This window comes from Rhinatrema bivittatum, chromosome 3 (assembly GCF_901001135.1).
Source record: "Rhinatrema bivittatum chromosome 3, aRhiBiv1.1, whole genome shotgun sequence".
Lineage (NCBI taxonomy): Eukaryota > Metazoa > Chordata > Amphibia > Gymnophiona > Rhinatrematidae > Rhinatrema > Rhinatrema bivittatum.
In genome coordinates, this window is record NC_042617.1 from 455,436,734 (window position 1) to 455,580,912 (window position 144,179).

A 144,179-nucleotide genomic window follows, 5' to 3' on the forward strand; every position below is an offset into this window, starting at 1 on the left:
GTTTTCGGAAATCTCACAGTACTGAGACTCTTTTACTCTCTCTGTCAGACCATATACTCAAAGGTTTCGAGAAAGGACAATCTTATATTCTTGCCTTTCTTGATATCTCCTCTGCATTTGATACCATCAGCCACTCCATTCTCCTACAGCGGTTAACTGAAATTGGCATCTCAGGGGTTGCCCTCAATTGGTTCAACTCCTACCTCAGTAACAGAAATTTCAAAATCCAGCTAGGAAACCATGTTTCCAAGGCCATACCCCTCAAGCAAGGTGTCCCACAAGGTTCATCCCTCTCCTCAACCCTTTTCAATATCTACATCTTCCCCTCTGTTACCTCCTTTCCAGCTTCAACCTCCCTCACTATATATACGCTGACGATGTTCAGTTGCTCATCCCCATTACTGACTCTCTTTCGAAAACCATGAATATCTGGAAAAATACTCTCCAATCCATAAACAATCTCCTATCTTCCATCCACTTAGCTCTTAATACCACTAAAACTGAAATCATGCTTATCTCACCCCAAAACCAACTGTACCCCTCCCCTCTTTCAAACATCCCATTTGCTCAACAAGTCCGTGATCTGGGAATCATTCTTGATGGTCACTTCACACTGAAGAAATTCATCAGTAATATACTAAAGGATGGATTCTTTAAACTTCACACCCTTAAGAAACTTAAACCTCTACTTCATCCCCCTGACTTCCGTACAGTCCTACAAACTATTATCTTTGCCAAAACCAACTATTGTAATTCCCTCCTCCTCGGACTACCGAATAACGCCATCCACCCCCTTCAAATACTACAAAACACTACAGCCCGGATTTTGACCAACACACACAGACACGATCACATCACACCGGTCCTAAAAGATCTACATTGGCTCCCCATAGCCTCCCGTATACAATATAAGGCTCTGTCTCTTGTTCATAAGGCCTTGTACAATCCCGAAATGAATTGGTTTAATGACACCATCCGATTTCACCAATCTAATAAACCCACTAGACACATTCACCTCGCCACCATGCCCACCACCTCGCCTAAACTCTACAAATTAACCTCCACGAGAGCCCGTGCGTTATCGATCGCCGGGCCAATCCTCTGGAACACAATGCCAGTCGAACTTCGACAAGAAGAATGCTCTAAAACTTTCAAGCGAAAGCTTAAGACCTGGCTCTTCACCAAAGCATACACATAAATTCTCCTTGCTCTCATCTATGTTCCCCTTATTTCTGTTCCCCCCTTGACCTGGCTTACCACTAAAGCATACACCCACCTCCCCTCTCTCCCTTTTGTGTTACCCTACCCCCTTTCCTATCCCTCTTCTCCCCTCCCTTCTCCTCACCTTCACCCCTTACCCTGCACATATGTTAAATTATGTTAATCCCTATAATTGTACATATTGTATATACTTGCAATCTTTGCCTACAATAATTTTCATCTACCTTTATTCTTCTGTCACTTTTCCCTACTATAATTCCTCTGTCACTTTTCCCTACAATAATTTATTAATCTAACTTTATTCCGCTGTCACTTTTCCCCCCTTTTTTTTTTTCTTCTTTTACCCTTTTTTAAACATGTTATTTTAATTTTAGTTTAAATCTTTATTTCCCCCTCCTTTCCTTTACTCTCTAGTTATTATGTTTCAATATGTTTTAATTGTATTATGTTAAATTTGTTCGATGTAAAGCGCCGCTACAGGCACTAGTTTTATGTTACGCTGTGAACCGATGTGATATCATTGATGAATGTCGGTATATAAAACCTTTTAAATAAATAAATAAATTTTAAATAAATAAATAAATAAAATCAAGAAATATAAAACATTAATCATAATAGTAAAGTCACATTCATAAAAAGCATATTTCAAACCAGTTAATGAATAGAATATTGAAAATTTCCCAAACACCCAAAAAAAGTAAAAAATCTGATGAATAAAAAATCCAATTAAAAAAATGTTCTATTCCCCCCAAAAAACAAATATTTCAAGAGTAGAATAATCAAATTACACCCAATAATTAAAACTAATAAGGATTTAAAAATCTGTTCTCCTTACCTGGGATCTGATTTCCAGTCACCCTGAGATTGTCATGGATTGGGGGAGATAGGGCCTCACAAATGCTATCTTCTTTCTCACACACATGCACAATAACACATTCATTCTCTCACACAGTCCCTCTCTCTAACATACACAGGCTGCCTCTCCCTCACCCTCACCGATACATTGTGTGTGTGTGTGTGTGTGTGCATGCCTGTGAGAGCTTGTATGTAACACATAGGCTCTCACAGGTACACAAACATACACAAATACACAAGCTCTCAAACACATTCACAGGCACACAGGTTCTCACACAAACACACACAGTTCTCACCAGATATACACACATATAGGCTCTTACACAGGCACACACACTCACATACACATACAAGCAGGCTCTTAGACACACATAGACTCTCACTCATTCACACATACATACAAACTCACATACACACATGGTCTCCTCTTATCATCGGACCATGGTGGGATGAGCTTCATCACGGCACCGTGGGCCTTCTGTTATCTTCAGGCCATACTGCCCACTGATCTTCCTGCTTGGGGAGGAGGGAGTGGAAGCTGTGCACATGCCCATATCCAGAATTTGGACCTTTCATCGCCGGCACTCTCCTTCTTTGGCTGCTGGTTGATTAGGCTCCACCAGTGTCCCGCAGCTCCTCCTGTTGCCACCAGTCTGCCATCTCCCTGGATGTGCCGCTTCAGGCCTGTAGGAGGGTGTGCAGAGGGGGGAGAAATTGACTAAGAAGAGCACATGGTAAGTGAAGAGAGCATGTGGTGCTGCTCCATTGCTTCCTTCCCCAAGGAGGCAAAGAGCTGGATGATCTTTTGAATTACAAACTGAGGAGGCTGAGGAAAATGAGTGCTGCATACCAGAATACTCTCTATCCTTCCTCCCAGGGCAAAAGATAGCCAGCTGATTATGGCTCAAAGAGGAGGCCTATGCCTTTCTAGCCCAGGAGGAGAGTTGTTGGAAAGGATAATTTTCCAGAGAGGGGACATTAGTGACCATCAGAGTGGGGGAACTCAAGGACTGCCAGTGATTGTGGATAACACTTAGGTGCTTTAGGACATTAGGGGAAGATGAGGACCACAGGAGGAATCATTAGGGGGGGGGGGGGGTGAGATTTGAAGGTGGCTTGGGATAGAAAATTTGGATCACCAAAGCAGAGAGAAGGAGGTAGAAAGAAAGAAAGGGCCTCATTCTTTCCATCATCCTCTTTACCTCAGTCACGGTCAGTACCCAGCAGTATTCAATCCCCAGTTGTCCTTTGATCACCAGTACTAACTGCATTTTTTTTTTTTTAGCATTAAAGGAGTTACTTTCTTTTTTCTTGTTCTAGAGGGACATGTCATTTGGCTAAGGTTCCTAAATGGGATTTGAACCCTCTGTTCCTTGAGTGAGGGCCCACTGCTCTAACCACGATGATACTCCTCCACTCACTCCAATAAACCACCTCAATTTTTCTCTCATCTTTTTTCCTCATGTGGTGATCTTGTATAACATCTAGACCAAATCTCAGCAAGGAAACCACTACTGCTGAAACATGAAAAGAAAAAAAAAAAAAAAATTAATACTAGCTTCACGTCACCCAGGACAAAAGGAGCCCACCCTTAGGTTCAGCATTAGGGCTAATGACGGTGCTAGCAATAGTAAAGAGTCATGAGGTGAAAACAAGATCCCTGGTGCAAGTAAGAAGAAGAGAGACAATTTTAGACCACTGAAGATAAAAAAGAAATAACATACTGCTATTTTTATGCCACACATCCTATATTTAAATCAAGTGAGTTCACAAAGATAACACACAAAAAAACTGGAAGAAAAGAAGTTGACCAAATTTAAAATCTTTAGTAATGAAAATTAAAGATGTTTGTAAGTGATAACATTTTAAAACAATTAAGGGCTAATGTAGAAAGGCAAATAGAGACCAAAAGAGGTGCCAGAACAAAAGAGAGGTGTGGAAAAGCCAAGGAACACCAGAAGAATGGCATTGGAGCAGCCAGATCAAGTGGAGGAGGTAAGGGATGAGAAAGAGATACCAATGAATGAGAATGGTGCAACACATGAAGATGAAAGCTAAGCCAAGAAGCAGACTGAAGAAAAAGAGCAAGAAAAATACCAGGAGATGGAGTAGTTAGTAGTTAATGGCCTATGAGGAAATGGATATGTATGCTGGGGTTCAGAGAAGGAAAGACTACCTAAGATAAATCTGACTCCCAAAATCAAAAACATAACAACTATGATCAACAAAGCCATAATTTCCTAAAGAGACAATTTATTGACATTACAGAAATCAATCAAATACAATATTGTGCATCGAAACTCAACCAGAACACAAAGGCAGAAGAAAAGGGGAAAGAAAACTCCTCCTTGGGAAAAAAAATGTATAGATGAAAAAGTAAAATCATCATGTGCAGAGGTAGGTGTCACTGGTAGGTGAGTACCTGAAAGGATTAAAGAAACCAAAAATAAAGAGGAAAAATTCAAAACCTCAAGCTGAAATGTGTTGCATTAGCAGCAGAAGATCTTAAATTCTTATACTCCAATGACAAATTAAAAATAACTGCAAAAACACAAAAGCTGTGGAGAGATGTCACAAATAGAAAAGAGAAACATCAAAATAAACCTTCAGATAGAACTCAAAGCAATTCTACCAAGAATTGAGAGAAAACATTAGTATAGTTAGAACACTATCAACAAAAGCTGAAACAAGAGTGTTACGGTTGGGCGATAGCCCGGTGTGGAAAACACCACCTGCAGGGGTGACTCAGGATAGGGAGACAGGAATCTCAGTAAAGTCTAGGATAATTGCTGGAGAGGAATCTCTAGTGCTGGCTGTGTGGAGTCTGTAGAACTGGGTACTGGCTGGAAAGTAGTCTCTAGTGCTGGGAGCAGGTTTGAAGGAGTCAGTGTTGGGCTTCGGAGTGTGAACCCTTGGTCCAGCGAAGAACGGATGTTCAAACGCTGTAAGGCGAGGCCCCGTCAAGGCCTTATGTTGAAACAGAAGAAGATCTGGATGCAGGCGCCTCCTGCAGGTCGTGTAGTCCAGATAGCTGGCGCCTCCAGCAGGTCGTGTAGTTCAGATTGCTGGCGCCTCCAGCAGGTCGTGAAGTTCAGATAGCTGGCGCCTCCAGCAGGTCGTGAGAAGTAGAAGAATATGAGCAGTCCAAAACAAGAGGATTTTCGGGAACACCGCAGCCGGTCCAGGGGTCGGAGCCAGAGAACACCTCAGCCGGTCCAGGGGTCGAGAGCCAGAACACACCTCAGCTGGTCCAGGGGTCGGAGCCAGAGAACACCTCAGCCGGTCCAGGAGTCGAGAGCCAGAATACGCCAATGCCAGTCCAGGAGTCAAGAGCCAGATATCACACCAAAACCAGTCCAAGAGTCGATCACAGGAGAGCAGGAAACAAGTACAGGAACCACTGGGAGCCAAGAAGCCAAGGCAAGGTCTGAGGTGCAGACCTTGCCTTAAATACCCTTAGCCAGCAGGAGCTAACAGGAAGGAGCCACTCAATTTCCTGTAGTGGCTCCTTTAAGAATTCTTCAGCCGCGCGTGCGCGGCTCTAGAGGAACCAGCAGGGGGCGGAGTCAGGCGCGCGTTGGGGGACTGCAGACGCCGCGGCCATGTTGGAGCAGGAGCAGGAACACCGCGGGACCACGAGGCAAGTGACTGAGTTTACCGCGAGCGGCGCGGTCCACCGCCCCGGTGAGTGGCCAGCCCCGGCGGCGGCTTGCCGCCATCAGGAAGCATAACAGTCAGGTGCTGGCTGAAGTGGAGTCTCTGGTACCGGGTGCTGTCTGGAATGAGTTTCTGGAACAAGGTACATGGGGGTAAGGGTGAGCCTTGGGAAACACTGGAGCAGCATGGGGGTATGCGTGGATGTGAGTGCCGGTAAGCGTGGTCTGAACACTGGAACTGGGTTCAGGTATGGGTGGAATCCATACAGCGTGCAGGTAATTGTGAGACTGACTATAGGTATGTGAACTGGACTGAGGGAACCAAGACAGCAGGACAGACAATGACTGGACTAGACAAAACCAAGACAAGACTTACACTGAACAGAAAACACAAACGCCCAAAGGCAACAAGGCAAGGAGCCAGGACACAGAGCCCGAAGGCAGAACAGAAGGCCCGAAGGCACACAGAGGGAAATGGGAGGCTAGAGCAGGGAACCCAAAGGAACTTGATGCCAAAGCACTGAGGCATTGGCTAGGCAGGGTTATATAGGAAGTCCAGGCCATGGAGCAGATAGGTAGGCCAAACTGGGCTAGCCAAGAGAGCGTGCTCATGAGGGACCTCTGGTGGTGAGGAGGCTGCATAGCAGCCATAGTCATAAAGAGTTCTGGTTAAACTTATAAGAGGATCTTACAGAACACATCAGAGAAGCAGAATGACTACCCAACATAGCAAAGAACATATAAAAGGCAAACACCAAAACTATGAAATGGCCTGAGGTTACAACAAATGAGCTGGAAACTAGATTAAAAAGAGCCTGAAATTGGAAGAGCTCTGGCCCTCATAGTGTGTTAAACTTTTGGCTCAAATATTTAACATCTCTCTACCAAGGACCTAAAAAAATTAATTTGATCAGAGAGCCAGAATAAATACTGCAATGGCTAATAAGAAGAAGAGCACTTCTCTTTCTAAAGGGATACATACCCAAGTAACATCTCCAAAAATTATCAGCATGCCTATCTACAACCTATAAATTGTTCACTGCAATAGAAGCAGACAAAAAATATGATCACATAGATATTAATAACAACAAGTTGATAGAACACAAGAGCAATAAAAGTATATGGAACCAAAGATCAGCTGATGTTGAATACAGTCATCATGGCAAATTGACTTATAGAAACATAGAAATGACGGCAGAAGAAGACCAAATGGCCCATCTAGTCTGCCCAGCAAGCTTCACACATATTTTCTCTCATACTTATCTGTTTCTCTTAGCTCTTGGTTCTATTTCCCTTCCACCCCCACCTTTAATGTAGAGAGCAGTGATGGAGCTGCATCCAAGTGAAATATCCAGCTTGATTCGTTAGGGGTAGTAGCCGCCGCAATAAGCAAGCTGCACCCATGCTTATTTGTTTTACCCAGACTATGTTATTAGCCCTTATTGGTTGTTTTTCTTCTCCCCTGCCGTTGAAGCAGGACTTGAGTGTTATTATACAAAGGTTGAAATCTCAATACAGTATGGATTGACTATAAAAGAGCTTTTGATAGCATCCCACACTCATGGTAAGTAAATTGCCTTGAAATGTAGAGCATGAACTCTGGATTGTTTGAGCACAACGTTTACAATGAAAATGTGGCAGACTACACTTCATCTGAATTATGAAGATGGGCAATATGCCATTCCTAACATAAAGATCCAGTGAGGGATATTTTTTGTCACCATTTCTATTTTGACTGGTGCTGAATCCATTGAGTACTCTTATTATCTCCTTGGGCTATGGATTTAGCCTTAAACCTAGAGACACTAATGACCCACAGATAACATTGCACCTACAGATGATTTGAAGCTTTTAAGCTCCTATGATCATCATTTAATGGAACAATTTTGAGTAGTGAATAAGTCTCAAATGACATCAGGATGACATCTGACCTGGACATACATGGTAAGGCAATATTCCTTAAAGGAAAATTAGGGAAAACTGAAAACATCTCTTTGACTGAATATTGTAACATAAGTAACTAGAGCAGGGGGTATATATAAATATCTAGGAGTACAAGAAAGTTCAACATTCCAGCACAAGTTGCTAAGAGACAAAGATCAGCAAAGAATACAATAGAAGACTGACACTGATATTGAAAATCACTTTAACTGCATGAAAGCTATCATTCTATCAAGCAATACAAGCTATCAATCAACTTTCAATCCCTGCACTGTCCTACATTTTGAAATTGTAGACTGGCTTGATAAAGATTTCAATAGTTAATGTAAGAAAAAGAAAAGTCCTCCATGCTCACCAAGTAAATCTACAAGAATCAGTGTATGTCAAGATTGTACATCCCAAGAGCTGAAGGAGGTATGGGTTTTATAGATTTAGATTTCACTGCATATATTGAACTGTTGTTATAGGCCTTCAAGCATACCGAACAGTATCAACAGATCCACACCTTCAAAAAGTACTGAAATATGAAAATGAATGTTGTAGATGTGGACCCTTAGACCAAGGAGAAGTTGGCACAACCTGCAGGGAGGAGCTCAGCAGATCTCCCATTGTTGGCAGGCGGAGCTGGCTAAAGCAGAGGCCCAGCTGGAGCTTCGCCAATACCAGCCCAAGTTCACCTTATGTTGAGCCCTTGGGTACCTGGGCCAGCTGGTCTTAGGTGCAGGCATTAGTTGAGATGAAGATTTGTCACAATGAATTTGTGGCAGGCAGAGAAGAAGGTAAAGATAAGACAAGCCACTGTCAATGCAGGCAGCGAACAACAGGGTTGGCTCAGGCTGAGGTCAGATGCATGTAGCGGTCTGGCAGTGTGCAGGCATTAGTGGAGATGAAGATTTGTCACAATGAATTTGTGGCAGGCAGAGAAGAAGGTAAAGATAAGACAAGCCACTGTCAAGGCAGGCAGCGAACAACAGGGTTGGCTCAGGCTGAAGTCAGATGCATGTAGCGGTCTGGCAGTGTTGTGGTATGGGCCAGTGTCTGGGTAGGCAGAGATTGAGCAGGCTGCAACATCAATGTCCAGTCCGAGGTCAAGCCAGAAGTCCAATCCAAGAAATGGGAAATGATGAGGAAGGAGGAAGACACAGGTTCACAGGATCAAAATGAGATGCTGGCAATAGACGAAGGGAAGACTGGACCAAGAAGGAAAACTCAAGTTGAAGCAGCCAAACAAAATAGAACCAGGAACAAGGCTCAGGAACACACAATGGGACCAAGAACCAGGAACAAGAATCAGGAACAGGAACACAGTGGCAAAGCAGATCTCATACTAGACAACCTCTTGCCGAGGCCAGGAAGGACTGCAGAGGTAGCATCTTATAGGCCCCAGTGGTGATGTCATTTTCCTGCACTTCCAAGGTTTTCCTGCCCAGGCCCAGGATCCTGCCACAATCTAGCGCCACGGCCGGCAGCAGAGGTGGAAGAAGAGTGGCTGTCCATCGGGTGCGCACTAGGTGATGTCGGCGGCTGACATCTGGGGCTGCAGGTAAGAACGGTGATCTATGGCACAGGCCCACAGATGCTGAACGCAACAGTGAATAGCAAAATTGGTTTCCATCCTTAAGTTTGGACAATCATTTTGATGTGTAGAAGGTGTTAGTAAGAATTTACCAGTACATTTGAGTTAAAAGACAACAGAATTTGCAAAACAAGAAAAAAAAATTTCTTTAAAGAGTTGGCTCACAAACAAGTAATAATAATTGTTATTAATTGTTTTAAAAGTACAAATACAGTGGAACTACAAGTAGGTCAAGACCTGATACAGGAATGGTAAAGAAAAGGTGAACTTAAACCTAAAAATGAGAGATTGATAATTGCAGTACAGGACAATGGACTATGGACAAGATGGTTCACAGTTAGCGTATAAAAAACAGTAAAACAAATAAATGCAGATTCTTTATAACAGAACTGAAAACCATTACATGGCTTGTCACTGGATATAATGTGTTAATGTCAGAAAGCTTTTATAACGAAAAGCATAATAAGGTAGCAAGGAGACTGTGTAAACATTGTAACATCACTATACCAGAAAAGCACTGAGATCATGACCTTGACAGAACAGTAGAGAATGAAGAACTTGTGAACACCTGAGACATTCTTATTGAAACCGATAAAAAGCTTGTTTCAATAAAACCAGCCATTGTGGTAAAGAAGAAAAACACAAAAATAGCATTACTAATAGAAGTATCAGAATCAAGTGACTATTCTGTACAACATATGAAAAAAGATTCTCAAGTATCAAATGATGCAATCAGAGACCAAGAAAATGTGACAGAAATTGTATTGAGCACCATTAGCCTGCATATAGGGAAAAATAATCCATGCCTTAGTTACACGATGTTAGGTTCCATATTAGAAGTCATCACCCAGGTGTCATCATGGAAAATATGTCAAAATCCTTAGCTCAGTATGCAGCAACAGTTCAAAAAAGCAAACAAAATGTTAGAAATTATTAGAGATGGTAGCATAAAGTAATTTTGTTTAGTTTTTATTTTTGTTCTGGGGATGGGCCATTTTGGGTCTACCCCCAGATTATTTTGGTTTTTCTTTGTTTCCCCATTTCATTTAAAAAAAAAAACAAAAGAAAACATAACCCACCCCAAACTTCCCATTTATCTCAATATTGAGCTCTCCCTACCACTTGATCTCTCCCGCGCACCCTAGCCCACCCTCATGACACTCCAAGGACTCACCAAAAATGCCTGGTGGTCTAGCAGGGGGCCCGGGAGCAACCTCCCACTCCCAGGGCATGGCTACCATTAGTCAAAATGGCACCAGCCACCCTTTGCCCCTATCTTGTGACAGGGGCTACTGGTGCCATTGGGCAGCCCCTGTCACATGGTAGGGGCAATGGGTGACTGGGGGTGTCAGCTGATCAAGGGGGGGCTCAATATTGTATTAAATGGGTAGAGTTCCGGTGGGTTCTGTGTTTTTTTGTTTTCTAAACTTGAATTTTTGGGCTCTAACAAAAAGCAATAGGAAAAACAATGAAAAATGTGTTTTCTCCTCTCGTTTTTTGTTATTCCTGAAATTCAATGAAATAGAAAATATCATCAGTATTTTCTATTTCATTGCAAATGAATGCCCATCCCTAGAAATGTTTAGGAAAGGAATGGAGAATAAAACAAAGAATATCATAATACCTCTGTATCGCTCCATAGTGCGACAGCACTTAAAGTGCTGTGTGCAAATCTAACCTCCACATTTCAAAAAAGAAATAGTGGAACTAGAAAAGGTGCTAAGAACTGCAACCAAAATGATAAAGTGGCTGGAATGGCTCCCTATGAGGAAAGGCTAAAGAGATTAGGGCTCTTCAGCTTGGAGAAGAGAAGCTAAGGGGAAATATGATAGAGGTCTATAAAATCATGAGTGGAGTGAGATGGATAAATGCAAATCAGTTGTTTATGTGTTCAAAAAAATTTAAAAAAAACTAGGGGACACGCCATGAAGTTGTTAAGAAGTACATTTATAACAAATTGGAGGAATTTGTTTTTTCACTCAACACACAGTTAAGCTCTGGAATTCATTGCAGAGGATGTGGCAGTTAGCAGATTTTTTAAAAAGATTTGAACAAGTTTCTCCCACTATTATTAACCCTATTATTAACCAGGTAGTGCCATTGCTTAAGCAGCATGGGATCTTTCAAGTATTTGGGATCCCGCCAGGGACTTATGACCTAGATTTGCCACTGTTGAAAATAGGATACTGGACTTGATAGACATTTGATCTGAAGCAGAATGGCAGTTCTTATGTTGTTTTAATAACAAGTGACTAATATGAAATGTTAGAATTCCTAGCAGAAATGCAGGCAACACTGTAGATCAGCCTGGCAGGCTGCAACAATAGAATTAGCAGTAATGTAGCAACAATAAGTGCAAATGGAAAAATAGGCAACCATGCAGTCAGGTCTATCTGGCAGATTGTGATGATAAAATTAACTGTGATAAAATAATCAATTAGCAGTTGGATCTGTCTAATAGTACAGTAATAACTACAAGTCCTAGCTGAAGTGCAGATTCTCAGGTTGTTAGGTCTGTCTAGCAAGCTAAATACTCCTTACATCAGCTGTGTCAGTGTTGCATGTTGTTGGTGGTGGTGGAAAGATGAATATAGCAAGTTTCCATACTTAATCTAACACCCAGCAGCCCCTTCCCAAATCTTAACAACAAAGTTAATAAAAATCTAAACAGCTACCAAAACAAGTGAGGATATTGTCAGAATAGCTGGCTATGGCTACCTACCTCCTATATCCTTTAATGATAACTGGACACTACTAACTTGCTTGTATTAAGAGTGAACCCAGCTAACTCATGATCTGCAATGTCACTAAGTCATGCTATCTCTATCTGCTTCTTGTTCTCTTCTTTGCATCTTTCTCCTAAATACATGTAGTATTACTTGCAAAGTTTGATGGGGATTTGTTACGTACAAAAGGACATCATCCACAAATAGTGCAAATCTATTATCACTACCATCAGCACCCTTGATACCTGTATATGTGAGGGGTTCCATTGCTAGCACAAAAGCAATAGTGATAACAGACAACCCTGTCACTCTTATCTTAGCATCAAGGTTAGAACAGAGACGTTGGCCCAGTGGCCATTTTCCACCCTGAAATATGAAGCAGGACTAACAGTAACTGCTGTTTGTTCAGTGTTACGATCCTGCTTGCGGACCCCATCCCGTGAGCAGGTCTCCACTTACTGCCATTCTGCTGCCAAAGGCCTTTGCTGGCCCGACGCGGCAGGATTCTTCTTTGCAGCCTAGGCCACCTCTAGACTGCCCTGCCACCTCGGTTTGCCACTGCCACTGCTTCATTTTCCATCGCCGCTCTCGCAGCAGGAGGGGCTGCCGCTCTTGGATCTTTGCGGCCTAGTGCTGTCGCTGGGACGTCCTCTTCTGCGGCCTGAAGCCGCCACTGCCATTGCCCGATGCCGCCATTCTTCGCGGCAAGGAGAGCCACCCACCAACTTCCTCCTTCGTGACTTCCTCCTTCGCCGCTGCTGACACCATCCTGCAGCTCAGAGGCCACCTCCAATGCCTGCCTGTTTCTTCATCTTCGCGGCAGGGACGCCACTGTCCTCTGTCCTGTATCCAGGCCCTCTAGGCATTTATTTATTTATTTAACAGCTTTTAATATACCGGTGTTCGTGCGAGCACATCACGCCGGTTTACAATAAACTTGCGAAAGGAGGAAATTACAAAAAACAGGGAGTGGGAGATGGAGTAGGTTCGAGAAAAGGGGGGGGGGAGAGAGGGGGGAAAGTAAAGGAGGAAGAAGATAGCAGCTGAGAAATTAAAAGGAACGTTACATTATTTACATGAGAGGCAATAAATGAGGGATGAACATTGTCACAAAGTTACAGCAGATAATGAAGGAAAAAATGGAATGTATGGAGTATATATATGGAGGCTTATTTACGGTAGTTATGGCAAATTATGAGAAACATATATATCTACTTATTTACAACAGTTATGGCAGGTGAAGAAAGATAATTAATTTTATCTTTTAAATATGCAGGTTGTACAGGTTGTAAGGTAGGAGGGGTGCGGTAAAGTGTAAGGAGGGGGGGGAGTAGGGTGGGTGGGTGGTGGGCGGTACTGTGGCTAGGGGGGTTTCAGGGGGGTTGGCTACGAGGGGTTGGGTTCGGGGTAGGCCTGTCTGAAGAGCCAGGTCTTAATGCCTTTTTTGAAGTTGGGTAGTGAGGGTTCAAGACGGAGGTGTGTGGGGAGGGAGTTCCAGAGGGCGGGGCCTGCAATGGTGAAGGCTCTTTCTCTGGTGGTGGAGAGGCGGGCTGTTTTGAGGGGGGGGGTTTGGAGGGTGCCTGTAGATGTGGATCTAGTCTGGCGGGTTGAGAGGTGGAAGCGGGGCATTTCCTTAAGCCAGGGGGAGTTGTTTTTGTAGAGAGTGCTGTGTAGAATAGTTAGGGTCTTATATTGGGCGCGGAATTGGATGGGCAGCCAGTGCAGGTCTACTAGGATAGGTGTAATATGCTCTCTTCTACGTGTGTTTGTAAGGATTTGTGCCATGGCGTTCTGAAGAGTTTGAAGTGGTTTGATGGTGGAGTATGGAAGGCCTAGTAGAAGGGCATTGCAGTAGTCCACTTTGGAGAAAATAGTGGACTGTAGGACTAATCTGAAATCTTGGGTATGGAGTAAAGGCTTGAGCTTTTTAAGGATCTGGAGTTTGTAGAAGCCTGTTTTAAGAAGGGACTTTATGTGTGGCTTGAAGTTCAGGTGTTGGTCGAGTGTGACTCCCAAGTCTCTTACGGAGAGGGGTAGTGTGGGTGAGATGAAGGGGGGCGGTGGTGTGGTGGAGGAGTCGTGTTCAGGTTGCTTGGATATAAATGATGAAAGGAGGCATGCGGCCATGCCTCCTTTCATCATTTAAAGGGCCAGTGGTGGGAAAAGCCTGCGGCCCCACTGGAAGCCAGCCTCAGTCTACTTCCTGCTTCAGCCCTATAAAAGGGCTCAATTTCTGTTCCTCAGGGCCTTCAGACCCAGATACCATGGTTGTCCATGCTCTTTGTTGCTGGTCAAGGACCTCTGTGGTCTTCATTTGTCTAGATGGCTCTTCATTCCATGTCTTTCATGTTCCTGGTTTCGTTCCCCATCAGAGCTCCTTCGCTGCCTTGTCTTAGTTCCAGATGTCCTGATGTTCTAGATGTTCCTTGGTCCTGATGTTTCTGAAGTTCTGATGCTCCTGAACTCCTGATGTTCTGAATCTTCCAAGTTCCAAGTCTTCCAGCTCTTCAAGTCCTCCAGATGGTTACCCCGAGGGTAAATCTGTATTGATCCGGTTCTGTTTCTGGTCATTTGAGCCTCGTTTGGTTGGATCCCCTTCCGGCGCTTGTCTCGCACCCGCGTGGTCTGAGACCTACCTCCCCAGGATTTGTAGGGCATGCAGTCGGACAGGATGGTCCATGTCTAGCCCTTGGGGGGCTGTGTAGGGCGCCATGAGGAACAGTGCCCACCTGTACCTTCCAAGTTTCAAGTCTTCATCTGAACCTTCCAAGTTCCAAGTCCTCATCTGAGTCTTCGAAATTCCAAATCCTCAGCCTCTGTCTGGCCTCACGTACTCATCGTTCCCAAGCGGTGGGTCTGGAAGGGCTTCCGAGTGGCTGGAGGGCTACTCCTGAGACCAGCATTGCATTGCTGGGTCTCATTGGTGCGTGTAGGTCCAGCGAAGGGCTGATCCTGCCTTGTTCTTGTTCCGAGTTCCTTGCCTTAGGTCCAGTCCTGTCTTGTTCAGGTTCTGCCCGTGCTTCCATGCTCTCACTTCCCACGGTGTGCTTTGGGGCTCCTCCCTGTGTTGTGCCATGGTTTAGGGGCTCACGCTCTCCCATGAGCTAGCGACCGCTCCTCCGTGCTCTCAACACCAGCCGTAGGCCACGCTCGCAACAGGATCTGAAGGCCATGAGCTTGGTGAGCTGTGTCTGTGACGGGCTCAAGTTCCTGGATATTTTTGAATCTTGTTCCTTGCCTAGACAAATTTTTGCTCCTAGTTTCCTGGACTCTTTTTGCCTAGTTAAAAAATATTTTTGCTGTTTGCTTTGTTTTTTGGTATGTCTGGATTTTTTGACCCGCAAGAGGCACCTGCATCCAGATTTTTTCAAGCCAGTCCAGTCCTGGAGCTCCTCTCGACCAGCAAGAGGTGCCTGCACTAGTTCCAGAAACCATCTCAGTTCGGTTCCACACATCTCTAGTGCTATACTGTGCTTATCTGGGGTTCATTCCACAGTAACTATATGATTTTTTACTAAAAGATCACATTAGTCCTTCCCTCGTTCCTGTATATTTTACAGTAATACATCTGTGTGATTCCTACCTGGATTCATGCTAATGAATTTAAGTTTTTCACAGATTATTTGATCTACTTGCAGAAGATGGCATATTCCAACTCCAAGATACACATCTATTTAGGATAAATAGCATGGGAAATTACCACAGTGGTAATTATGCAAAGAAAATAGGGAGTAGTACATTCAGATGAGGTAAGAGAGGATTGTAGTCTGGCTGAGACTGGCAATATTTTCATAATATTGGTTTGGGCAAGGATTTGATTAAGTTGAACTCATGTATTGCCAGATACATTTCTGTTTTTTAAATCTGAGTGAAAATTGAATGTGTTATTTTTTTGTGCTTTTCATTTTACCATGCTGCTCCATCTTACTTTGCATGACTTGGTTGAATGTGGGTCAATATTTGTTGCTGGCTTTTTAAAATGAATCAAGGTACTCTGATTTACCAATTCATTTTCAAGTGACCTATTTTATTGAATGTAGGTCACATGATATTCTCAACAATAATATTTTAATCTTGTTTGGTTAAAAAAATAGGCAACAGCTCATATTTTTTTGATGTTAGGGATACCTTTTGCAAGGTAACAGTATATGAAGTGAAGGTGTACTGAAAACCAAATATAATATGGGAGATGGGGGTCCAGAAATTCAGACTGCATTATAAATGAGCTCGTGGGACCCCGCTGGACCACCAGGGATGTTAGTAAGTCTTGGGGAGGGATCGGGATGGTGGGGGGGGGGGTTATATTTAATGTATTATTGTAAATTTTAATGCTTGGGGTGGATTTTTTTGAGCTTCGTTTTCCCGTGTAGTTTTTTGGGCCCATTTCGTTTTTCCCCGTTTCGTTTTTTGTTCGTTTTTCCAAAAAACTAACCGAGGAAAAATGAACTTTACCCCGAAGAGTCCGACTCAAAAACAACCCGGTAGAAAAAAACGAAGCTCATCTCTAATAATGATTGCTGATTTTCTGGCACTGCTGAAGTGGCTAATCAGTTCCCTTGCGGTTTCCAAACATCACCTTAGTTATGAAATAATGTCCTTGGCCAATTAAACTGTTACTAGAATTTCATTAGCTTTACCCCTATAGTAATAACTTTAAAAGAATTGCTCTCAAGAATGAATGCACTTTTTAGTATTACTAATTTGAAGAAACTCAGGAATTCTTACTTAGTCTTGCAGAGCACCTTGAAATGTTCCTAGGTGAAAAACTAAACCAAATAACATTTCATTCACAAATTGACATCTCTGGAAAATTCAGGTTTTTTTTAATTATCTTAAAAATAGAGAGGAAAAGACTTCAGAATGTCAATAGGTGGTAATTATCCACCTATTATGGATTTAGCAGATCTTAAGTCTAAAAAAAACCCTCTTAATCTATTGATTTTATAATTCATAATTTTATAATGTTCATAACTTTTATATGAAAATACTATGAGGCCAATATTCAGTGCTACTTATCCTAATAAGTATGAATTTATCCATTTAAGTGACGGCAGCTGAATATCAGATCCAGTTCAGTAGCTGCCACTTGGCTGGATAAGTACTTATCCAGCTAAATGGAAGCTATTTATTGGGTTATGGGCATTCTGGGAAGGAACTACTTATCCAGCTAACATAGGCCTAAATTTATCATAATGCTAAAAATATAGCAGAAATAGCACTTACAATTAAAAGATGGGCATGGTTAGGCTAATTTCCTGTGTACTACACTGCATAGGCAATATTTACAAGGCGCATTGCGTTATCATGTTGAGCATTGCATGTCATTTTTTACATGGCGCGTGTTGATTTATGCGTGGCACGTTATTTTTCTGGTGTAAACATACCAGCTTCCGGAAGTTGCCTCTTTGAGGGTGTGTCAGGCTTTTGGAGAGAGGAGAGGAGATTAGAATAGGTGAATTAGTGGTAATTGGTTGGAGGTATTTAGTGCGTTCTGAGTGAGGTGTCTTGCAAACACATAGCCAGAGAGGGAACAGAGAAAAGCATCTCTCTTACCTATGAGCCAACCGTCACCATACAGACCATCTTCAAACTTTTCAAAGATGCACGATTGCCTAAGCATAAAGGAATTATATGCAGCTCCTGGGTACTTGGCCATCACATCAAGGATGTGCAGTCGAGCATCACAGAACACTTGCTCGTTGAGAGAGTGGAAGAGCTTTCTGTTATGGAAGATCTCCTCCCTGTCACAGAGTGGGATAATGGCTATGTGAGTGCAGTTGATAGCTCCCAGAACATTGGGAAAGTGAGCTATAGCATAAAAACCTCTGTTCAATTCCCTCAAGTCCTGCCTGTCCTGAGGAAATGCTATGTAGTGATTAATGCATTCAGATACATATGTTATGACCTGACCCAGACAGCGGAAAAAAGTGGTTTGGGACATTTCCCCAACGACCCCTACTGTCATCTGGAATTTGCTGGATGCCAGGAATTGCAGGGTGGCCAATACTTTGGTGAGCCCTGGTATAGCGTAGGACCTTTCCATGGCCAGATCCAGATCCCCTTGGATTTCTTCATATAATTCCAGGATAGCCTGAGAGCTGAGGCGATATCTGCTAACCACATAATCTTCTGGCATGCCCAGCAATGAAGCTCATGGAGGAAAGATGCACTCCATGCCAAGCACTGTTGTGGGCCATGATGCCCTTCCTGTGGGTCAGTGGCTCAGATTCTGGTGCAGGAACTTCCCTAGAGGGGTAGGAACTTCCCTTGCCTGTTCTTGTGGTTGTTGTTGTTGTTGTCTGCGATGAGCATCCTGAAGCAGCCAGTATCCCTGAACAAGTAAAACTGCCACAAACATAACAGGTTTAAAAAGACAGATCAGATAAGAAAAGGTGTTATTATTGGCCCAGGAGGGCATGGTAGGTGTCTGATAAAAGGCCTCATTTTATCACGGACGATAATACTCGCGATCTGCGATAATGGCCGCAGGCACAGAATAAAAACTTTTTTTCCCTTTTACAGCAAAAAAGGTGTGGTTATTTCTGATGGTAAATCCCGCATCAGTGTGCATTAATCTATCGCGGAATGCAGCTAATTTGCATTAACTCCTTCCATTTGCATAATAAAATTAAAATTTGCATGCTAGCTTGCTTTGTGCTATTTATCACAAACACAAAGCACGTTAGATCCCATTTAAGATGTGTTAGGGCCCTGGCGCATTTTGATAAATGACCCAGATAGCTGGATAAGTAGCAATATTAAAACATATTCAGTTCTGTTAGTCAGACAGGTTAGGCTTATTCAATAGCAGGTCTAAAGTTAGCCAGATAAGACTTAATCCTCTAACTAAATATTTTACTGGGCATAGCCATGCTGCTGAACATCCCTTGTAAGTTAGCCAGATAAGTTTTATTCTGTTATTTTACTTAAATGTTTCTTTGAATATCAAGCCATTAGAAAACTTATCTTAAATATGATCAGAGTTCTGACGGGGCCCACATTTCACTCTAAGGGCAACAGGGAACGGTAAAACTAAATTAAAAATATGTATTATGTGCATATATATATATATATATATATTTACAAGCAAACATCTTCAAATTCTCTTACATACCAGACAAGATTCTTAGATGCACTAGCAGACATATGTGTGGGACATTTACTCAGTCCTCCTCTTAAGATCATAATAGATGCATAGGGCCGGATTTTCAAAGAGTTACGTGCGCCAGACCTATTTTAAAAAGGCCCGGCGACGTGCGTAAAGCCCTGAGACGCGTGTAAGTCCCGGGGCTTTACTAAAGGGGTGGGAAGGGGGCAGGGCATGGGGGGCGGGGCGGTCCAGGAGCAGGACGAGGGTGGGGTCAGGGAAAAGCAATTGATTACTCCAAGTCCATCTTAATCCATAATATATCGGGCTTGGTAGTATGTCCGTTAGTACTCGCGCAGGTTCCCCAGTCCACCGATAGATGGCGCTATATTGGGCTTGGCAGTGTGTCCGTCAGTGCTCGCACATGTTCCCCAGCCCACAGATAGATGGCGCAGGTGGCTCCCTGGCCGCCTTAGATGCTCAAACACGCCGTACAGCGGCCATGTCACAACACCAGCTACAAGAGGTACTCCTGGGAGAATTCAGCACTACAGCGGAATACAGATTTTGCGCAGAATTCCTCCTTCCCACAGATTTCCTTCCTCACCTCGCCGATTTCCTCCCTCGCCGAAAGACTATTCAAAACTGGAAGGACAGCGGCCATCACGGGATAGGCAAAAAATAGCAGAGGAGACTCTGGCATGCCACGAATGGAGCGCGTCCCACGGCATATGCTTTGTTCACAGCCCGGCGTGCCGTTCGTGGCAAAAAGGGAAGGCACCCATGTGCCACAATCGGCACACCTGGGCCTTCATCTTCGCTACAAATGGAGCGTGTGCTGCGGGACGTGCTCCGTTCGCAGCATGCTGGGGTCTCCGCTGCTATTTTCTGCTCAAGGCAAAAATGGAAGGCCCCCGTGTGCCGCGAACGGCGTGCCGGGCCTTCATCTTCACCACGAACGGTGCACCGGGCTTTCATCTTCACCGCGAATGGCATGGGTCCTGCGGCATGCCGGTGAGAGAGAATGTGTGTCGGGGAGGGGAGGGTGACAGAAAGCATGGTTGGTAAGAGGGGGGTGGAGAGGGTGTGAGAGACAGCATGGGAGGTAAGAGAGGGTGGGTGGGGGGATGCTTGAGTGTGGGTTTCAGAGAGAGGAAGCCTATATGAGGGGAGGGGGATGCCGGTGAGAGAGAATGTGTGTGTGTGTGTGTGTGTGTGTGTGAGAGAGAGAGAGGATGGGGGTGTGGGGGAGTGTGAGACAGCTTGGTAAATAAACTTTGCCAGCCCTGGCTTTAGCAAATGTGCCTCCATGTCCCTTGCCCTGGGTGAAAACCATTTAGTTTCTCCTTTTCAGCTAGCGCTTCCATACAAGAGCATATGTGCCAATAAAAAAGCTCACCGCCCGAGCGTAGAACAAGTACAGTTGCTAGTAATGATTTATGGACTTTTCCTCCAGGAACTTGTCCAAACCTTTTTTTAAAGCCAGCTGTACTAACATCTTTCACCATGTCCTCTGGCAATGAATTCCAAAGTTTAATTATGCATTACATAAAAAAATATTTTCTCCTATTTGTTTTAAATGTATTAATTAGTTACTTCATTGCATGACGCCTAATCTTTTGTTGCGTTTGGTGATCTTGGGGCTACTCCCTCAAACTGCCACACTTACCCTCAGGCCAGGTTTCGCCTTTCATCCCCTGATATTGCAGAATTCAGCTGCCTCTAGCGCGGTAGGACACCAAACCTTGATGCAGCAGGATGCCGCTGATGATCTTCATGACAGGATGCCACCGACTCTTACACCACACTCCCCTAAAGTATGCATGTGCCTGACATCTCTTCTTTTAAAAGGCCCATGGTGGGAAAAGGCTGGCGGTGTCCCTTGATGACCTCACAATGCCAGGCCTATAAAAGACCTCTAGTGATCCCTTCCATGCCTCGGCAACAGATCTCCCTACATCCTTGCAGTGCGAGTTGCCTTAGAGTTTCTTGTCTTCATTTTCTAATGCCTGCATTCCGTATCTTCAATTTCAGTGATTCTTGTCTTTGTCTTGAGTTCCAGTGGGCCCATCATTGTCTCCAGTTCCTGTGTTCAGGTCTTCAGATCTCCAGTTCATCTTCATCTCTTCGCCTGCCACTTGTTCTGCTCCTTGCCTATCTGTCCTGCCTATCCTTTCAAATGGATACCTGGTACTGACCACAGCCTGATTCCTGGATACTCTCTTGAATGTCGTCTGTCACTGACCATTGCCTGACTCCTGAATACTCTCTTGAATGCCACCTACCTCTGACCCTGGCCTGCTTCCGGATTCATCTCTGCAACCTCTACTCCAACAGTGACCTTGACAGATCTCCATCCCATCAGCAGAAACTTCCTCCTAAAACCTGACTGCCCTGGCACCGAAAGGCTCAACCTGAGAGAAACATGGGCTGGTAAAAGCAAAGCTCCAGTTGGGTCTCTGCTTCTTTTGAATCCACCTGCCAATGGTGGGGACCTTCAGGGCTCCTCCCTGCAGGTTGCATCAGCTCCACCTCAGCCTAAGGGTCTGTGAAATCAATGCTCTCTACTTATTTTTCATATCTGATTATGGCCTGACAAGTGTAACAGTCCTCAATTCTAATATGTTCTTGGTTGCGTGGCATAACAGATATAGAACATTTCATTCTCTTACCACATGCACATCAAAAGTATCTAAAAATAATTGAGAAACATTTACACAGGCCAGTGAACCCAAGCTGGATCACCAATTCACATGTTTACTGAAAGTTTATATTTAATACAACAGTTTTCAATAAATATAACTGAATGAATAAAAATATTAACAAAGTTGGTGACAGTAGATTAAACTACTATAAATAATAAAACACTTTATGAATACATATATATAGAAACATAGAAATGACGGCAGAAGAAGACCAAATGGCCCATCCAGTCTGCCCAGCAAGCTTCACACACTTTTTCTCTCATACTTATCTGTTTCTCTTAGCTCTTGGTTCTATTTCCCTTCCACCCCCACCATTAATGTAGAAAGCAGTGATGGAGCTGCATCCAAGTGAATATCTAGCTGATAAGTTAGGGGTAGTAGGGGTAGTAACCGCCGCAATAAGCAAGCTACACCCATGCTTATTTGTTTTACTCAGACTATGTTATACAGCCCTTATTGGTTGTTTTTCTTCTCCCCTGCCGTTGAAGCAGGGAGCTATGCTGGATATGCATCGAAAGTGAAGTATCAGGCACATTTGGTTTGGGGTAGTAACCGCCGTAACAAGCCAGCTACTCCCCGCTTTGTGAGTGTGAACCCTTTTTTCTTCTCCCCTGCCGTTGAAGCAGAGAGCTCTGCTGTATTTGCATAGAAATTGAAGTAACAGGCTTATTTGGTTTGGGGTAGTAACCGCCGTAACAAGCCAGCTACTCCCCCTTTGTGAGTGCAGATCCTTTATTCCACATTTCCTCTTGCTGTTGAAGCTAGAATGATGTTGGAGTCACAGTAAGCATGTGTACGTTTATTGAATAAGGGTATTGTCTCCAGGCAGTAGCCATCATTCTGGCGAGTCACCCACTCTTCATTGGCGGCCTCTTGACTTTATGGATCCACAGTGTTTATCCCACGCCCCTTTGAAGTCCTTCACAGTTCTGGTCTTCACCACATCCTCCGGAAGGGCATTCCAGGCATCCACCACCCTCTCCGTGAAGAAATACTTCCTAACATTGGTTCTGAATCTTTCTCCCTGGAGCTTCAAATCATGACCCCTGGTTCTGCTGATTTTTTTCCTACGGAAAAGGTTTGTCGTTGTCTTTGGATCATTAAAACCTTTCAAGTATCTGAAGGTCTGTATCATATCACCTCTGCTCCTCCTTTCCTCCAGGGTGTACATATTTAGATTCTTCAATCTCTCCTCGTACGTCATCCGATGAAGATCCTCCACCTTCCTGGTCGCCCTTCTCTGTACCGCTTCCATCTTGTCTTTGTCTTTTTGTAGATACGGTCTCCAGAACTGAACACAGTATTCCAGGTGAGGCCTCACCAAGGACCTGTACAAGGGAATAATCACTTCCCTTTTCTTACTCGATATTCCTCTCTCTATGCAGCCCAGCATTCTTCTGGCTTTTGCTATCGCCTTGTCGCATTGTTTCGCAGACTTCATATCATTAGACACTATCACCCCAAGGTCCCTCTCCTGCTCCGTGTACATCAGCCTTTCCCCCCCCATCGAATACAGTTCATTCGGGTTTCCACTCCCCATATGCATGACTTTGCACTTCTTGGCATTGAATCTCAGCTGCCATATCTTCGACCACTCTTCCAGTTTCCTTAGATCCCGTCTCATTCTCTCCACTCCTTCCGGCGTGTCCACTCTGTTGCAGATCTTAGTGTCATCCGCGAAAAGACAAACCTTGCCTTCTATCCCGTCCGCAATGTCGCTCACAAAGATATTGAACAGGACCGGTCCCAACACCGAACCTTGTGGTACACCACTTAAAACCGCTCTCTCTTCAGAGAAGGATCCATTTACCATCACACATTGTCTTCTGTCCGTCAACCAATTTGCAATCCAGGTCACCACCTCGGCACTCACTCCCAAGCTTCTCGTTTTATTCACCAGTCTCCTGTGCGGAACCGTGTCAAAAGCTTTGCTGAAATCCAAGTATATGATATCGAGCGCTCTTCCTCGATCCAATTCCTTGGTTACCCAGTCAAAAAAGTCAATCAGATTTGTCTGACAGGATCTTCCCCTGGTGAATCCATGTTGCCTCTGGTCCATCAATTCTCCGGACTGTAGATAGTTCACTATTCTCTCTTTCAGCAGTGACTCCATTACTTTTCCCACCACCGAAGTGAGGCTGACCGGTCTGTAGTTGCCAGCCTCCTCCCTGTTCCCACTCTTGTGAAGCGGGACCACCACCGCTCTTCTCCAATCACTCGGCACCACTCCCGTTTCTAGGGATCTATTGAACAGGTCACACAGCGGAGCCGCCAGAACATCTCTGAGCTCCCTCAATATCCTTGGATGAATCCCATCAGGCCCCATGGCTTTGTCCACTTTCAGGTTCTTTAGCTCTTCCCACACATTTTCTACTGTAAAAGGATTTTCATCTATTTAACTTCCCACCAGTTTTTTGTTGTGTAGAGATGGTCCTTCTCCAGGGTCTTCTTTAGTGAACACAGAGCTGAAGTATTCGTTTAATATTTCTGCCATTTCTTCGTCTCCCTCCACACATTGATCATTAGCACCTTTCAATTTCACTATACCACTTTGGATCTTTCTCTTTTCACTGATGTATCTGAAAAATGTTTTGTCACCATTTTTTATCTCCTTGGCAATCTTCTCTTCTGCTTGACTTTTTGCCAACTTGATTAATTTCTTCGTCTCCCTCAGTTGATACAAATATTCTTCTTTGTGTTTCTCCCTTTGGGATCTTTTATATGTCTTGAATGCTGTTCTTTTAGCTTTAATTTTGTCAGCCACCTCCTTTGAGAACCAGATAGGTTTCAATTTTCTTTTGCTTTTCTTTACATTTCTAACGTATAGAGCAGTTGCCTTGGTGATTGCTCCTTTTAGATTGGTCCACTGCTGATCCACATCTCTCTCGTTCTCCCATCCTTTAAGTTCTTCCTCCAGGTACTTTCCCCATTTCCTCAAAGTCTGTGTTTTTGAACTGTAAAACTCGGGTCTTTGTGGTTCTTTTCCCTATTCTTTTAGTGATATTAAACCATACCGTTTGATGATCACTGCTGCTGAGGTGGGCACCCACCTGGACATCTGAGACATTATCTGCATTAGTGAGCACTAAGTCGAGTATAGCTCCTTCTCTGGTGGGTTCCAACACCATTTGTTTGAACAAAGATACTTGCATGGCATCCACTATCGCTCTGCTATTTTTAGTTTCTGCAGATGGGATTTTCCAGTCTACATCTGGCATATTAAAGTCACCCACGATCACCACTTCTCCCTTCTTACCTATCTTATGGATGTCTTCAACCAGGTCTCTGTCCAGTTCTTCCTTTTGGTTTGGAGGCCTGTAAACCACTCCAATATAAATGGATGCTCCGTCATCTTTTTTTAGGTCGAGCCATAGAGCTTCTTCCTTACCCCAACTTCCTTGTAGCTCAGATGCTTGGATGTTGTTTCTGACATAAAGAGCCACACCTCCCCCTTTTCTATCCTCTCTGTCCTTCCTTAACAAGTTATAGCCTGGTATTGTTGTATCCCAATCATGAGATTCTGTGAACCATGTCTCTGTGATAGCAACAATGTCCAATTCTGCCTCAGCCATTAGGGCCTGCAGATCTGGGATTTTATTTCCCAAACTATGAGCATTTGTGGACATAGCCTTCCAGGTACTCTCTTTAAGGTTATTGCTTTTCCTGGACTCCTTATAAGATATTAGTTGAGATTTGCTATTCACTTCACTCTCTCTTTTTTTAGTTGTGCCACTGTTGACAGAGTTATTCATCTGAATTAGATTTTTCTTTTGGTTATGAATCTTGAAATACTGCATGCATTGTGTTTTTTCTCTCATTTCTGGTAACACTTCAATGTTTTTCTGAAGAACTTCTTCAGTTTTTAATATAGAGATGGCTTGGTCTTTTTGCATTTGGTACATTGTGTGTCTCCTCATCACAGGTCTAATTCTACCTGAGCCCACTGTATTCCTGGATTTTAAATAACTTAATGACCTGTTTGAGTGCGGGGGTGTACCTGTTGGCTGCCCATCTGTCAAGAATGGGTGACTGTGGGTCCTACCTGAGCCTAATGAATCTCCTTTTCTTGACTCTTTGTTTTTTTGTGATATTGGGGAATTATGTTCTGAGTAATGCAATGTGGGTGTATTACTTTTAATTGAAGCTAATTGATCTTTAATCTCAGTCAGCTCCTTTTTCAAGGAAGAGAGTTGTGCACAAATTGGGCAAGCTCTAAGTGTCCAGATGCTTTCCCTCAGAATAAAGGCTCCACAGCAGTTACATTGGATAGTCCTCATCATGGGAATTTGTGAATTGTATTTTCTTGACTGTTACCAATGCACTTATTTATCCCACTGCCAATGGTACTTTAGGCAGTCTTTATTAGAAAACAAGCCCCAGGGGTGGGTGGGTAGAGGGACAGGGTGGGAGGGAGTCAAACAGTTAAGCCTGGGACAAGCTGGGTTAAGCAGGGCACTTCTGGACGGCTCCTTGCTTTTGGACAATTGTTTTAAAAAACAGTCTTTATGCCCCAATTTTTGTTTTAACAACTTATTTATGCCAGCTAATTTCAAAACAGAGAGACTTAAACAGTTTACAAGCTGGAGAGCGATTTGGTATGGGGGGGTGGGGGTTTTTTTTGGTTTTTTTTTTCTTTTTTTCAACTTATGCAGCAGGCAGCAAAATTAACTTAGAGTAATATCTTACTATCAAGAACTGAAACACACACTATAATTAAAATTAAAACACAGGAATTAAGAACAGAAGCTTTCTACACAAATTCTAAGCAACAGCAGAAATACTTAGCTCAATGCAGTATACACTGCCTCCAAGAGAACACACTCTAACGTGTGCCCAGGACCACAATGGCTCTCCTGCTCAAGGTCTGAGACACAATGGCTCTCCTGCTCAAGGTCTGAGACACACCCAATTCAGTTAGATTACGTCACTTCTGGACGGCTCCTTGCTTTTGGACAATTGTTTTAAAAAACAGTCTTTATGCCCCAATTTTTGTTTTAACAACTTATTTATGCCAGCTAATTTCAAAACAGAGAGACTTAAACAGTTTACAAGCTGGAGAGCGATTTGGTATGGGGGGGGGGGTGGGGGGTTTTTTTGGGTTTTTTTTTCTTTTTTTCAACTTATGCAGCAGGCAGCAAAATTAACTTAGAGTAATATCTTACTATCAAGAACTGAAACACACACTATAATTAAAATTAAAACACAGGAATTAAGAACAGAAGCTTTCTACACAAATTCTAAGCAACAGCAGAAATACTTAGCTCAATGCAGTATACACTGCCTCCAAGAGAACACACTCTAACGTGTGCCCAGGACCACAATGGCTCTCCTGCTCAAGGTCTGAGACACAATGGCTCTCCTGCTCAAGGTCTGAGACACACCCAATTCAGTTAGATTACGTCACTTCTGGACGGCTCCTTGCTTTTGGACAATTGTTTTAAAAAAACAGTCTTTATGCCCCAATTTTTGTTTTAACAACTTATTTATGCCAGCTAATTTCAAAACAGAGAGACTTAAACAGTTTACAAGCTGGAGAGCGATTTGGTATGGGGGGGTGGGGGTTTTTTTTGGTTTTTTTTTTTCTTTTTTTCAACTTATGCAGCAGGCAGCAAAATTAACTTAGAGTAATATCTTACTATCAAGAACTGAAACACACACTATAATTAAAATTAAAACACAGGAATTAAGAACAGAAGCTTTCTACACAAATTCTAAGCAACAGCAGAAATACTTAGCTCAATGCAGTATACACTGCCTCCAAGAGAACACACTCTAACGTGTGCCCAGGACCACAATGGCTCTCCTGCTCAAGGTCTGAGACACACCCAATTCAGTTAGATTACGTCACTTCTGGATGGCTCCTTGCTTTTGGACAATTGTTTTAAAAAACAGTCTTTATGCCCCAATTTTTGTTTTAACAACTTATGCTGTAAAAGGAAGGCCAAAGTTTGATGTGAAATGAATTCTAAGTGGAAGATTCTACCAGTACATTCATAAATAAAGGAATTTGATGATTAGCAGAAAATCGAACAAAATTGGCTTCCTTGGCCTGGATTCTTTAATATATGTGCTAAATATTTGTTATTACTTTAACACCACAGCATTTGAATTCCAGTCTGCATAGTCCAAAGCATTGCATTAAGGAAGTACAAATGATCTGCAGAGATATTAAATGCATTCTGAGGATATAAGATCAACATGTATTCTATATTCAAATATTAGAAACTTTTGCCAAGTCTCATGCTGCTACTCAAGATCCATTAGTGTGAATTCATTGAAAAACTTGCCCATAGAGAAAGAAGTTAGACTAACCTCCATAATTCTAATGCTTGGTTAACTAGTAAAAGCATTCCAGGCAACAAACAGCTCATTAGTGTTAAACAATGGAAGACATTCAATGAAGCTGCAGCTGTCAGTCCAGTTAAGATAACTGACAGAATAGGGGACTTACTGAACACAGAATTACTTGAAGTAGAACATTTTGTCTCCCTTTGGACAAATTTCCCTCATCTCTGATTTGGCTTACATGTTGCATAGTTCATACCAACATTACCATCTCAAAAAAGAGACCAAGGGCTTTGAAAGGCATCATGCTTCAATTGGTAGTGCAAGCTCAATGGTTTATTGGCTGTCCCCTTTTTTATTTGTTTCCTTCCAGGATGGAAAGAATTTTTAACAGAATGATGGCTGGTACGAAAAGCTCTTTCTTGAACAGGGTACAAGCTTTATAACTGGCTGCAATTTGGATTCCCCATTGATGCTTAACCTTACTGTTGCGATATCTTACAGGAAACTTGTTTTATTTAATGTTTTTTTATCTTGCTAGGATTTTAGATTCTAGACCAGAAGTTAATGATGAACAAAGAGATTAAAAAAAAAAAACCCTCAACAGGACCCTTTGAGCAGCTAAAGGATTACAATCATAGAAACATAGAAATGATGGCAGAAGAAGACCAAACAGCCCATCCAATCTGCCCAGCAAGCCTTCACACTTATTTTTTTTCTCATACTTATCTATTACTCTTGGCCCTTATTAGTAACTTTTTGGTTCTATTTACCTTCCACCCTCAACACTGATGTAGAGAGCAGTGCTGGAGCTGCATCTAAGTGAAGTATTTAGCTTAATTGGTTAAGGGTAGTAACCGCCGCAATAAGCAAGCTACTCCCACACTTATTTGTTTACCCAGCCTGTGCAATTCAGTCCTTGTTGGTTGTTGTCTGAATATACATCCTTTTTTCTTCATTCCCCCTGCCTTTGAAGCAGTGACTGTGCCGGATATGTATTCCAAGTGAAGTATCAGGCTTAATTGATTCGGGGTAGTAACCGCTGTAACAAGCAAGCTACACACATGCTTATTTGTTTACCCAGACTATGTAATTCAGTCCTTGTTGGTTGTTGTCTGAATATAAAACCTCTTTTCTCATCCCCCCTGCCGTTGAAGCAGAGAGCTATGCTGGATATGCATTGCAAGTGAAGTATCAGGCTTATTTGGTTTGGGGTAGTAACCGCCACAACAAGCAAGCTACTCCCTCGCTTTTTTCCACATTTCCTCTTGCTGCTGAAGCATAGAGCAATATTGGAGTCGCATTAACCATGTGTATGTTTATTTAATAAGGGTATTAATCTCCAGATAGTAGCTGTCATTCCCGCAAGCCACCCCCATGCCTCTTCTCTTCATTCACATCCTCTAGATTTTATGGATCCACAGTGTTTATCCCATGCCCCTTTGAATCATATATTTATTACGGGTGAGCATTTGTTTTCGCCGTATTGGCGATCCTTTCCTGTGAGTCACAGTGACTCACAGGAAAGGGTCGGACAGGTCGGCATGGGTACCGGAATGCAGCGTATCCGCGCTTAAATTTTGTGACATGCACTGAATGCAGCCAATCGCGCTGTCATTCAGTGCTCTCTGTCGATTTTACTGATGAGCCAGCACTATATAAACATCAGCACGAGGAGCCATGCATTTTATTTCCAGCGATGCTGTGGGGAGGTGGTCTGGGTGTAAGAGGAGGCTGCACTGAGAGATAGGCTAGTTAAGGAAAGAAAAAGCTAATTATTCTTTAGTTTGCTGCAGTGCCAGGGCCAGCTATTCCTGTTTCTTTCAAGCTGTTTATATAGGTGATCTCACTGAAAAGAGAAGCTGTGCCAGGAAGAGAAGCAGCCAGCCACTCACCATTAGGGTATTGTGGCTGGCTGGGAGAGATATATTATTTAAAAAAAAAAAAATTCCAGCTTTTTTAAATTGATTTTTTTTTAATTCAAGTCACTTAGTCTCTTTGTGCAATGGCTTCAGTGGGTAGTGGTTAGTTTAACAGACTGAACCTAACTATTGGGTGAGTCTGTGCAGTCAAGTGCCCTGGGAGTCTGCCTCTTTTGTGCTTACAAGCAAGCAGCTTCTGTGTGCACGCCACACACATTAGTGCACAGCCAGGCACCGTGACAGTGGGCAGTGGGTATTTTTAACAGACTGAACCTAACTATTGGGTAGGTCTGTGCAGTCAAGTGCCCCAGGAGTCTGCCTCTTTTGTACTTACAAGCAAGCAGCTTCTGTGTGCACGCCACACACATTAGTGCAGAGCCAGGCACCATGACAGTGGGCAGTGGGTAGTTTTTAACAGACTGAACCCAACTATTGGGTGGGTCTGTGCAGTCAAGTGCCCAGGGAGTCTGCCTCTTTTGTGCTTACAAGCAAGCAGCTTCTGTGTGTACACCACACACATTAGTGCACAGCCAGGCACCGTGACAGTGGGCAGTGGTAGGCACTACTCAGTGACATTAAATCCATAATGTCAGGGAAAGATAGATGTAGTCAAGTGATTGGGACTGGCAGAGGAGGCAACTCAAAAGACACTAGTGCAACACCACCAGTACAGTTAAAAAGGCACCTGTCGCATTCTAAAGTCTTTGTAGGGGCTGGCAGTTCCATCCCAAAAAAAATGAAATATGACCATGATGCATCGCCATCGCCACCACATGTTTCTGGCCCTGTAGTTTTGGAGGTGAGGGAAGGGGAGGCAGAGTCATGCCAGACAAAATGTAGACAGAAGTCTCAACTAACACTTAGCATTGACAAGGTAGCACAGTCACTGTTTTGCTTCTGATTCAGAAGAAGAATCTTCTTGTGTGGGATTCTCATCAGAAACGGAAGAAGTAATAGGTGAAGAATCTTCGGTAAGATCAGTTAGTCCTGTCTTAGCCTCCACTTCAGTGCAGCAGGGGAGAGATGAAAGTGCTGAGGAGGAGGAGGAGGAAGAGCAGTCAGCACAGGCACAGAGGGTGACTGAGGCCCCCCCCTGGCATTGCTTCTCAGGGTGCACCCACTACCTCAGCTCCAGTGCCAGCATCCACCCCCAAGGCTTTAGAGAGGGGAGGATCATGAAAGACATCTGCGATCTGGAGACACTTTAAAGTGACAGAAGACCCGCGTTATGCTCAGTGTAATTACTGTGCCAGGGCTATTAGCAGAGGTAAGCAAATGGGACATCTATCTAATTTTGGCATGAACCATCATATGAAGAGGCAACACCCAACAAGATTACTGCCATCTGGGGATGGTGGCAGTACCAGTCGGGGGACCCCTTCCAAGCAGTGTGCAGTGGTAGGAAAGCAGCAGAGTCAGCCCACACTCTCATCCCCTTCTAGCAGTCAGGTGGCAGGCCAGCAACCCCCTGACATGGGGCAGAATGACAATCCACCATGGAGGAAATGGGGTGGAGTACAGTAACGCTATCCCGGGTAGGAGACAGGCAGCCTCAAATATTGTAACCAGGACCATTGGGGAAATGATTGCCCTTGATGACCAGCCCTTGCAGTTAGTGGCGAATGTGGGTTTCAAGCATTTTCTGAAGGTCGTACTTCCAAATTACAAGGTCCCCTCCAGAACCACATTTAGTAGAAAGGTCATCCCCAGCCTGTACAAGCAGTGTCGCAGTCGCATGCAAGTGCTGCTAGCTAAGGCAGAGGGAAGAGTGCATTTCACCTGCGATATCTGGACCGCCATGAATGCTGCACACTCTTACCTCTCCCTGACAGCACACTGGTGGGACATGGCTGATGCAGGGGCAGCCAGCAGCTCTATTACTGAAGAAGTATCAGGGTGGAGGTGGACTTTACTGCACACCCACCTGACGGACCAGGCCCATACCGCAGCCAATATTCTAGCATACATCAGACAGATGCTGGAGGGCTGGCAACTACACCAGTGAGACAGGAAAACTCAGGCAGGGTTCTTTGTCACAGACAATGGTGCAAACATGGTTAAGGCAATAAATGGCGGGCGCTTTAAGAACATCCGATGTTTTGCACACACTCTGCACCTGGTAGTGAAGTCAGTTTGGATTCCAATGACAAAGAGAATGAATACCTGCATAGGTTAATACACTAGTGCAGGAACATAGCAGCACACTTCCACAGAAGTGTGAAGGCGGGGCAGGTTCTCCAACAAAAGCAGACTGATTTGGAGATGCCTCACAAGCGTCTCATTCAAGACATTGCCACCCAGTAGAATTCCATCTTTTTTATGCTGGAGAGGTTAGTGGAGCTGCAGACACCCCTTCATGAACTTTCTGGTACAATGGACATAGGTGTGCAGAATCCGCTAGGGCATCATGATTGGTTAGTCATGAGTCAGCTGGTAAAAATCCTGCAGCCCTTCAAGGATGTCACAGAAGAGCTGAGTTCCAGAAGTGCCACCTTGGCTGACATCATCCCTATAGTTAATCTCCTGGATGAACGTTTGGAGGCCTTTAAACAGGAAGAGGGAATGACAGTTGAGGTGCTGCATTGTCTGGACGTTTTGCAGCAGCAGGTAAAAGAGAGATTAAGGCCTTTAACAGAACAGAACACATACATGCTCGCCACAGTCTGTGATCCCCGTGTGAAAGGGAAACTCGCCCTACAGTACGATTGTCTCATATTGGTGAAGGACCTGCTGTTAGCTAAAGTCTGTGAACAGGAGCGCCATAGGCAGAGACAGATTAGGCTTCAAGCAGAGGTGGAAACAGCGGGCACTTCAGAGAGTTGTGCTGCTAGCCCAAGCAGGAGCAGCCCTGTGTCAGCGACAGATAGTACCTCCTCCTCCACGTCAGAATGCCCAAGGCATGTTTCCCATAAAGATTCATCTTTTGTGCAATGGGCGAGAGAGAAAGCAGCTGGCATGAGTGACTCTCAGCCCGCCCAAGCAAAAAAGACACCAGCAAAGCTGTCAGTGACACGGTATCTCTCAGAGCCAATAGAGAACATGCCGTCAGATCCGCTGGCATATTGGGCACACAAGTCCACTGTCTGGCCACACCTAGCCAAAGTGGCTGAACGATATCTGTCATGTCCACCAACCAGTGTGCCCAGTGAACGTGTCTTTTCAATGACAGGGGATATCATGAGCCCTCACCGCTCAAGGCTGGCACCAGAGTTGATAGAAATGCTAGTGTTTTTGAAAGTAAACCTGCCTTTGCTTGGGTATCCAAATTTTCCCTGTGAATGGCAAGAGGAATAAAAGTAATTGAAAGCCTTGCAGCAGCTCCAACTGCCTCCTATGCTCCAGATAATATAAGCACTGCAGCACATGTACCTGACCTCAAACGCTGTGCCTGACAGTCAACTGTCCAGGCCTTATGTTCCTACAAGGGTTAGACTTGGATTGTAAGCCCTCTGGGGATAGGGAAATACTGACAGTACCTGAGTGTAATCAACTATGAAGTGCTAGAAACGTTTGAAAATAGCAAGATAAATAAATAAAGAAGAAAAACCTGCTGTGCCTGTCCATCCAGGCCTTATGTTCCTACAAGTGTTTGACCTCGATTGCTGTGCCTGTCCGTCCAGGTCTTATGTTCCTACAAGTGTTTGACCTTGACTGCTTTGCCTGTTCGTCCAGGCATTATGTTCCTACAAGTGTTTGACCTCGATTGCTCTGCCTGTCCGTCCAGGCCTTATGTCCCTACAAGGGTTTAACCTCGATTGCTGTGCCTTTCTGTCCAGGCATTATGTCCCTAGCTGGGATTGACCTCTGTCCTTGACTGCTCTGCCTGTCCGTCCAGGCCTTTTGTCCCCAGGTGGGATTGACCTCTGTCCTTGAATGCTTTGCCTGTTCGTCCAGGCCTTATGTTCCTACAAGGGTTAGACTTGGATTGTAAGCCCTCTGGGGATAGGGAAATACTGACAGTACCTGAGTGTAATCAACTATGAAGTGCTGGAAACGTTTGAAAATAGCAAGATAAATAAACAAAGAAGAAAAACCTGCTGTGCCTGTCCATCCAGGCCTTATGTTCCTACAAGTGTTTGACCTCGATTGCTGTGCCTGTCCGTCCAGGTCTTATGTTCCTACAAGTGTTTGACCTTGACTGCTTTGCCTGTTCATCCAGGCATTATGTTCCTACAAGTGTTTGACCTCGATTGCTCTGCCTGTCCGTCCAGGCCTTATATCCCTACAAGGGTTTAACCTCGATTGCTGTGCCTGTCTGTCCAGGCCTTATGTCCCTAGCTGGGATTGACCTCTGTCCTCGACTGCTCTGCCTGTCCGTCCAGGCCTTATGTCCCCAGGTGGGATTGACCTCTGTCCTTGAATGCTTTGCCTGTTCGTCCAGGCCTTATGTTCCTACAAGTGTTTGACCTCGATTGCTCTGCCTGTCCGTCCAGGCCTTATGTCCCTACAAGGGTTTAACCTTGATTGCTGTGCCTGTCTGTCCAGGCCTTATGTCCCTAGCTGGGCTTGACCTCTATCCTCGACTACTCTGCCTGTCCATCCAGGCCTTATGTCCCTAGGTGGGATTGACCTCTGTCCTCGAATGCTTTGCCTGTTCGTCCAGGCCTTATGTCCCTTGCTGGGATTGACCTCTGTCCTCAACTGCTCTGCCTGTCTGTCCAGGCCTTATGTCCCTAGGTGGGATTGACCTCTGTCCTCGACTGCTCTGCCTGTCCGTCCAGGCCTTATGTCCCTAGGTGGGATTGACCTCTGTCCTCGACTGCTGTTGACCCATGTTGAACTGCTGTTCACATGGCACCCTGCTCCATGTCGCCATGCTTTGAAGGCTCGTGCTGCACTCTAGAGGCCAACCCATTCCAAGGAAGACCTTTCCTGCTCTTAGGAAAGAGAATTCTCCCCGGTGTTGCAGCCTATCTCTTAGGACCTATTGACCCATGTTTAACCACTGTTCACATGGCACCCTCATCTGCCTCAGCCTTGAAAACTCTCATTTGTATATTCAGGTTTCATATCACAAAAATGCCAGGATGAGTGCAGATCATAGCACATATCAAATCTTGATTCTTCTACAGTATAATTCATGTACTATCTTCTGTGTTGCAAGGTGCCAAGGTCACTTTATTAGTACTTCTTCTTAGCTTTGGAATAGTAAAGTTCTTCAAAGCCTCTGTTTCTACTAACACAACAGCTGGCATTTGGGATTTTACTTCACTTGGTGAAATCCTTTTTATTAGTGTTTTACCTCCGGTCGTTTCTTCCATTATGAAATGAGCCTCTTCTATGCCAAGCAGCAGTACTCTGACTGCTTTCCAGCCTCCCTGTTTTTTGTCAAGAATATTCTCACACTACAGTCCCTAGGGATCCCGGGTGCAGCCAGCCTGATTTTAAAAGACCAGCGAGAGCCCACTGGACCCCAATGGAAACCCCCCACTTTAGGGGCGAACCCATTCTAGGGAGCCCTTTCCTGTGCAAAGGAAAGGGAACTCTCCCCGGGTGTAGTCTGCCTGTTTCTACCCTCTGACCCATGTTGAACCGCTGTTTAGGGGTAAACCCATTCTAGGGAGCCCTTTCCTGCTCTTAGGAAAGGGAAGTCTCCCCGATGCTACAGCCTATCTCTTAGGATCTGTTGACCCATGTTTAACTGCTGTTCACATGGCACCCTGCTCCATGTCGCCATGCTTTGAAGGCTCGTGCTCCACTCTAGGGGCCAACCCATTCCAAGGAAGCCCTTTCCTGCTCTTAGAAAAGGGAAGTCTTCCCGGTGTTGCAGCCTATCTCTTAGCCTCATCCGCCTCAGCCTTGAAAACTCTCGTTTGTATATTCAGGTTTCATATCACGAAAATGCCAGGAAGAGTGCAGATCATAGCATACATCAAATCTTGATTCTTCTAAAGTATAATTCATCTGTATGTACTGTCTTCTATCTGTGTTGCAAGGTGCCAAGCTCACTTTATTAGTACTTCTTCTTAGCTTCGGAATAGTAAAGTTCTTCAAAGCCTCTGTTTCTACTAACACAACAGCTGGCATTTGGGATTTTACTTCACTTGGTGAAGTCCTTTTTATTAGTGTTTTATCTCCGGTCGTTTCTTCCATTTTGACATCAGCCTCTTTGCATGCCAAGCAGTACTCTGACTGCTCTCCGGCCTACCTGTCTTTTGTCAAGGATATTCTCACACTACAGTCCCTGGGGATCCCGGGGGCAGCCAACCTGATTTTAAAAGACCAGCGAGAGCCCATTGGACCCCAATGGAAACCCCCCACTTTAGGGGCAAACCCATTCTAGGGAGCCCTTTCCTGCACAAAGGAAAGGGAACTCTCCCCGGGTGTAGCCTGCCTGTTTCTACCCTCTGACCCATGTTGAACCGCTGTTTAGGGGCGAACCCATTCTAGGGAGCCCTTTCCTGCGCAAAGGAAAGGGAACTCTCCCCGGGTGTAGCCTGCCTGTTTCTACCCTCTGACCCATGTTGAACCGCTGTTTAGGGGCGAACCCATTCTGGGGAGCCCTTTCCTGCGCAAAGGAAAGGGAACTCTCCCTGGGTGTAGCCTGCCTGTTTCTACCCTCTGACCCATGTTGAACCACTGTTTAGGGGTGAACCCATTCTAGGGAGCCCTTTCCTGCTCATAGGAAAGGGAATTCTCCCTGGGGCTCTTGTTTGAATATTTGCTACTATCACCAAAATCAGTACCCGCAGATGCTCCACTCCACCCAGGCATAGTTCATCATGTTTCAGGTCCTAGCACTCGTGTTAGACTCCCTGGTCCCTGTTTCAAGATGGGTCGGGTGCACAGTATGCCCAGTTGACAGTCCCACCACATGCTGAGCCTCATCTTGTCTTGCCTCCTTGTCTTTCCTTTATCAAACCACAGGGACCTGACTACCTCCGCTCTGCCAGCCTGTCTTGCCACTATCAACTTTCTGCCACTCTGCCTTGCTGCCAATTACCAGATGACTCCCTTTACTCCTTGTGGTGTTATTGCCACTCTCATGGTTCCTCAGTGTGTTGGTGCTAGTCTTTCTGCTTGCTATGTTCCCTCTTCATTGTGCTGTAGGATGTTAATGCCACTTGTCTTGCCGCTTTGCCTGTCGTGCTGCCTTTGAGGGTTCATGCATCTGTTATCGGTGCTCTCTATTGAAGCTGTGGTGTGTTTTTTTATACTCTCGCTGCACTCTTGCCACTTCTGGTACCCCTTTGCACCTTTACATTGCCTTAGGCTATTCATGCCACTTTGGTGCCACTTTGCCACAGTCTAAGTACCTTGGAGCTCTTTTGTTGTTGTGATGATTGCTCCCCAGAAGTTTCATCTAAATTGATAATAAAACCCCAATTCTGCAGCCAAAAATAGGCTGGAAATCCTTCCCCCATTGACTTTAATGGGAACCGGAAAACAAATTCACATATCGACGTATCGGGGCACCATACGTCCGAATGCAACGGAAATGATCCCCGACGAATACGTATCACGAATGCAACAAAAATGTTTTGGCTGCACATCCCTAATATTTATTTAAAACCCACTAAGCTTACTATATGTTTGGCATTGGTGATTATAGTTGAGTGACAGTAAGAATCCATCCCCCAACAGAGTGGGTTAGTGATGAGGTCTATGTCAGTGACTCAGATAGTCACTACAGGACAGTCATGTAAAACACTTGGAAGAGAGGTCTCCATTGGAGCCGGAGAGTCAGTCAAGGGGCTGTGGTTCTCCAGGATTCCTGAGAAAAAAAGGAGATAGTTTCTCTTCTTTTCTATCCTAAAATCAGAGTAGATTTAGCTAAGAGATCCATCTGGAATAAAGAGGAATTTCTATCCTAAGGTTGGAGGGAGAAAGGATGTCACCTAAGAGGATCATCATCAAGGTAGTTCTACATCATGGTAGTTCTATTTTCTATATTGGGAGACGTGGTCTTTTTCCAAGGCTCAGACAGGTTTCCAAGGCAGACAGGTTTATTGGGAGGAAAGAGAGGTCCCAGTTTTTTCTGAACCTTACTTAAGCAGCATAAGGAACTATATCTCTGACTATGGAACATTAACAAACTATTTTTTCCTGATATTTATACTATTTCAATGTTTATGTTTTCATCAGTAAATTGTATTTTATTTTATAAGCCAACACTTGTGAGAACAGTTTTTTATCTTTTTTTGCAAGAGATTGTTATAACACCTGGGCCTCATAGGTTAAATCTGTTCCCTATGGCACGAATCAGTGATTTTTTTCCAGACACTAAAATGCGTGGGAAGGGCTCAGCAGTCTCAGAAATGTGGGCCTCTATACTCATGTGGACACAATAGTTTTGTTAAAATGCTTGCACTTCCAAATGGAGATTGCCAACTATACTCCTACTCTGACGTCACTCACTGCATCCAAGGTCTATGTGAGACCACCAATGTTTCTAGTAAGGGACAAATTATGGACCCCCTTACACTGTTGAGCTATACTTCTTCTCTTTCCCATACCTGTGCTGCCATGTCATGTTATTTATTTATTTATTTATTTTTAATTTTTATATACCGAGGTTCTTATAGAGACTACAAATCACTCCGGTTTACATATAACGATAAACTGCCCAACAGAGATAAGGGGCTTTACATAGAACAGTGGCACATATGGAACAATATAACTGGATGACAATTTAACATAATGATAATAAATAATATAGTATAGTTTAACATTGTAATTAATAAAATTATGTAATATAATCTGTATAATTTAACTATTTAACATGTGGCAAATTTCACTATTTCCCATTCCATGCTGCAGAATTTTAGAAGTTGAAATGGTCTAATATAAAATGAATGTATGTATGGATTTATTTAATCAGGTCTGATTTCTTGCCATTCAGATAACCATCATAGTAAGGTATAATTTAAAATAAAATAAAACAATGCAAAACTAAATAAACCACCCATTTATGTCTCTCAAATTTCCTCATTTAAAGCTATGAGTTGCAGACCTATATTCTTCAATTATGTCAAGATAGGTCTGATTGAATAACTGGGCCTTAACTAGATAGTTCTGTTCTTCTCTGATCTCAAGAAGCAATTTATTCCATATAAATGGGTCATAATAATTAAATACTGTTATGAGTTATTATAAATTTGACTCCCAAAGAAGGTATTTTGAAGAGCTACTGTTGAGATAATCTCAATGAACATGCAGAGATTTACTCAGAGAATACATTGACTAGATATTCCAAGAAAACCCAGTGAACACACTTAAAGACCATGGTCATAATTTTAAACCAGATTCTGGTCTCAACTGACAACTAATACAATTCCAGGGAAAATTGGGGAAATATTGTCAAATGTGCCTGCCTGACACCACTAGTGTAAACACTTCAAGTTGGACCCTGGCAATCCCTAATATGATGAATTGCAATAATTATTTCTACTAGTAACTTAGGACTGAATCGCAGATGCCTACTTAATTACCCTCCTTTCACTCACACTTGAAGCCGGGACCTATATAAAGATCATGTAGTACAGCATCTATATTAGTGTTCATCACTTAATTTAAATTTTTTTTTAATTTATATTCCACTTTTTGACACTTCACATTTAGGTGCTACAGATATTTCCTTGTCCCCAAAGGGCATACGTTCTAAGTTTGCAGCTGACACAACAGAGAGTAGAGTGATTTATGCAAGGTCACAAGGAGTGTGTTGCACGTCTCATCCACGCTCGGCCCGCACCTGGGCCTGCTCACCTCTCTAAGACCTACACAGGTCCAGGGTTGGCCTCCCCAGCAGCAGCAGCGAATCCAGTTAGGCCTCAGTGTCCTGCCACGGCAGACGCTGGGCCTTCCTCTTCCAGCCAGGCCTCACAGCGGGGCTCGGCATCCTCCATGGCGTTGGCCCAGACCCTAGGCACGTGTGTGCAGACCGCCCGGCCTCTTAAAGGGCCAGGGGCGGATCCCAGCTCCACGGTGCGCCCTGATTAGTCTCAGCATAAAAGGAAATTCCTACCAACACTTCCTTGCCTTGGCAATCGGGTCGATCACATCATTGATTTCTAGTTTGCGTATGCATTCCAGTCTGTGTTCCAGTCTTGTTCCAGTCTCGTTCCAGTCCTTTTCCAGCATCCTTCTGTTCCAGCGTCCTTCTGTTCCAGCATCCTCCTGTTCCAGCGTCATTCTGTTCCAGCGTCTTTCTATCTCCTCATCTCCCCAGGTAGTACCTCTTAGACTGCCTTCTCGTTACTGACTTCGGCCTGCTCTTGACTATGTTGATCACTGCCTGCCTCTGACCATCTGCCTGTTTCTTTGACCACGTCTGCAAGCTGCCTGGAACTGATCTCTGCCTGATTACCGACCACATCTGCATGCTGCCTGGAACTGACCTCTGCCTGAACACAACCATGTCTGATTGTCTCCTGGAATCTGACCTCTGCTTTGGCTGACTACCCAAGGACTGACTACTAGTATTTTTCCCCTGCTTTGTCTGACTATCCACAGACTGATTACTGGCTCTGACCCTTGCATTGGCTGACCACGCTTCATTGACTCTGGCCTTGATCCTTTTCACAAGAGCAGTTAAGAGGTGCTAATGGGATATAGGAGAGAGGGTTGAGAGAAGGTGTTTGCTGATGGGATATAGAGAGGAGGGGTTGAGAAAGGGTGTATCAGATATAAATGTTAGGACTGGGTTAGAAAGATAATGGTGACTTGATCTGTAATTCAATTACCGTAATACTGAGAATGTCTGTGTAGAGGCAGGTGAAGATATCAGGAAGGTTAAGTATACTGTTTGGATGGACAAAGCTGTATCACAACTACAAGATGTTCCCCATGAAAACTTTCTCTCTGAGACAGAAAAAAGCCTGTATCAACATAAGGCCCTCGGTAAAATGAGTCTTGTAGGTAGCAAAGGCTTCTGAACCATCCACAGCAATCTCAGTGCTCATTTCCTCCTTGCGATATGTCGTCATGGTGGTGTTTACTATTAGCATAAATAGAAATGATATGAGAGGAATATGTTGCATCAATTACACATTTATGCAAGCTGGAAATCCCCTCTCTGTAGAATAGCTCTACCTGCATTTTTTTTCTGTGCCCTTCTCCTCCCTCCCCTAAACAGTAGTTCTGATAACAGTAGTTCTCACAGCACACTATACGCAAGTGGCTGGCTACTCTTTAAGCCTTTAACTTAGGATTGCCTTCCCTTGTGACCTGCACGGAATTTTGTACACACATTAAAATGGATATGAGTCTCTTTAATGCCTTTATCATACCAAAACATTACAAAATAAATAATTATAAATAAGAGAATTCTGTGACTCTGCAGGCATGTGTGGAAGATGGTCGAAGCAAGTCCTTGCAGCCTTGTGGATGGCAGGTGGGCCCAGGATGAGCTATTCCTGCCAGGAAACACAAAGGCAAGGGTTTGCTGATCTTTTTACAGGCAGCTGGTGGGGTCTGATCCCTGCAGAGAGAAGTTGTCCTCACTTCCTGCAATACTGGCTGCTCTGCCTGCTCTTCGTGGCTGATCCAGCTGAATTAGGGCGACTGGTTTGAGGTCCAGACTGAGAGAACTGTGGTGCAATGGTAGGTGTGTGTCCTTTCCTAGGACTCGGGACTGCTGCTTCTAGGCTGCGGGGCAGCTTGGATTTGCTGCTAAAAGCAGAACCAATTGATTGGTTATTGACCTTATCCAGAGTCAGATTCATAAGTGGAGGAGACAGGGATCCGGAGGCTGATGGTTGCTGATCTGTACTAGGAATCGGTGAGAAAATCCTTGATGTTTCTGTTTCAATTGATGTAGAGGAGAGAGAGTTTTGGGATGTGCTGGTCCTGCTCCCACTGCATGTGGGTGGTCGAGATCCGTGATGGCACTGAATCTTGCCATCTCGCAGCTGGGTGTGACAGGTCTCTGCAGAGGTTCATCAATGCTCTGGGAAAATCCTGGGAGAATACTCTTTTTTATTTTCTGAGTGTGGGTCATTATCCCTAAGTAATCTGTTGTCAGCAACTTCTCCCCTGATAATTCACTGACTTGGGGTTGAAGCACCTCTGTCTTGTCTAGGTCTGCCTCCATGGTGTCTTGATCCTCCTCATCACCCTCTTCTTCCTCCTCATCACCCTCTTCTTCCTCATCATCACCTGACTCGGGATCCTCATTTAACAGTTCTTCTGAATTCAGCTGCTTTATAATGAACTCAATTTACCGTTTCATCTCTGTGTTTCCTTCTGTGATGAAGCACCGCAGAATTTCTTCCAAACCCATCGCTTTAGCTTCCTCTCTGATAGAAGACACAGCAAGAATACTGTACAATGTCCCATTTGTATAGTTTGTACAGTTCATCACCACCTTCAAACGGACCTTTGAAGATCCTGGTCGTCATGCACTTGCTGGTCATCACCTACTCCATCTGCGTCATCACCTACTCCACCTGCGTCAAAGCTCCAGATCCCTTTCGGAGTTTACGGTGGAGTTCCAGAAACTGGCAACGGAACTGGGATGGCAAGAGGATTGCCTTTGGGCACTCTGCCTTGAGGGTCTATCCCCCGTTCTCAAAGATGAACTTGCTGTCTGTGAGATTCCCATATCTCTAGAGGACCTGATTTCTCTCGCTGGGAAAATTGACCATTGCCTCCGGCAACTGCACCATAAAGTGAAAGCACCCTGGCCATCTGCTCAACGCCCAGCACATGCCCCTAGCCCTCAGTTGAAGGCTCTATCAGCACCACCTCCCTCCAATGAAGAACCGATGCAGGTCAACCGTGGGCGGTTGTCTCCTGAGGAGCGTCTTCGGCGTAAGAAGCAGGGCCTCTGCCTTTACTGCGGTGCCTCCGGACACCTGAGGCAGTCCTGTCCGGTCCGTCCAGAAAACTTCAAGGCCTAAGCCTAGCAGAGGTCCCGAGCTTGGGTGCTACTGCCACTGGACCCCCACTTCTACTACCTGTTACCCTATCTATGGAGTCCCACTCCTTTGCCACCACTGCTTTAATCGATACTGGAGCACGTGGCAGTTTCATAATGGATGACATAGTTAACCTCCTGAAAATCCCAGTACAACTCCTAGAGGTTCTTCTCCACATCGCATCTATCCAAGGGGAGCATCTCCCCGGATGCATCACACACTGCACAGTGGCCTTCTGCCTCACCGTGGGAACCCTCCACGAAGAAGAAATATCCTTATATGTTTTGAAACATTCCACACACCCAGTCATACTGGGCCTCCCTTGGCTCCAAACTCATGGACCCCAATTAGACTGGCAGTCCCTCCAGCTGGTCCAGTGGAGCCCACAATGTCAGAAACTCTGCTTGAAGCAAGTATCCCAGCAGTGACCATCCTGAAGACTAGAACTCTCGCTGGCCTACCGGCTCAGTACTCTGACTTCAAGGACGTTTTCTCAAAACAAAAAGCAGACACATTACCTCCACTCCGAAAGTATAATTGCCCTATTGAACTTTTACCTGTTACTACATCTCTCAAGGGTAGGACCTACCCACTCTCGCTTCCCAAGACCCAGGCGATGTCAGAACATATAAAAGAGAATCTCGAGAAAGGGTTCATTAGCTCTTCTGACTCTCCGGCAGGAGCAGGCTTCTTCTTCTTTGTTAAGAAGAAGGATGGAGGACTTCGTCCTTGCATTGATTACTGAGGGCTAAACGCCATCACCCACAAAGATCGCTACCCATTACCTCTCATCAGCAAGTTGTTTGATCGTCTGCAAGGGGCCCAGATCTTCACGAAGCTCGATCTACAAGGAGCGTACAACCTCATGCGCATCCATCCTGAGGACATATGGAAGACCGCATTCAACACCAGGCATGGCCACTACGAGTATAGTGATGCCTTTCGGCCTTTGCCATGCCCCTGCGGTGTTCCAATGCCTGATGAATGAAATTCTCAGAGATCTGCTGTACTCATTTGTAGTGGTGTACTTAGATGACATCCTGATATTCTCAAAAGACCTAAAGTCCCATCGCTTCCATGTCAGAACTGTTCTGCAATGCCTCCGAGAGAATCATCTGTACGCAAAGCTAGAGAAATGCATCTTTGAGCAGAATCTTCTACCATTCCTAGGAAACATTATTTCCAATCAAGGATTTATAATGGATCCTGAAAAACTTCAAGGAATCCTTGACTGGCCCCAGCCAGTAGGCCTCCGTGCCTTACAGAGATTTCATGGGTTCATGAATTATTATAGAAGCTTTATAGCCAACTACTCCACATTAGCTGCTCCACTCACCGCAATGACCAAGAAAGGAACCAATATCTGGGTTTGGAGTCCCAAGCTCAATCAGCAGTCCATGTGTTGAAGGAAGCATTCTGCTCTGGTCCATGCTTACGACACCCTGATCCAAGCCGCCCATTTGTCGTCGAGGTAGATGCATCTACCATCGGGGCCGGTGTGGTGCTAAGCCAGTACTCCTCCAAGGGTACACTGGTACCGTGTTCTTTTTATTCTCATAAATTTTCGCCTGCGGAGCAGAACTACACCATTGGTGATCATGAACTCCTAGCCATCAAACTAGCACTCCAGGAGTGGCGCCTTTGGCTGAAAGGCACCGAGCACAGATTTGCTATATTCACAGATCACAAGAATCTGGAGCACCTAAAAGAGGCACAATTGTTAAATCCTAGACAAGCCCGCGGGGTATTATTCTTCGAGCAATTCAACTTTGAACTGCGCTACTGACCAGCCTCAAAAAACCTTCACGCAGATGCACTCTCGTATTCTTTTGAGCCTGAAGACACCCCAGACATCCCAAGACATATCATTGATCCGGCCTGTGTGTCCCCTGCAGGGATGACAACAATACCTGCTAGTAAAACGGTTGTTTCACGCCGACTGCGTGAACACATACTCCGCTGGGCCCATGATTCAAAACTAGTTGGACAATCTGGTCGAGCGCGAACCCTAGAAATGCTGAGACAGTTTTACTGGTGGCCCAGCATGGTAACAGACTCCCGCAACTATGTGGACTCATGTCCAATATGTGCTCAACAAAAGCCTCCTACCAGTCGGCCATGGGCACTTCTCCAGCCACTTCCAGCACCCACTGAACCTTGGTCCAGCATATCAACGGATTTCATCACTGATCTTCTCAAAACAACACTGTCATCTGGGTCATCATCGACCGCTTCTCCAAGGTGGGACACTTCAATCCCACTCCGGAGCCTTCCATCGGCCCCTGTACTCGCCAAGCTGTTCCTGAGGCATATCTTCCGCCTACATAGGCTACCTAAAGAAATCGTATTGGACAGAGGTCCACAGTTCACCGCGAAGTACTGGCGATCTTTATGTAAAAAATTTAACATTCAGTTAAGTTTCACCTCAGTATACCACCCTCAGGCGAACGGCCAAGCCGAAAGAACTAACCGGACCTTGAAAGCCTTTCTAAGATCTTATGTAAATGAGCAACAGGACAATTGGGCTGACTTACTCCCCTGGGCCGAACTATCACATAATACACATCTTGCTGCTGCCACAGACGTCTCTCCATTCTCAGTGGTATTTGGATGCCAGCCACGACCACCCTTGCCTGTACCACTCTCTGTACCTTCGCCAGCAGCGCAATTCACTGCGCAAAGTATCTGCAATGTGTGGAATCAAGTAAAAGAATGACTCACTCAAGTCGCAGAATGATCGAAGAGGATCGCTGACGCTCATAGGAGGTCAGCTCCACTCTTTAGACCCGGTCAAAAGGTATGGCTAAGTACCAAGCACATTAGACTGTGACTCCCCTCACATCGTCTGGCACCAAAATATACTGGACCTTTTCCCATCTTCTGGAGAGTAGGAGCAGTTACCTATCAGCTTCAATTGCCACGATCCCTGGGTATCCACAATACCTTCCATGTTTCGCTGTAAAAGCCACTCGTCCTCTCTTGGCCTTCCCGCAAAGATCCTCCTCTGCCACAAGTGTACGCCAAGCCAGATCATACCCTCCAGGTAAGAGAGGTCCTCGAAGTACATAGTCATCTAGGCCGTTGGGAGTACCTTCTCACCTGGGAGGGATACGGGGCTGAGGAGAACTCCTGGGAGCCTTCACAAAATATTCTTGACAAAGACCTCCTAAAGACCTTTCACAGATCACATCCTGACAAGCTTCATCCGAGGAGGGGAAGGCCTAGAAGGGGGGGGGGGGGGGGACTGTTGCGTGTCCCGTTCGTGCTTGGCCTGCGCCCGGGCCTGCTCACCTCTCTAAGACATCCACTGGTCCCAGTTTGGCCTCCCCAACAGCAGCAGCAAATCCAGCTAGGCCTTGGTGTCCCGCGGCGGCAGTCGCCGGGCCTTCCTCTTCCAGCCAGGCCTCACTGTGGGGCTCGGCGTCCTCCATGCGTAGGCCCCACCCCTAGGCACGCGCGCGCGGACCACCCAGGCTCTTAAAGGGCCAGAGGTGGATCCCAGTTCTGCGGTGCGCCCTGATTAGTCTCAGCATAAAAGAAAGTTCCTACCATCACTTCCTTGCCTTGGCAATCGGGTCAATCACATCGTTGATTTCTAGTTTGCCTATACATTCCAGTCTATGTTCCAGTCTTGTTCCAGTCCTTTTCTAGCATTCTTCTGTTCCAGAGTCCTTCTTTTCCAGCATCCTTCGGTCTCCTCGTCTCCCCAGGTAGTACCTCTCGGACTGTCTTCTCGGTACTGACCTCAGCCTGCTCTTCACTACGTAGATCGCTGCCTGCCTCTGACCTTCTGCCTGTTTCTACGACCATGTCTGCACGCTGCCTGGAACTGACCTCTGCCTGATTACTGACCACATCTGCACGCTGCCTGGAACTGACCTCTGCCTGAACACGACCACGTCTGTCTCCTGGAATCTGACCTCTGCTTTGGCTGACTACCCATGGACTGACTACTGGTATTTTTCCCCTGCTTTGCCTGACTATCCAAGGATTGATTACTGGCTCTGACCCTTGCATTGGCTGACCACGCTTCATTGACGCTGGCCTTGATCCTTGCCATACATTCAGAGACTCTCTTTTGGCCTTCTCAGGCACCCCGGACTTCTGGCCTGAATTTCAACCACGCACCCTTGATCGTGGTGGGCATACCTCTGAACTTTCTCTCAAGGAGATCCTATGAGGCCCACCTAAGACCAGGAGGCCCGGGTACCCAAGGACTCAACCTGAGGGAACTCCGGGTTGCTAGTGGCGAAGCTCCAGCTAGCCTCTTTCTCCTCCTGGTGGCAGGTACTCCCTGGGTCTGACCAGGGAGCCTACCAATCCTGCACTAGGCCAAGGGTCCACCTCCTGGCGCAACAGAGTGGTAGTGGGATTTGAACCTTGGTTTCCCTGGTTTGTAGCCCACTGCTCTAACCACTAGGATACTTCTAGTATCACATTGCACATACATTTGTTTTCTCCTGAACAAATACAACTATTAAAATTCTGACTTTAAATTTAATAAATTGGAATGTGCATGCTAGAAGCATTACATAGATGCACATTTCCCTTCACTCACCTCTCCCTTCACTCATCTCACCCCCCAAAATTTCAGCAAGATTGGCAGAGTTTGGAAACACCAGCATAAGCAGCAGCAAAATGGAGCTGGGAGCAAGTGTGAAACAAAAACAAACAAGAAGCCACCATGTTATAGTTATGAGGAGTTGCTAATCCTTGTTTTTACACACTTCTGGAATCCTCTCAATCCCTTTCCTAGGATTTAAGGCTTCCTGGAACACATGCTGAGCTCCTCAATTCCCAAGCAACCTTTTTGAGCCCTAGTCTCCAAATTATTGAATACTTCTGCTGCACACTTTTCTCCTCTCCTCTGGATTCCTTAATCAGAGCATCAAATGAGCATATGAAAGAGTGCCCCTAGTTTTCTCCCTGAGGGATAGGAGGAGCTCAGAGGGGTGTGACCACTAGAGGGAAATATGAGTGGAAACCCAGTGGGATAAGGAGGCCTGTCCTTCTAGGAGCTCCTGAATTACTCTGGGACATGTGCTGTAAAGGAGACTTTGAAAAGTAGGCAGTAATTGTGAAGCTAAGTTTTCTGTCTGAAATAAATTGTATTAAAAAAGGCAGGAGTCAGTGTACTCACTGTTCCAGCCCAGAGGATTTTGCTCAGCCAATCCTCACAGAGTAGATCTTACTTTTACTCCTTCTATACTGTCGATTACCTCTGGAAAGATACCTAACACTTTTTGTTCTTGTTGAGTTGGAGGTGGACCCTTGGGCCGAGGTGGGGTTGATGCAACCTGTAGGTAGGGAACTACGGTCCCCACCATCGGCAGGTGGAGTGGGCTGATAGGCAGAGGCCGCTGGAGCTTCACCTATACCAGCCCTCATTCCCCGCGGCTTGAGTCTTTGGGTGCCGGGGCCGGCAGGAGTTAGGTGGGCCTCGAGCTTGGTTACAAGAGTGATTGGTTCAGCCCAGAGACAGCAGATGATAGGTGGTGTAGTCCTACTCTAGACTAGGTAAGGTACTGGAACTCGGGCGCCAATGGAACTGAGGTTGGCTGAGGGCACTCGAGCAAAGGTAGGCCAGAGCCTAATAAGTCCACATCCAGGGATTAGGCTAGGAGAGGTGTCAATGACAGGCTTGGATCAGGGCCGACGGCAAAGTGAAGGTCGTGGCAAGCAATGCTGAGATCGATCACGGAGAAGTCAATAGCAAGAGTCAATCAAAGCAATGATCAAGGTCTGGAGATAGGCAGTAGCGTAGTCAGGCATAGCAGAGGTCTGGGTCTGGAGATAGGCAGTAGCGTAGTCAGGCGTAGCAGAGGTCTGGGTCTGGAGATAGGCAGTAGCATAGTCAAGAGTAGCAGAGGTCTGCATCTAGAGATAGGCAGTAGTGTGGTCAGGCGTAGCGGAGGTCTGGGTCTGGAGATAGGCAGAAGCATGGTCAGGTGTAGCAGAAGTCTGGGTCTGGAGATAGGCAGAAGTGTGGTCAGGCAAAGCAAAGTCGATATCTGTGCAGTCAATCCAAAACATAGACAGGAAATGGACGAGGAGAATAGGAAATAGGAACAATGAGGGTCAGGAACAAAACGTAGAGACAATTCTCTCAGCGAGTACTCTAGTAGCAAGGAGACCTGTTGCAAAGGCAATGCTATGGAGCGAGGCCTGAGCTTAAATACACTGAAGAGTTTGACATCATCATCCGGGGCCGCGGCCAGGTTCCTGCTGCGGGCCCTTCAAAGGATCAGTGAAACGCGTGCGTGCGCCTAGGGAGGGGCGCAAGTAGCGGCGTCTCTCTGCAAGTCACGCAGAGAGGCTCGACAAGCAATTGCATCCTGAGCTGGGTCACTGGGAACTGTGGTGGAGCCGGAGGCACCAGGGGTGGCCCAAGGTCGGAGCTGGTGGCCTACCGCCGCTAGCAAAGAGGAATCAGAAGCTAGAGTCTGTATAGAAAGATGAGAGGGCCGTGCCACGGGTCTGCCGCGGATGGCACGCATAACAATCCTCCTTGCAAAGATTTTAGTTTACCCATAAAACTTGGAACAGGGTCTTTTTCCCTCATAGAAAAACAAACCTATAGTGAGAGGTTTCGTCCCTCGGAGCAGGGATATTCTCCACTCCACTGTTGGATCCCTCAGAATCAGCTACGTACAGTGCAGCCTCAGAAGCATCACCAAAGTGAACTGTCTGAGTGGCTCTGTATACTCACTCTAGGACTATAGAGAATTGGAGACAGAAAGCTTTCCCCTTCCCCAAATTACAGCTTCCTGCAGAGATATGAGAGATTGGATTTCTCTTTCCCTCCCAGCATTTCAATATACATCGGTACATTTTCCTTCATGTCCTTTTCTGCTGTGGAAGGAAGAGTCAAATTACTTCACAAGAAAAAAATACAGGCATCCTGATCATCACTAGTCACTAGCCACTCCCTGGATATGCATACGTATCTACTCCTTCTTGCAAGATAGACTATGTGTTAGGCTCATTTAAAAAGCACACCTCTGAATGTAATATCCACATGAGAGGGATGTACACTGGAAAGTTTCATCAGATCCACCCGAGGCCATGAGCACAAAAATATAAACCCATGCCAATAAACACCAAGTGAGCCTGTGGGCAATAACGATATTGACTGCAGAGGTTCCTCATCTCAGTAGTGTGTGCACCCATACCTCTGATGGCAAAAGCACACCAAAATACAGAAAAATACACCATACACCGATAAAACACTTTTATAGCATTTTTCCACCCTTACATGATAATCAGGAGTTTCTTAGAACAAGAACACTATTTTCCTTCTTCTCTAGCAGTAATCTACAAGATCTGTGAAAAGCAATCTCAGATGCAGCATGGATCTGATACTGCATTCCACTGAATCTCTCTTTTGACTGTAAAGAAAAATTCACTTTAAGCAAAGTGTATAGGTCACTATGTAGAATAACCACAACCTAAATAGAAAAATGAATGTTTTACATTACATTAAAAATAAAGCCAAAGAATATGCTTCTTGGCGTTTTTTAAATTTGTTTTCTGTTTTGATTTTCAAACACAACACACAGTGTAAATCAAGGTTGTACATTACAATGATTAAATTACTATCAGTCAAGGCACTTATGCAAATAAGGGACCTGTTGTGCGTCCCGGCCGCGTACATGCCGCAACCGGGCCTGCTCACCTCGCGCTTCCTTCCAAAAGTGCTGGCCTGGCTGCTGCAGCCAATCCCCGACGTCCCCGTCGCTCATCACGGTCTTCCTCGGTGTCCTCATCCCTGCAGGCCTCGCAGCAGAGCTCCTGACAGGGCTCTGCGTCTTCGGCGCCACTGACTATCAGTCTTTTAAAGGGGCAAGAATGGGAAAACTGAGGGAGGTGCATGTGGATGACATCACAAGAGCCCTGTATATAAGGCAGGGCTCAAACCCCTGATCCCTGCCTTGGCAATTGGGTCAACACCGTTGGTGTGCTAGTTTGCCTTTGTGTTCCAATGTTCTCCTGTTCCAGTGTCTCCTGTTCCAGTGTTCTCCTGCTCCAGTGTCTCCTGTTCCAGTATCTCCTGTTCCAGCATCTCCTGTTCCAACGTCTCCATGTTCCTGTGTCTTCCGTTCCCAGTGGCTCCGTGTGTTCCTGTATCCTTCTCAAGTAGTACCTCTTCGGACTGACCTTTGGTACTGATCTCTGCCTGCCTGACCATTCTCTTGCCTGCTGCCTGGAACTGACCACTGCCTGCCTGACCATTCTCGTGTCTGCCGCCTGGAACCAACCCTCGCTTGCCTTGACTACGCCCGGACTGATTCTGGTATTGACCCCTGCTTTGGCTGACTTCTCCTGGACTGATACTCTGTCTCTGACACTTGCGCTTCACTCGGACACTCTCTTCTGGCCTACTGTGTCCATTCAACCAACCTGCTTGGAAACCAACCGCGGCTTCCACTTGGCTAGACCCACAGGCATTGCCTGTCTCGCTCAGAGAATATTCCTGAACTGTTGCCTCACTGAGGTCTCCGGAGCTTCCAGTTCGGGTATAGCCCATCTACTCTGCATCAGCTGCGCACCCTTGCTTGTGGTGGGCACACCCCTCTGCTACCTCTCCGGGAGACCACCAGAGGCCCACCTAAGTCCAGGCGGTCCAGGTACCCAAGGGCTCAACCTGCGGAAACCCTGGACTGTTATTGTTGAAGCTCCAGTTAGCCTCTTGTCTCCTTGTGTGCGCCGCCTCCTGGTGGCAGGGGCTCTCTGGATCCGACCAAAGGGCCGTACCAATCCTGCACCAGGCCAAGGGTCCACCTCCAGCGTAATAGGACCTTTTGATCTTCCAGGCCTCTTGACTGGCCAGGTCATCTAGTTGATTGAAGATCATTTTCTTTTCTTGCCCTCCTCCAAGGAGGCCCAGAAACAAACCATTCTTTTGCAACAGAGGTTTCTATCTCAGTGGAACGAGAGAAGAAAAAGCAAGAAACAAAGAAAATCTTGTATCCTCTGTCCTTAAGGAGCTCAAGTAACCTAGACAGACATAGAATATAGCACCAGAGGGCAGTGGACACTGCTACAATCTTCTTCAGCTTCTCACTGATGTAGCTGCTAGGCTTGGTGGAAACACTTGGTCTGCTATGAAGGGATCCCACTGATGATGAATGGTCAATAGTCTCACTGTATCCAGCAGTCTCCAAAGTGCAGGACAGAAGGGTTCAAAAGTGGTAAAAGCTGTTGGCGGCATCAAAGAATATATTGGGACCTCTTTATAAAACTATCTACTGAAGCAGAAACATTGGAGCACTATAGGCTGGGGACATTGTAATGGATGACATTCCACACATTCAATGGCTCTATGTCTTGATGTTAGTCATAGGATATGAAACACAAATATCTAATACTTTTTAAAAAGCCTTAAAAACCTATTTGTTTGAGCAGGCATTTGAGTTAAATCAAATCTGACAATTAGACTACAGCTGACTTGATATTTTCATTTCATTTTCCATTAGCTCATATCTGACTCAATGCTTTTGCAGAATTTATTTTGCTATGAGGCTACAGTAGGCATCAGAGTGTATCTGTCAATAATTACTGTAATTAATTTATTTTAAAGTATTTGTTACTTGCCAGTCCAAATAAAGTTCGGGGAGAGGTACAATAAAAACATACATAATTAAAATAACTCAGTACATGGACATGGACAAAAAAACAAACAAAAGAAATCTTGGTGTGAATAAGTGGAGGGCATTCAATAAAGGCAGGAGGCATCAGGCAAAAGCAGGGTGCAGTCAATTTTGTGCTGAAAAAGGCAAAAAAGGATTAGGAGCTAGGCGAATGAGCAAAAAGCTTGCTGAAGAAATGAGTTTTTAATAACTTCTTGAATGATTTGAGTCATTAGTAAGTTGCAGAGAAAGAGATAGGGAGGGAATTCCAGAGGATAGGACCACAGACTGAGGAGAGCTCTTCGTCACAGTTAGCCTGGTTGCACGTGGAGGTGGTATGCCTGGCAGAAACTGACTAGAGGAAAGTAGAGTGCGACTAGGGATATGAATGCATAGGGTAGAGCAAATCCATGGAGATGAGATGTTATGCAGGAGATTGTGTATTAATACTGTAATTTTATATTGGATGCGCCAATGGACTGCAACCAATGAAGAGACTTAAGAATGGGAGTAATGTGTTCTCTGATGTGGGTACTACGTAGTAAGTGAGTGAGCAGTGGAATTCTGAATGATTTGCAGGGACTGGAGAATAGACTGAGTAAGGCCTGAGTAAAGAGAACTGCAGTAATCAATGCTTGGGACTATCAAGCAGGATAGTTTGAAAATTAGTTGGATATAGGAGAGATTTCATATGGTGTAACAATCTCAATTTCAGTAAAGATACCTGCAAGACAGATTTTACTTGGTGAACCATAGAAAGTCTGAGGTTGAGAATCATAAATCTTCTGGGACAGAGGAATAGGTGTCCCATCACACTGAAATGAAGGAGGAATTGGATAGGGATAAGGTTGCCCCAGAACAATTGCTTCAGTGTTCTTTATGTTGAGAGAAATTTTGTTGCTAAAAAGCCAGCACTTGATGGAGTTCAAACATAAAGAGGCAATGACTACTATGTTTATCCTGGGATTTCCTGTATCACCTGTAGCAATGCAGTCGTGTTGCGGTGCCGGCCGCGACCCTCGCGACTGGTCCCTCACCTGGTTCCGGCGACGAACGCGCCGGTCGGCCCCCAAGTCCTCCGGCCCTGCCTGGGCCTGCCTCGCGGCGTCTCCACGAGGGAGACGCCACCGAACGCCGTAGCAGCCCCGCTCCTAAGGGCCATGCGCGCACAGAGGTAATCCTTTTAAAGGGCCTCTGGCATGAAAAACAGGGTCAGCCCTCCGAGTGACTTCAGACGCCAAGGGAGATTTAACTCGGCGTCTGATCCTTGTTCGGGGCCTTGCAATGCGGTCAGCTCCGAGGAGTGAAGAGTTGCTATCTGCCTGCCGAACCTGATCCTGCCTGCCTGACCCTGCCTGCCTGATCCAGTTTGCCTGATCCTGCCTGCCCTGATCCCGGTCCGTATCATCGTTCACGACTTCTGCTGCCTGCCCTGATCCCGGTCTGTATCATAGTTCACGACTTCTGCTGCCTGCCCTGATCCCGGTCCGTACCATTGTTCACGACTTCTGCTGCCCGCCTTGATCCTGGTCCGTCTCCTCATCCACGTCCATAGCCGCTCTCTTAAGTCCCAGCGGCCCGGGTCCCTACGGGCTCCTCCCGGGGGGATCGCGGGCTTCCAGGGCGAAGCCACCTAAGTCCCTGCGGTCCGGGCCTCCACAGGATTCGCCTGGAGGGGTCACAGACTTCCAGGGTGAAGACCGTCGACCTTCTGCAGCGGCCTGCCTTCCGACCTACCTCAGCTGCGGGAAACAGCTTCTCCGTCGGGCGGACCAAGGATCCACTTCCGAACCCCCAACACATGAAGTATTCACCTCTGTTAGGTAGGTTATGTTTTTCTGTAATAGGTATGATGTTATTCTGGGATTTGCCAAGAATTTGTAATGATGTATTTGTGTTGTACCACTTTGGTTTAGTTTTACATGTTTTTATTCTGTATGTTCTTTTTGTACCCTTCAGGGAACCTTGGGTCTGTCTGGGTTATAAATTGCTTTAAATAAAATAAAGAAAAATATCTTCTCATTCAATGCAGGGTCTGGTATGGAGCCTGAAGCAGAGGCAGGCTTAGTCAGAATAGCTTCAGTCCTGCCTGGATTAGGAATTGGAACAAGATCCAGCACAGAATCTGGATCATGCATGGAATCAGGATCATAAGCAAGGTCTAGCATGGAATCTGGAGTCAGACTAGGGTAGCAGGCTAGCACAGCTAGACCAAGGTCTCGCCTATAGCCTGAAGCAGAAGCAAGTTTAGCCAGAATAGCTTCAGCACTGACTTCAGTACCATGCCTCAGACATAAGGCTAGTTGCACCAGCTCTAGCTTACTCTAGTTTTGCCTCTACAGAAGCACCCCTCTTCAGTTGGACTGCCAGAAGGTACAATATCACCCCAAGGATTTATCTTCATGGCAGAGTATTGGGAAAAGTTTTCAATTAGCAATAACTGCACCTTGGATAAACCTCACTGGCTACGATACTGCTACTGTGCAAAACTAACCCAAGTATTTGAATACTCCATTCCAATGTCTCTTCAAGGATTTGGATCTTCTGTTTTAAAGAAGCCAGACAAGCAGACACTCATGTACAAGGCAAAAGAGGTTATAAACCCAGGCTTCCATATTACATCTAGGATTTCAAGCAAGAACTTGATCTGGATCTTGGATCAAGAGAAAGTTTTCTCACTAAACTCAAAGCAAATTCAATGACAAAGAATTGCAGCTACCAGAGTTCACAGCAGGCAACTACATCAAGACTCAGTCATCCAGAAGACTAGAATAAGATCTGGAATGAGGACTTTAAGCCAGAAAGACATAAAAGTCTGGCTTCTCATACAGCACTAGCTACACTGGAGGATTTTATTTCCAAGCTAACAACCAGGCAAGATTTTCTAAGATTGCACCTCTTATTGAATCCTGCAGTAACGGGGGGCAGGGGGTAAAGCGGGGGATGGGCCTGAGAAATCCGGCAGCGATCGCACCACCGCGGTGTTATCGCTGCTGGCTTTTGCACCCAATAGCGCCACCGTGAAAGGTGGTGCTATTGGACGCGCTACTGGCAGCGATAAGGGATCTTACTTTTTCGCCGCTAGCTAAGTTTCCGCCGCGTCTACTCCGACGATGCCCCGACTCCTCCTCTTCCAGTGCCGACTCCAGCCCGACTCCGCCCCTATCTATCTATAGGGAATAGAAAATGACCCCCTTAATGTTCCTAATGCATACCACAACTCTGGAATTGAGTTTGAATAATTGAATTCTCAAACGTGTAATGCAGTGTGTTGATTTGTGAGCTCACAATTTTCAGGTAGTCCCTTGTAGTTAATGGTAATCTTCTCTGATGCACTGGACTTTTTGTGGCAGGGTTGCACCTTCATTGACATCCATTCTCCTCCCGCTTGACTCTTGCTGTCGAAGATCAGTAGCATGACAAATCTCCCTATTCTCAAACAGAATATATAAAAGAATCCAGCCTATACTCTCATGTCCATCTTTTGAAAATATAGAGAAAAAGAGTAGTCCCTCAAATAATCCAGATTTCTTAGGGAAACTGTATTCTAGCTAAAAAAAAAACCAAAACAAATATAGTGAAGGCGTTTGCCCTATTTCTATTTTGAATTTTCCCAGTAAGGTGGAATAACACTCAGGGGCACACTCTCTCTCAGTCACTGGCAAAATTAGGAATTATATTTTTGCCAGCCTTGACTAAGTTTTATGGCAAAGTTCTATCACAGCTCATTTTCTCTTCAGTCTTGCTAGCATATAAGCAGCATAATCTATGTTCAGATTCACAGTCAAGTGACCACAGAACAAAGTCTTTCCCACTCAAGTCTCCATAAATTTCTCACTCTTCTACTTTCACTAAAGATCACAGTGTGAATATAATTCCACTGTGATTTCTGTATCAAAAAAGCAGGGAATTCACTGTACCTACATTAACAACTAACAAGAGTTAATTTACTGTCAAATACCAAACTTTCCTCAGTAAGATCTCTTTGTAAGGGAGTCTCAAACAGCTTTCCTTCTGAATTTCCTGAGGTGTTGTAAATAACTGAATTGCTTTAGCTCAATTTACACAGGCTGCTCATCTTTCCAGTCACAGACACAGATTAAACCAACAATGCAAATCTTCCTTTCTTAACACTGTATACAGAAGGTACTTACACTATGCCTCACAGTTCTAAAACAGAGCTATTTCACCTCAAACATCTGCAGTCTCTCTCCCCAAAGGATTAGCGTAAGGGAGTCTCAAGCAGCTTTCCTTCTGAATTTCCTGAGGTGTTGTAAATAACTGAATTGCTTTAGCTCAATTTACACAGGCTGCTCATCTTTCCAGTCACAGACACAGATTAAACCAACAATGCAAATCTTCCTTTCTTAACGCTGTATACAGAAGGTACTTACACTATGCCTCACAGTTCTAAAACAGAGCTATTTCACCTCAAACATCTGCAGTCTCTCTCCCCAAAGGCCATTGCTCTGTGTTTCTCTCCTCCCTGCTTCTGCTTCTGGCTACGTTTGGTGGTCTGAGCTATGACTCAGATAAAGCTTTTTGTTTTGACCTTCTGCCTTTTTTCTACTGGCTCTGTGGGCTGCCTTGTTTAAATTTCCTTCAACCTAGGGAGGGTGGGGGGGAGTAAGTAATTAGTAGCCCGATCCAGCCTGTGAATTTTTAAAAGAATCAATAGTTCAGATATTCTTTGGCACTAACTGGTAGTGCCAAAGAATGGCAAATGGTGAGATAGGTTTGAGACCCTGTATTATCTTCTGATTCAGGCAAATTGGGAAACTTTGGAAAGGCTTGGCCTTCCCCAAGCCTCTTACATGTGCTATCTATGAGAAAAATACTGGGGAAAGAGGGGGTCAGAAACTTGTAAAGTCCAGTTTTGGTAAGACTATCAAAAACATAAAATGTCCTGCTTTATTCTGTTACATCTGCAAGCTCTTGCGGGAAAAAAAAATCTAATAGTGGATAACTGGATGTAGGAGAAAGAAGGAAAACAAGTGTAATGAAGGTGGATGGGCATCAAAGTTGGGGGGAAGGGCAGGAGAGGTTGCATGCTGGTGGAGAGGTTCAGGGGGAAGACTGCAAATACCAGTCTTTGACCTGGACTTACAGTTCAGCAAATGTTTTTATTTTACTTTATTTTTTTTGACATTTCAAAAATGTAACACAAGTGAATTTAAGAACATAAGAAATTGCCATGCTGGGTCAGACCAAGGGTCCATCAAGCCCAGCATCCTGTTTCCAACAGAGGCTGGGCTTGATGGACCCACAAGAACCACAATTACCTGGCCACAAGAACCTGGCAATTACCCAAACACTAAGAAGAACCCATGCTACTGATGCAATTAATAGCAGTGGCTATTCCCTAAGCATAATTGATTAATAGCCATTAATGGACTTCTCCTCCAAGAACTTATCCAAACCTTTTTTGAACCCAGCTACACTAACTGCACTAACCACCTCCTCTGGCAACAAATTACAGAGCTTTATTTTGCATTGAGTGAAAAAGAATTTTCTCTGATTAGTCTTAAATGTGTTACTTGCTAACTTCATGGAATGCTCCCTAGTCCTTCTATTATTCGAAATTGTAAATAACCGAGTCACATCTACTCGTTCAAGACCTCTCACGATCTTAAAGGCCTCTATCATATCCCCCCTCAGCCGTCTCTTCTCCAAGCTGAACAGCCCTAACCTCTTCAGCCTTTCCTCATAGGGAAGCTGTTCCATCCCCTTTATCATTTTGGTTGCCCTTCTCTGTACCTTCTCCATCGCAACTATATCTTTTTTGAGATGCGGCGACCAGAATTGTACACAGTATTCAAGGTGCAGTCTCACCATGGAGCGATACAGAGGCATTATGACATTTTCCGTTCTATTAACCATTCCTTTCCTAATAATTCTTAACATTCTATTTGCTTTTTTGACTGCTGCAGCACACTGAGCCGACGATTTTAAAGTATTATCCACTATGATGCCTAGATCTTTTTCCTGGGTGGTAGCTCCTAATATGGAACCTAACATCGTGTAACTACAGCAAGGGTTATTTTTCCCTATATACAACACCTTGCACTTGTCCACATTAAATTTCATCTGCCATTTGGATGCCCAATCTTCCAGTCTTGCAAGGTACTCCTGTAATTTATCACAGTCTGCTTGTGATTTAACTACTCTGAATAATTTTGTATCATCCGCAAATTTGATAACCTCACTTGTCGTATTCCTTTCCAGATCATTTATATATATATATATTGAAAAGCACCGGTCCAAGTACAGATCCCTGAGGCACTCCACTGTTTACCCTTTTCCACTGAGAAAATTGACCATTTAATCCTACTCTCTGTTTCCTGTCTTTTAACCAGTTTGTAATCCACGAAAGGACATCGCCTCCTATCCCATGACTTTTTAGTTTTCGTAGAAGCCTCTCATGAGGGACTTTGTCAAATGCCTTCTGAAAATCCAAATACACTACATCTACCGGTTCACCTTTATCCACATGTTTATTAACCCCTTCAAAAAAAAAATGAAGCAGATTTGTTAGGCAAGACTTCCCTTGGGTAAATCCATGTTGACTGTGTCCCATTAAATCATGTCTTTCTATATGCTCTACGATTTTGATCTTGAGAATAGTTTCCACTATTTTTCCTGGCACTGAAGTCAGGCTCACTGGTCTATAGTTACCCGGGTCGCCCCTGGAGCCTTTTTTAAATATTGGGGTTACATTCGCCACCCTCCAGTCTTCAGGTACAATGGATGATTTTAATGATAGGTTACAAATTTTAACTAAGACTCCAAGCAGATATTAAAAAATTCAAAGCTGATTTAAAAACCTGACTTTTTAACTGTGCTTACTCCAATTGTAGTTAATATATTTTAATACTATATTTTAACTTAGTACGCCACATGTTAAGATAGTTGGTTAGGAATAATTTTATGCTGATTTTAGCATATATTAATGTAGGTAATTAATCTTAGCACTTATTTATACTGTTTTGATATTTTTTAGCATTATTTTAGAATTATACATCATTTATTTAATTGTTTTACTGTGTTTATTGAATGTGCTTTTATTGTTTTATGTTTATTTATTGTAAACCGATGTGATGGATTTCTGATACGTTGGTATATAAAAAGTAATAAACTATAAACTATAATTTTGACAGTGCACTGAAGCTCCACCTATTTATAATGGGGATCAGTTATACCCAAATTATGACCCATAGGCTGCATCTGGCCCACTGAGCATATTTTTTCTGGCCCTTTTTCCTTTGTCTCCATGCAGCAGGCACAATAAAACAGTCTGAATCATCCGACGGTGACCTGCCCAAATCTGAGTGTCATTGGAGGGCACCCAATGCACAAAATCAGGGTCGAATGAAGAGCATTTGTCTTTGAAGGGAGGACTTGCCTGATCCAACATGTCAACAGATGAAAAAAGCTGTCATTGCATGGCCAGCACCATCAAATAGCCTGCCTGATCAGAGGGGATCCACTTTACATGCTTGTATATGCACTCACTGATCTGCATCTAGATGATTGGAGTATGTGCCACCAAGTAAGCCAGTGCCTGGATGTTGTCACTGCACTCCCTGTGGCCTGACTTACACTCACTATTATGGGCCCTGATGCTGGTGGCTGCTGCCCCTGCAGGCACTAGTGGTTGTTCCCTGCTCTTAGGGTGGAATGAAGAAAGCAAGCTAGGTGGAAGAGAGAGATTTGGGGGCGGGAGAGACTTGGGACAGGGGATTTGAACCTGTGAGGGGGAGGGAGGGAGAAAAGAAAAGCAGAAAGAAGGGACTAAGCGTGAGTTGAATCTGAAAGGAACAGGAGAGCTGGAGGAAGGGAAAGGATTGAACCTGTGAGGGGGCAGCAAAAAGGGAGAGAGAGAGAGACGGGGCATTTAGTCTGGAAAGGGAAGACATAGGTCTAGACATCCTGAGACTGAAGTAAATTCTGGACACTTCCAGAGCCCCAGTTCCTGAGTCAGCCGGTGAAGGGAGAGAGAGAGAGAGAGAGAGAGATAGCAGGGGAGAGTGTCTGGGGAGGGGGGGGGGGGTGTCTTATGATGTGTTTTTACAGTACTCCTGGGAGAATTCTGCCAACAAAAAGTAGCATTTACAGTAATAACTTTTCTTTTGTAGTTGTTAAAAAATTATTACTTAAAATCAGCATTCACATGGAGGTGAAAGTAGTTGGTGGATGGCTAATGTCTACTCTCTCTTCCCTCTGCAATCCCCATCTGCTGATCACATTTTCCAAAGGGGACCACCCTTTCCCCCTTCTCTAGCCCTTTTGGTGATTTGAGATGTGCTAGGTATCCCTTCTCATGAAAAATTTTGAAATCCTTGGCACATTTGTCAAACTTTTATTTATACGTTTTTATATACCGAAGTATTGGCAGGGGCCTTCACTCCGGTTTACAGTTATAACAACGCTATACATTGAAGTTAGATGAACAGCTTTAACAGAGTTAAAGTTATAAAGAATATATACAAACACCTGTTAAAGGTCTAAGTATGTCAGAACTGTTGGAAACATGGACATACTTTAACATATTTACAAATATATCAGATATAAACAAGGGTAAGTAAAAAACTCTTGGGAGCAATACAGACAGTGGGTTAGGGATACATTATCAAGTGATATGAAGGTTAAGATGATCAGGTAGTGAGTTGATTGGATAGGTACTGGGTAGGGGGATGAGCTGAGGGGAAGAAGAGAGGTTGGGTCTAGTGGGGGAGATTAAGGAAGAGAGGGGGGGAAATGAGTTATTAAGGGCATGAGGTGCAATTGTTATCTTTGAACAGAAAATATTTTTTAAAAAGTGCACCTTAGCAGTGATGATACCACACCAGTGTCTTGTGAAAAAAAAAATACACAAGACACACTGTTTATCAAAAGATTCTGCAAAAAAGAAAAAGGATCAACTTTACTGAATGCCTCGTGGGAAAACAAAGCACTCTCCTGTCCTCCAGCACTTCCTCTAATTTACCCCCCACAAAGGGAGCGCTCTTCTCCTGACCGGATTGTCCATGACATACCCTCCTATTTGATTTTCTGCTGTGATCTTACTGTTGAAGCAGTAAAAAATCTTTTGAGCTGCCTGCAACATTTTATCGCGACGTTATTCTTTAACAAATGTTTTAAATTTAATGAACATTTTGAACCTTTCTCTAAAGCCATTAACAGGATTAAAAAAAAGAATCTTCTGCTCTAATAACAACGAAGTTTTGTTACAAGGGGGGGGGGGGGGGGGGGGCCTCAATACAAGTGGAAGCTTACAAGACAGTATTAGGTGCACGGCAAGCGGCCTATTTTGTTCTAAACATCACAGTTTGTATTCAACAAAGAGCTATTACGCAATAATAAAAACCGCTCGGCTAAATTACAATAAATTACACAATTTTCTAAGGAGCCTCGATGAGATTAAAACGGGCCTCCGGGCAGGAGAACTCCTCCCACATAACTACACAGGGAAAATCAGCTGCAAATATATCTGCATAGCCAAGAAAGAAAAAACATCTCGATTTCTTCATTGAGAAAATTCACGTTGTAGCTTAAGCTGTAATGCTGCCAACATGTAATCCACGCACATGCCAAAATCTTTGAACAGGATGCTGCATCGGAGTAAGCCCTTAAAATACCTAACAATTAACAGCAAAAGAAAACAGCTACCAAAATCTCAGAGGCGGCAAGTCCAGAAATTAAAAAAAAAAATCCTAACGCAAGCCTAAAAAATGAATTACCTAAAAAAAGGAAACGGAAAAGCCGGAGAGCCTGATACGCTTAAAAAAATCTGACAGCTCCTAGCGTTGAATCAGCCATTGACAAAGCAGCGGTTTGTGAAGATGAGCGCGGAGGGATATATATCCACCGACTCTGGCTCAGAGAGGCAGCTTGGAAAGGGATTGCAAGAATTACAACAACAAGAAAAAAAAAGAATGAGCTAGACAGGGAGCCTCGTGAGCTCATAAACCCTTGGAACGTAGGGTTATTTGATTGACAGACGGTGTCTCCAATCAAGGACGAGATTCCCGGGAAATGGGCGGGCCTTGCTTGTAGGCACACCAGTGTGCAGAGGCGGGGATGGCTCAGTCAGCCTTAGCACAGGAGCTCAACGTGAATGTGCTACTGACAGTCAGTGGTGAGGGAGACAAGCTCAGAGATTCCTGGCCACGTAAGTACTATTAATACATTGTGGGAGATGATGGCTTGTTGAAAGGGATCGGCCTGGCCATCCCTTTTTTTTTTAAATCTACCTCTGCAAAAAAAAATTTCCATAATTTTTTTTTAACGGAGACTGCAATTTTCACCTCCCTCTGCAAGACAATCATCTCAAAACTTACACAAGACGCCGTTAGAATTCTGCAGTATTTTTTGTTGTATTTTTGCATTGCCAATTACGGTGGAAGGCCCTGCAAGAAAAGCCCGTGCCGTAGAAACTTGAAACCATTGATCTTTCCTTGTCCTTGATTGCACTTTTTTTTAAAGCTAAGGTTGTGGTTTTTTAATGCATTTTTTTGAGTTGTGCAAAATTTTTATGGACTGACTTACTCCTGTTTGCAAGTATTAATATTTTTGTGATTTCAGAGTGGCTGCAGTCCGCTGTAAGTTAATAGCTCTCTGGTTATTATTATTATTTTTTTTTTGTTTAATGTGTGCATAGCTTTTGTTATCACGGAAAAGGTTCAGACGCCATCTACAGTTAAAACCCCTGCAACTTTTTTGTTCCCCAGTGAAAAAAAAATACTGTATGCAGCAGTACATTCGGGAAAAATACCTGGTATCTTTCTGATATTTTCATATATGCAGCATCTGATTTCTGTGACATTCCAAAACCACAAAGAAAAAACTGTTGGATCTATTGCCTGCTTTTTTTCCCCCTCCCTCTTGTTACATATGTTTGCAGTAGCAGCAGCAGCTGCTCCCTGAGGTCAGCGGACCGAGCCCTCACGTTTCTGAGTTCTGGAACTTGCATTTGGAAAGAGGAAACCTAAAAATTTTCAGCTGCATCTTTCCATCTTGCCAAGCATCACACGCTGCTCAGCTATCAGGGAAATTCGAGTAATTCCTGCTCTGTGATACTGTTCCACGGAACCTTGCTCCGCAAAAGCTGATCACTTGCAACTGATATTTTTCCCTGCCTTTTGCGGACAATAGGAACGTTCTTGTTTTCTTTGGGATTGTCTTAATAAACCCTTTGCTCCGCACAAAGGCGCCTTCCGCTAGACTCGTGGTGACTGCCGATCCTCCCCGCTGGGGTTTTGTTGTTCTTCCCATACTCATGAACATACAAAGGTCGAACCCCATTACCATAGCACGTTATGGCAGATCGCGGAACAAAACCCAGGATTTTGAGGAGCTCTTGTCCTTGAGGTCCACCGAGTCGAGCCAGAGCTTCAGCCCCAACCTCGGCTCTCCTAGCCCGCCGGAGACTCCCAACTCGTCGCATTGCGTTTCCTGCATCGGGAAATACTTATTGTTGGAGCCCCTGGAAGGGGACCACGTTTTCCGAGCCGTGCATCTGCACAGTGGAGAGGAGCTGGTGTGCAAGGTAAATCACTAGTTCTATTTTTCTATGAAAATAGCATATTTAATTTCTCACCCGAAAACCCATTGCATTATCTTAAAAAAAAAAAATATATATATATAAATATATATATATATAAATATATATATATATATGTGTGTGTGGCGGAGCACGTTAAACCCTTGCTTTATGCTCATTCATTGATTTGACCATGCATAGGTTTAACGTGCTCCCCCACTCCCCGCGTAGACTGCATCTGACTTAGTGTTTGCATATTTTTTAATTTGGATTTTCATACGACACAATCAAGGCTGTATGAAATATTGAGAGGTAAGGAAATGGTTCGGTTTTGAATCATCTCCCCCAAGCCGTTCTCCAAAAAATGGAGCAGGGAATCCCTTGCTAATTTTAAGCTGCTGACGACTCGCTCTTGCAGCCATTGTTCTTGGAAACATGCAGGTTTACAGACAGCTTTGCTCATTTAAAGCAGGAAGACATTGAGGTCGGCGTACTGTGCATTCATCCTCCGCCCCCTCACACATACATACACCACCTCCCTCTCTCCCCCAGGAAACTAATTTTAAAACCGTTCTTCTTTGTGTCCATCCCCCTGCTTCCTCCCCGGCAAGAAAAGAATCTGCCGACTTACAGTATGCAGACAGTTTTGACTTTCATACTGTTGGAAAGCCCACGTTATGTATCACTGCCACCCCCGGTCCTTGAAAGAACCTGGCAGTGCTGTATTATACCAAATCATCCTTAAAACGTCTGTTGCCTTAAAACCGCTTGTTATCCTTCCGAATTCTCTGCTAGTCGCAAATGTAAGCTAATCAGTCTAGCTGGAAAATGATGGCTTTTCTTTCATTGGGCATTTTTTAAAAATCATGTGAGTGGTACTCTCAGAATGCCGGTTGGGTGAAATTGATTTGCTTTGCAATTAATTTTAAAGGTTGGGTTGAAAGAGAAAAAGGTACCTGTTGCCACCACTTATGAATGAGTCATGTAATATTTACTTTCCTGCCTTGCAGTTAATTGAAAAGAAGGTGGCTTTTAAGTTACCAAGCACCCTCCCCCCATCCCGCCCACCTCCGGAAGAGGACTTTTCTTTTTTTTTTTCTTTTGGGGGATTTTTCTCCCTGAATGTAAGGGAGGAAAGAGAGAGGTACTTTACAGATTGACTGAGTGGGCGAGCAGACCCCCCCCCCCCCCCCCCCTGTTCACTGTCTGTCCCTTTGTGGAATTCTTCGCTGCTTATGTTCTTGTTCAGTTGCTCAGTTTCTTGTATATTTGCCTTCCCTTTCCCCTTTAATTATTACTTTTCCCAGCGTTTACACTCACCCTCTTTTCATCCCGAATAAACCAAAAAAAAGAAAAAAACAGCACAATCTGAGGCCAGCAAGGAGAAGGCTGCAGGGAGTGCATCCAGCAGCAGCCAACCAGCATTGCTTGCCCCAGCAAGGATGCATCTGGCCTCAGTCACCATTGAGGCGAAAGTGTCAGCATACCCGACCGTAGAGAGCATAACACAGGCATGGAGACCATGGTCCCCCAGCCCCTCCACAGGCTGTTCCCATCAGAGACTTCCAATCTGGGTAAGACTTGTGCCGTGGTAGGAAGGAAAGCAAGTGGAACCTTGGTGAGAGAGCACCCAGCCACGCCCAAGCGAGATGCACGTGGGGCAAGGAGAACTAAAGCTGCTTACACATATGCACAAGCAACAATAGGGGAAGAAAAAGGCTAATATGCCACTTTAAGTGGGAAAGGAAATTCCTGTCTGGAGTCATCTTGAGGGGAAAGGAGAGACAATCTGGGTAGGATCCTAGTTGCCCTAAGGGCCATTTCAGCCTTGGTTGGCTGGTACCACTGTGGGAAAATCCATGGTTCTTAGTGTTCTGGCTAATCCCATCCTTTTAATAGTACTGGTGGCATCACCCTTCCCTTGCACCCTATTTGCAAAGGGTGGCAAGGGAAAGCTGGGTGGGGAGAGGAAAGCAAAAACCAATCACCATGCCTCACTTCTATCCATCCCAGTAGGGTGGGAGTGGAACTGACAACTTTGGTCACAGGGAATTTTTCAGTGGTCCTATGCCTTGGGTGATGCATAGCTTTTATGGAGAAGGAGGCATCAAAGGCCCTTGTATGAAACACAGATTGTACAAACCCCTCCTGTCCTGATGAGACAGAATTGATACATGTGGTCGGAGCCTATAATGTGTCTTGAAGCCATATGTATGGCAAAACCATGCTCTTCCTGAGCTCTTTGGCAGCCCTACACAAAGTATTGGTGGTAAGGGGCTTTTCTAGCAGTTGGAGCTCCTGGAAAGCCAGGGCACTCTAGTTGTGCTTTAATATGCCATCCTTCCTCCCTGACATGCTACTGAGGCAGGTCCTCAAGAGTTTGGGAGATTTAAGTCAACAACTATAGTAATTACCCTAGGACATGAAGGGAAAGGTCTGAGGCAAGTTTAAATCATCTTCCCAGATTGCCAAAAGGAAGTGTGGAGGTGGGTTGCCATTCTCCAAGGGTATTGCTTTTATGCCATGAAAGAGGCAAGGTATTTTAATTTTAACTTGGGGGGGGTGACCAGAAGCACTTGGCAAGTACCATGCAGAGCTTGCCCAAGACTTGGTACATTGTTTCCTCTCCAGCCTTCATGTTCCTCGAAGCCTGTCCCTACCCATAAGGACTCAAGTCTGACAGGTGCCAAAGGCCAGGCAGAAGTGTCATCTGCCCTATCCTGGAGCTCCAAGTAGCCCCCTCACGGACACCACCAAATCCAACCCAGGCCTAACAGTGCAAGATACATCTCTTTGTAAGGAGGCCAGCAGGCAGGTCACCCGTATCAGGAAGGCAGTCAGAGATAGGGTTGAGCCCCCTACCGAGATTCCCCTTCTCCTGTCGGGTAACAAAGAGGGGCTTTAGGACATGGGAGGCAGGTGGGAAGGTGGATGAAGAGGTCTTAGCTGAGGCAGGCCCTGTAGATAGGCAAAATCAGGCCTAACCCTTTAATCCTTTTAGCTATAACCTAGGCAGCCCTAGGACACCGAGTGAGGATTTGGGAATACTCCTAGAACTAGCTGAGGAGGCTGAGAAAGGAGCTCTGCGGTAGAGGTACAGAGACCCCTCTTCCACCACATCTCTCTGAATAAAAACTTGTCCCCTTCAGGGAAAGGTAAGCTTCAGGGCCGGTCCCTCCTCCAGGATGGAGGCTCAGTAAAAATACAAGATGGGTCACCCTCTCTGCCCAGAACCTGGAGGAGCTGCTAGACTCCAGGAGATGGGAGTTTATCCTCCTGTCCCTAGTGTCACCCAGCAATAGCTCCCCTGACCCACTTGCACCTATGAGGTGGCTGTGCCCCACCCCATCCCACTTGCTAGGAGATGAAGCAGTAGAGTCTAAAAATTGTGGGTAAGGGGTCAGGTCCCTGGTGCCTCAGTCTCTTGACTCAGGTAGGTGAGAATTTGAGAGTACAAGGGACTTGCTGACTACCAGGGGCTGGCATGGAGTCCCTTGGCACCTCCACCCTTATCCTTCTTGAGTTGTTTTCATTAGGAAAGAGATGGCCAGAACAGAGCAGATTTGACCCTAAGTAGAAAGAAACAAAAGGAGTGACCAATGCGGTCCCTAGGTGAAGAGTCATGCACTCACCCATACTTCTGTAGTGGGCCAATATCATAAATTAAAGCAAAATTACTACACCAGTCAACACACTTACTCGAGTACTGCTTACCAGAGGATGTCTCTTACATTCTGAACTCTTAATACCAATGGCTAAAGGGCAGTTCATTTAAGAAATTTATATTTTGCATGTTCCAATGTGCTCCGCAGACACTGGATTCTCTCTTTCCTGTGCATGGTAGAATACTCTGTGACTTTCCTACAAGAGATCCACAACATACTGGTTGAGAAGAGTGCTCCTCCTCGTCATTTATTTTATTTATTTATTTATTTTTAATTTTTATATACCGGAATTCCTGTATGCAATACAAATCATTCCGGTTTACAAGTAACGAAAAGGTTGCCCTGGTCTGGGAGGTTAGACCGGGGTTTTGTACATAGAACATTAAACATTGAACAATAACAATCAACCATTAAACATTATTACAAGGAACATTGAAGGTAAAAATAACATTTAGCAAATGGCAATTAACATTATTAGTGTTTTGGAATAGAATGTGTGTGTACAACATTGGTTCTCCCTGGTCAGCATCCGGTGTGGGAAGCATTTAGCGGTTGCGACTGGCTGCACCTATACTCAAGTGTGGCAGGGGCATAGGTCCTGCTCTTAGATTGACCAGTGGTATTTCTGCTACTTCTTCTTGCTGTGAGTCCTGTCTAGTTATATTGAGCTTGCACCCTTCTTGGCCACAATATGGTGGCCATGAAGGTGAAGCTTGACCCTGTCCATTTTTGTGCCACTTACTGGCATTTCAACAACTCCTTTCTGAAGGAGTGACTCGTGACTGCAGACCAGACGTTTTGGTGAATTGGCACTGCTAAGATGAAGACTTTCCTCAATCAGCCAGTGGTGGGGTGTGGGGAAGGCTTGCCTCAAACTTCTCTGCCAGGGATATGTGTGAGACATCATTAGGGAGAGATGGCGTGGGACTGGTTGGATTTTGAGGGACATCTTAATCTTGAAGTTCACCTCTGATGCTAGGAACAAGTATGAAGAGAATAGTGTGCCTTCTGGTTCCGCTAGGAGCGGTGAAACCTGGGAGCCTATATGAGGTCACAGATCCAGACCCTAGGGGAGATGGTGTGCATCTCGTGCTCTTCTAGGGTTTGGAGAAGAGGAGGAGAAACAAGAAGCAGATGATTTCCCTGTTGTTTGTGGATGGGATTTCCTTCATGGAGTCAGAAAAGATCAGGATGAGAGCCTGGGATTTTTACTTGATTCTTAACCCTAGACCCAGTTGACTCAAGTGCAAGTGCATGCCGTGTTTTGTGGGAGGGGCTTCTTTCTTCAGTAGTTTGTTGAAGGGGTGGCAGAAGGAGGTTATAAAAGCTTTTGGGTCCAGTGGATCTCTCTGCTGCCCTAGACCGGATACCCTGTGGGAAGTCTCTGGGCTAATGATGGAATTTTTTGATGACGTTTGACTTCTTGGGACCCAATGTCCTCAAAGACCTGGCTGAAGCCCTATAAAATGTCTAATTTCCTAGCGTGTAGCAGATGGTCTCAGGACTAATGGGTATAGTGTGCTCCTGATAGCACTTGGAGACGGAGTCAGATTTCAGTCTGACAACAGCCCTAGTACATATACCCCTGCAGGAAGCTTTGCTCTTCAGTATTTTTCCATCTCCATAGCAGTTCGGGACTCTATCCACGCTTGCACAGCGTTAGAGTATTCTAACCAAAGAAATCCAAAACAAAGAACCTCTACAGACAGGCCCCTCACACAGTGTTGACCTCATGCTCAAAGGTGTAGACTAGCGTGACATGTAAAACTGATGCCTGGTTTCACTGCTGTGCATAGAATATAAAATCGTAGCGAAAGTGTTTTCTCTGCAGCTGGTGTCCATGTTAATGAAGGTGATCCACCCTGAGCATACATGGTCCCGGGCCGTACCATTTTTGATAATCTTTTGGGTCTGGGACCTATCTATCTAAAACATAGGACTAACCTGTTGGTGTCCTTCTTTTCTCTGTCAGGAGAAGGCCTTTGGAAGGGTGAATCATAGCTTTTTCATGGGGACACTGCAGGTATTTGGGTTTGGCCTTCATTTCATGGGCCTTTTCTGCCTCTTGTATTTGACTGAAAAATTGCCTGATGATCCTTGGCTGTGCTTCTGGCCTTTGGGGGAGGAGTGCATTAGAGTTGCCTTCTGTCAGGGCAACTGTATGCATTGGCCATTGAGCTACTTCTGTATCTGTTACAAAGGTGGCTTACTGGCCTGACACTGCAGGAGCCAGACTTGTTGTTCACCCTCTTGGCTGTGCCGAGTTCTCCTCATGGCTCAAGAGCATGCAGGCCTGCCAGCAGGTCTGTTCAGCCATGACTCTGCCAAGATCAACTGGGCAAAATGCTTGGGCCTTCTTGTGGAACCACAGTGGGTGGATGAGCTCCCCAGCCATCTTGATAACTTTTCTTGAGGGAGATCCTACTTAGGGGTACACCTATCTGTTGCTCAGACCACAGCATCAGTCAACTGGCTAGAGCCGGAGGAGAAGGTAAAATCTTGTCTGTAAGTAGTGAAGGGGGCTGCTGTTTTTGGTGTCCTTCCTGGAAAGGGCCTTAGTAATTGATCTAGCAGGTTGTGACACTGGCTGATTGTCCTGAGTCTGGCTTCTGAGTTCTTTGCCCATACTAGGAAGGTGATGGACTCTTTTAAGCTGGCAGGAAGCACCGGGTTTTCTGAAGAAGTCCTGAGCCTTCCCCTGAGGCAAGGTGAGTAGGTGTTAATGTACCTGAGGAGTCAGGTCAACAACTTGTCTCTGCCTTCAGGCACCACAGAAGTTCCTGTATGCAAACCCTCCCCCGTGATGATACATGCTAGTGGGCAAGAAACTAGAAAAAATACAGAGACGGGCAATAAAAAATGAGAGTATGGAACAACACTGTTATGAGGAAAGGCTGAACAGGTTAGGGCTTGGAAAAGAGATGAGGTTATGATAGAAGTATATAAAATCAAGAGTGGGGTGAAACAGGTAAATAAGGGATATTGGTATACTCTTTCAGATATTACTAAAATAAGGGACACTCCATGAAACTAACAGCCAGCAGATTTAAAACAATTCATAGAAAGTATTTTTTCCTTCAATGTACCATCAAACTATGGAATCTGTTGCCAGAGGACATAGTTAAAGCCACTAGGTCTAGGTGACTAGCATAGTGGAGGTTTAAAAAAGGTTTGGACAAGTTTCTGGAGGAAAAGTCCATAAACAGTTATTAGCCAGGTAGACTTGGGAAAGCCTTTGCTTATCCTTTGGGGAGGGTGTGGGGGAAGCAACAAGAAATAGATATACTCTATCGAATCTACTGGATACTTGTGATCCAGACTGGCCATTGTTGGAGACAGAATGTTGGGTATGATAGACTTTGGTCTGACTCTGCAAATCTTATGTTCTTTTGATAGGTTTTTCTTCCACCAGTGTGGTTTGTGGTATGACTTGCAGCTTTTTGTCATCAACACGAGAGAGTATGCTCATGACTTAGTGATGCTGGTCTTCTACCAATAAACATTTAAGGTTTGAAACATACTACCCATAGCAAGAGAGCTTACTGTTCCTGCAAACGTCTTCTTGGACAGGCCCTTCCTCTAGAACCTTATTTTGGATGTGGAAGTGTTGAAGAGTTCAACAGTAGCACTGTTTACTCATTTCAGTTGATGTTACTAAGGTCTGTGATCTCCCAAAGTGCCACTGTTGGTAATGGGTGAAGCCAGCTGAGCTCCACCCATGGTTTTAGCTTCCCCATATATTGCTGGATAGCTTCTTCAGCAGGTTCAGGACTTGATAGCTCTCAACAAGTCTGCTGTGTTAGAGGAGGGTCTGCAGGTCATGAGTCCACCTTAACACCCCTCTTCCCATTCCACCCCACCTCTCCAGTCCTATATATAGGACCCAGAATATCACAGGATGAACTACTCTCTGCCTTAACTTCCTTGCACCCATAGTCTTAGGCTGCGTCATATCATAGAGGATCTCTACCTTCTCATGGTCCACCTCATGCATCAACTCACCCTCACCTCTCAAACTGACAGCATCTGGAGGGAGGTACTGAGAGGCGAGGATGCTCTTCGCTAAGAACCACTCTACTTGGAGATGGCTTCCAGCTCTACTGGGGACTTCATCTGGATGCAGTTGCATGGCACAGTAGTCACAGGCAGGTTTTTCATTTAGCTCACAGACTCCTCCCTGCTGTGCTTGTTTAGTGGGAGGAAGATGTCATCCAGAAGACCAGGAGAGAAAAGATGGCCAGGCACAGTCCTCCAGGATGCAGGGCCCTGTTCAAGACACTCATGCACACCCCTCTCAGGGCAGAGCACTTCTCTATGGTGTGTGTCAGCCAGGCAGAGGAATTTGCCAGCCAGTGGCTCTGCTTTCCTCCTACCCACTCCTCTTTCTCCCTGACTTTATGTATGTGAGTTCCCACTCTTGCTGTCACCTCTGTTTTTTTTTTTTTTTTTCTTTCTTCTTCTTTTTGGGAAGCTGCTAGTCCTATCAGGCCCGTATGGGTGTTTTGAGATGACCTACCCTAACCTTTGGTCTACAAGCCTTGAGGTTCATGCCTTAGAAATGGTGAAGAACTCCTAAGGCCCCCCCCCCCCCCCCTTTGCCAGGTTTGTGGCACATCCTTTTCTCTGTCTCCCTTTCTCCGTTCTTGGTTTTTATGCCACATGAGGTGAAGATAGGTTACTACAATACAGAGCTTTCCTGGGGCTAGGGAATTGCAAGTCCCATGATCACCTCCAAGTCTCCATCTTTTATAGGACTTTTTCGTCATTTGTTTCTTGTTTATCTAGGATAGGCACATTAGGTGCCTAGCCATCAGAGTTTGGCCATCTAGTGGTACCTGGCAAGCTATGAGGATTTCCTGGGAGCCTCAGAGGTGACGCCAAAGAAATTTATAGCTGTGAAGAATGACATGAATGAGACTGCTTTCAGTGGTCCTGCCCCCAAAACTGGACCCAATGATGACTAAAAGAAAAAAAAAAGAAACCTTGAAGCAGGCAAAAAAATAAATTGCCTATAGAAAGGAAGCTGAAAAACCAGGGTGTGTGGGAAAGTTATATAAATCTGACAGCTCCTTAGCCTTGAATCAGCCATTGTGAAAGTAGCGGTTTGTGAAGATGAACGGGGGGGGGGGATATCTTGCCTAGTTGTATATGACACTGGCTCAGAGGGAGCTTGGAAAGGGAATGCTGGAATTGCAACATGGGTGGAAAAAAAGAATGAGAGATGGGGAGCCTTGAGAGCTCATAAGCACATGGAGCGCAGGAATCTTCCATTGACATTCGTGCCTCAATTGGGAACGGGTTTCCCAGTTAATGGGGCGGGCTTTGCCTTTGGCCACTCTAGTGTGCTCAGGAGGGGACGGCTTGGTCGGCTTTATCATAGGAGCTGTGTGTAAATGTGCTGCTGACCGTCAGTGGTGAGGGAGATGGCCTCGGAGATTTCCAGCCACATAAGTACTATTAATATAATCATGGGAGATCATGGCTCCTTGAAAGGAATTGGCCTAACCAACCTCCCTTTTTATTTGTCTGTCTCTGCAAACAAATTCATTTTTGTGATTTTTTTTTAATGAAGCTTGCAATTTTTTCCCCTCTCATGCGAGACAGTCATCTCAGAGCTTATATAAGAAGCCATTAGAATTTTGCAATATTTCTTTTTTGTTGTATTTTTCCATGGCCCATTGCAATAGAAGTACCTGTAAGAAAAGCCCATACCGTAGAAATCAAAAATCCTTGATTGCACTTTTTAAAAGTTAATTTTGCGGTTTTTGAATGCACTTTTTAAAATATTTTTATGGACTGACACCCCCCCCCCCCGCCCCCGTTTCCAAGTATTAATATTGATTTGTGAATACAGAGTTGCTGCAGATTGCTGTGAGTTAAATGCTCTCTGGTTGTTTAATTTGTGCAAGTTTAAGATGCCATCTACAGTTAAAATCCCTGCAGCTATATTTTGTTACCCAGTTTAAAAAAATGATATAGTATACAGCAGTAAATCCATGCAGAATATCTTGTATTTTTTTTTTTTTTTTATATTTTTATTTGTTTGTAGTCTGATTTTTGGGGGGACACACTCCAAAACTACAAAAAAAAATAAATCAGTTGGATTCATTATTGGCTTGCTTGGTTCTTTCCCTGCCTCTTGCTACATATGTTTGCAGCAGCAGCAGCAGCTGCTCCCTGAGGTCACCGAACCGAGCCCTGAACTTAACATTTGCAAAGAGAAAACCTAACAATTTTCAGCTGCATCTTTCCATCTTGCTGCTCAGCTATCAGGAAAATGCAAGTAATTCCTGCTCTGTGATCCTGTTCCATGGAACCTTACCCCGCAAAAGCTGATCACTTGCATTTAATATTTTCCCCTGCCTTGTTTTCTTTGATATTGTCTTAATAAACCCTTTGCTCCGCACAAAGGCGCCTTCCGCTAGACTCGTGGTGACTGCCGATCCTCCCCGCTGGGGTTTTGTTGTTCTTCCCATACTCGTGAACATACAAAGGCCGGGCTCCCCCTTATCATAGCACGTTATGGGAGATCGCGGAACCAAACCCAGGATTTTGAAGAGCTCTTGTCCCTGAGGTCCACCGAGTCGAGCCAGAGCTTCGGCCCCCAACCTCTGCTCCCCCAGCCCTCCGGAGACTCCTAGCTTTTTGCTTTGTGTTTCCTGCATCGGGAAATACTTATTGTTGGAGCCCCTGGAAGGGGACCACGTTTTCCGAGCCGTGCATCTGCACAGTGGAGAGGAGCTGGTGTGTAAAGTCAAATTTTGCTCTTGGAAAGAAAAAAATATATCTAATTTTTCTTGTGAAAGCCCATTGCATTGTCTTAATAAAAATCTCATTATTTCTTCATGCTTGAAGTGAAGGTTTAACATGTGATTCCCCTCCCTCCCCCCCCAGCAGACTGCATGTGAACTAGTGAATATCTTATTTTACTAAGACAAAATCAAAATTGTATACAATGTTGAGATGTGAGGCAATGGTTCAGATGTGAGTGTCGTTCTTGTCACCCTTACCATCATCAGCTCTCAAAATGGAGCAGGAAATCCCTTGTGGATTTTAAGCTGCCTACGACTCGCTCTTGCGGCCATTGTTCTTGGAAACCGTGCAGGTGTGCAGAGGGGACTTTGCTCACTTAAAGCAGGATGACAATGAGATCAGCGAACTGTGCAGTGAACCCTCAGATCCGTCTCCCCAACCAAAGGAAAACAAATTTAAAACTGCTTTTCTTTGTATCCTTGCCTCCCCCCAACCGCACCCTGCAAGAGAAATGCATGCAGGTTTAGAATATGCAGCCTGCTGTTATGGATCATCGCCATCCCCCTGAATCCTTGAAAGAACCTGGGGGTGCTAGTGCGCTCTGCTAACGATTCTTTAGGGTATCTGTTGCTTAAATACTGCTTTTCACCTCTGCCAGTCTGCACATGAAAGTTAATCAGCGTAACTGGAAAATGATGGCTGATGTTTTTTTTTTGTTTTTTTTTTTTTTGAATCATTCATTGAGCAATGCTTCTTAGAATGCTGGCTGGGTGTAATCGATTTGGTTTGCAGTTATTTTTAAAGGTTGGGCTCAAAGGGAAAGGTACCTGTTGCCACCACTTATGAATGAGTCATGTAACATGATCATTTTTTTTTTTCACTGTTTGCATTTGGCATGCAACTTGTTTGCTTGAACTAAGTGACTCTGACCTTGTTAACCTTCTGTTACTGTTAAAAATTTAGAAGCAAGCTTGCCAGTGTCGAAAAGTATGGAAAATAGCTTTTTCTGACCGAACATGCCGTCCCTTTCTGCTTATTCAGTTTAACACATAAAGCAGGTCTTTATACTGTACCTACTGTATCATTCTGTACAAAGGACACCATTGTTACATTTCCTGGAAACAAGTTCACTTTGTCAAGCTGTTTTATCACAAAGGCAATTTGTATTTGCACTGTGGCTACTTCCGTTTTCATTGCTCTGAGCTTAATGTCCACCTAAGTGGTTACCTCCTATTCACTGTGAATCTTTGGCTAGTAACACAAACTGTGAGAGGCTGGTTTCTTTTTCTTTTGAAAAAAACGCAGTGAATTTTCAACAAACTAGAAGCTTTCTAACAATGTACATATTGTAAGAATATAGTTTGGTTTCTCTGTTTAACCTTAATCTTGCTATATTTTTAGGTGTTTGATATTCGCTGCTATCAGGAGTCGTTGGCACCTTGCTTTTGTCTGCCTGTGCACAACAATATCAACCAAATTACTGAAATCATTCTTGGAGAGACAAAAACATATGTATTCTTTGAAAAGAGCCATGGGGACATGCATTCTTTTGTTCGTACCTGCAAAAAATTAAAAGAAGAGGAGGCAGCAAAACTCTTCTATCAGATCGCTTCAGCTGTAGCGCACTGCCACGATGGTGGACTGGTTCTGCGAGATCTGAAGCTGAGGAAATTTGTATTTAAAGATGACGAAAGGTAAGAAGTATGTCTTCAGATTAAGATCAAAATGGCAGATAAGGTGTAACAAGTTAGGTAGAGTCCACCAAATTATGCTAGAGTCAGTCAATGTGTCTTTATTCAAAAAGGCTGCAGAATTTCAGCTTAAAAAGAAACTAATTACAACAAGCTAATGACATCACCCTAATGCATGCAAATACCTAAACCTTTTTTCTGTATGTGAAGAGAGAGGGAGGGAGGGAGAGGGAGAAACTGAGACTCTATAGAGAGCACTATGTAAATTTAGTATTTATACCACTGTGAGAGGGGGGGCATTTATAACTCTGGGTAAGGTTTGAGTGGTGGGGTAGGTTTTGGGGGGCTGTTTTACATAGACAGTCAGAAGTACGCACAGCCAAGTTGACATAGGTGAAAATTTTCTTTTTTTTGTAATTAACTGTTTATTGGACATCAAACACAGAAAAACCCACATGTATGTAGGGAATATGCGGGTGGGGGAAGGGTTTGGGTTGGGGTAAAAATGAAAAGTCAACACCAATAAAGCCATGCTTATCCCATAATTGTACTTTATTAATCAGTGAAGATTTTCTGTCATTTGGAGTGATGAAAGGTAAAAAAAGGAGTTGATTTATACAGTGTACTCTACTTAGCTTGATTGCAGCTAGGTATCCAGTGCATCAAGCTAGGTAGAGAGTACAGTGTACAAGTCAACTCTTGTTTACCTTTCATCACTCCAAATGCCAGAAAATCTTCACTGATGTCAGCTTTGCTGTTTGTACCTCTGACTGTGTATGTAAAACAGCCTCCCACCCCTGTGATGGATTAATCAGTGTGTAATGCAAAAAATAGCGCAGGGAAATTAGCCTAACCATGCCCCCTTTTTATCGCGGGTGCTATTTAAGCTATATTTATAGCAATTTGATGAATATAGGGCTAAGGTTGCCAGAAAATGACACAAGGAGAACATGTCCCATCCTCGACATGAGCCATGTTTCATGGAGACGCTGGCTTAAGGGGGCAGTTAATCTAATAGAAACCTTAGAGAAATACATACTTTAATAACAAGTGGACCCTCAGAATGAAAATATGCAAAAAAAGTTTTAAAACATACTTACAGGCAACACTTAATAGAGGCAGTTAAGCATCTCAAAGAGTCAATCAAGCTGCCAAGGCAGCTACAGAATTTTATCTAAGGAAATAGTGTAAGACAAAGTAAGCTCAGAACGGTAAGCAAGAATTGTTAGAAACAGGAGTGATAATCATGTTAAAACTTGCCAGACATTGTTAAACAGGAAAGCACTTACAGTATATAACCAGGAAGAGGTCAGACTGAGTACAGAGCAGGATTATAAAGTAGGGATGTGGCCTGCGCCATTTTTAAAGATGGCGCCGGCCGTCCATTGCTCCAACCATGTGACAGGGGCTGGCCAATGGCACAGATAGCCCCTGTCACATGGTAAGGGCAAAGGGCCATTGGCGCCATTTTGTTTACTGGCAGCTGACGGCCCGAGAGCGCTCCCGGGACCCCCGCTGGACCACCAGGTACCTTAAAACAATTTTTGGGGGGTCGGGAGGGTGGGGGATTCGAACTAATTAAATTTAAAGGGTCAGGATGGGTTTTTTTTTCCTGCACGAGACAGCCAAACAAAATTGCTAAGAACCACGGGAACGAAGATTTCCCACGGTTTTTCCCCGAACCCAATACCGGAAACGAATCCGGTACCGATTCATATCCCTATTATAAAGGCAAAAAAAGTGGGAAAAAGTCACAAGGTGTATTTTCACCAATCAGAGGTTAGAGCAACAAAGGTTGCTAAGGGGAGGGGTTATGTGAAATTACAGACAAGACAGCCATTCAAAGTTACTGCCCCCCCCCCCCCCCCCCGCAAGGATGGGTAGAGCAGATTTCCAAGGCCAAAAATTGTAAGACTATAACAGAGTGCTGAGGTTGAAGCCAATGGGAAACTAAAGGAGTTTAATATTACTACAGTGCTCAAAGATCCGGGTTTTAATTTTGTGGCTAGTTTTCCCAATATAGAGCAAAGCACATGAGGAGAAAATGCAATAGACAACTCTTGAGATGGTGCAGTTTGAATTATGTTTAAGGGCATGTGAGCAACCATTAGATGGGGTAATTTCTCTTCTGCTTCGTCGGGAACAACATTGGATATTCCAACTTCAGACAGTTCCTCCTGCAGGTCTAAACCTACAAATGGAATGGCTGTCTTGTCTGTTATTTGACACAACACCTCCCCTTAGCAACCGCAATTTGTTACCTTCTTTGCTCTAACCTCTGATTGGTGCAAATGCACCTCATGACTTTTTGGTGCTTTTTTTTGCCTTTATAGTCCTGCTCTGTACTCAGTTTGACCTCTGCCTGTTTTGACACTGTAAGTGCTTTCCTGGTAAGTTTTAGCATGATTATCACACCTGTTTCTAACAATTTTTTGCTTACCGTTCTGAGCTTACTTTGTTATACACACTTTTGTTAGATAAAATGCTGTAGCTGCTTGGCAGCTTGATTGACTTGAGTCGCGTAACTGCCACTATTAAGTGTTGCCTAAATGTGTGTTTTGAAACTTGTTTTTGCCTATTTTCATCTTGAGGATCCACTTGTTTTTAAAGTATGTATTTTTCTAATGTTTCTATTAGATTAACTGCCCCCTTGAGACAGCATTACCGCGAAACACGGCTCATGTCGGGGCCAGGATATGGTCTCCCTGTGTCGTATTCTGGTAACTTTAGGACCTCATTTATTAAGCTTTTTTCCCATAGACACAGAATGGGAGAAAAGCCTTAATAAATTAGGATAAATTAGTCTTAGTTTGTTGTAATTGCTACTGTTTAAGATGAAATTCTGAAACCGTTTTGAATAAAGATGTATTGATTGACTCTAACATAATTTGGTGGACAATACCTGACTTATTACACCTTTTCTGCTATTTTGGTTTTGGTGTACTATTTGCTCCTGTTACTTTTGTTTCAAATTAAGATCAACATGAAATCTCGAGCCTTTATTTTGTGTGTAGGGAGGGGACAGATTGGAATGGGCACTTCATGCAATATTAAGACCTAGTTTGCAAAGCTTGGAGGGATGCAACAAATATACATAGGAGTAAATCTCTAAATAACTGAACTTTTTCTCATTTTTCTTGTGTACCAACTATAGTGTCTTTTCAAGTACCATTTCCCTTATCTCTTTAATATGCTTACAGGCTTTCATCAGCTGATATGTCGGGAGTTCAGCAGTAATGTTGCGTGGATGAATGCTTGTTTTTAGGACCTATTCACAATGGATGCTTGTATTTATTTGCACAATGTGAAAGATGACCATCAGTTGATGGATGTCCTTAACTAACCTTCATTTTCACTGCAACAGCAGGATCTTTGGGAATAAAATGAGATAGGGACATGGGGGGGGGGGGGGAGAGAATAGGAACAATGCATTTATGATAATATAACTGTGCTTATTTTAAATGAGCAAGAAATGAGACTCATTATGTTTACAGTTTCTGTTTTCCACCCTTGGGACTTATTTTGACATATCAAACATTCAAGGTCTAAGCAACTGAAGCATAACCAATGCCATTTCAGAGACTAGAGCAACAGAAATAGAAACATTTTCAGATATCTATTAAGAAGATTAAGTATGTGCCTTAAAATTGAAATTAGACTATAGGGTTGAAAGAACATCTCTGAATAGGAAGGAAAACCATGTTGTAAATGCAAAATGTGAGAATCCTTGAAGTCTTGTCCAAGGAGTAGTTGATTAGTTACTAAGTAATGCAGTCTTTCCCGGCCTGGTTTCTTTCTTTCTCTTATGTAGGCTTTACTGCAGTCAGCTGATTTACACATGGTGGCAATAACCCTTTGACCTTGCTTAGAGTCAATACAGAACAAACAGGCTTTCGAGGAGCCGGGCAAAACTGCTAATCAGATTTGGGAAGCCGAGTTTCCAAATATGTTTATGATGTAAAGACAAAAACCTTCCTCTAAGCAAGATGAAGAAAGGAATTGTACTTTTCTGAGCAGAGCAGGGAAGGCCTCTGGTTTGATGCTGAGGTCTTGGTAACAGCTACTCTTGCTTTTTCTAATCATTTATGCCTAAGAAAAGTGTGGGCAGCACCTATGGATCCTCCCATTTTTCTCATTTTGAATTTCGCATAGGGAGTTGCTCAGTTCAGAACACCGTAATAATTTCTGTAGGCAGTGTGCCGACTCTTAACTCAGCTCCAACATAATTAACGCCTAAATGCTTCATGTTTTAAAAATAGAACGGGGAAAGTGAGGACTAGAATAAACAGCAGAATTTATAGATGGCACTGTTTAGTGTGTGGCAGGGGATCCAAATTGTTATGTCAGAATTGTATTGGTGAAGCATGCATTAAACTCCTATCTTTTAAAATCTTTTTGGGTTTGTGTGGGTTGAAACGGTGAGCTTGTTCCGTGAGGCAATAGTAACCTGACAGTTATTTGAAACTCTGCTTTGATTTGTAATTGTGCAAATACAAGAGACCAAGCTACGCAGCCAAGAGCGATTTGTCCATACACAGCATATTTTGAGAGAGAATGTGGCGTCAGCAGATTTCCTGAATGAGCAGCGTATAACTCTGATGGTTACTCAGCATTCTGTTTGATTTGGAATTGACCCTGATCCTTGTTGCACTGGTGTTCTGGGAGTTTCTTTGGCTTATTTTAATTATTGTTATTATTATTTTTTCTTTGCTTTCAAGCCTATTTTGCAACACTCATTCATCTCCTGTCTCATTTATTTTACTTTGTTGATAAATCCATGCACAGTTGACATCTGTCAAATTGAGGCATTGGTCTTTTCTTTTTTTTTCATTGACCTTTTGGTGCTTATATTGTTTTGTAGCAAAATGCATAGGTTTGAAAGTAAATACCTTTTTGCTAGGGATTAGATAAACAGTAGGGGATTCTTTATAAGAATATCCATTTCCTTTCGCTTAATTTTGCTAAGCATTTCCATTGGGAACTTGCTGCATTCTCGATGGGATCAGTTGGCAATTTTTACAGGTGCAGGCTGTTTTCCAGAAACCAAAAGGATTTGATTATAAAACATGCATTGAGCGTAGCTTTGCTCAAATTCATATTACTGGATCTAAATTACATAATTTTAAATAGCGTTTTTATTTGCCTTTGAATAGAGAGGTAATTTAAATCCCTTTTAAATAATTCTTCAAAAAAGAGTCTTCTTGGGGCAGAATGAGCTCCTGAAATGACTGATAAAAAGGGAAAAAATCTAATTGTATTTACAGGGACCTATGCTTGGCCTGCATAGGTCCCTGTAAAGATGGTACAAAAGGAAGACAGAAGTAACTGAATTCTCATTGCTTTTGGGCTTTCAGTTGTGTGTAAAGTCAGTATCATAAACATATCTTTCCATGTTAACCCAAGGGATTTTGGCTTTGTTTTCCGTGATTGTAGGATAACAGCGGAGCCATGCTTAAACATTTTTGCATCCAGTGCAGAATGTTTGTTTTTTATTTTTTACTAACATAGCACACACATTAAATGTTTTAATACATTAAGAAATCTGGACCCCCACCAGACAGGTGTACCGCTTGCACTGTCCTTATGACTTTGAATGATGGGCTGCAGGAAAATGTTTTAATTTGCTGTTAACACAGGTCAGAATAATTGCCAGATACTTTTCTTACCTTGCATAATAATCATAGTTGATATATATAACATGATTGCAGTGGTGACCGAACCGTGGCAGTGTTTCCCTGTGTGCCATGGCACACTGGTGTGCCTGCAGACCTGATCAGGTGTGCCATGGGAGAATCCCCATTGCCTGATGCTCCGATCTAGACCAGCATCTGGGCTCTGCTGTCAGCACCTTGCAGCCACAAGCAAGGCCAACAATGGCTCTTAAACATTGCAGGAGCTCCTCTCTGAGAAGAGACATACGCGTGCATGTCTCTTCTTCCTAGCTATGGCGTGAGCCCCGAAGTATGGTAATTAACAGGCAGTATGCAGGGCATAAATAGCTGGACCTTATTGTGTGCAGTGCACACATTGCACACAGAATGTCCTCATCTTCCCTGTCCTGAGCCGCCTCCTTTGAGGCTCTCCATCACCAATCTTATCACCAGGCTGAGTGAGAATGGGAGAGGCATGCATGCAGCACTGGATGTGACTCATTGGGTTGTTGGGAGCGGCAAAGTAGAGGGGTTCTGGCAGTCAAAATAACTAAACAAGCCGACTGCCCGCATCTCACTCCCTTCTCCTGTACTGGTCCATTTTGATGGGTTTGTTGCCTCTCTCTTTGTTTTAAAATTTGGAAGAGAGATTGGTGGGGCTTTCATTGATTCCCTATCTCTTCTTTTGGCCACATGAGTCCTGCCTGCTCCATGGAGATCGGTGTGCCACACAGCGTTTTTGTTTGTTTGTGCTGATGGTTGCAACACATTGATAGTTCAGCATCTTTAGAGGGTCTTTTAGGTCATCACACACCCCTAGTGGCAAAGACATGTAGCTGCAGGCACAATTGACTGTGTTGCCGGTAGAGACATTGCTGCATGATTCTGGTAATCGGGCTGGAGGATGTCCAGGCCCTTGGCAGTGAATGGTTCTATTTAGGGAGAAGGATAATTTTTGGCTGAAAATAAAAAACAGGCTTGGAGCACAATAGAGGCAACTTACATGGGTTATATATATATATATATATATATATGTTATAGTGCTACCCACATTTTTGTTTAAGAAGGAGGGAAAGGAGAATTAGCAGATTATTATGTTTTTTTTGCTGGAGAGTATTTTTAGGTCTGGTTTCAAGCTGCTGAGCTTTTGGTAAACCATAGTTCAGAGTTAAACTTCCTGCCGCCCATTCATTTTATCTGTAAAAGCATTGAACCATTTGGAGGGAGTGAAATGGGGAGGAATCATCTATGTTTGTTAATGTACATAAATATCATTTCATGGTGTAACCATTCCATCTTTGCCTGATTAAAATTTTCCTTGCATAAATAAAATCATAACACCTACAAATTTCACGATTTTAGCCGGCTGCTCCACATGTCCATGGGCTCCTAATTTTTTTCCCCCTTTAATTCATTCTGAAAGCCATAGGAAGGGAGGGAGTTACTCGGGGAAAGCAGGGGAAGAAGAGCGAATTGCTTTTGGGCGGGGTGGGGGCAGGGAGGCATCTTGGAGGAGTGGGCACACTGCAGACATAGCCGCCACTAATACAGCTCTAGTGGAGGAGAAATCCTTGCGGCTGTTGACTTTTAAGGCCCTGCACTAACATCTCGCTAGGAGCTTTAGAGCGCTGAAGGCCGAATTCTCAAAATTGTATCAACTTTCAGAATGTTGTAGTGATCTTTGGTGAGAGAAGGATATCTGCAGCCCCTAGGTTTCATTGAGAAAAAAAAACCAAGGCATGATTACATGCACATTGAATCTAAACTATTTAAATCTATTGCTGCCCCCCCTCCCCCCCCCCCGAAATAAAAAAAGAAAGGTACTAGTCTGCTTTGAAAACTCTTAAACAAAGTCAATGGTAGCAAACAGCTAACTACTTGACGCTCCCATTTGCTTTCCAATTAAAGACTGTGCAGGGCTGACTGCTGGATTGCAGTAGCGATCTTTGCTGAGGCAGCCTAGCAGGCCTCACATTAGCCAAGGGCTCCGGGGGCAGGAGTGAGGTGAATCACTCTACAGAAATGTAACACCAAGTCGGCTCCCAGAGCTGTCTGCCAGAAGCGGATGCAAGTGTGGGGCGGGCTGGGGGAGCTTTGCAGAGAAGAATATTCCAGTAGCAGTCTGATTTGCTGGTCTGAGTGCAGCAGTGAATGGCATATTGATAAGGAATTCAGAGTTGCATTGTTGTTCACGGGTTTCCCTGTCTGTTTCCATGGAGGCAAAGACGCACTTCCTGTCTCTGAGTACCACCACTGCCCTCCGATTGCACTTTTGTGGTTTCATTCACCAGTAATGGGAAAAGCATTCAGAGGCAGAATAGCTTCCCCTTTTCATGTAGCTTTGAATCAGCTTAGAAAAAGTAAGGGAGAAAAAACTCCATTAGGCTAATGCGGCATTTTATTAATGATCCTAGAGATCTAAGATAGCACTTCTCCTTCCGCAAAGTGCATCTTCAGCTTCACTATTCAAACTTTAGTACAGTAGTATGATTGGTATAGGTTCCTTTTTGAAAGGGAGAGGTTCTTAGCATGTGGTTTTTTTTTTTCTTTTGCTCTGACTCGATGAGTAACTCTCGAGAGCTATTCATGGATGTGCTTTTAAGTTAGTCCAGCAGAACCGAGTATAGCCTGCAGCTTGTTTGACCTCTTATTTCTTTACATTAAAACTTGAAATTTTGCAATTTGGAACCCGGGCAAATGCCTTTGTTGAAATGCTGTACCGTGCATACCGAAGTGGCATTCTGCTCAGATACAGCAGTATTTTTTTTTCCCATTTGCACTTTAAGGTATGAAGGTTTTGCAGCAAAACACATTTCCTTGGAGTTTAAAAATAAGACTGAGCTGCACTGTCCTTGGATTAGCCGAGCTGGCCATAGCCAGAATGCTTCCATAATCCAAAACATTTTCAGAAAGAGGACATTGGTACGATACCCGAAAAGAAAGTAAATTTGCTGCATTCTTTGTATGTTGGTAATCCTTTGCTGGTTTTGTGGGCCTTTTCAATAGCTGGAAGTTATATTCAGCCATTGTTGTTTGCTAAGAGGTCAGCATTTTTGATTAGGTGACTAGAGAATTGGATCGAGGAAGAGCAATCAATGTCATCTATTTGGTTTTCAGCAAAGCTTTTGATACCGTTCCACATAGGAGGCTTCTGAACAAATTGAGAAGCTTCGGAGTGAGCGCCAAGGTGGTGAAGTGGATTACAAACTGGTTGATCGATAGGAGTCAGTATGTAATGGTAAATGGAACTTATTCTGAAGAGAGAGCCGTGTTAAGTCTAATGCCATAGGGATCAGTATTGGGACCGGCTGTGTTCAGTATCTTTGTGAGTGACATTGCGGAAGGGATAGAAGGTAAAGTTTGTCTATATGCGAATGATTCCAAGACCTGTAACAGAGTGGACATGCCTGAAGGAGTAGAGGGAATGAAAAGTGATTTACAAAGGTTTGAAGAGTGGTTGAAGATTTGGCAGCTGGGATTCAATGACAAGAAGTACAGAGCGGTGTGAGATGGGGGAGGGGGGAAAGGCTGATGTGCACAGATCTAGAGCGGGATCTTGGGGTGATAGTATCTGGTGATCTGAAGATGGTGAAGCAATGTGACAAGGCTATAGCTAAAGCCAGAAGAATGCTGGGCTGCATAGAGAGAATAACCAGTAAGAAAATGGAGGTGATGATGCCCTTGTACAGGTCCTTGGTGAGGCCTCACCTGGAGTATTGTGTTCACTTCTGGAGCCCTTATCTCGAAAGGAATAGATACAGGATGAAGGGGGTCCAGAGAAGGGCTACCAAAATGGTGTGGGGTCAGCGTCAGAAAACCTATGAGAAGAGACCGAAGGATATGAATATGTATACCCTGGAAGAGAGGAGGCACAGGAATGATACAATACAGACCTTCAGATACCTAAAAGGTTTTAATGATGTGCAAATGTCAAACCTTTTCCGTTGGAAGGAAATCAGTAGAACTAGGAATCACAAAATGAAACTCTAAGGAGGGCACCTCAGAACCAACGTCAGAAAATATTTTTTTCACGGAGAGGGTAGTGGATGCCTGGAATGCCCTTCCAAAGAAGGTGGTGAAAACCAAAACAGTGAAAGAATTCAAAAGGGCGTGGAATAAATACTGTGGATCCCTAAAGGCTAAAAGATGGAGTAACTTGATGGTGTGGCGGTTATTACCCTTAACCAATAAGCCTTGATACTGTTGATGCAACTCCATCATTGCTCTTTGCTTCAACGGTGAGGGGGAGGGGGGGGGGAATTGGATTAGTTCAGCAGCCGAAGGCTCCGACTTTTACCGTCTGGGGAAACAAGTATGAGGGTAACTTGCTGATGCGGCGGTTACTGTCCTTAACCAATAAGACTGATACTTTGATGTAACTCAAACATTGCTCTCTGCTTCAACAGCAAGTCAAAACAGGGAATTGGATTCGACAGCAATCAATGAGGGCTAGTGTGGAAAACTGATAAGCATGGGGGTAACCAGGAATTGGATTCAAACAGAAACCAATGAGGGCCCTCACTTTTATGGTCAGGGAAAAAGATAAGCATGGGGCAACCTACACAGCACAGCAGATACTACCGTAAGCTTGCTGGGCAGACTGGATGGACCATTTGGTCCTTTTCTGCAGTCATTTCTATGTTTCTGTGTTTCATTCCAAGCCATTAGCTGGATGGAGCACGCCAGGAGCAGGGTCGGCCCTTACCCGCCTCCAGCCAGTTGCAGCATGGTGTCTGTCACAAACTGCACTGGAAGTGTAAAGTATATGCAGAGTATGCTTCCAGCGCAGCTTGTGACAGACGCTGTGTTGGAGTGCGCCAGGAGCAGGTAAGTGCATACCCTGCTTCTGGTAGAGATTTTTAGGGTTCGGGGGATTGGGGGGGGGGGGGGGTGCACTGCTGCAATTTAAGGCTATGGGAGGGGGTAAGGAGGGTGTGGCTGCAGCCACATATTAAATATTGATTGAACCAGGGATGGGGGTGGTGCGCCACCTGTGGATACCAGAGCAATTTTTACATTTAGGAGGGGGTGTAGGGTGGGGAGTGCATGGCCCTACAGGGGCTATCGATTAAATTTGGTGGGGGGGAGTGAGGAAATCGGGCCGCAAGCCCGAGTACTACTTTTCAAAAGTATTTAACCAGATGTCTTTTGAAGATATCTGGTTAACTAGGAAGTTATCCGGCTACATGTAGCCAGATAACTTTAGGCAAGTATATTCAGCAGGATGCTTATCCCATTCAATATATGGGACCAGTTATTCAGCTGACTTTAGCAGGATATCATGTGCACCAACCAGCTTACTCAATATTGGCCTGCAAGTGTGTAGAGTACAAATGGAAAGGGGGCTTTGTTAGGGTTTGGTTTGTTTTTGGAGGAACCATTCAGACAGGTACAGGTGGCATGTAACATCTAAGGATATTGAGGTGAGGGGAAGGGAAAAGAGGAGCCAGATTGCCCACTGTGATGGATACATGCCAGCAATAGTTTGAATTGGCCCAAAGTAAAAGGGAGACTTCAGCTTGGGCAGCTTATGCCCCTTCTCCCTCTCTTGGGTAGGATGCGAAAATATAAATACCGTGAACACCTGAAAGCACAAAATTATTGTCAAATGAAATATTCTTGTCTTTAGTTTTGGACTTGCTTAGAGCTAGCAAGGACACTAGTGGGCATACTGAGTCAGTCCAAAGGTTGATCTAGCCGACCATCCTGTTTCCCTTGTTTCTCCATGTCTATCAGTAAGCTGGAGGAGATGCACGCTGCACTCTTAGATTTCTCAGGCTACCAGTTATTTCCTGTTGGTGGCAATCATAAACCAGTCTAGAACTAGCCTTTGAGGGTTCAGTAGTGTGTTTATGGCAGGACTTTTGTTTTCGACCGTACTTGATGGCTGATGACATGATAACTTTTCTTTCACCTTTATATCAGCCCCTGGAAAATAACAAGAGGGAAGGTCAGTCTGGTCAGTAGAGTTGGGACACCAGCCATGTAGGCCGTGACCAGGAATAGTGTAGAGCAGCACCAGAAGCTGGTAATTGTACATACTGTTAACCATTCTGTACCTTATAATTTTAATTACAGCTGTTAGCACAATTTATATTCTTTTTCTTCTTTAAACCACTTTAGGTATTACTTTTGGCAACACATTTTCTCATGGCAAAGTTTCCTCAGTCTAAATCTGAGAAAAGCTCCAGAGGTGCCTCTTTCAGTCTCCGTCCCTCATTGGTGCTTTTCTCATGCCATGATGGTGGCAGTGGGCATACAGCAGGTAAAAGCGTTGCTTTTCTTATGCCTGCTGTCTGTGGGAAGAAAGATGGGGGTCCAGGATGGATCATATGGTGACTGAAGCTTGTTGCAGGTAGCTGGGCTAACTTGGATGGTTGCCATGATTCCCCACCCCCAAGGGATAGCTCTGCATTTGAGTACCAAATGCTAGAAAAAAAAAAGCACTGGTCTATAGTCTAAGAACATTTGCATTAAACTCATTTTCTTTTTGTTTGTTTGTTTTTTCTTTCCCTAAAGCAAGTATTTTAGTACTTGTAGGAGAGAGGAATTTCTATGCAAGCAGAGAGTAAAGATGGTAGAACTTATTTTGCCCATATATATTTTTCAAGATAGGATGGACTGGGAACTTTTCTTATTTGATACAAATTAATGTTGTAGTGCAAGTCAACAACAACAAAAAAACAAAAGGAGCTGACTCTCCATAGGCACCTACAGAAAATCCCCACCCTCACCCCATCAGTTTCCAAAGATTGAGACATTTTTATTTATCCAATTTTGGTTTTATTCCTATTTTTTTTTTTACTACTTTTCTATTATGCTAATATGTATGCAGTCATGATTATAACTATTAACATAAAAACAGAAGTGCCACACTGGGTCAGACCTATAGGCTGTTGTACAGAGCCCATCATTCTGTTCCTGCTGTTGGCCAGTCTGGGTTACTGGAAGTATCTGGCAGATCCTGCTGTTTCCTCCGTCCCAGAAGTAAGAAGTAGAAAACTCCAGGGCTACCTAGCTAATAATTGTAAGCAACTTGTCAAAACCTCTTTTATTTTTAACGCTGGCTGTATTACTAGCCTTGACCACATCCTGCAGCACCAAATTCCACAGCTTAATTGTCTACTCAAAAAATACTTTCTGAAATCATGTTTGAATTCATTCCTTAACACAAGAGAAGGAGCTAAGGAAAAGCACTCCAAATATTAAATCATCAAACATCCAAGGAGATGCAAGCGAATTAATGAAGTCCCAAAACTTCAACTTAGAGTTGACTGTTGAATGTAACAGCGCATATAAGTTATTAAGAATCCCATCAATTACTGTCCCTCCCGACGCAGCCGGCTTTGGCAAACCACGGGGTCCGTGTCGGGGGACCCTATTGAGAACTGTGTTGGCTTGACAGATGAGCAATGGAGTTGCCGTTTTGAATGTGAAATTAAAAAGTACTTTCTTCATGAATTACTTTAAGTTTTGGGACTTCATTAATTAGCTTGCATCTCCTTGGATGTTTGATGAATTTATTTCTTCAAATGTTTTTTTTTTTTGGTCAAACTTTGTAGACATGAGTGCGATGCCTGTGCAGGATCCCGAGAAGGATCAGCATAGGTGGTGGTGGTTACGAAAGGGAGGGCTTTGATAATTTTTAACAGCAGTAGCTCTTCAAAAATTAAATCTATATAAAGCAGGTGAATCCTAAAAAATTTTTTTGTGTGTGTTTTGGCTGTTGAAGGTGTTACCAGTTCTAAGAAATTTTGAATTTTAGTACAACTGTTTGGTATTTTTTGTGTTTGCTGTTTCCTGAAATTGGCTAAAACAGGGACCTGCTTAACATACAGAGAGAGTTTTTGGCATCTCTTTATTTTCACAGTTGATGATTAGTTGAAGGCCCTCTGTGTGTGGCCTCTCTCTCTCACCCCCATTCAGGGAGCGATATATAAATAGAGATATAGATATATACATACTTATATTTTATATCCAAAGGAGTTAGATTCAGGTTTTGCTTTTTATGTTAAAGTAGTATCGGCTAGGCATGGCATCTTTTGCACTGTAGTGTTCCTTCTCCCACTGGTGGTATCTTCCTCTCTTGCGAGAAAGAGACTGTTGATCTGAAAAAAATCACACATTGCGGGACCTGCTTGCAGAGAGCAGCGCTGCAAGAGAATCTGCTGCAGCAGAGGCTCTGGAATTATTTTCACCTCCTTTCTGTGATTGTGCCTATAGCTGGAGGGTCCGGAGTCAGGGAGGCTGCTTGGATCTTTGAACTGCTGCATTTTGGGCTCCCTGAGCCATAAAATAGTCATCTTGTCCAGTTCACAGCAGCCTGGAGGGGAGGTTAAGAGAAGAGAAGATAGGAGAAAAGAGAGAAGAAAGGAACATGGAGAAGTTAGAGGCAAGAGAGCAAAGCAAAGAAATATAAAAGTTTAGAGAGAAGAGTTTGGGGAAAAATGAGGCAGAAATATGTAGAGAACAGACTGTGAAAAGATTAGGTATTTAGAGACATGGAAATTTCGCTGAATATTAGGGATGTGAATCAGGCTTTGGACGATTGAAAATATCGTCAATATTTTCCAAATTGGCAGAAATCGGGGGCTCCCCCAAAACGATAGGAAAACCCCACGATATTGATCGTGGGGGTTCCCTTATCATTTTGGGGGAGGGCAGGAAAAACGGCACACAAAAATAACCCCTAAACCCACCCTGACCCTTTAAAACTAACCCCTTAGCTTCCCCCACCCTCCCGATGCCCCCAAAAACCTTTTACAGGTACCTGGTGGTCCAGTGGGGTCCCGGAAGCGATCTCCCACTCCGGGCCGTCCTCCCGCTCCCGGGCCGTCGGCTGCCACTAATCAAAATGGCGCCAATGGCCCTTTGCCCTTACCATGTGACAGGGTGTCCGTGCCATTGGCCGGACCCTGTCACATGGTAGGAGCACTGGATGGCCGGCGCCATCTTGTGCTCCTACCATGTGACAGGGGCTGACCAATGGCACCGGTAGCCCCTGTGATATAGTAAGGGCAAAGGCTATCGGTGCCATTTTGATTACTGGCAGCCGATGGCCCGAGTGCAGGAGATCGCTCCCGGACCCCCGCTGGACCATCAGGGGCTTTTGTCAAGTCTTGGGGGACCCTCCTGACCCCCACAAGACTTGCCAAAAGTCCAGCGGGGGTCCGGGAGCGACCTCCTGCACTCGGACTGTCGGCTGCCAGTATTCAAAATGACATCGATAGCCTTTGCCCTTATTATGTCACAGGGGTTACTGGTGCCATTGGTCAGCCCCTGTCACATGGTAGGAGCACAAGATGGCGCCGGCCATCCATTGCTCCTACCATGTGACAGGGTCCGGCCAATGGCACGGATACCCTGCCACATGGTAAGGGCAAAGGGCCATTGGCGCCATTTTGATTAGTGGCAGCCATGGCCTTTACAACAAGGGCCATTGGCGCCATTTTGATTAGTGGCAGCTGACGGCCCGGGAGCGGGAGGATGGCCCGGAGCGGGAGATCGTTCCCGGGACCCCACTGGACCACCAGGTACCTGTAAAAAGTTTTTGGGGGCGTCGGGAGGGTGGGGAAAGCTAAGGGGTTAGTTTTAAAGGGTTGGGGTGGGTTTAGGGGGTTTTTTTTTTGGTTTTTTTTACCTTCTTGGGAACAGTTCATGCAAAATCAGTAGTTTTCAGAAACCTAATCAAACCTTAGCTCTTTTACCAAATATTCAGAACTTCTGAACATTTTCTAGCAGTTTGACAAAACCCTCATAGATTTCTTTTCATCTGGGAAGGTAGGGTGTCATCTCTTCATCAATGGGAAACGGCTTATGGTAGCATAATATTTGCTAATAATTTAAGTGTTGATCTTTAACAACAGCATCTCATCAGAAACCAAATATTAGAACAAAAATGTTAACCATTTATTGATTTTCTTTTAAATTATCAGCTATGATGCTTTATTTTGTACATGGGAGTCTAACCCCAAAATAAAAGTTCTGGGCTATGAAAGAAAAGTAGGTATTAAATACCTGTTCTAGCTTTATAAGCCTGCACCTCTCAGGCCTGTGCCTCACAACATGTTTGTTGGAGGAGATAACATGTGAATGATGATGTAGGCCTATGGCTCTGGTTGACAGTTACTCAAGCCATTGAGTGCCCGCAAGCTGCTGTGGGCCAGCCTTCTCTTTATGTTTTGAACTGGTAGCTTCCTCCTCCTTGACTTCTGGGATCCTGCTTCTGCCATGGACACTCTTTGTGACCTTAAGCTTCTCACTTTTCCTCTCATGCCTCAGATACCAACTTGGATGGTAAGCCCTCTGGTGAAAAGACCTACCTACTGTATCTGAACAGTAACACACCTTGAGCATGGGTTTGGACGGGTAATCAAATCTAAATCCTGGCACCAGGAGTCATCATTTGCAATTACCTTATTTTTATAATAAGAATGCTTTTTTAGAAGAAACAGTGGGGTTTTTTTTGGGCAGGGGTGGTTCTTTCTGTAAAAGTAGGAAGAGCATCATCTCTAAACATGTACTACCTCTTTCAATGGCACCATCGCTGCCAAACAAAGTGCTTAAAATTTTGGCTCCCTGGACAAAAACAGATGAACATCTGGAGGAATAGCCACAACCATGGGATAAAAATTTAAGATCTCACATAATCTAGTACTGCATATGATCCTTAAGCAGTTTGCAAAACACAAATTCAGAGGAAATGAACATCTAATGAATGCAATGCATCGGGTTTTAGTTTGATTCATATTTTCAAAAGCATTTTAAGGATTGGAAGAAAATAATTTTGAGAATCTGTAGAAGAACAAATATTGGAATAACTGGATTTATTTTCATCTAATTAGGTTATTTTTTTTGGAGGGGGAGGGGAAGAGTGATAACCTGGCTGCTGTCTTTTTAAAATCTTTATTCTAAAATTGGCTACTCTAAATCCATCACTGACTGGGTAACTGGCAGGAGTGTGTACAGGTTGAGCAGACAGATTTAAATTAGTATTGAGACTATTTTTCCAATGCTCACCGTGATGTGAAGGCATACCTGTAAGCATTCCAGGCAAAAAGATGCTCAGCAGCGCCTGAGCACAGGGCATCTTTTTATGACTGAGGCAGGACTTCCTGCCGTTTGTAGAGGGAGGGGGGCAGGCCTTCTCTCTCCATCCCTAATGTTCTGCACATAGAGGCTTTAATCAATTAACCAAAAATGTTATGCTTTCCCCCATGATGGGAGTGGGAGGGGGTCAGGGGGATCCTCTAACCTGGGCAGAGCGGGCATGACTCCTAATCATTTCAATTAATATTGGCAGTTTAATGCCTCGCCACAATAGTTAATATGGGTTTATGAATCCATATGCAATAGCAGACGTGCAAATTGTCATTTTATAAAACTTTCTCAGCAGGGTTGGACGAAGCAGAATTGTTCACTCGTAACAGGTGTTCTCTGAGGACAGCAGCACACCAGTCACACAAGAGTGTTACAGGACAGCAATGTCATGTGACCCATTTGTGTGACTCAGTGAACCTGCTTGTCTTCAGAGAATCCAGTTTCCATATCCACACCTTTTTGGTTTACACCTAGGGTGTGGCCTTAAAACACTGGGAAAATGGGAATTTACATCATTTTAATAATCACTTGCTCTTCCCCCCCCCCCCCCCCCCCCCCCCCCCCCCCCTTTTAGGTTATCTCAGCTTCAGAAGTGTTTCTTTGGTTGAACTGTCTGTGTGCTGCAACTTGTATCATATTCTATTTTCTCTCTCTTAGCACTGACTTGTGCACAATACCAGCAACTTGCAATGTGTTTGTTTAAAATCAGAAATTAACCTTGGAAGAATTGATGATAAATGAGAGCAACAGAACACGAAACATAGGGAATAATAAAGAAATAATGTTATAAAGCCAAGAAGCTAGGAAACCACATAAAAGTTACAGGACCACTTCTTGGGCAGCCATTGGTTACTTTGGAATAAAATAGTTCATTGCTTCTTGTCACTATAGCAGGATTCATTTGATTTGAAAGTGACAACGTAAAAACAATGGTTAGGTTACATTTATGAAAATCCAGCTTTAAAACTGATTCATTGTTTCATACATGTTTACTTATTTATTTTTTATTTTCTTTTTATTGGAGGATGGGAAAGGGTGCATAATATGTGTGTGTCTGTATTTGTTTAACAATTTATTATCTTTCTGAGAGGAGAGCAAATCTATGATAGGTTTTCTGTGCTTCCCTGAGGTTGAATTGTAGATTTTTTTGCTTAGTCATCATTTTGGTTTGTGATTGATCTTACTCTAAATATTCTCCCAGGCCACAGCCATGAAGGTGGTGGCTGGCATTTTTGCAGACTGTTGGTTGCATTGTAGTCGACTTAATAAGCTTGAACTTCCCTCTTCCTAAGGCATGCGTGATTAATTGCCAGAACACGAAACATAGGGAATAATAAAGAAATAATGTTATAAAGCCAAGAAGCTAGGAAACCACATAAAAGTTACAGGACCACTTCTTGGGCAGCCATTGGTTACTGATCATTCCAAACCTCTCTTTATAAAAATTAAATGGTTCCAGCCTAGGTTTTGGAGAAGATGTAGGACCAGAGGCACCTACTGCCATTAATTTCTGTTAGAAGTTTAGGAATCTTATTGGATCCCACACTCTTTTGCTGGAAAAACAAATCTTCTTGGTAGTGCTAGTGTCATCTGCTAAATTCTGCATGATCCAATGATGTAGTGTTTCCTTGAAAAGAAGGATCTTGCCATGATAGTGCACTCATTAAGAACAGAACTGATTATTGTAATAGTGTGTATTGGGGGTTGCTTGAGAAGAACATCAGGCATTTATAGTTACTACAGAACATTGCAGTGAGATTAATATTAAGAGGAAAAAAAAGGACAGTGATCATGTTATCCTTTAACTGGAGAAACTTTATTGGTTGTCTGTAAGAGGGAGGACAAAATTTGAGACTTTGATTTGTTTTCTTTTTGAGCAGCTATGATCCTCTTGGGAGTTCTACGTTCATCTCAGCAACTCTTGCTAAATATGCCCAGTCTGGGGGGAGATGAAATTGACTTTGACCAGGCAAAGCACATTCTGTTGTGCGCTGTTCTTTTGGAACTCCTTGCCAGTGTATATGCAACAAGAAATAAATTACTTGACTTTTAACAAAAGGTCCGAAGAAGGGCTGTGTAGTAACTTGGGCAATAGTGGCTTGGAAACAGTCAGAGAAATAAAGAGGCAGATTCTGGCTGTTTCCCTTTTGTGTAATTTATTTACAGTGAAAACAAAGTACAAAGCAAACAAATGATGCAGCTCACCTTAAAGTTCAGGTAATACAAAGGTATCATATATAGCAGGTTTTCTTACACAGTGGCTTCCTGCCTGCACCCCAGGGCCTCCTTAACCCTTCTTAGGCCCTAGTTCTTATACTCTGGTGAGGGACTTCCCCCTTTACCCAGGATTCCCTGTGGATCTGGATCTTAAGGAGGCCCAGGTGAGACAGCTGTGCCCAGTCCCTTAAGATAGTCTGAGGGAGTTTCATATAGCTCAGCCTTGTTGGGATGAGTGCCTGTCTGTACTAGGGACACCTCTCTAGACAGGAAATGTATATTGGTGTTTCCCCTGCCTGCCCTGTTGTATTTTATAGTTAGATTGTAGGACCAGGATCCATCTCATCATCCTCACATTGGACTCCTTGTTTCTATTCATCCATAGGAGCAGTTTATGGTCCATTATGAGTGTGAACTGCAGTCCCAGCAGGTAGCACAAAGCCTCTAAGGCCCACTTGACTGCCAAGGCCTTCCTCTTCACTGCTGAGTAACACCTCTCCCGTGGCATCAGCACCCGCTAATGTAAGCTACAGGATGTTCTTGACCATCCTTCTCCTTGACTAAGACTTTTCCCAAGCCTACTTCTGAGCCATTGGTCTGCAGCGTGAAGGGTGTGGTGGAATCTGGACTTAGGACCGGTTCAGAGCATATCGTCTTTTTCAGAGCTTGGAAGTCCTTCTATGCTTCAGCTGACCACAGGAACTTCTCTGGTGCATTCTTCAACAACAGCCTTGTGAGAGACTCTACCTTCTCCGAGTAATTGGGGATAAACGTTCTTTAGGACCCCATAAGGCCCAGGAATGATCTCACTTTTGCTTCTGTTTGCAGGACTGGCACCCAGGTGATCGCCTTGATCTTCCAGGTTTGCAGATGGACCTCACCCTTTCCCAGGGTCCTCCTGTAATGTATCACAATCCGCTTGTGATTTAACTACTCTGAATAATTTTGTATCATCTGCAAATTTGATAACCTCACTCATCATATTCCTTTCCAGATCATTTATATATATATATATATATATATATATTGAAAAGCACCGGTCCAAATACAGATCCCTGAGGCACTCCACTGTTTACACTTTTCCACTGAGAAAATTGACCATTTAATTCTACTCTCTGTTTCCTATCTTTTAACCAGTTTGTAATTCATGAAAAGACATCGCCTCCTATCCCATGACTTTTTAGTTTTCTTAGAAGCCTCTCATGAGGACTTTGTCAAATGCCTTCTGAAAATCCAACTACACTACATCTATCTGTTCACGTTTATCCACATGTTTATTAGCCCCTTCAAAAAAATGAAGCAGATTTGTTAGGCAAGACTTCACTTGGGTAAATCCATGTTGACTGTGTTCCATTAAACCATGTCTTTCTATATGCTCTACGATTTTGATCTTGAGAATAGTTTCCACTATTTTTCCCGGCACTGAAGTCAGGCTCACTGGTCTATAGTTACCTGGATCGCCCCTGGAGACCTTTTAAAATATTGGGGTTATATTGGCCACCCTCCATTCTTCAGGTACAATGGATGATTTTAATGAGAGGTTACAAATTTTAACTAATAGATCAGAAATTTCATTTTTTAGTTCCTTCAGTACCCTAGGATGCATACCATCCGGTCCAGGCGATTTGCTACTCTTTAGTTTGTCAATCTGGCCTACTACATCTTCCTGGTCCACAGTGATTTGGTTCAGTTCATCTGACTCATCACCCTTGAAAAACGTTCTCCGGAACTGGTATTTCTCCAACATCCTCATTAGTAAACACGGAAGGAAAGAATTCATTTAGTCTTTCTTCAATGACCTTATCTTCCCTAAGAGCCCCTTTAACCCCTCGGTCATCTAATGGTCCAACCAACTCTCTCACAGGTTTCTTGCTTCGGATATATTTTAAAAAGTTTTTATTATGAGTTTTTGCCTCTATGGCCAACTTCATTTCAAATTCTCTCTTCGCCTGTCTTATCAATGTTTTACACTTAACTTGACAATGCTTAATGTTTTATCCTATTTTCTTCAGATGGATCCTTCTTCCAATTTTTGAAGGATGTTTTTTTGGCTAAAATACCTTCTTTCACTTGACCTTTTAACCATGACGGTAATCGTTTTGCCTTCCTTCCACCTTTCTTAATGCGTGGAATACATCTGGATTGCACCTCTAGAAATGTATTTTTAAACAATGTCCATGCCTGTTGAACAATTTTAACCTTTGCAGCTGCACCTTTCAGTTTTTTTCTAACTATTTTCCTCAGGTACCTACAGTACCTGAATGTAAACCGATGTGATATCTCAGATCGAATGTCGGTATATAAAAAATAATAAATAAATAAAATAAATTTTATCAAAGTTTCCCTTTTGAAAGTTTTGTGTTAGAGCTGTAGATTTACTTATTGTCCCCCTTCCAGTTATTAGTTTAAATTTGATCATGTTATGATCACTATTGCCAAGTGGCCCCACCACCGTTACCTCTCTCACCAAATCCTGCATTCCACTAAGAATTAAATCTAAAATAGCTCCCTCTCTTGTTGGTTCCTGACAATGTTTATTGATAATTGTATAACCCACCGTGGAGTTAAATAGGATGAGTAATCAAATTGATGTAAGTAGCAAACATTTAATTGGGTTTTCATATTGAGTTCAGACACATGAAAATTGATTCTGTACAATTGGATGGATATTTAGCTCAGATCTCAACACACAGCAAGTGTTTTTCCTTTTGTAGTATGACCAGTGTTTTCCAAGATTAGTTCCAGGACCTTCAGTACTCTTACACTGCTATTCCCCTATTTACAGTATTATTTCCTGTCCTTTTCAAAATTGCTAATAAGAAAGTGTTACATTTTTCCATCCTTGATTATAATTTTGTTAATAATCATAATCAATAAACCTCATTTAAGAAAATATGCTAGGCTGTGTGCCTTTGTGAAATCAGATCTTAAACAAATTAAAATGAATTGTTCAATTCTGGAGACCATACCTTCAAAAGGATATAAACAAGATGGAGTAAGTCCAGAGGGGGCAAGTAATATGGTCAGTGAACTTCATTGTAAAGCATATAAGGACTGACTTAAAGATCTACACATGTATACCCTAGAGAACAGGCAAGAGAGGGGAGATATGAGAGAATGACATTTTATAGAGATATCAGTGTACAGGAGGTAGGTTTCTTTCAACAGAAAGGAGGCTCTGGAATGAGGAGTCATGGGATGAGGGTAAAAGGGGGTACACTGAGGAGAAATTTAAAGAAGTATTTCTTTACTGAAAGGATGGTGGATATATGAATAGTGTCCCATTGGAGGTGGTAGAGACATGGGCAATATCTGAATTCAAGAAAGCATGGAACAATCACAGGGGTTTCTGTAAGGGCAAAGGCCGATAGCCTTTGCCCTTACTATGTCACAGGGCCTATTGGCGCCATTTTTAATACTGGCAGCCGACGGCCCGAGTGCAGGAGATCGCTCGAGGACCCCCGCTGGACCACCAGGGACTTTTGTCAAGTCTTGGGGGGGGTTTCAGGAAGGTGGGGGTTTATTCATTAGTGATACGTTGCATTTGTGGGGGTTCGCCATACATTTCGTGACCCCCACGAATACAACGAATATGGCATATACGTTGCGGATTGCCAATACGTTGCAAACGAATGCACACCCCTATTGTACAAGGGGATTATCACTTCCCTTTTCTTACTAGATATTCCTCTCTCTATGCAGCCTAGCATTCTTCTGGCTTTGGCAATCACCGTGTCACACTGCTTCGTCAACTTCAGGTCGTTAGACACTATCACTTTAAGGTCTCTCTCCTGCTCCGTGCACATCAGCCCTTCACCCCCCAACGCATATAGTTCTTTTGGATTACCACACCCCAGATGCATGACCCTGCATTTTTTGGCATTGAATCCCAGCTGCCATATCTTCGACCACTCTTTCAGCTTCCTTAAATTCCATCTCATTCTCTATACTCCTTCCAGCGTGTCCACTCAGTTGCAGATCTTAGTATCATCCACAAATAGACAAGCTTTACCTTCTATCCCTTCTGCAATGTCGCTCACGAAGATGTTGAACAGAACCGGTCCCAACACCGATCCCTGTGGCACTCCACTTAACACCATTCTCTCTCCAAAGTAGGTTCCATTTACCATCACCCGTTGTCTTTTATCCGGCAACCAGTTTGTAATCCACGCCAACATCTTGGAACTGACTCCCAAGCTTCTCATTTTGTTGATGAGTCTTCTGTGCAGGACTGTATCAAAAGCTTTACTAAAATCCAGAAATCTTCGATCTGCAAACAAAGCACTATTAACCATTCCTTCTGTAAAGACAGCGAGACTAACCCAAGTGAGAGAAAGAGCCTTATCTTTAGCAGGCCCTACACTATGGAACACAATGCCCCTAGAGATCAGATTACAAAGAGATCTCAAAACCTTTAAAAAAAGTTTAAAAACATGGCTTTTTAAACAAGCATTCTACAAAGAGAACGGAGAATAGAAAAATATACAGGAATAGGCAGAAGAGCGCCAGCACACAGCACTATTCTCAAAATGAGCATGATAGTACTAATAACTCTATTTCACAACGAACGTAGTAGTAAAACACAGAGACTGTGAATTTTTACCTGTGATTAGTATGTACTGTTACACATGGTCAGGACCTACATCACTAATCAAGCGATTGTCTTTTATGATATATTGTAACCAAATCTATTTGGCACCTGTTAGAATGTTATAGTGTAACCATTCACCTATTTTAATTTATGTGCCTACATGTAAACCGTTGTGATGGTATATAACTTAGCAACGGTATAGAAAAGATTTTAAATAAATAAATTAATAAATTACATCGAGTGCTCTTCCCTGATCCAGTTCTCTAGTCGCCCAATCAAAGAAATCAATTAGATTCGACTGACAGGACCTTCCCCTGGTGAATCCATGCTGCTTCTTTTGCTTAGTTGTTCAGGTTTTGATCCCCCCATGATTGATTATTGTAATGGAATTTACATTGGTCTCCAGGCCTCTTCTTTAAAGGCCTTGCAGTTACTAGGAAATTCAGCAATACTGCTTACTTCAGGGAGGAATGCTAGATATCATGTTACTCCAGTTCTGTATGAGCTACATTGGTTGCCAGTTCACTACAATGTTCGATTTAAAACTGCACTGATAGGGGTAGATTTTATAATTTTGCGCGAGCGCGTACTTTTGTTCGCACACCAGGCGCGAACAAAAGTATGCTGGCGTATCTTATAAAATCCGGGGTCGGCACACGCAAGGGGGTGCACATTTGTGCAACCTGCGCGCGCCGAGCCCGGCGCGCGCTGCCTGTTCCCTCCGAGGCCACTCCGAACCCCCCCCCCGGCCCTATCTAAACCCCCCCCTTTTGTTGGCAGATTTACGCCTGCTGAAAGCAGATGTAAATCTGCGCGCGCCAGCGGATTGCTGGCGCGCCATCACCCCACCCGGGGGCTGGTCTGGAGGCCTCGACCATGCCCCTGGGCCGGTGCCACACCCCGGTCCCGCCCCCTGACCCCGGACACGCCCCCTCCCCTTTTACGAAGCCCCGGGACTTACGCTCGTCCCGGGGCTGTGCGCGCCGGCGGCCTATGCAAAATAGGCGCGCCGGCACGCGAGGACCCTGCGTGCGTAAATCCGGCCGGATTTACGCGCGCAGGACATTTAAAATCCGGCCCAGTGGGGTAGATTTTATAATTTTGCGTGAGCGCGTACTTTTGTTCACGCACAAGGCGCGAACAAAAGTACGCTGGATTTTATAAGATACGCTCGTAGCCGCGCGTATCTTATAAAATCCGGGGTCGACGCGCGCAAGGGGCACACATTTGTGCAACCTGCACGCACCGAGCCCGGCATGCGCTGCCTGTTCCTTCCGAGGCCGCTCCGAAATCAGAGCGGCCTCGGAGGGAACTTTCTTTCCACCCCCCCACACCTTCACCTCCCTTCCCCTACCTAACCCACCCCCCAGCCCTATCTAAACCCCCCCTACCTTTTGTTGGCAGATTTACGCCTGCTGAAAGCAGGCGTAAATCTGCCAACAAAATCTCCGGACCGACCTGGGGGATGGTCCGGAGGCCTCGACCACGCCCCGGGCCAGCGCCACGCCCCCAGTCCCGCCCGAACCGCCCCTGACCCCGGACACATCCCCGAACACGCCCCCTCCCCGCCCCTTTTACGAAGCCTCGGGACTTACGCGCGTCCCGGGGCTGTGCTCGCGCCGGCGGCCTATGCAAAATAGGCGCGCCAGCGGGGTATTTAAAATCCTGCCCATAGTGCACAGTTTATTGCAACTTAAATATTTTCCTTGAGCAAATGCTATGTACTACCCTACTTGTGTTCTCCACTCTCCTCAGAGAGGTTTGCTAGACAACCCCTCCCCTAAACAGGTACGGCTGCCTGAAACCAGAGAAAATACTTTTTCTTTGGCTGCCCCCATAATTTGGAACTCACTTCCAGAAAACATGTGACCGACTGATCAAAAATGTTTAAAAGCCTGTTAAAAATATTTTTGTTTAGACTGGCAGACTCATAGCCAGTGTATGGTACAGGTTGTTATTGATAACAACCTGCTTTAATAGGCCTAAGTATTGTGTTACTGAAGGTTAGGGAAATAGCTTGTCTTGATTCTGTTACTGTGCATTATTGTTGTCTGATGAGGTTTGCCTTTGTTTTTGTCTTCATTGACTTAATGTATTTTATTTTATGTATGTTTTATTGTATATTGCCCATTGCTTCAGCGTAAGCGATTTATAAATCTCTAATGAAGATAAACAGCCAGTTAAGTGAGGTGTTGAATGGGGACATTCTGGAGCAAAGATACCTATCTGGCTTAGTTTAGGATAGCTATTTGGCTGGCCGATGGTTAGCCGAATAAACGTATCTGATTAACTATAAGATAGCCAAATACAATCAGTACTAGATTTGCACCACTGAATATCTTGGCAAAATTAGCTGGATATGTTTATCTGGCTAACTTGTTCAGCTGGATAATGTGTGAATATGGATTTCGAAGTTTATAAAATGTTAGGATCACTAATTGGCCCTGTAACTCTACCTTCTACTCTTTGAATGGAAAAGAAATATCTTCCATCCTTTTTTGCCCTCTCTTTTCTCTCTCACCCATTTGCCATCTATCCTATATTTACATATAGGCCTATGTTGATGTGTTTAATTAGAAGTAATTCTTTTTTATGTTTGTGATGATAATAGCAGTGACTAGTACCTATAAGGATCAGAGTACTTTTATACATAGTATAATGACTGAAAATTTTCACTTCTTTATTGGCAAAGACCAGTCATTTAAAGAGTGTGTTCTCACATGTTTCTAGTTTCCATGCATAGCTGGCAAAACGTATATATCCTCACTGAGCAAGTGGTAAAATACTGCTTTTTTTCTTAGTCTGCTTTAAACCCCTAAAAGGGAGCTCTGTGGTCCACTGAACTGTTACAGACTAGTTGTATCTGATTTGCCTTTCTGAGTTAAGGATCCAGATCCTGATTTCATTAAGAATATTTATAGCATGCAATGTTAATAAGAAAATTGTGGAATTATTTGAATTTTATATAAACTTTTTTTTTCTTCTCACCACACAGGACCAGAGTAAAGTTGGAAAGTCTGGAAGATGCTTACATTTTACAGGGGGATGATGACTCTCTTTCTGATAAACATGGATGCCCAGCCTATGTAAGCCCGGAGATCCTGAACACAAGTGGCAGTTACTCGGGCAAAGCAGCAGATGTGTGGAGTCTAGGAGTTATGCTTTACACAATGTTAGTTGGACGCTATCCCTTTCATGACATTGAGCCCAGTTCCCTCTTCAGCAAGATTCGGCGTGGGCAGTTTAACATTCCAGAGACACTATCCCCCAAGGCCAAATGCCTCATACGTAGCATCCTGCGCCGGGAGCCATCAGAAAGGCTGACCTCGCAGGAAATTCTGGACCATCCTTGGTTTTCAACGGATTTCAATGCATCTAATTCAGGATATGGTGCTAAAGAAGTGTCTGATCAGCTGGTGCCTGACGTCAACATGGATGAGGATTTAGACCCATTTTTTAACTGAGCACAAAGACAGGTGTTCAGAAGGTACTGAACCTGGACGCGGCCACATGAAGGAGTCCTTCCTGACTGTATTATTCACATCCTACATTGGCCTAGCTTGGAAGCAACGTGGGGTTTCTCAGAGTTCCTTGGCTCGAGAGAGAATACCCACAAGAAACTGTTATACAAATGTAGCATGGGGGAGACTTGGTGGGTTGGGGGGGGGGGGGGGGAGGGCAGGGCTCTGCTATCAAGTTAATTTGGATTTGGAGAAAAGGCAGCATGGAGCAATTGTAGCTTCTCACCTTATGGAGCCAAGGAGACTGCCCATGCCATTTCTGGTGCAGCTTTATCACTCCTGTTTTTGTTTCAGTATGGTAGTTGCAGTCCACATCAGATACAAAATATTTTGCGTCGGCGTACATCTTGGCATCGCACTGTTAAGATATGTTTGCCCATTATTCAGGGAAGGTACAATTGGGTTTGTCTTTATATTTTGATGGAATAAATTTAAAAAGCTGAACACACAGACTGACATGAAAAGTGGGTGCTAAAACAAAGTTCAGTTCATGTCTCTTGATAGGTATTTTCATCTCCTGTTTCTTCTACATAAACTACTTAGTATTCTTGTCAGGAAATGGCATTTTAATGCTTTGTTCCCGTAAGGGGAAGTAACTGTTGTTTTTAACAAGCTGTTCTGTTTTTGTGTCAAATGATTCGTTGCAGGAAGCTATTATAATTCAACCTTCGATTAACTGCTATAATAATAAATTTAAAGAAATAAAAATATATATAATTACTTAAAAAATACAATCTTTTGAAAATAATAAACAGGGTTTGAAATACTGGCTTCCACATTTGCCATGCTGCACTTAATAGCTAAAGGGGCAAAAAAAAAAGCCCTTTGACTAGATGGTGCCTTTTCTAGAAATAAAAATACAAACAATAACCTTATCAAAAGTGTGGGTTTTCTCCCATTTTGTGTGTATGGCAAGTGTCTTTTTTGATCCTTCCTAAACCTTTATCCATTTTTGGGAGAATTCTTCTCAAAGGCACATAGTGGGAGAAAAAAGAGGAAAGGCCTGAACCAGCAATAGATTTCAGGCAGTACAGGGTGCCTTACACTTTTGCACTGTAACCCCTGAGTTAGCTGTTCGGTTGGACTCATTCAGGGTTTACACACGCGTAAAGCACTCCGTGACGTTTGGCATTTTTTGTTGAATCGGCACTTATCTAATAGCAGATTCTAGTCTTAGAAGGCAAAAAAAAAAAAAAAAAACCCAACAACAAAATCCCTTTGGGTCTGATATAAAGGCAAGGGTGTTAATAAGCTGATAATTCATATAATAAGGACAACTCCCCACAAAAGAAACACACACATTAGTATGCACCTTTGTATTGTCAAGAATTATATGATATTTATTGAGGAAAAATGTCACAGTAGTGATGTATTAAGCCAGTACTTCAATTACGGGTTGACTTAGGATGACATGTTACATGCTGTAGTTAACACCTTATTTTGTGTGTGTCTGTTCAGGTATTTCTGTCCCTGGATAACTTTTTTTTTTTGTTTGGCTTTTCTAGGTAGTTTTGTTTTTTTTTTAAATTTTAGATTGGCACCTGTTTTTATTACTGCTTTTATAATGCGATATGATATTGAAATCTCTTGGCATAAATATTTGTGTTTTCTAGTACCTCAGTTGTTCTGATTATACTGCCTGTATATGTTTTGTGAAAGTGGTCATGTTTTTGGTAGGTACATGTGGACTTCCGTAGTATGTAAATGTTACTTGAATTTGTGCTTTAATTATAGTATGTGGCATGTGCGTACAGCTACTTGGCATTTGACTATTGGACACTATTTGCCTGCCTCGCAGGAAAGTTTTGGTCAAAATATACAGAAGATGAGGGTTCATGGTTCTTGATCAAGAGACAAAGCTGCAGCTGATCTGCCTTGGTTCTATTTTGGTAATAAAAAGAAGTGTTTTTTTTACACTCTGAAGATGGTGCTGAGTTGGTGCTGTGACAAGAAGGCCTTTTTTTTTTCCCCCCAAGTACCTTTTATAGGAGGACAATTGGTGATGACATGCATGGTGGGGTTTTATTGCCTCTGGTGCTTTGATTGTTATGTATATGGTTTAATGTTTTGTCCTGATCTCTTCAATAAATAAAATTGTGCATATTTAACTAAATGTCATTTGTAAAGTTGTTTATTTTTATTCCCATGGTTGGTGGTTTAATTTGCATTGCACAGAATTTTAAATTCTTTTTGCTTTCTGGTGCGGGGCTCTTCCAGACAGTCCTGTCCCAATACTATCACCCATGGCTGAGATACAAGAGTCAACACTGGTTCACCTACAAGTCAAACGATTAGTACTGGAGGAATTCTGCGTTACTGTGGAGTGCAAAATTTCTGTAGAGTTCCCCTCCTGCGCAGATTCTGTGTAAAATTTGGCAGGCCCTGGCGTGCTGTGAGCAGAGGCCGTCCCACTCGCAGCAAAGATGGAACAGGCCTCGGCATCTCATGAGCGGAGGCCGTCCCGCTCGCGGTGAAGATGGAACAGGCCCCGAAGAGAGTGGATCTGTATGTGTGTGTGTGTGTGTGGTGTAAGACTGCAAACCAGGGGGGGTGAGAGATAGATCATGTGTCAGGGTACGTGGATGTGGGTGCCAGAGAGAAGGATCCTATGTGAGGAGATTGTGAAGGAGTGTGTTATTTGTGAGAGATTGAGAGCTGGTGTGTGAAAAGGGATTGTGTGTATGTGAGGGTGCTTGTTTGTGAGAGAGGGATCCTGTGTGAGATTGTGTATATGTGTAAGAAAGATAGTCTATGTGAAGAGATTTGTGTATGTGTGAGATAGAGCCTGTGTGAAGGGATGTGTGTGAGAGCGAGGGAGCCTATGTGTGTGGGGGGGTTGAGCAAGAGCCAGTGTGCTGAGTTGTGTGAGAGATATTGGTAGCTTGAGAGAGGGTGTATGTATGAGAGAGAAATGGAGCCTGTGTTGGGGGTGTGTGCAAGAGAAAGAGGTAGCCTGTATGAGGAGGTGTGTATGTGGTGCGAGAAAGAGAAGTAGCCTGTATAATGGTGTGTGTATGTGTCTGTGAGAGAGGGAGGGTCTGTATGAAGGGGTGTGTGTGTGTGCATGAGAGATAGAGGGAGCCTGTATGAGGGATGTGTGCATGTGAGTGAGCCTGTATGAAGGGGTGTGTATGTGCCTTAGTGAGATGGAGCCTTTGTGTGTATGTGAGAGAGAGAGAGGGACAGATGGAGCCTGTGTGAGGGACAGTATTGAGAAAGGGATCAAACTCTGGGAGTGGAGATAGAGTGGAAGGGGTTGAGCCCAGAGGAGGAGGGGAGAGATAGTGGCAGGTGGAGGAGTTGATGCCTGAGAGGGCAAAGTGAAAGGAGACTGGCTAAGGGAGTAGGGAGAGAGGGTAGAAGAGACTCTTAGAATGATGTTCTAGAGAAATTCTGCTCAAAATATTTAAAAATCTGCATCTAAGTAATAACTTTTCTGTATTATATTTTAAATTACCAGTAATTACTTAAAGACTGTCATGTATATATGTGTTATTTTGACCAATATAAAGTATGCAGAATTTTGCAGAATTTTAAATTTGTTTGTGCAGAATTCTCCAGGGAGTAAAATATTTTTCCCCAAGCAAGCACACAGCCTAAAACAGTCATGCTGTTGACATTCCTTATTGAAACTACATATAAACAGGAAATACACTGATGAGGACCATATTCAGACATAGTCCTGATAGCAAAGTTAGCCAGATAAACTTATCCGTCTAATTTTGGAGGTATATTCAATAGTGCAGCTGCACTATTGAATATAGCCAGCTAACTTTAGAACAGGTCTTTGGCCTGACCATTTCTTCAAAACGCATTGACATACACATTAACGCCATAACGAATGCAAAAAATGCTGTAGTGCATGGCACAAATGCAAAATTTTTGAGGGGCAGGATCGGGGAGGAGTTTTGGGTGGGAATTAGTTAAATTAGGGGACATTGCACCGTGCCGCGGTATATAAAAATCACTAAATAAATAAATAAATAAAAAATTGTAATAGCATAACGCATGCTATCGCATGGTCTTAACGCCAGAAATAACTACACCATTTTCCCTGGTGTTAAGCTGTGTGATATGCCCGAAATGACCATAACGCAAGTTGCGATACATTTTTGGAATTGTATTTTGGCCATTTCTGGGCTTGGGGAGGGGGAGAAGAGTAGAGTGGAGTAAGAGAGAGAGAGAGAGGGACTCCACTGTGTGCATCTATTTAAATCTCTATAGGAGGGCTGCCTAATAGGTCGAGGTGAGGTGTTAGTGGTGATTTTGGGTTTAGGGGCCAGTTTCGCATGTAGAGTGAGACGTACGAACAGCACAGTTCACCTTGGGGAAGATTTGACTTCATTTGTAGTGAGAGGGTACCATCATGTAAAGGTGAGAGAACATAGTACAAAATTTCATCTTTGTTAGACTTTCTTCACTCCAAATGATGTCAAATCTTTCCCAAGATGTACTGTGCTGTTTGTACGTCTCACTCTACATGCAAAACTGGCCCCTAAACCCAAAACCACCACTAACACCTCACCTCGACCTATTAGGTGGCCCTCCTATAGAGATTTAAATACTTAACTACTATAAGGGCCTTGTAGATAGTTTCTCTCTCTCTTTCTCTCTTTCTTTCTCTCTCTCTTTCTCCAAAAGTAGGATTTATCACATCATACTGCATGGTGTGGTAATTCCAAAATGTCCATAACCACACCCCTTTTTGTTATCACTGAATTATTAAAACCTTTGGATGAATCTAGGGGTTAGCCAGCTAAGGCCTGGATTTATGAAAATGCACTAAATATTGCATGTGATAGATAAAGGGGCATGTTTTATGGTAATAAGTGGTTTATGCTAATACCTATGTGAAGTGCTAAGTTACTGTAAATTGTGATAACTTTTTTGCATTTTGAGATAAGTGCCAGAATTGTGATATTTCCTACATGCAACCACTGGGGGGGAGGGGGAGGGTAAGGGAGCGGGAGAGAGAGAGAACCTAGCCATCTTTGTGCAATGTTCTCTCAACCTAACTTGATGGACGCTCTACCTGGGTAACATCAAGCTAGGTTGAGAGAGAACATTGCATAAATCTCATCTTTGGCTGAGTTTCCTCACTCCAAAGGTTATCAAATCTTCACAAGAGAGCACTGTGCTGTTCGTACTTCTCACTTTGAATATCAAAGTGGCCCCTAACCTCTACACTAATACCTAAACCTCACCTCAAGTTACTAAGTGGGCTTCCCATAAAGATATAACTACCTATCTAGCATGTGTATACTACGGTTCTCTCTCTCTCTCTCTCCCTCTCCCTCTCCCTCTCCCTCTGCCTCTGCTATTGCATGCAATAATGCTATTTGATAAATGACCCTGTAAGTTATCTGAATACAGAGTTAGCTGGCTAACTCCTCTCAGTTACATCCCTGGAGCACTTCTGAGTTAGCCAGCTAAATGCTTTTGAATATTTATCTCTGATGTGTTTATCTTTTTGCTTTGTGATTTAGTTCTTACACTGTCAACACTTTTGGGGAGACTTGGATCAGTTTGATTCTAAAAATCAGAAAAATATTCAATGGCTTTAGATGCATGATATTTGGGTAACTGAGGACCCAACATACAGATCGATACTCTAAGGCCGCGGTAGAAGCAGTGTCAGGCGCACCCTCGTTCCCCGCACGCACAGTTCTCTTCACCTACCGCTCGATACTCTCTTCAAATTGCATGCAAATGCATGCCGCGGCTGCGAAGCCTTAGGCAAGCGTTAGGCCCGCGCAACCCATTTTACTGTATAGAGCGCCTATACAGTATCCTGGGTTCGCGGGCCTAACGCTTCACGGCCACACTGGTATCTGTCATTTCAAATGACATTTGAAATGACAGGTACCAGGAAGTGGACAGTTATGTTCTCCGATGCTCGGCAAACTTTCCCCCAGCCCCCGCTCACCTGCCCTGGCCGCGTCCCGTCTCCGGTGCAGCCCCAGTCCTCTCCCTCCATCCGAAGCAAAAAAAAAAAGCAAAAAAAAAAAATCCAATGCGGCCCCACCTCGGCAGCTCCCCTTCGGCAGCCCCCCTACGGCGGAGATGGCAGTGTAAAGCGAGACGGACCTTCGGCGGAGAGGGCGCAAGGAGAGGAGGAGTGAAGACGCAACTTACTCCAGCCAGCCCTCCTCCGGACAGAGGCTCCTCTGCCTCCCAGCTGCCGGCGAAGATAAACGCCCGAATGGGTAGGCCCCTCGTGCAATTTGACCTCAAGGCGTGACGTCACGACGTTTGGCGTCACGGCATGCGATGTCACGCCTTGAGGTCAAATTGCACGAGGGGCCATCCATTCGGGCGTCTATCTTCGCCGGCAGCTGGGAGGCAGAGGAGCCGCTGTCCAGAGTAAGTTGCATCTTCTCTCTTCTCGCGCCACGGTCTGTCTCGCTTTACACTGCCGTCTCCGCCGAAGGGGGGCTGCCGAAGTGGGGCCGCATTGGATTTTTTTTTCGCTTTTTTTTTTTGCTTCGGGCGTCTATCTTCGCCGGCAGCTGGGAGGCAGAGGAGCCGCTGTCCGGAGGAGGGCCGCATTGGATTTTTTTTTTTCGCTTTTTTTTTTGCTTCGGGAGGCGGGAGAGGACTGGGGCTACCCCGGAGACCGGCACCCATGGACGCGGCCAGGGCAGGTGAGCGGGGGCTGGGGGAAAGTTTGCCGCTTACCCTTACTCCTGCCTCCAGCGCAGGGGTAGGGGTAGGCGGTAAACTAACAGGTTAAACGCGCGGCATATCGGCAGGGAAAAAAAGCGATAGTCGGAGCGCGTGTCACAGTATCAGAGGGAATAGCTAATTCGTTCATTAAGTAGCTAATTCCTTCATTTACATATCATTTACATGCGTGCGGGAAAGGTTACGGGTCGGTTTCAAGAAGCGCTGAGGACGCGTGAAACTGGAGACTGTATCGCAGGATCGCCTTACGCGTCCCGATTGTGCGCCCACAGCGAGTTAATCTCCAACCGCACCTTACAGTATCAAGCTGATAGTAAGCTGTGTGGTAAAACTGTGCTGAAATTCAGTTCACAATTTCTTAATCCATACATTTAAAAACAAAGTTTAACTTCCAGTGCAGTAAGCTAATGTTATTCTAATTGTTCAGGAATTTAAAAAAATGCCAAACAGACTGTGTGCAAAAACACAAGTTAAAATGTGCATGTGATCTTTTGCATGGACTGATCTCATATTTTAATGTGGTTATGGGGAAGTAAAGGGTTCAGGATTCCTGTGGCAATCCAGGAGACCTGATACTGCTAGCTGAGGAAAGAGGAGCAGGAGCACTGCATGCACCGTCTGCCCCATTGGATTACAGTTCATCCCATCTCCCATTCTGGGAGGCGGAGTAGTCATATTACTCTTACTATCCCACAAAAAGCCTTACTGCTTCTGTATTGTAGTTTATATTTCTGTTTTTGTTTTCCCCTCCCCCACCCCAGGACTTTTTTTTATAGTCTACCCTTTGTTTTATGCGCACATATCATGTATTCTGTGCACAAAAGATGATTTATGCACAGTCCTGTTTTATGTTCTCAAAACCATGTTTTGTGCAAAAAACATATTTTCTGTGACTAAATCCAGATTGTAGGTCCTAGCACCAGAACTCCAGCTTTTGCCCATAGACTAACACTACCCCTGAAAACTTAACTCCATCTCTGACTAAAAATTGTTTTCACTACTAAGAAAAGGTGAGTTAAGCAGGCACAGCTCTGCATTGTGAAGAAATAGGTAATGCCTTCGTTAACATAGGATTTGCATGATGGAGTGCTAATTTGCACATACCTGTTGGTGCCTGTTTGTACGCAAAAGCTCCACGTTAGTTAAATCGAGAGTAAAATTTGCATACAACCAGACACTAACATGAGCGCACTCTCTACGTCAGGCTCTGAGATAAGTGATTTGTATTATAAAGTACATTGTTGATGTTTCAGAACTGAAAAATCCGCTTTCTGTTCTAATAACCACTAGAGATGGATGGTACAATTTTCAGTTTATTCATTCATTGCATCCTTTTTTCCTTTTCTTTTTTGATATGTTATTTTTTTTTATTTCATTCACTTTGATAGTTTATGTGCTTAAATGTCATTTTTTTTACTTGCATAAATTTGAATTTTGTGCATGCGTTATATACTTAATATGCATGATATATTTTATTTTCTTGTGTTTATTTATATTTTTTTTATTCCCCTTTTTTTTACGCATGTAAAAGATGTACGCACATAAAACTACCAAAATAGATGAAAACAAATCTGCATCCCTGTCTGGCCCTTCTAACTTTTTCTTGGCATATTGCCTATTAAATATGTTTTCTGTTTATTTAATTTCTGCTTTGTTCCCTAATTTCCTCTGGTAATTATTAGGAAGCAAGACTCTCTCTTTCACATTGCCTTTTGAATAGGCTTCTATTGTAACTTTTACCTAGCCACTCCTAAACAGGCAAGAAGCCTGGAGTTATACCTGTTCACTTAAGAATCAGCATTGCCTAATTTGGCTCAAAGTAAAACTGGAATGATTCAAATTCTAGAGCAGTGGGTGTTTTAAAACCTAATGTCACAATTGCCCAGGCAATTGAAGGGGAGCCTCCTGCAAAGCTGAAACTTCCAGTGTTAAGTGAGATGAGTATCGCTTATAGATTGGTAACACTTTTCTCCCCTAGTAGCTCAACAATGTACCTGCACCTAAACAAGCAGTTTGTTTTTGCTAAAATTGTGCACAGTTCATACTTTGTCCATTTTGTTTTGTAGTACTGTGTGTGGTTTTTTTATTTTGTTTTTCCCAATACTTCATTTTTAATAAAGGTTTTTTTAACAAGAAAAGATTTGCAGAAAATGTTTGTGAATGATAATTTATGAGCGTGCATTAAATTCTGTAGTAATGGTACAATTTTTTCTCCATTGACAGGCAGCCGTGAATCAGCCTTAACACATGGGTGACATTATCCAACGACATCACCAACACAGACCCAGCTCTCACAGCTTAGTAAAAATCTTACTGAACATATGCGGTGTTCTCACACATGCATGCTGCCTCATCAGCCCCTCAGACTATCTTTTTCTGAGTTAATGTATGGAAGTGTTCCCAGTTTCTCTTAATTTTTTTTTTCCTTTTTGGTGTTGTTTCTGGACTTATTTCTGCCTCAAGTCACATTTGCAATTCTTTTTTCACTGTTGTTGCCTCGGCAGTCCCCTCAACAAAAATTTAATGTTCTAAAAAAAAATTGAAAAATCCAAAGCCAAGAAGCCTGCGGTTAGCAAGTTTGAGGCCTATGTCTCTAGGTGCTGTGTGTCCATCTCTGATACTCATTCCCTCTGCTATTACTGCCTGGGCCTGGTTTCTGATGCTGGCAACTGTTACAGTTGTAGCCATATGCCTCTGAAGATGCACAGAACAGTGCCTGGAAGATGAAGATCCTGTGGAAGGTGCCATTAGATAAGACTCAAAAGCCATGGCATGAGGCCAGGCAATGGAGCCGCTTCTCTCAGAGCTAGGCCTCTCAAGATTCTCAGTGCCACAAAAGGACAATGTGGGATTCAACTTCCCATCTCTTTCTTGCAAGATGGAAAAGGCTTCCGCCCACTCCACAGTGCAAGATCTGCCACAGAATAGGGGATGAACAAGGCATGGAAGACTGCACCAGATAAGGAACGAGGGATCCCTTCCAGGCTTGTCTCCTCAGCATTGAGGAAACCAGTGTTTAAGTAGCATGAGGGGTCCCGTCCAGTGTTGTCTCCCTCAGCATCAAAGAAACCAGTGCCATCTGCACAGTGTTCTGTGAGCACAGACCTATATTCGAAACCTAAATGTAAGGTAGTCTACTCAGTGCAAGTGCCTTCATCCTTCATGGCATGGAAGATTCCTATAGCACCAGGCCATTTATTCTACATGGTCCCTATGCCAGGCTAGTTGTGTTACTGGCTTGGATCATGCATTCCAGGGTGCAATCAGTCACCTCGGCAGGTTCTGATTTATTTTGCACCGATGCCTCTCGCTTACTGGTGCTAGTCATCAACACCAGTAAAACTACATTTTGTGCCATAGTTCTGCCTTCTACAACAATGTCCTTCATGGAAGGCTGCTGAAATTTCTCCAATATTCCAGGATATAGTCTCCTCAAGGACCTGCAAACTGTACTATTCTCTATTTTAGCAGCGATCCCATTAATTTACTCAACACAGAGGTTAGAATAACCAGCCTCCAACTTACTTCGACTTTTGTGAAGAGGAACCACATTTGCTTGTTTCTGGTCCTCCAAAACTACTCCCAACTCTAAAGAAGCTTTGAAAAGGTCAGTCACTGAAGCTGCTAGAATTTCTGTAAGTTCCCTTAATATCCTCAGACGTATCCCTTCCAGTGTCATTGCGTTACCTTTCTATGTCCATTTTATGTGGTCCTACTCATGGCCCTCCCTCTGTGAATACTGAACAGATATATTTATTAAGCAATTCTGCTTTATCCTCATCAGCCCCTCTATATTCCTCCCCTTCATCTGAGTCCCATAATGCTACTTTTGCACTTGCTCCTAAAACTAACCTATTTTATAACAAAAACAAAAAAACAAAGTCTTACCCCCCCTCGTTTTACCATGTTAGCTATTTTTTCTTCCTTTTACATTTTTGCTTTCCTGACTGCTTTCTCGGTTTCTCTTAGCTTTTCCAGACATTGTCACTTGTCATCTTCTTTTAGCTGTCTCTTATAGTTTATGGATGATAATCTTTCTTTTCCTTTCCATTGCATCAGGTTCCATGTCACCCCCTCATCTGTGGGTCTCATTACCAGTTGAGGGAACAGTTCTTCCTGCAGAGAATCCAGGATATCCTCTTTTCTAGATGACACTGAAACTGGGATGTCCCAATCAACATCTGGCTGCTTGAAATCACCTAGCAATAGCACCTCCCCTTTCATAGCAATTTAGTGAATTTCCTCCACTATGTCTCTTTCTATTTCTTCTGTATATTACATCAATAAAAATGGATGTTCCATTCCCTCTTTCCAGATTAATCCCCAGTGGAAGCCTCTACTTTTTAAGTCCTATAGTTCTGTTTATTTAATATTATTTTTTTATAAATAGTACCACCATTCTCTTTCTTCATACCTTGTCCTTTCTAAATAGATTGCAACCCAGTATAACTATATCTGTCATGGTTTTCTGTATAACAACATCTGGTGTGATGGCTGCAAGAACCAGACTGGCGTGGGTGTCAGATGGAAATTACTGGTATATAATTATATTCAGTTTATCATAGCCATTGTAGTTTGGCCAAATTGCACTTTGTATGATATCAGAGAGAGGAAACAACATTGATGGCTTTTTTCAGCTTGTTTGAATGGTTTTCTGTTTACCATGCCTCCATGACAGGCACTACATCTAAGTCAGCCTCTTCAATAATTGTTTCTAGATCCAAGACTTTATTTTTCATTTTATGAACATTACTGTATATAGTGTTCCAGATTTTACCCCTTTTTTTCCAATTCTCTGTAAATGTTTAAAGATTCCCTTACATTAGGGCTCTGTTCAACCATCTTCGATGATCCCAATTTAAAGCCCTTCACAATAGATATGCTAGTCTAATCTGGAAGATGCTGCACACCTTAAGAAATTGCCATGCTGGGTCAGACCAAGGGTCCATCAAGCCCAGCATCCTGTTTCCAACAGGGGCCAAACCAGGCCACAAGAACCTGGCAATTACCCAAACACTAAGAAGATCCCATGCTACTGATGCAATTAATAGCAGTGGCTATTCCCTAAGTAAACTTGATTAATAGCTGTTAATGGACTTCTCCTCCAAGAACTTATCCAAACCTTTTTTGAACCCAGCTACACTAACTGCACTAACCACATCCTCTGGCATCAAATTCCAGAGCTTTATTGTGCGTCGAGTGAAAAAGAATTTTCTCTGATTAGGCTTAAATGTGCTACTTGCTAACTTCATGGAATGCCCCCTAGTCCTAATATTATTCAAAAGTGTAAATAACCGAGTTCACATCTACTCGTTCAAGACCTCTCATGATCTTAGATACCTCTATCATATCCCTCCTCAGCCGTCTCTTCTCCAAGCTGAACAGCCTTAACCTCTTCAGCCTTTCCTCATAAGGGAGCTGTTCCATCCCCTTTATCATTTTTGTTGCCCTTCTCTGTACCTTCTCCATTGCAACTATATCTTTTTTGAGATGCGGCAACCAGAATTGTACACAGTATTCAAGGTGCGGTCTCACCATGGAGCGATATAGAGGCATTATGACAGTTTCTGTTTTATTAACCATTCCCTTCCTAATAATTTCTAATATTATGTTAGCTTTTTTTGACTGCTGCAGCACACTGAGCCAATGATTTTAAAGTATTATCCACTATGATGCCTAGATCTTTTTCCTGGGTGATAACTCCTAATATGGAACCTAACATCGTGTAACTACAGCAAGGGTTATTTTTCCCTATATGCAACAATCTTCAATAGGTGGACCTTCATATCTGCTTAGCAGTCCTAAACAACATCCCATGGTCCAGAAAGCTGAAACACTCTTGTTGACACCATCTATGACTGGGAGGGCTAAGGAGGCATGTTCAATGAGCTCACCCTGTTTCCTCCAAAAGTGTTATCTGGATTCAACATTAACCAAGCTATTGTGCTACCAAACTTCCTATTGAGATCACATGCATATAGAGAACAGACTCATCACTCCCTGCTCTCCAAGACAGCCCTAGAGTTTTAATTTAGGAGGACTCAATCTCATTGTCAAGTTTCTCAGTTGTTGGTGTCTTTTGATCCCAATAGGTTGGGAAGGGCAGTTGTCAAAAGGACTCTGTCTGATTGGCTAGCGGACCATATCATTCATTGTTACCCACTGGCTGGCTTACAATTTAGAGACTCTGTTGAAGTTTATCAAGTGAGCACCTTCAGAGGCTTATCTCATGGCCACTTCCATTGAAGATATACAGTATGCAAAGCTGCTACTATATATCCCACTATTATCTCAACAACATGTCTTGAAGAGACAGCAACTTTAGACAATCTGTTCTGCGCAGCCTGTTCACTCAGTTGTCCACTCTCCATCTTTGGGGTCAGGTTGTCTTTTAGGTAGTTGCTTCTCAATGCAACCTTCAACCTGAGATTCCCCATATGTTATAGCTGATTCATGCCTACTTGTCGACAGAGAAAGCAAGTTTTCCTACTTGTAAACAGGGTTCTCTGTAGACAGCATAATGAATCAGCCATAGTTAATTTCCATCTGTCTCCCTGAAGAGTCAACTACCAACTAAACCTTAAGTTCTGGTAGAGACTGGGAGGCTCACAAGGTAGTGTACATTTGCAAAGACTCCTATGTAGCTTCAGAAAGACTTACTAACCTCTGACAGTTGGGTCTGTGTTGGCACCATCCAATGATGTCACCCACATGTTTTGTCTGATTCATCCTACAGAGAATATGGGTAAGCAAACTTACTTTTCTGAAGGTAAAGACTTGCAAATGGATTTCCTCTGCTCATTCACTTGCTCTAACTCATGCAATGAAGGAAACTTCTAGCAAACTTAAAACCAAGAACACTAGAAAAATCATCTTGCACTTCAGGGAATATTCCATCAACTGCCACAGTGGTTATGTGTGTATGTGTGTGTGCCTCTGCCCAAGTGTCTCAGCAACTCTGCTTTTACTTCTTTACATTTTTTTCATTCATTTTTGTCTTTCAGGTTTGGCTTTTTCATTATCTTTTGTTTTGTGCTTTCTTGCTTTGGCCTCCGTGCTATATGTTTCTGTATCTGTTTTTGCTGGTACATTTTTCCTTGTTTTACCAAAATGTCATCCAAACAACAGCATCAAATTCTGTTCCTGTTAGAAATATTTCCAAGATCCAAGTTGACAGCATATAGAGTTGACATGAGGCAGCTCATTCTAGTGCTGGCTCCCAGGCCTGTTGTGACCGTCGGTCTTTGATGGCTTCGCCCCACCTACCTCTCACTACTTGCGGCTCCTCCCGCTCACCTCGGACTACTGACTGCCGCGGCATCTGTTACCATCCTCTCTGGGGTCCCCGGACTGACTTTGGTGCTGCTTCCCGCCATGCTCCTCCAAGGTATCTTAGAGCACGCGTGCGCACGCTGCCCTCCTCTTTATTTTTATTTTTTTTAAGTCTTTTCTATACCGTCGTTTGGTGGGGACCGTCACAACGGTTTACATTAAGGCACATAAAAGTAATGATACTACAATTTGTCCGTTTACATAGGTGCCATAAGGTTCGGTAACATAGTTTGTTATCAATGTTAGATGTTAAATGTGATTCATGTCCATGTCTTTCCTTCTCAGTTTTAATTACAGAGCTAATTTTACAAATGTAACTTATCCATTAGTTATGGTGTGCTATATCTTAAAACTACACACTTAGTGAATTTCTGCAGTGTGTATGGTTGTTAAATTGTTCGTGCTTTGCCCATTCCTGGCTTCTATTCTCCCTTCTCTTTCTGGAAGGCCTGTTTAAATAGCCAGGTCTTCAAACCTTTTCTAAAGGTTTTGCTATCTCTTTGTAGTCTTAAATCCAAGGGTATGGAGTTCCATAGTATGGGTCCTGCCAATGATAATGCCCTCTCTCTTACTTGTGTTAGTCTTGCTGTTTTGACTGATGGTATGGTCAGGAGTGCTTTGTTTGCTGACCTTAGGTTTCTGTTCGGGATGTGAACTCGGAGGGCTGTATTTAACCAGTCTGCGTTTTCGTTATGTATTAATTTATGTATGGTGCACAATGTTTTATAATGGATTCTTTGTTCGATCGGAAGCCAGTGTAGTTCAACCAGTGTTTCCGTGATATGTTCTCTTTTGTTTTTGCCGGTTAACACTCTTGCTGCTGTGTTTTGCAAAACTTGTAGTGGTCTTAGTGAGGTGTGTGGTAGGCCTAGTAGAATTGCATTACAATAATCAGTGCTTGCAAATATCAACGCTTGTAGTACTGATCAAAAGTTAGCAGTTGTTAGGAGTAGTTTGAGTCTTCTGAGGACCATGAGTTTAGCGTATCCTTCCTTTACTTTCAGAGATATGTGTTGTTTTAAGCTTAGTTCAGTGTCAATTATTACTCCAAGATTCCGTACTTTCTCTGCAAGTAGTATTTATTGTTTGTTTTTGAGTGTGATTGGGCTTTGTTTAATTTCCGTATTTTTTCGTTCTAAGTGTAGGAATTCTGTCTTCTCTATATTGATTATTAATTCCATTTGGTTTAGTAGCTGTTTGATGATATCTAGATACATGTTGGCAATGTTTAATGTTTTCTCGATTGTATCGTCGATTGGTAAGATTAATTGGATATCGTCGGTGTATATATAGTGCATGATTACTAGGCCAGCTAGCAGGTGGCATAGTGGTAGCAGGTATATGTTAAAAAGTGTGGCAGAAAGGGCGGATCCTTGTGGCACTTCTGTTTGAAGGTTTATTCTTTTTGATGTTGCGTCTTTAATTTGTACTTGATAATATCTATTACTGAGATATGATCTAAACCATTAGATTGTTTTGTTGTTTAGACCTATTTCTTCTAGTCTATTTAAAAGTATGTCATGATTTACCGTGTCAAAGGCTGCTGACAGGTCGAGCATCACTAGAATGTAATGTTTGCCGTTATCGAAACCTCTCATAATGTTATCTGTCAGTGCCAGCAGAAGTGTCTCTGTGCTATAGTGTTTTTGAAAGCCATGTTGTGAAGGATATAGTATGTTGTTGTTCTCTAGGTGTTCTGCTAGTTGCTTTTGTATAGTTTTTTCTATTAGTTTTGCAATTAAGGGTAGGTTCGATACTGGTCTGTAGTTACTCAGGTTCAGTGGGTCACTGTTTTTCTTTTTTAAAATTGGTTTTACGATGACTCCTTTTAGTGTGTCTGGCATGGATCCTTCCTCTAAGGATAGATTAACGATCTTTGCCAGTGTCGGGGCTACAGTGTTGGCTACTTTTTTTTAAGTCTATGGTTGTTATTGTGTCATGCGAATGGGGTGCAGGATTAAGTTTTTTAAGCATGGATTCGATTTCTATTTCTGATATCTCATCAAAAGTCGATCATTGAGTAGCGTCTATCTTTCATTTTAATTACTTGCTTTGTTGTATTTGGTATTTTTGTTTTTAGGTTCTTAATTTTCTCGTTAAAAAACATTGCAATATCATTGCATCTATTTTCTGGAAGGTTTTGTGAGGACTCTGGTGTGTCATTGGTGAGGTTTCTTACTATGGTGAATAAAGTTCTTGGGTTGTTTGCATATTTTTCTATTTTAAGGCTATAGAACTGTTTCTTTGCATTGAGAATTGTTTTTTATAGTACACTAGGTGTTTTCTATATTTTGCTAGGTTTTCGGTAGTTTTATTTTTTCTTCATCCTTTTCTTTTTTTCTTAGTTGTCTTTTGATTTCTTTGATCTTTTCATTATGCCATGGGTTTGCTTGTTTTGTGTCCCTGATATTGATAAATTAGATTGGGTTTATTTCCTCAGCTAATTTACTTGTCGTTTGCATCCATGTTGTGGTGGCAGTGCAGCAGTTGGTGAAGTCTAATTTTGTTAGATTTTCTTCTAACTTGTTTTTCAGGGTTTCTAGGTCATACGGTGAGCGGTATTTAATTTTGATGGGGTCCTTTTTTTCTTGTGTTTAGGGTTCAATGCATTTAATTGAGGACTGTATGAGGAAGTGATCTGACCAGGGGATGGGTGTGTAATCGGTATGGATATGTTCCAGGTGGTTGTGGTTAATGAATGATATTTTCACGGCGCAAACCTCAGGGGCATCTCCCTGACATGACTTCATGCTGCCCGGATATTTAAGGCTACAGTATTTGCTAGCTCATCGAGTTAGCAACGGTAACACTACGGATGGGATTCGCTCTCCGTACCAAAGCTGCTCTGCCACTCCAGCGCTATCTGGAACTCTTACACCCTTCAGGGTTGCTAACGGGATACCCGCTCCTCGGGGGCCTCTTCTGCTTCTTTCAGGTGCTATGAGGAAACCGGTACTCACTCTTCGAGGGCCCATGTTCCCTGAGTCGCTGCCTGCATCTTCAAACCCTTCTACTTGGAAGACTTCACTAACAATTTCCATCTGTGGGTACAACTACCAGCTATTCCACAGTACTGCTTCACTGGAACCAGGTACTCGCTCCTCGAGGGCCTGCCCTCTGTTCCAGTGCCAGACCTCTCGTCTAGTGGAATCTCTGTTACTGCTATGTGAGTACAATACAACTGAGTCTCTCTGCTCTAAGGGATCAGGTACTCGCTCCTCGAGGGCCTGCTCTCCCTGTCTCGGAGCTTCTCCTAATTCTACCTGGGACTCTGAATACTTCTTATCGTGTACTCATAACTCTCAGCATCTATCCACTACAGCACAGCTTAGCAGAGGATTTGCTGTTCCAGCGTTCTGTGGGAGACCTGCCCAGCCGGGCTCAACATCTACTACGAGTCACTACTGCCACCTCTGGTGGTTTCCAAAACTGTTTAATAAAAGATTCAAATCTGTGTTTGAGTGTCCAGAGTCTAGCCTGACACTGTGGTCCCTCACAGGACTGCCCCCCATGGGCATGGTCAGTTGCCACAGTGTCCAAGGATCCACCCAAACATCAATAACCATAACAAGGCCTTAATATTTTTATTTCTCTTTAGACAGAAAAACACAAGGAGAAAATCTTGCAATTATTTATCTTCATTTATGATCTCGGTGAAAAGCAATCAGTTGCTTTGTAATCTGCAGAGCTGAGGCTGGAGACTTATCAGCATTCTCAACACTGGGTGTCATTACACCTGCTGTCAAAATGGAAGCATTCCACCCCAGTCGAAGGTGCAGCAGCTGCCCATGTTTTCAAGTTTAGCTGCAGGCCTCATTAATAGTAAGGAGACTGTCTCGGATCAGATGTTTCTTGTGGTGGAAGCAGTTGGTGCCTACCTATGAGCATCTTTTCCCTTGGTTGAAAGTATGTGAGGAAGCACTGTAATGCTGGATTCATGAAGAGAACACGAAGAGGTTGTGGCCAAGTGGAAGGTGCTACCATTGCCCCTAATAAGCTTCTTCAGATTTCAATAAAAACATCTCAATCTTATTTTAGTCTTGTAACCATCTTAGGAATTTTCTACCAATATGGGAGTCTGGGGAAAAGTATTCCTCTTAAGGAGATTACCCTGTAGATGTTTTGATGTGCTATTACTTGTGTGGAAATTGCAGTGGCTCTGGCTGGGGATACCTTATTTGCAACAAGACTTTTTTTTTTTAATAACAGTTTTGATTATGTCTAAAAGGCTTGAAGTGGGTTAGAGTGCAATGATAAGTTGTCAGGTATTGGGTGTTAATAATATAAAAAAGTTGATAAGTTGAGATGATGATTTGGCATGGAAAACAACAATTTGGAGGTAAAAAATCTTATTTTCCATTGATAAGCAAAGCTGAATTAGCCATGGCACATGGAGGATATCATCCGGTAGCACCGAACGGACCTCTCTCTCGCTTAGCTAATAGAACATTTGCTCTAATGAACATGTATGGGAATTCTTGCTAGGGTGTTCCCACATTAGCCCCCCTCAGTCTTTTTTTGTTTGAGCAACAGCACGGATGTGAACCTCTACTTCTCTCTACATTCCTTTTTATAGTTATTTTTTCTATCTAAAAAGTTGCCTCACTGCTTCAGCAGCTGCCCAAACAGCACTTTTCAGTGCTACATTCTTAAAAATTAAAAAAAAAAAAAGAGAAGAAAGAAGATTTCTACCTCTCAATTGGGCCGATACAGTACAGCGCGCTCCGGTGGAGCGCACAGTTAGCCCAGGTTTGGACGCGCGTTTTCGATGCGCTAGCTTTACCCCTTATACAGTAAGGGGTACTAGCGCGTCGCAAACGCGCGTCCAACCCCCCCGAAACTAATAGCGCCCACAACATGCAAATGCATGTCGATGGCCCTTTTAGTCATTCCCAGGTGATACAGAAAGCAAAATGTGCAGCCAAGCCGCACATTTTACTTTCAGAAATTAATGCCTGCTAAAGGCTGGCGTTAATTTCTGCCGGCACCGGGAAAGTGTACAGAAAAGCAGAAAAAAACTGTGTTTCTGTACACCCTCTGACTTAATATCATTGCGATATTAAGTCGGAGGCCCCAAAATTAAAAAAAAAATTAAAAATTGAAAAAAAAAAATTTTAATTGGCCCACGGGTCAGAAGACGGACGCTCAATTTAGCTGGCATCGGTTTTCCAAACCCGTGGCTGTCAGCGGGTTTGAGAACCGATGCCGGAAAAATTGAGCATCAGCTATCAAACCCGCTGACAGCCGCCGCTCCTGTCAAAAAGGAGGCGCTAGGGACGCGCTAGTGTCCCTAGCGCCTCTTTTTACCTCGGGCACTAATTTGCATCTTCTCCCCCCCCTGAATCGTGAGCACAGGAGAGCAGGCGGTCACCCACTCTCCCGCGACTTTTACTGAATCGGCCCGAATGTCAGGAAAAAAGGCCAGAATAAGTGTTTTTAAGGACTGGATTTGCAGCAGAAAGATTTCCATTACTGATGGACATGAAGTGCTTAAAAAAGTGTGAAAAGCGGAATATTAAAATCTAAATAAATAAAATAAATGACTTGTGCTACATTTCCCTAGGCCTTGATCATGACCAAGCAAATTGTTATAACTGAAAATGATTGTCCCTACGTACACAGAGAGTAAGTGCCTTTAAAATAGAGAAACTGTGGAAAGCTCAGAGAAGTCACAATCTTTATTCCTTCCCAAGTGCTGCTTTGTTGCCTCACCAGCAAGCTGATACAGTACAGTGCGCTCTGGTGGAGGGCACTGTTAGCCCAGGTTTGAACACGCATTTCCGACGCACTAGCTTTACCCCTTATACAGTAAGGGATAACAGCGCGTTGAAAACGCATGTCCAACCCCCCCCCCCCCAAACTAATAGTGCCCGCAACATGCAAATGCATGTTGATGGCCCTTTTAGTTATTCCCGCGCGATACAGAAAGTAAAATGTGCAGCCAAGCTGCACATTTTACTTTCAAAAATTAACGCCTGCCCAAAGGCTGGCGTTAATTTCTGCCGGCACCGGGGAAGTGTACAGAAAAGCAGGAAAAACTGCTTTTCTGTTCACCCTCTGACTTAATATCATAGCGATATTAAGTCGGAGGCCCCAAAATTAAAAAAAAATCAAAAATTTTAAAAAAAAATTTAAATCGGCCGGCGGCCCGCGGGTCGGAAGATGGACGCTCAATTATGCCGGCATCCGTTTTCTGAACCCGTGGCTGTCAGCGGGTTTGAGAACCGACGCCGGCAAAATTGAGCGTCGGCTGTCAAACCCGCTGACAGTCGCCGCTCCTGTCAGAAAGGAGGCGCTAGGGATGTGCTAGTGTCCCGGGCACCTCCTTTTATCACGGGCCCTAATTTGCATAGGTAAACACCAGGGATTCTTAATTCTTTATTCAGCACTAAGCATTAGAAAAGCCCGACTCAGGCTGAATTTCGCTCAAAAGAGCTGCTTTAGGGGCTAATAAAAACATATATAAATAAATAAAAATGATTAAAAAAAACCATACAGGAATGTCAAAATATACTTAAAAACACAACATTCCTGTATGTTTTTATTATTTATCATTTTATGTTGGTATACATGGCTTCACATGTCTGAAATGCTCAATGTATTTACATGTATTTATTTGTTTATATATGTTTTATTAGCCCCTGAAGCAGCTCTTTTGAGCGAAACTCGGCCTGAGTTGGGCTTTTCTGATGCTTAGTGCTGAATAAAGAATTTAGAATCCCTGGTGTTTACCGGTTCTTTTTTCTTGGTTGCTACTGCAATATTGGACCGGTTCCCGGCTTGTTTTTTTGGACCTTCCCTAATTTGCATAGGCCACCCTCCTGAATCGCGCGCCCAGGAGAGTGGCCTGTGCGCGCGCCGGGAGAACGGGCGCTCACCCGCTCTCCTGCGTGTTTTTCTGTATCAGCCTGCAGGAAAGGAGTTGAGCATAAGCTCCTCCAAAATATCTCCCCCGTTGGCAGAACAGGCCAAATCCTCGGGTCGATTAGACATAGCCAGTGTCGAAGAAAAGAGGCAGAACGTTCAGAGCATTCTGCATCAAACAAGCATTTCTGCATAGTGCATCAGCACTGTCTGTTTGCATAACATTGGCACTATTGATGCACGAAGCATCAACGTATAAGTCTTTAATACTGTTAACACATAAGTCGTGTATGCATTGGTCCTCAATAGGGATGTGAATCGTGTCCTCGATCGTCTTAACGATCGATTTCGGCTGGGAGGGGGAGGGAATCGTATTGTTGCCGTTTGGGGGGGTAAAATATCGTGAAAAATCGTGAAAAATCGTGAAAAATCTAAAAATCTAAAAATCGCAAAACCGGCACATTAAAACCCCCTAAAACCCACCCCCGACCCTTTAAATTAAATCCCCCACCCTCCCGAACCCCCCCCAAATGACTTAAATAACCTGCGGGTCCAGCGGCGGTCCGGAACGGCAGCGGTCCGGAACGGGCTCCTGCTCCTGAATCTTGTTGTCTTCAGCCGGCGCCATTTTCCAAAATGGCGCCGAAAAATGGCGGCGGCCATAGACGAACACGATTGGACGGCAGGAGGTCCTTCCGGACCCCCGCTGGACTTTTGGCAAGTCTCGTGGGGGTCAGGAGGCCCCCCACAAGCTGGCCAAAAGTTCCTGGAGGTCCAGCGGGGGTCAGGGAGCGATTTCCCGCCGCGAATCGTTTTCGTACGGAAAATGGCGCCGGCAGGAGATCGACTGCAGGAGGTCGTTCAGCGAGGGTTCTGGCACCTCGCTGAACAACCTCCTGCAGTCGATCTCCTGCCGGCGCCATTTTCCGTACGAAAACTATTCGCGGCGGGAAATCGCTCCCTGACCCCCGCTGGACCTCCAGGAACTTTTGGCCAGCTTGTGGGGGGCCTCCTGACCCCCACGAGACTTGCCAAAAGTCTAGCGGGGGTCCGGAAGGACCTCCTGCCTTCCAATCGTGTTCGTCTATGGCCGCCGCCATTTTTCGGCGCCATTTTGGAAAATGGCGCCGGCTGAAGACAACAAGATTCAGGAGCAGGAGCCCGTTCCGGACCGCTGCCGTTCCGGACCGCCGCTGGACCCGCAGGTTATTTAAGTCATTGGGGGGGGGGGGTTCGGGAGGGTGGGGATTTAATTTAAAGGGTCGGGGGTGGGTTTTAGGGGGTTTTAGTGTGCCGGCTCACGATTCTAACGATTTATAACGATAAATCGTTAGAATCTCTATTGTATTGTGTTCCATAACGGTTTAAGACGATATTAAAATTATCGGACGATAATTTTAATCATCCTAAAACGATTCACATCCCTAGTCCTCAATGCCTTTGCAGTTAAAAGCATTGTCACATTGGGCTGCAACTATTCCTACACAATTGTATGTGGATCATGCAATCAGTTTACGGAATCAGAGGGAGATATGATATTTCTCCCGCCACCAGATCAGTTTTGCTATTGAAAGTACTAGGCCAAGGACTGCATCTAGAAATACTAAATCCCACCTGCAGTGCTCTCTAGTGCCTTTAATTCTAACCGACCTCCATCTCAAATTTTATAGAGTCTGGTAGACATTCTAATGCTAGTTTTAGAAGAGGATGTTCCACCACCCATGCCAGGTCAGAGGGCATGCCAACCGCTTGATCAAGTACCAGAATTAGTGAACAATTGTTTTATATCTTCAGTGGTTAAGGAAAAAGAGGGTAGCAGTCAACCTTTCCTTTCCAGAATTTCAACTTTACTCTTATGAGAGGGAGGCCCACTGTCTCCAGTTCACACTTACCTGGCATCAGAACCCCGCAAGGAAATTCTAGCCCATGGCCTTCCCTGGCAGTGGACTCTAGCCACTCAGAGGATGTACACCAGACCCCTCCAAGGTGAACCAAGACCCCTTCCTCAGTCACCATCTTCATCATTGGTGTCCAGGTTTAGCATTCCCTCACCTCTGGAAACTGAAGAGGGTTCAATGGGGATACCTTCTGCCTACCTCCAGAACTTCCGGAGCACTCTTCTCCCCCAAAAGATCTTTCCTGCACAACATTTTTAAACAAGTTGGGAAAAGCTCTTGCTGTAAATATGCATAAGGACAAAGATTCTCACACAAATGTTATGGGTCTACTCCAATTTCTAGAAATAAGAGTGGAGCCAGCAACTCTTACAATTTTTCAAATCCTGCAAGAATTATTTATTTTTTTTATTTGAGTGTTTTATATACTGTCATTCCATGTGAGAATCACTAGTCCACAATGGTGTATAGGGTTGACATTCACAAAACGTAGGATGATGTTACACCTGTCAGTCGCAGATGGCTGCGACCATGCCTACTTACATCCTGCACCATTCTCCAGCCCTCCCCGGGTCTGCTCCCAGCACAGGCTAATCTCTACCGCCGCATTCCCCATGGCTCCTCGTGGCGGCCGAGATGCCACTGCCATCTACGTGGCCTTCCTAGGTGTGTGCGCGTGCCACTGGGCCCTCCTTCGAAGTCTCTTCAGCGGGAACCTCGGGGGCATCCGTATTTGATGATGGCATCAGATCGAGGTACTTAAGCTCCACCTTCACCCTCAGCTAGCCGACTTGGCAACAAGTTCCGTACGTCTCTACTAGCTCCTGCTCCGTGTTCCTGTGGATATGCTATTGGACTCCATTGGACTTTGGACTCTGTCTGGTACCCACTCCATGAGGGCCAGTGGGCGCTCTCTACGGGGACCTTGTCTCCTGGCTTCCCCCGCTTCTCGGGCTGGCCCTGCGCTTCCTGAAGTCCTACTCTGCAAGGCTCCCCGCTCCTTGGGGATGCCCCCTGGAACGCCTTTACCACTCGGGAGTTTACTCTAGTGCTTTCCCGCTCCTCGGGGTTGTGCCTACGTGCTGTGTTGGACTGTCAGTGCTTCCCCGCTTCACGGGTCTGCGTCCTCGTACTTTACAAGAGACTCTCATCACCGTCCTACTCCTTGGGGCAGTGTCCTTGTGCTTCACTATGACTGTCCACGCCTCCCAGCTCCTCGGGGTCACGCTTAGGTGCTACTAGACTGCCAGTACTTCCCCGCTCCTTGGGGCTGTGCTTCTCTATCATACAGAGACTGTCTGTGCGCCCCGCTCCTCGGGTTTCTACCTTCGTCATCATTGGAAACCTGACTCGGGCTTCCCTACTCCGCGGGTTGGCCTACATCACTACAGCTGCATCTCCCCCAATCCACTTCTCCACCCCTCGGGGGTGACTCTCCAATATACCTCCTGCACACCAGTCTCAAGCCTTTCCCCCCCTGCGACCTGCCTGGCGCTTTCCTCCTTGGGGGTCTCAGTCCAGGTATTATCTTCAGCCTGCTTGTCTACTGGGGAATTCCTCCTCACTCCTCGGGACCTGTCCATAGTCTCTCCCAGAGCTCCCTGCTGTGCCTGACCTCGCCTCCTGATGGTGTGGGCCTGTGGGGCTCCTCCCCACAGCTGGTAACTACTCATATCTCGGGCCAAGGGTCCCCATACCCACAAACCATAACAGTCGAATTACAAAGGTAAGCAGGAACACAGGTGAACAAGAAGAATGTGAATGAGAATGAAAATGTAAATGAGAATGTGGGAAAATCCCATTACCTGTATCCCAATATTAAGAAACAAGAAATTAAATACAGGGTTAAAAAATCTCCAGGGTTTTCAATTGTGATACTACTCAATAAATTTGTAGAATCGGCTTTAAAGAAAGTGAAGAAAATACTCTGCCAGGGAAGGATTCCCAGCTTCTAGACGATTTTGGAAAAAAATAAGCTTCAAAGCTCCATGCTAATTGCAAGGATTTATTTTTATTTTTTAATAACACTTTATTGTTGTCAGTCATAAAAGGATAACAGCTCTGTATTGTAAACAGAAAGAAAAACAAAGAGACAGGTAGAAATCAAGCATTTGAGAACAACAATAAATTTACAAGTATGATCCCACACCCTCCCCCTCTAGACTTTCCATATGTTTACAACATTCAGTAGCCCCTTGTTACAATGTACTGCAAGACTAATCAACAAATCAAGGGAATGACCTAACAAGGAGAAGACTGTCAGAATATATGTTCCCTCCAAGATATATAAGGATCCCATATGGAGTGAAATCTCCACAAATTATGGCACTTAACAGCTGTAATTTTTCTCATCGTACACACTGTTGTTACGTTGCTGGACCCCGGAGGCCAGGGTTGAGCGTACTCACTAGGGGTGTGCATTCATTTCTAATGTATTGGTAATCCGCAACATATAGGGCCATATTCGTTGTATTCGTGGGGAAGCGAAACGTATCACGATTCCCCACGAATGCAACAAATCTTCGCCGAATTATTTGGCTGTCTAAAGGAGCGAATTTAAACAAACCCCCCACCTTCCTGACCCCCCCCCCCCCAAAAAACTTACCAAAACTCCTTGGTGGTCCAGCGGGAGATCCAGAAGCCATCTCCTGCACTCACGCCCTCGGCTGCTGGTATTCAAAATGGCGCCGATAGCCTTTGACCTTACTATGTCATAGGGCTACCAGTGCCATTGGTCGGCCCCTGTCACATGGTAGGAGTAATGGATGGCCGGCGCCATCTTGTGCTCCTACTATGTGACAGGGGCCGACCAATGGCACCGGTAGCCCCTGTGACATAGTAAGGTCAAAGGTATCGGCACCATTTTGAATACCGGCAGCCGAGGGTGTGAGTGCAGGAGATGGCTCCCGGACCCCCTGCTGGACCACCAGGGAGTTTTGGTAAGTCTTGGGGGGGTCAGGAGGGTGGGGGGTTGTAATTAATTCAATTTTAGCCAGGAAGCGAATAAGAATGAATGCATTAACGTTTCAGGGATACCTTGCCGAATGCAACGTATCTGCCCCCCGATGAATATGAATTCCGAATTCAATGTATGGCATCCCTCTGCACATCCCTAGTACTCATCCCCCTCCACGGCAGGCTGTCAGCCCCGGAGGCGCCGTGAAGGGTGCACAGCGCGGCTGTTTTTCTTCAGGCCTGCTCCAATGTCGAGAGGCCTTCCTCCGTGGCAGGGACGCTGACGTCGCCAAAGCCCTGCCCCCTGATGTCATCTGGATGCGCCTGGCGATGACATCTTTAGTTTTAAAGCAGCCAGCGTGGGAAATACTCGTGTCCACCACAGATGTCACACACCTCTGCCCGGGTATATAGCCTGCTCTTTATTGCTAATTAACTGATTTAGCAAGGATCGTGTTTGGATGGGAAGCCTCTGGTCTGAGCTACTCTGCCACTTCTTTGCTGCCACTGGAAGCTCTCTCTGCCCTTTGGGGTATTTCTCTAACCTGGGTACCCACTCCTCGGGGGCCCTTTGCTTTCTTTTAGGTATCTATCTGGGATCAGGTACTCGTTCCTCAAGGGCCTGCTCTCCCTGGCTCGGTGCCTGTATTCAACTACTTCTACCTGCTGGGATCTCCACCTATACAGCTACCAACTTAGTGAGTAATCTAACATTCTCAGTCTGTCTCATCTACAGCTCTGCTGCACTGGGAACCTGCATCCGGATCAACCTATACTATCTCTGTGAGACGGGTCCCCTCTGCCGAGGGTCCCTTGACTGCTACCTCTGGATCACCTCACTACTACCACCTCTGGTGGTATACATCAGCTGTATAATAAAAGATGAATCTCTGTGTTTGTGCATCTCGAGTCTAGCCTAGTACTGTGGTTCCTCGTGGGGCTCCTCCCCGTGGGCGTGGTCATCTCGACAGTACCCAAGAATCCACTCAAACACCTCAAAACCACAACAACTGTGTCAAGTCTAGACAACACCTTATGCAGAGGCAGAGCAGGTTTCCGTTTCCAAGAGCTCACAATTTCAATTCTAGCCGCCTTACAAACTTGTATCAAGAGTTGGGAAGCAGTACCCAAACTTTCAAGAGGAGAATTCAGAAGTACAGTCTCCGTCGATACAGTAATAACATCTTATAAGATCTTTGAAAGAAGGGTCATTATCTGCCCTTAAAACAATCGAATAACTGGACAAGCTCACCAGATATGAAAAAAGGATCCCACAGAGTCACAACCCCTCCAGCACAGATTACTAACAGTGGGATAGAACCTGTGCATTCTATCAGGTGTATAATACCATTGATACAATAGTTTAGAGTCATTTTCCAGAATTAAGGAAGAGATAGATGATTTGCTAATTTTAAGAAAAATTACATCCCATTCCTCCCCTGAAATAGAGCAACCCAGATCTGACTCCCAAGCTTGAATATTCAAAGGTTTACCATCTGGGTGAGAATTCAGCAATAGATACATTTTAGAAATTAAACCCTTCATTAAATCCCCCTTAATACAATAATCTTCAAATAAAGATTTCCCCTGTAGTAACTGAGAGCTAAGTTTAATATACATAAAAAATGAAAGAGGTGTTAATAAGAAAGAAACTCTGAAGGAGAAAGGCTGTCTCAGACACAAAGCATCAAAAGAAACCATGCGGCCCACATTCCATACATGTTCCACAAGAAAACATCATGATCCTTCCAGAGGTTAAATGCATGAAGAGGAGCACAAGGAGGAAAAGAGTCACTATAAAACTAATGAGAAGAAAGAAAGTAATCCCAAGTTCCCACTAAACAATGACACCAACCCTTCCAAATACTTAATGTGTTACGAGTAGTTGGTGCCATATCAAAATAGCCATGCCAGGAGTGGCGGGGCTGCCATAGGGTAGCCGAGAGGGGCATAGGAGCTATCCAAGACTGCTCAATCAAAACCCAGTGCTTAAGGTGACTGGAGGAATGTAGTCAACCATGAGTGTAGCTGAGTGGCCACAAAGTACCACAAAATGGGTACACCTAGGCTTCCATCATGTTTTGGTTTATACATGACTCTCTGGCAAACCCCGGGAGATCTTTGTTTCCAAATAAAACTAAATATTTTCTGCTGCCAGGATTTTAACAGGCTAGCAGACATGGGAATTGGCAACGTTTGAAACAGACCATTCTTGGCAAAACTTTCATTTTTATCACAGAAATCCTGCTTAACCAAGAAAGAGACAAACATTCCCATTTTTCCAAATCTTGCCAAAGATTTTTAAGAAAAAGGGGATAATTCAGAGCAAAAAGGTCATTCAGATGCCTACCAAGATAAACCCCAAGATATTTAATCTTACTCAATGACCATTTAAATGGGTGGTGTTTGCATAAAGAGGATTCAATATCAGAATCACAGGATATATTAAGGATCTCGGAAAAGGACAGACTCCACCTTAACCAGAATGGAACCAGGCTGCTGGCACTAACTTTCAAAAATCAGATAGAGCAGCTTTTAAACTAGAACAAGGGGGAAAGCTGATAGTCACTCAGCAGTGCATGGTTCTGAGGAATGTAGCTTTGAAGGATACTAATTGAACAGGAGAGTTAGGGCATTCCTACAGAGAGGTTCCAATAAAAGCAAAAGTAGCCCATGTGCCTATAAGTAAAGAATCACCTGAGCTAAAGAATTCCAAATTATCCATATCAACTGAAAAGAAGATTGTTAATACAAACAAAAAATGCATTTTGAAATGTCTGTATGCCAATGCCAGAAGTCTAAGAAGTAAGATGGAAGAGTTAGAATGTATAGCAATGAATGATGAGATAGACATAACTTAGATTATAAGCCCTCTGGGGATAGGAAAATACTTACAGCACCTGAATGTAATCTACTTTGAAATGCTAAAAAAAAGTGTGAAAAGCAGAATATAAAACAAAAAAAACCCAGGTGTGGACATTGTTTAAAAATACAATCTTAGAAGTGCAGTCCAGACATATTCCATGCATTAAGAAAGGTGTGAGGAAGGCAAACCCATTACTGGCATGGGTGTGAGGTGAAAGAGGCTATTTTAGGAAAAAGCATAAGCATTGTCAAGTTAAGTGTAAAACACTGATAAGGCAGGCTAAGAGAGAATTTGAAATGAAGTTAGCCAAAGAGGCAAAAACTCATAATAAAAAGTTTTTAAAATATATCTGAAGCAAGAAACCTGTGAGGGAGTCTGTTGGACCGTTAGATGATCGAGGGGTTAAAAGGGCTCTTAGGGAAGATAAGGCCATTACAGAAAGACTAAATGGATTTTTTTGCTTCTGTGTTTACTAATGAGGATATTGGGGAGATACTGGTTCCAGAGATGGTTTTCAAGGGTGATGATTCAGATGAACTGAACCAAATCACTGTGAACGTGGAAGATGTAGTAGGCCAGATTGACAATCTAAAGAGTAGCAAATCATCTGGACAAGATGTTATACACCCCAGGGTTCTGAAGGACCTCAACAATTAAATTTAAGATCTATTAGTTACAATGTGTAACCTATCATTAAAATCATCCATTTTACCAGAAGACTGGAGGGTGGCCAATGTAACTCCAATATTTAAAAAGGGCTCCAGGGGCGATCCAGGAAACTATAGACTAGTGAGCCTGACTTCAGTGCTGAGAAAAATAGTGGAAATTATTCTAAAGTTTAAAATCACAGTATATAAGACATGGTTTAATGGAACACAGCATGGATTTACCCAAGGGAAGTCTTGCCTCACATGTGTTTCATTTTTTTGAAGAGGTTAATAAACATGTGGATAAAGGTAAGCCAGTAGATGTAGTGTATTTGGATTTTTAGAAGGTGTTTGACAAAGTCCCTCTTGAGAGATTTCTAAAGTCATGGGATAGGAGGTGGTGTCCTTTCGTAGATTACAAACTGGTTGAAAGACAGGAAACAGAGAGTAGGATTAAATGGTCAATTTTCTCAGTGGAAAAGGGCAACAGTGCAGTGCCTCAGGGATCTATACTTGGACTGGTGCTTTTCAATATATTTATGAATGATATGGAAAGGAATACAATGAGTGAGGTAATCAAATTTGCAGAGGATACAAAACTATTCAGAGTACTTAAATCACAAGCGGATTATGATAAATTGCAGGAAGATCTTTTGAGACTGGAAGATTGGACATCCAAATGGCAAATTAAATTTAATGTGGACAAGTGCAAGGTGATGCATATAGGGAAAAATAATCCATGCTGTACTTAGGTTCCATATTAGGAGCTACCACCAAGGAAACAGATCTAGGCGTCATAGTGGATAATACTATCATCAGCTCAATGTGCTGCAGCAGTCAGCTCAGTGTGCTGCAGCAGTCAAAAATGTAAACAGAATGTTAGGAATTATTAGGAAGGGAATACCATACATAAATTAATCCATGTCGAAAAGACAGAATGGCTAAACACTGCACTGAAAGTACACGTCCCCAACAGGAACCTGAGATCCGCAAACAAGGCATTACTAACTATTCCCTCTGTTAAAACTGCAAGATTAACTCAAATAAGGGATAGAGCCCTATCATTAGCAGGGCCTACATTATGGAACACCATGCCATCAGAAATCAGACTGCAAAAAGACATCAAACTATTCAAAAAGAGCCTTAAAACATGGCTATTTAAACAAGCATACCACAAAGAGAAGGGAGAATAGAATCCAAAGAATTGCAGAAAGCGATGAGTCTGTGCTTTGACACAACACACCTACTCATTATGAGTGTTTTTTACTTTTTTACTTTTAAGCAGTTTGAACCAACCTGATAAACCTAAACACACAACCTCACCTAGCATCTTATAGCTATTATGAAACTTTGTACCGTACCTTACAGGCACCTGTCTAGATGTTAAAATAAAGCTACATTTTTAAGTGCCTTATTGTTAACCGTTGTGAAGGCTCTAGCTTGACAACGGTATAGAAAAGAGTTTAAATAAATAAATAAAATAAATGATGAATAAAATGGAAAATGTCATAATGCCTCTGTATTGCTCCATGGTGAGACCGTACCTTGAGTACTATGTACAATTCTGATTGCTGTATCTCAAAAAAGATATAGTTGCGATGGAGAAAGTACAGAGAAGGGTGACCAAAATGATAACAGGGAAGGAACAGATTCCCTATGAGGAAAGGCTAAAAAGGTTAGGGCTGTTCAACTTGAAGAAGAGACAGCTGAGGGGTGATATGATAGAAGTCTTTAAAATCATGAGAGGTCTAGAATGGGTAAATGTGAATCGGTTAATTACTCTTTCGGATACTAGAAGGACTAGGGGGCAGTCCATGAGGTTAGCAAGTAGCACATTTAAAACTAATCATCGAAAATTCTTTTTATTTATTTTTATTTATTTAAATGCTTTTATATACCGAAGTATAGCTGGCTGCCTTCACTCCGGTTTACAGATCCAACAACTTATTACACTTTGTAAACAACAGATATAAACAGGGTATAAAAGTGGTCAAAAACAGGTAATAATCAACAAAATGATTAAAAAAAACTTGTGTACAACTTAGGGCCTCATTTTCCAATATCGCATTGGTATTGCATGCGATACCAAAAAGGGGGTGAACCTTATGCTAATAAGCATGTGTATTGCAAATTGTGCTATCAGCTATGTGAAAGGCTGTTATTGCAAGTTGTGCTATTAGCCCAATTTGGGCTACATTGCCAGTATATTGTGGTTCATGATGTCTCCTGATAGGCCTTTTTCAGGGGGGGGGGGGAGGAAGAGAGAGAGAGAGAGAGAGAGAGAGAGAGAAACTTGCCATGGTGCCCCCTCCCTAGACAGGTATTTGTATCCCTATGGGAGGCCCAACTAGTAACTCGAGGTGAGGTTTAAGTATTAGTGTAGGGGGTTAGGGGCCACTTTCACATTCAACGTGAGATGTACGAACAGAACAGTGCTTTCTTGTGAAGATTTGATGACCCACGGAGTGAGGAAACTCACCCAAAGATGAGATTTGGGCAATGTTATCTCAACCTAGCTTGATGGACTCTCTACCTGGGTAACATCAAGCTAGGTTGAGAGAACATTGCCCAAATCTCATCTTTGGGTGAGTTTCCTTACTCCGAAGGCCAGCAAATCTTCACAAGAGACCACTGTTCTGTTCGTACATCTCACGTTGAGTGTGAAAGTGGCCCCTAAACTCCTACACTAATACTTAAACCTCACCTCGAGTTACTATGTGGGCCTCCCAAAGGGATACAAATATCTGTTTAGGGAGGGGGCATTATGGCAAGGTTCTCTCTCTCTCTCAATCTCTCTCTCTCTCCCTCCCTCTCCCATACTGAAACAGGCCTGTCAGGAGACTTTGTGAACCACAATAAACCTGTAGCACATGCAATTGCACAACATAACACAAATGAAAGAGGTGTAGTTATTGGCCACATTTGGAGCCATGCTAACAGTGCAGCTGTTTTGCAGCACAGAATAAATCCTCCCTACTTTACATTTGCTCTGCCCCAACTCCGCCCCCTGAATACAAAATTAAAAATTTGCATTCGCAAACCACGTTAACCGCTGTTAGCGCCGTTTGCAGAATTATCACACGCAGTAACTCCTTGGAAAATGAGGCCTAGTGTGGTTTCATTTCTAAAATTTGAGTAAAGTTATCATTGAAAGGGAAATATACTTTTAGCAGAGAGCAGTGAGGGTCAACAATTGATTTACGTAGGAGTGTCTATTTTTAGGAAACTGTGGATAAATATATAGTATCATTTTTGTTGGTGAACAATCATGATTAAGCATTCTAAATAATAGTTTTGTACATGCATAACGGAAAGAGGATATGTATAAGATCAGTTATGTATATTTAACCTATACCATCTTTGAAAGTTTGACTGAAGATCCATGTTTTGAGCTCCTTTTTGAATGGTTTGATGTTGCTTTGTCAGCTTAGGTGGTCTGGTAGGGAGTTCCATAATTTCGGTCCAGCAATGGAGATGGCTCTGTTCCTTGTGTTGGATAGTTTAGCTAAAGGAAGTGATGGTATGACTAGAAGTAGTTTATTTGCGGATCTTGTGCATTGTGATCTGTGTAACTGTATTACGTTATTGAGGGCGGTGTTGTCTGCTTTGTATATAGCATTGTGTAGGATTGTCAGTATTTTGAATTCAATCCTTTTTTCTACCGGTAACCAGTGTAGAATGCTGAGTACAGGGAGTGATGTGGTCTGATTATTTTTGCCGGACAGAACGCTAGCTGCAGCATTCTGTAGTAATTGGAGTGGTTTTATGGCAGTTTTTGGAAGTCCTATCAAGAGTGAGTTGCAGTAGTTGAGGCTAGTGAAAATAAGAGATTGTAAGACGGTTCTGAATTCTTGGTGGTTTAATAGCAACAATTAAGCTCTGGAATTTGTTGCCTGAGGATATGGTTAGTGCAGTTAGTGAAGCTGGGTTTAAAAAAGATTTGGATAAGTTCATGGAGGAGAAGTCCATTAACTGCTATTAATCAAGTTGGCTTAGAAAATAGCCACTGCTATGACTGGTATCAATAGCATGGGATCTACTTAGTGTTTGAGTACTTGCCAGATACTTGTAGTCTGGATTGGCTACTGTTGGAAACAGGATGCTGGGCTTGATGGGCCCTTGGTCTGACCCAGTATGGCAATTTCTTATGTTCTTATGACTTCTTCCAATTAATCTTAAAACTAGACACTTTTCTAAAGTCTCACAAAACCTTTTCTAGAGAGGTCAAGGAACTATGGCGGTCACTAATGGTAAACATAATGTCATCAGCTTAGAGAGAAAGCTTGAATGTTTACGAGCCCAGCTGAAACCCTGAAATGAACTGATCTTTGTGGATTTTAATAGCCAGGAGTTATTACTTCTCCCTACCAGAAAGAAGTCAGAGTAGCTACCATTTACCTTGGCCGATCATACAATTTAGAGATCCAAGAACAAAAAAAATATACGAAAACCCATTTGTTCAAGGATATAAAATAAAAAGGGCCAGTGCACCAGGTCAAATGATTTTTCAGCTTCAATGGATAGAAAAATAGAAGGGATACTCTCTTTTTGGGCCCACCACATAATATCCTCCAACTTATGTTCATTATCACCCACCATCCTCCCGGGAATGTTCCCGCCTGATCCTGATTGGATAACTTGCCCAATAAAATTATTAAGGCAATCAGCTAATATTTTGGAAACATTTTTTAGGTCAAGATTTATTAAGAGATGGGCCAGTAGGACCCACAGATCGTAGGATCACAACCAGGTTTATCAATAATGGTAATACCGGCCATATTAGAATCCAGAAGGCTACAACAAAGAGAGCAAGCTATTTATAAAATCTAGCTGACAATCCATCAGGTCCAGGTGCCTTAGCCACTTTAATATTCTTAATAGCTAGAAAAATCTCTGGACAACAGATTTCCTTATCCAATGCCTCTTTCATTTCCTCTGTCAATTTAGGTAGGGAGAGATCCTGATAAAAAGCCTCAATCAAAACCAAGGGTATAGAAGCATCGGTACTATATAAGTCCCCATAGAATTTAAGAAACCTATTCCGAATATCAGCAGCATTAGTCAGAATCACCCCAGTATCATCCTTAATTTTTATTTCATGATTTTGAAGAGAAACATTTTTAAATTTGTTAGCCATCAGCTTCCCAGCTTTGTCTCCACCTTCAAAATAGTCTTGCTTAACAAGATTAATGGCATGAGCAAGACTGGATGCTTCAGGGCCTCTCAGGCCTTGGATAACTTAGACAAAGTGCATTGTGAGCCATCAGGAAAATATTGGAGAGATAGCAAATGAATAGTGTGCCTTAAATCCACACAATCTTTTTCTTTCTGCCTTTTAACTAAGGAGGCTCAAGAAATCAAAAGATCCTGAACACAAATCTTTAGGGAGTCCCATATTACAATAGGGAAGGAGTCACCAGTATCATTGCGAACCAAGAAGTCACAAATATCATTGGCTATGGATATGGTATAATCCTTGTTCAGCAACAGCGATTCATTTAAATGCCAGAATTTATACATTTGATCATAATTAGCGAAAAGAATATCTATCCATTTAGGGGCATGATCAGACAAAGCTATAACTTCTACACAATTGCAAGGATTTCTAACCACCAATTCTATATAGCCTAATACTTAGATGACTGTATACGAAAGCTAAAGCACTTTCTTCCAGCTGGAGATACTTGCATCACATTTCCTCAACCACTTTTAGATGTTGAAGGATGTATATGCCCTCAGGTTCATTCCATCTACAAGGTGGTATGCTCCGCGGCCACAGACGGCTGTGGCCGCCATTAATCACCTCCCTTTTTAAAACTTTGGCTCCGTTGGGCGAACTCGCGGCTTTGGCCAGCTACCATCGGTCTTCTGGCCTCCGTTCCTGGGCCTATCCGAGGAGCATGGACGCTGCCGACCGCCATCTTACCTGTGGGGGTCCCTAGGCGCGCGCACGCTCTCCAACTAGCTTTAACCGCGTCATGGTGGAAACCTCGGGGGCATCCTTACCAGATGACATCACTCCACTCTGATATTTAAACTCATCAGCCCAGACAGCCAGTGACTTGGCAACGAGTTCACTTGCTGTTCTACCAGCTTCTACTTCAACTTGTTCCGGTTTTGCTTCCGTGGTGTGAGACTACTGGGTACCTGCTCCTTGTGGGGCCCCCCTCATCTCTTGGCTATCCGCTCCTTGGAAGGCCTTTCACCCGGACTCCAGCCTGCCTTACCCATGAGGCCTTCAACGGGACTTCTACTTGCTTTCTGTCGCTATGAGTACCACTCTCAGGATCCTGTTCTGATTTCTATTTGGGAAGCCTCGCCAGTGTGCCCCGCTCTGCGGACCATTGCTGTGAGGACTCACTTCTGGGTTCCCCCTGCTCTGTGGACCCCTGCCGTGATATCATCTGAGGAACCCTCACTGGTGTACCCACTCTGCGGACCACTACTGTGTTCTCCCACCGAGGAACCCTCCTGCATAACTTCACTTCAGATTCAGTGTGTTACAGTGACTGTACTTTTCTGGCACCCCTGTTCCTCGGGTAGTGCTGCTTCCTCCCTTGACTCTTGTCTCTTGCAAGTCTGATGTCGGCATCTGTGCTGCCGTTCCATGGCCTGCCTCCTGGGGTCACTCTCTACATCTCCACCTCTACGTCTGCTGTATCCCATCCCGCAGCTGAGGCTCTGCCTCCTGATGGTGAGGCCCAGCGGGGCTCCTCCCCATGGGTGGTTCCACCTCTCACCTCAGCTAAAGGGTCCACTCACTTACTTATTCTAACACAAGGTTTTCAACACTACTGCATGATCTTCCTCAGCCTCCTTAGGAGTGTGCAGAATGGCTTGCTTCAGAGCCAGTAGCCTACACAATGATGTCCACGAAAGGTAGGTGGATGTGCCCTGCCTCAGTGACAACAAGCTCAGAGAAATAGTGGTGCAAATGAAGGAACAGGATCAGAAAAACAACCTTCCATAAGGTGTCCTTATTACTCCTATAAAAGGTCATATTTTCAGAGATGCTCCATCAGGGAGCTCCAACTTTACCAGATGCTGCCTCTACTTCCACAGCACCACAGCGCCAGCAACTTCCATCTCATCTCAGACAACATGAACGACATAAGCCAAAAGCCACACAACAAGTCCAGCTCAAACCTGGAAAAGTTTTTGACCATCTTCTCAACTCAGCAACCAGCCACTCCTGTAGGAGAGACAATCAAGCACTACCAGGAGGACTGGAGCAAGATCATGAAAGATCGCTGGGTTCTCAAAATTATGGAGTCTGGATACTGCTTACATTTCTCCCAGCTTCCCATATTTCCTTGTCATTCAGAATTCAATCTGGATTCATCTCAGTCAACGTAACTCTGTCTGGAGCTGGAGTTGCTACTCAAATAATGGGCAATATAACTAATTCCTTCTCATCTGAATGGTCAAGGGTTCTACTCCCTCTACTTCCTCTTCTCCAAGAAATCTGGGGGACTAAGATCCATCTTGAATTTAAGGAGCCTGAATAAACACATACTCTGGGAGAAATTCAAAATGAATTCCCTCCACACAATCCTCCTCTTCATCAAGCCAGGGGAATAGATGTGCTCTCTGGATTTAAAGATGCAGATGCTCATATCCTCATCCATCCCTCTCACTGGCATTACCTGCACTTTATAGTGGATTCTTCCCACTATCAGAACAAAGTGCTCCCCTTCAGCATGTTATCAGTACTAAGGGTCTTCATGAAGTGCTTAGTTGTAGTAGCAGTACATCTGTGACAACAAGGCATTCAAATTTTCCACTACCTGGACAATTGGCTGGTAGCAGCAAATGCCCAGGAAGCCATGCTAACCTCGTTGCAAACATCAATATGCCTTCTGCAGTCCCTGGGATTTCTAATACATTTCGAGAAATCAATTTGAATTCCCACTGAGAGTATCACATTCATTGGAGCATGAATAGATTCTCTACAGGATAGATCATTCCTTCCCTTAGATTGAGTGACTACTCTTTCAAGTCACTAGTTCACAGACTGCTGCACAGACATCAATCATCAGCCAGAGACATAAGGTAGTTCTCAGCCATATGGCAGCAATCCATATGGTTGCTCTAACTCGCCTTTATAATACGACATCTACAGTAGGATCTTCATTCTCTGGGACTTGCTCACTCATCCTTTGTCTACAAAAAACACAGATATTGATACAAATGAAACAAAATCTGCACTGGTGGTTAGACCCTCTCAACTTTAAAGGGGGCTCCATTATGCTTCCCTTCTCACCAAGTAACATTGGCGATGGATGCCTCCACAAAATGTTAGGGAGCCTAGACTGGCCCTTTTCAAACTCAAGGGATTTAGTCATTCCAAGAAAGACAGTTTCAAATCAATCTCAGAATTAAGCGTGATCAGGTACACTCTAACAATCTTTACTCAAATGCTCAAAGGAAAGACTATTCTCTTTTACACCAACAAACAGGTTGTAATATTCTGTGTAAACAAACAGGGCAATACCAGGCTGTGGACTCTTTTAGATACATTTTAAAAAGAGTGTATGTGTGCCCATACAGAGATATGCTTAATTTTATATCATTTGTGCAAGTAAATGTGTATCATTTAAAATATCCCTGTGTATGTGTGAAGCCTTTGGGGCAGATTTTCAAAGGCTACGCATGTAACATATGTGCGTAACCCGAGAAAATCTGCCCCTGCATGCGCCGAGCTTATTTTGCATAGGCTCGGTGGCGCGTGCAAGCCCCGGGACACACGTATGTCCCGGGGATTGCAAAAGTTATGCCGGGGGGTGGGGCAGACCGGGGGTGGAGACCGGGGATAGGGCGGCAGTCTAGGGGCAGTCTGGGGGTGGTCCTGAGTCCTCCGAGTCAGGCAGGCATAACTTTGCATCTTGACAGTTTATCAAACGATGACAGTAAATTCAGACAAGCAGTTTTGTGTAGCCTGTTTACCCACTAGTCCATTGTCCGTGATGGGGTCTGGGTTGCTTTTTCAGTAAACAGTCTGCTGCAATCCTCAGCCCCCCTTATCAATGGAAAAAGCAAGTTTTCTTACTGCAAATGGTGTTTTTCATAGGTAGGATGAATTAACCATGCTAAATACCTGGCCACCTCCTTGGATAGTTGATTACCTAGCTAGAATTAGCTCTCAAATCAACTGAGAGGCTCACTCAACAATGGCCGAATGGGAATTCCTGCACATGCTCAGTAGAGTCAAATCTGTATTAGCTAAGAGAGAGAGAGAGGTCCGTTCAGTGCCACCAGATGACATCACCCATATGTCATGGCTAATGCATCCTGCTATCTATTGAAAACACCATTTACGGTAAGCAAAGTTGCTATTGATCAATTCTCCTAAGTTACACAGAAGACAACATTGAAACTGGTTGCAGAGCTTGTAGAAAATACCTGCAGAACTGCAAGCACATCTTCAAAGGGAAACTCCTCACAGAATTTCCCTTCAAAATCCAGTTGGTGAAGAAACAGCAGGTATATTTGCAAAAGCACCTGCAGAAAGTAAGTGAAGGGATTTAAAAATTAAATTCCTGACTGTACTGTCCTCTCACTCTCCAACACCACCTTCAATACCCACCACTTTTGGCACATCTATATTATGTACACTCATCTAGCAAACATACTTTTAGCCATGTTCACAGTGTCTTTAAATGGGCAAATATGTTTACCTGCATAAAAACTTTATTATTGTCTCCTATAGTTTTAGTGAATCTTTTTTATTGAAATGGTGTCTGCTGGAAATTTTAAAAAATCTGTGAGTTCCCTTCCAGATATTGTTAAATCTTACTGTGGTACACACAAATATCAGTGCCTTATTGAACTTACTATCCACAGATATCATGAGACCTATTTCCAGTCTATCTGCCAGTCTCTTTCAGTTAAAGCAGGGGTTGTCAAACCTTTCAAGAGAAGGGCCACATAGGACATTTCAAATCTCTGGGGATTGTGTATCTTTATCAGAGTTTGCTGAGCTGGGGGAGGGAGGCAGGAAGATAGTCCCTCAGATTTATTTGTTGAGAAGGGTTTGAAGTGGGGGCCATGTCTGGCCCTTTTAGAGATCTGAAATGCTGAGGAAGAGGGGGAGGAAGGAGGAAGGCTCCCAGGTGTGTGTAGCAGATAGTATCAGTAATATTTCTAGTTTTCTCCAAAGCTGCCAACCCTACCAGAACCCTAGCAAATTTGCCCTTCCCCATTTTTACAATATTTGCTTGCCTTGGGAAATAGGGGTTGTGGAGGGTGGATAGATGACGGGATGGGGTGTTTGTAGGGTACCCTCTCTTACTCACACCATGCATGCACTCTTGCTTCCTTCTCCTTCTTCATCCCTTCCGCCCCCCCCCCCCCACCCGCACACACACACTTCTTCTGCCTTTTCCCTTCCTTTCACTTCCCTCTCTTGTAACATATCTGATTCATGATACAAGCAAAACAAAACCTGCTGGAGACCCAGATCCAAGCAGAAAAACTTTGGCTTCATATCTGGGTTATAGTAATGAGGATTTCTATACTGTGCACCTCCAAAGTCAGCACCCTTAGGGAGCAACATCCATGTCCCTTCCCCCACAGCTCCAAAGTGATGATGACATGATGGCTCCATGACCACCCTCCTTAACTGGCTTTCCCTGGCAGGCCCCCTTATAGGTCAAGTACAAGATGATAAAAAGAATTCTTGCCAACAAAAATATTTTTGTGTCCATTGGCACTTGATATTTGTTCTCTCCCTTTTTCCATTGGGGGCAGACTGAAGCTAGGAATTCCCCATCCTGCTGTTCTCAGAGAACATGTTACAGATAAGCAACTCTGCAAAACTCTCATCTCCATCTAATTCCAACATCCACCACTTCTGTTCCCTGCACAAGAAAGAGAGATTGGGGGGGGGGGGGGCACATCAGAAGAGGAGGGGCTGGATTAAGGACCAGACTAGGTCTTTGCTGTGCTCTGTGTTCTGTGCACACAAGCTTCACCCTCTCCTGTTCTTTGCACGCTGCCTCAGAGGCTGGAGTAGTAAGTAGAACAGCCATTTTGTGCTGCTTAAGGTTATAGAATCACCTCTCCTATTGTCCACAAAATGTTAGCACTCTTAAGAAATCACCTAGTTTTCCTAATGGATGAACTGAGACTGTGTATAGTCATTGTGGATATTCTGAAAACCTGACTGACTGTGGGGTCCCCAGGCTAGGTTTGGGAAGACCTGGGATAGGCATTAGTGTTTCTCTCACTGAGATTTTAACCAGTTATACAGCCATAGCTTGGGGTTCTTCACTACTCATTTGGGCTGTTTTTCACTAATACTGAGCAATGGCAGGAACCACAGCTTTTCTGAGCTTCCTGCACTAAACCTTAAGAAAATAATGTAGAATCCCAAAAATGCAATTTATCAGTGGAATCACTTCAGAGCCCCTAGTGCCCCATGTTTTGTAAGTCTTTCATTCATTTCGCCGAGTGAACATACTTAGAAGTGAATCTTAAGACCTGCGCTTTGGTGCACATTTGCACACGTTTGCCAGCTCGTACACATAGAATTGGCGATTTTAGAATATAAGTGCATATATACTGTTGTGTCCGTCGGTTCCCGACGCCCTATCTCCGCCCTCCTTACCTCTGGCGCCTCCCTCTTCACCCCCGGGAAGATTGGCTGCCGTGGCGTCCTTCTGCCGAAGTCCTCTGGCATCCCCGGATGGGCTAGATGCTGCAACCCACCATGTTTCCTGAAGGCCTAGGGGCGCACGCGGCATG

The 144,179-nt window shown here is 43.8% G+C and overlaps 1 protein-coding gene and 1 pseudogene across 3 annotated transcripts; one reads left to right on the forward strand and one right to left on the reverse strand.

Annotated features, from left to right (window-relative positions):
* Positions 1-54,818: 54,818 nt before the first annotated feature.
* LOC115088933 lies at positions 54,819-54,951 on the reverse strand (annotated as a pseudogene).
* Positions 54,952-62,561: 7,610 nt separating this feature from the next.
* Positions 62,562-105,304, forward strand: TRIB2 (tribbles pseudokinase 2). Of its 3 annotated transcripts, XM_029595922.1 has the most exons (4): positions 62,562-62,631; positions 63,364-64,008; positions 75,822-76,114; positions 102,666-105,304. In XM_029595922.1, the coding sequence occupies exons 2-4, from the start codon at positions 63,739-63,741 to the stop codon at positions 103,132-103,134; spliced, it is 1,032 nt and encodes a 343-aa protein (XP_029451782.1). In that variant the 5' UTR covers positions 62,562-62,631; positions 63,364-63,738; the 3' UTR covers positions 103,135-105,304. The 3 variants fall into 3 exon arrangements, with proteins under 3 accessions (XP_029451782.1, XP_029451783.1, XP_029451781.1); XM_029595923.1 differs by lacking the exon at positions 63,364-64,008 and having other exon boundaries at positions 62,563-62,631; XM_029595921.1 differs by lacking the exon at positions 62,562-62,631 and having other exon boundaries at positions 62,657-64,008.
* The last annotated feature ends 38,875 nt before the right edge of the window (positions 105,305-144,179 follow it).

Excerpts from the sequence above, each read along its gene's own strand:
- TRIB2 (XM_029595922.1), top strand. The coding sequence starts at position 63,739 with ATGAACATACAAAGGTCGAACCCCATTACCATAGCACGTTATGGCAGA. Across the intron at positions 64,009-75,821 it reads GAGAGGAGCTGGTGTGCAAG|GTGTTTGATATTCGCTGCTA; the intron begins GTAAATCACTAG and ends CTATATTTTTAG. Across the intron at positions 76,115-102,665 it reads GTATTTAAAGATGACGAAAG|GACCAGAGTAAAGTTGGAAA; the intron begins GTAAGAAGTATG and ends CTCACCACACAG.